At 42.8% G+C, this 144179-nt stretch overlaps 4 protein-coding genes across 6 annotated transcripts; 2 read left to right on the top strand and 2 right to left on the bottom strand.

Moving 5' to 3' along the window:
• Positions 1 to 23174: 23174 nt before the first annotated feature.
• Positions 23175 to 81422, top strand: phf14 (PHD finger protein 14). 3 transcript variants are annotated; one of them, XM_011481152.2, is made up of 18 exons: positions 23175 to 23295; positions 25205 to 25315; positions 27463 to 28181; positions 29418 to 29550; positions 34953 to 35112; positions 35701 to 35812; positions 36244 to 36381; positions 37042 to 37188; positions 37510 to 37780; positions 38797 to 38903; positions 43357 to 43452; positions 46913 to 47019; positions 48364 to 48495; positions 48654 to 48816; positions 53922 to 53984; positions 54514 to 54635; positions 66842 to 66959; positions 80306 to 81422. In XM_011481152.2, coding segments are annotated over exons 1-18 (2772 nt in total). In that variant the 5' UTR covers positions 23175 to 23294; the 3' UTR covers positions 80378 to 81422. The 3 variants fall into 3 exon arrangements, with proteins under 3 accessions (XP_011479454.1, XP_011479455.1, XP_020562938.1); XM_020707279.2 differs by lacking the exon at positions 23175 to 23295 and adding an exon at positions 23347 to 23789; XM_011481153.2 differs by lacking the exons at positions 66842 to 66959; positions 80306 to 81422 and adding an exon at positions 55939 to 57845.
• Positions 81423 to 105487: 24065 nt separating this feature from the next.
• On the bottom strand, positions 105488 to 115236 carry LOC101175613 (glucocorticoid-induced transcript 1 protein). Its single transcript, XM_020699501.2, has 6 exons — positions 115147 to 115236; positions 109565 to 109648; positions 109238 to 109390; positions 108941 to 109154; positions 107189 to 107309; positions 105488 to 107117 (listed from the first exon to the last, which is right to left on the bottom strand). The coding sequence occupies exons 1-6, from the start codon at positions 115234 to 115236 to the stop codon at positions 106808 to 106810; spliced, it is 972 nt and encodes a 323-aa protein (XP_020555160.2). The 3' UTR covers positions 105488 to 106807.
• A 1051-nt stretch (positions 115237 to 116287) lies between these two features.
• Positions 116288 to 120056, bottom strand: umad1 (UBAP1-MVB12-associated (UMA) domain containing 1). Its single transcript, XM_023960050.1, has 3 exons — positions 119686 to 120056; positions 119246 to 119310; positions 116288 to 117236 (listed from the first exon to the last, which is right to left on the bottom strand). The coding sequence occupies exons 1-3, from the start codon at positions 119759 to 119761 to the stop codon at positions 116946 to 116948; spliced, it is 432 nt and encodes a 143-aa protein (XP_023815818.1). The 5' UTR covers positions 119762 to 120056; the 3' UTR covers positions 116288 to 116945.
• An 11708-nt stretch (positions 120057 to 131764) lies between these two features.
• Positions 131765 to 133938, top strand: rpa3 (replication protein A3). The gene is made up of 4 exons (XM_004074158.4): positions 131765 to 132001; positions 132078 to 132152; positions 133523 to 133634; positions 133712 to 133938. The coding sequence occupies exons 1-4, from the start codon at positions 131903 to 131905 to the stop codon at positions 133792 to 133794; spliced, it is 369 nt and encodes a 122-aa protein (XP_004074206.1). The 5' UTR covers positions 131765 to 131902; the 3' UTR covers positions 133795 to 133938.
• Positions 133939 to 144179: the final 10241 nt, after the last annotated feature.

The following is a 144179-nucleotide window of genomic DNA, read 5'->3' as shown; positions in this document are numbered from 1 at the left end:
GCAGACTCTCTGGTGTGTGTGCACCTTTACCTGTGCTGTGCATGCTCACATTCATGATGAGTCAGTGGTTGCACCTGATTATCAGGCAGCATGTGTGCAGGGGGGGTAATTGGAGTGGTGTGTGTTTATTTACTGCAGCTCTGCAGAATGTAATCACAGTGAAGGTTTAATAATTAGAATGATTAAGAACTGAGAGAATCCATCTGGTAGCATTACAATGAAAAATCTCCAAACTTGAGGAAACAGCAGTTTTTAAGTGCCTTCATGGGGGGAAAAAAACAAGTCAAAAAATCAAAGCGGTAAAATGAGAAATGTTTCCACTCTGCAGAAAATGTGGACATTTCATGTGCGCAAGTTAATTATGCCACTTCACAGGAGCTTGTGAAAGGATAAGGAAAGCTGCATAAATTTAGCTGTAATCCAGGCAGGCAGAACTCATTTGCAGGGCTGGTCTTATCTGGGCGCTGCAGCTTTCTCACAAAATTAACCTTGGATATTTGGGCCCAATTCAGCCAGCGTTTGATTCTCTCCCTGCCTCTCTTCTTTCTCCCTTTTTCTTTCCCTCGCTCTCTTTTTCACGCACAAGCATTCTCTGCAAACAACACCTCCTCCCATAAACCCTCACTCCATCCTTCCCCAAAGGCCTCCTCATTTTCTGCCTGTTTTTGTCTCTGATGCCCGAAGTCAAAAGTTTATCTTTGTAGATAGATAGATAGATAGATAGATAGATAGATAGATAGATAGATAGATAGATAGATAGATAGATAGATAGATAGATAGATAGATAGATAGATAGATAGATAGATAGATAGATAGATAGATAGATAGATAGATAGATAGATAGATAGATAGATAGATAGATAGATAGATAGATAGATAGATAGATAGATAGATAGATGATCGATCTGGGTAAAAGATTCAACAAGGTACTGGAAATATTCCTCAGAGAATTTGGTCCATGTTGGCATGATAGCATCACGCTGTTGCTACAGATTTGCTGACTGCACATCTATGAGGAGAATCTCCTTTTCCACCACATCCAAAAGGTAATCTATACTTCGGGTTGAAATCTGGGGACTGTAGAGGCGATTTGAGTCCAATAAACTCATTGTCATGTTCAAGAAACCAGTGAGATGATTCTAGCTCCATCCTTATCTTGCTGGAAGTAACCATCAGAAGATGGGTACACTGCGGTCATAAAAGGACGGACATGGTCATTAACAATACTCAAGTAGGCTGTCTCAAATGGTTATAAGGGGCCCAAAGTGTGCCAAGAAAATATCCCCCAAATATCCCCCAAACCATTACAACACCACAATCTGCCTGAACTGTGATACAAGGCAAGATGGATCCAAGCTTTCATGTTGTTGATGCCAAATTCTGACCCGACCATCAGAATGTTGTGGCAGAAATGAAGTTTCATCAGACCAGGCAACGTTTTTCCAATCTTCTATTGTCCATTTTTGGTAAGCCTGTCTGAATTGTAGCCTCAATTTCCTATGTTTGAGCTGACAGGAGTGGTATACCCGGTGTGGTCTTCTGCTGTGTGGCTATGCCACTTTCAGACATCAAAAATCACTTTTCTTCCCCATTCCGATTCTTGATTTGAACCGCAGCAGATTGCCTAGGTGGACAAGGAAGCTGACAATTTATGACACAATTTTGCCGTCCTTTTAATTGTTATCTTTTACAGTGCAATATGTTATGCAACTTGATTGGCTGTCAAGCATTGTCAATCAATCTCCTCCAGGCCTTGTCTCTTGTACATAATGCATCCAGCTTTTTAAATGTTCAAAAACTTCACAAATTGAACCTATTGCAGGTTATATTTAGAACTGTACTCCCACAATAAAAAAGAGACCACTGTAACAATTAGAAAAGGGGAAAATTACTTTATGCCTGATATGCTTCTGCATTTCCACATCAAAAACATTCCATCTTTCCATGACATTTCTATGGTAAATCCTGATAACCCCCGTGGCCCCAAATATACCTGTTAGTGTCAGAAGTCAGAGATCTGTCTCCTCTCTGGTCACCAGCGGGAACCATCTCCAGAGTCCTAATCACACCTGACTCTTGTTCACTCATCAACCACAGTAAATTTAAACTCCGCACTTAGCCTCACTCTGTGCAACAAAGTATTTTTTGTGCCATTCCGCCTTCATTACCAAGCGTTATATTTGGACCTGATCTTCTGTCTCCTGACACTGTTTCTGACTCCATTTGCCTGCCGCCTGTCCCGACTCTCACCTGGACTCTGACTAAGCTGTCTCTCCTCAGATAATCTCATGCTTGTTATCGACTCCTGCCTGCCTGACCCTGATTTAGCTTTGTGGACTTTTAGCTAAGCTAACAAACCTGCTGCATTTTGATACAGCCATCTGCCTGTTCATGTGACAGCTTCTCTTTTCAAGAACATGTATGTAGGGGGAGAAAGTAGTCTTGCTCCACAAAATTGCCAAAAATTAGATGTTTTGTTGCTTTTAGTGAACTAATCTATATTCTTTGCAACCTCGACTTTTTTTTCTTCTCCATCTTACTATGGAACAAGTAGACTTTGCTTCTATCAATTCTTTACCTTAAGTCTAAGTCACTGTATCTATCTCAAGTGTCTGCTGAATGTACACTGTTCCCCCGTTTATCGAGGGAGTTACGTTCTAAAATTTAACTGCAATAAACAAAATCTGCAAAACAGTCAACTTTATTTTTTACAATTACTCAGTCAGACATAAACATTTTCACACTTTAACAACACTTTCAAAGTTCAAACTTCTTCTTTTCCTTTCGGCTTTTCCCTAAAGGGGTCGCCACAGCGAATGAGCTTCCTCCATCTAACTCTGTCTTCTGCATTCTCTACTTTAATACCAGCTACCTTCATATCTTTGTTCACTGCATCCATCCTTCGAAAACGCCTTCCTCCTTTCCTTATTCGACCAACAGAAGTCCAGTTTCCACAGACACATATAAAAAATCTAATACTACTCCTTTATATATAGGATAGGGCCAATTAACAGTACTCACCTTTTATGCAGAAAATAATTCTTGAAAGATTGTTTGGCTTGTTGAAATGATCATTTCTGTTGTTTTCCACAGCAGTTTGCACATTTGAACCACGAGTAGCAGTGAACCAGCTTAACGCTCAGGTCATAACAGCTGTAGATTGATTGAGACGGACCGAAGAGATTTGTGACTAATTATGCATGTTGCCTCACTGATTCATCTCTTTCTGGGAAATATCGACAAAGCCTTAACACTGTAATCTTCCACATCTCAAAGCTGTGTGGTGTCAGTCATTTATAGTGCCTGTTGATGGCAAACCCAGAGTATTCCATGTAAAAGTCACATTTCCTGCTGTGCTGTGACCAGTCTTTTCTGAGCGGTGTACTTATATTAACTTCTTTATCAGTCTGATTGAGTTCTGCACGAAAGAGAGCCACGTTCAAGTCATTCCCAATGACTGAAGGCTCATTTATCTTAAGGCAGGAGTGTTTTCCTCTCATGCTGACGAGCTAATCTTCCGCCTGAAATATGCTGAAGAAAAATGCTGTAGTTTGTAGCTCCAAACTGGGATGTTACCCATAATCCTTGCCGGTTGCTCCTTTCACACAACTTTGGCAGTGCATCATCTGGAGACTGATGGTACTGACAACATCACCTGTCGTCATTTGTAACACTAATGTCCCTGTCAGGTGATGCCAGGAGAAAGCATAAATCAGCCCTTCTGCTTGGCCACTAATGGAACACCTCCTAATGTATGTGTATAGCCCCCCCCCCATTGGTTGTATGGGCCAAAAACACATGGTAATCACCCGTCAGCTTCCAATGGCTACGAATCTTCAAAAGTCAGTCATAAATCTGAAATGTTCTTTTTTTATTCAAATTTGCCAGGTTTTGGTGTTTTGATAGTAAACACCTCGACTTAGTCTTTGGAAAGCGATGTTGGGGGAGAGCTGGGCTGACCTCGGCAGAACAAACCTGCGGTGTTTGAATGTCAGATTTAATAACAGCACTCACTGCTTTTAAAAACCCATCCTTTATGTGCACTTACATGGAAAAAGGCCTCCTTTGTTCCTTTGCAATCAGTGATGTGTTCACCCACACCGCCCTGCACAGCTCATCAGGCTTTCTTCCCAGTGGCTGCAGTTCTTGTGTTTCACCTACACACCTGAGGTTTCACTTTTTGTTCTTGCTTTCAGAGATACATTCACAACTGGTTTAGTAAGTAATCAAAACTGTTGTTTCTGTTACAGCCTGTCAGGTTTAAGTTGTTTTTTAAGGACTTGTTCCTTATTGTGTTTTTTAAATACATTTATAACTGACATTAAACATAAAAAAATAAATCCACGACAGTTTTATAAACTCCCTCCTGGTTCTATTTCTTGCATATCTTTTAGGACTACATTCAGCACCATAAATACTTGGACTGTGATAAAGCGGGACAGCCACACACAGCAGACTTAGTTGTCTTTCCATGTCTGCCGCGCTGGAGTTTGGCAACAGAGAAAATGCCTACGAATGATCCTTTTCTGTCTTTCAGGAACAGTGGGTCGTCTATCCATTCCCAAAGGAGGGATTTTTTTTGATATTTTGTATTTTATTTTAGCAGCTGTGTGGCTTTTTATTTTATGTGCCGTTTCATGGAGGTCTGCTTTCTAAACAAAGCTCAAAATGAAAGTAGATTTTCCACACTGTTGTTTTCTTAAATGAGGTGTGTTGCTACACAAACCACCAAACAAACTAGTGTGTCTGAGTGTGTAAAGTGCCCTGGGTCTTAATATGCAGCATAACACAACATGCCATAAAGCTGGAATTATCTCAGACTGATTTCCTGAACTTGACAATGAGTTCACTGTCCTAAAAATGGCCTCCACAGTCACCAGATCTCAACCCAATAGATCACCTTTGTGATGTGGTGGAACGAGAGATTGGTCACCGTGGATATGCTGCTGTCAAATCTGCTGCAAGTGTGTGATGCTGTCATACCAATATGGACCAAACTCTCTGAGGAATGTTTCCAGTCCCTTGTTGAATCTATGCCACCAAGTATGGAAGCGATTGTGTAGCCAGTGAGTGTTTTTGGACCATATATTATTTTTTTGTTTGCTGACAGGAAGTGACTGAGAAATGAGATGCAATGGACATCCTAGTAGATATCAGAAATTGCTTGGGAAATACAGTGCAATCCAACTTATCATGAGAATTGCATTTTTCAAAAAGATACAATTGTTTTCAATTAAACTCATTGAGATTTGTATCTCGGGGCTCTTTGGATAACAGACATCATTCTTAGACACCTGTGATAGTTAGTTTGACAGGTGAGTTCGATTTTAGCAAAAACTACTAAAGAAAGACAGTCCACATTATTTAGTAGACCAACATTACAACACATCTTTAGAATCTATAAAATGTGAGTAATCATGTGGAACAGTGCATTTTAAGGTTCTCATTTGATATGTACTCTAGTGGTTAGTGACTTTAAAAATTATAAAGGAAAAAAAAAGAGTTTAGAAAAATCATACAAAAATAAAATTTGCATAATAATTTGGAATGCGCTTTATAGTGGCTGTCAATATTTATTCTGAATATACTCCCTGTATGGCCAGATAGGGACCTAAACAAAAAAAAACAAAAAAAATACATTTACCAACATGTTTCTGTAGTTTTTCAACCTGCTGTGTCACAACTTTTCGACACTTACCTCCTTCAGTCAATGCGTCTACAATTCACGTGAGATGTGTGGTCGGTGTGCAGCCCTAAACAGGTGTCCTGATGTTATTTAGAAACATGAAGTGAGTGATCCGTGCAGAAGAGCCACCGCTGTGATCCCAAGCAGTGGTCTCTCACCTTTGAGCGCACTGACATTTCTGTTCGCGCTCTCAGTGAAGCGCGACACACGGCTCTGCTCATGCGCTCCATCACACGAGTCACCAAAGAAGCATCATTTGGACAGATCTGAAGCCGGAAAACGTTAAAGCTCGAAAGAGTATTGCTTTGGACACAATGTTCCCATTCAGAGACATTTCATCGTCTCTGCTGAACCTGAAATAACGGCAGAATTAAAGCCCGTCTTCACAAATTTCCCCCATTAACATTATTTTCTGCAGAGGTACAGTAGAGGATTGAAAGGAAAGAAGACGGTTCCTCGCTCTTTTCCTGATTGGATTGAAATTATGTAGAAGAAATTGCAAGACAATTAACTGCTTTTTTATCAGAGCTGCACAGTCTGAAGGTTCTGCGGTGGCCCGCAAGCGCTGCCAGCCACAATCTTTCCCTCACTTTCCGCAGCCTTTGTTTATCTCATTTTTCAATTAACCTCCGTGATTTAGCTCCCTTTATGAAAGCGGCTGCATGTTTGCTCCAAAGAACAAATAAAACGCTCTCTTCTCCTCACATGTGCTATCTTGTCTTCTCCTGCCACTGTGTATCCGTCTGCCTCCCTCTCTCTTGGCTCCATGTTCTTCCAGCCGGGATGCGGAGCGTCACGGCGCCTTGCAGGGTTTTAGAAGGCATGAGGCTGTGTGTGTCAGATTAAAGAGGGCAAATCTAAGGCGTGCAGGGACAGCTTTGGAGATATGGCAATTTGGTGATAACTTCCTCTTCTGTGCCCCCTCCCTTTGCTTCCTCCCTCCTACCCCGTCCCTTCCATTTGGAAGAGACCCCTGGAAGGACATGAGAATGGGAGGGGGAGGTGGGGGTGGCTGCTGCTGGAAAGCCTGGATTATCTTTTTTCTGGATCTGGCCTGCCACTTATCAGCAGAGCGGCAAGGCATGTTTATTCCATCCTCTGTCTTACTTGCTCTCTAACTTAGCTTCTCTTTTTCAGCTTGAATCACTCCCCCTCAGAAGTCTCTTCCAAGAAACCGCAGAATGACTCCACTTCTTGGCGAAACTGCAGAAATCTCTGATGGTGTTGCGGGTCGCTCCAGCTCCGGGCCGTAGAGAAAGCCTGGAGGCCGCGACACAAACGTGTGATTAATCACTGCTAATGAGAGGGGAGGCCCGAGAAGCAGTGGTAAATCAGAATGAATGAACCGCCTAAGGAAGGCTGCGGTGGAGTAATTGCATTACTTTTTTTTCAGGCGTGGCACGGGTTGACTACCATCCCAAGTCCCAGACCGGTGGAAGTCAAAGCTGCAGTTGTGATCAAGTGAATGTATTACCCTGCACCAACAGCAAAGCATGTTTCCCAAAGTGTCTCCTCCTCCTCCATGGCGGGGTGGGCGGTTATCAGTGCTGTGGGCCCATGGTTATGGATGATCCTGGCGCAGTGCAGTGAAGGTTGTCGTGCCCCCCCCCCACACACACCCCTTGAGGAGTTGCAGCTCTGCTTGTTTCAGCAGAAAGCTTCAGGAGCTCAGGACAAGGAGGAACCGCGTCCACACTTGGCCCATCATAAATCAATCGCAGCATGCCGGTTAAATTGTTTTTATGATCCTCAACAGTCGCAAAAGTGTTCAAAGAACTCTGAGTTTTTGAGAAAACTGTTTGAAAAAGCGATAATCTGCAAATCGGAGCGTGCTGTAAGTTTTATCGAGCAAGAGCTGCCCGAACATCAGCCTCACTTAATGCACCGGAGCTGCCACCAAAGAAGGAATCTATCTACCGCTGTTTTTGTATGACACATACACACAGGAAGGTTTGTTGGTTAACTTATTTTCACTCTGGAATATTTTCTGATGGTCAGAAAGTCAGAGGTGGGATCAAACTTATAGTCGGATCGGGACTTGCAGCAGTGCCTGGGGGGGAGACGTTTCTGCATCCCCCGGCTGTTGGTGCACAACTCCCAGTGGGAACCTGTTTATGAGCAATCAATCCCTCTTCGCCCCTGGCTTCTTATAGCAGTAAGACGGTGGGAGGAAGCCGGAGTCCAGAGAAAACCCACGCTTAGGGGGAACATGAAAACTCCACACAGAAAGGTCCCCCATCTGTGTTCTGTTTCGGCTCCCCCAGCCGGGACTTGAACTGAAGATCTTCTTGCGCTAACCACTGCACCACTGTGCAGCTGCAGGGATCTTATTGAATTTCACCCAAACTGTCCAAACTAAATATTTGCCATTGCCATGATATCAGCTCTGTGTTTATGAAATAGGTCCAGGTATGAAAGACCATAAAACACTTGTGTTGTTTTTGGGCCGGCCGTGGTACAGGTGTAGAGTGGTCAGAAGATCGCAGGTTTGGTTCATGTCTTGCCAGTCTATGTGTTGAGGTATCTTTGGGCAAGACACTGAAACCTACTTTGCTCCCGGTGGTTGTAGTTTGACACTAGTTTTGGGCAGTGAAGCTGCCATCAATGTGTGGATGTGTGTGTGTATGGGTGAATGGGAACAAATTTTGTTGTCTTCAGAGTCTTGCTCAAGGACACTTGTGACTAAGGTAAACTAATGAATCAGACCACCAACCCCACCTCCTAACCAAAGCAGATTCTCTCCAGAGGATATTCAGTTGGATGGCAGAGCAAGGAAAGAGTGAAGTCCGAGCATAAGCATGTGATGGCACATGGATGAGATTGGAAAGCAGTGCATGCACCGATCCGTGCGCATCTTGTGCACGCGGGTCTTAGTTTCTCATGTAGTTTCATTCAAAGTTGTAGAAGAGCCATGACAATTAATCACCCAATGCATCATCACAGACTCTGCATGACTTTCTTTGGGCCTCTAAATGGGGTAAATAACCCCAGCACTTACCACGCAGGAAGACATTTCGTCAAACAAATATGATCAAAACAAAACTAATGACGTGTAAATTGTTTATGATGTACTCCGAAATGAGCAGGCGCACACCCTGTCTGGGGGTAATCAGACACAAGAAAGACATAATCAGGAGGAAATGAATATGAACATAGCCAGAGTGCACTCTGACACCGTTGCATTGTACATTTGAGTGGTCTGAAGGTGTGCAGCACAAATATGTCATGTCAGGCAGCAGGAAATATGTGTTCCTGCCATTTGTGCTCGCCAAGAGAGAGGCCGTTTGAGCAGAGAATGACTGACACTGATATGAAAAATGCTCCTCGCCTTCATAAAAGAGCAATCACAGCACTCAATGAAGAGTTATTGAGGGAGACGCGCCTGTATTGAATTTCCTGAACCAACAACTATTGTGCAAGGATTCAATAAATGAACTTAAAGAGCATCATTACATTACAGCTCAATTAGGCAACTGTAACGTCTCTTCTGTGTGCGTCTGTGGGATGCAGTTAAAGGCATTTGTGACAAAAACAAGAAGAAAACGACACGGATCATTTAAAGATGTTTCAACTCACCATGAGGCGTCATGGGCGAAGGAAACGGAAACAAACAGCAGAAGCAGAGTAGATGGGTTTGCCTGCAGAAGCTGAACAGGCCACATGCCCACGCCAAAGCGGGATCATGATTCACACTAGAGGGCTGCATTGGGATCGGGTCCCGCCGGGTCCCGCGGGACCCAACCCAAATCTCGCGGGATTGGGCGGTTTGAATTGTGCTGCGGGCGGGAGCGGGCGGCAAAAAATAAACCCCGCGGGATCAGTGCTGCCATGAATATCTCATGAATATATATTAGCAGACTACGTTAGACTGTGCGGCTGTTGGATTCTTATGTACTGAAGCTCCGTGAAGGCACCAGGTAGAGACGCCCAAAGGCCTCTGTCATCTAACCTGTTGTTGGGGGTGCGCCCTGCCCCGCCTCTTACTAAGAGCGCGCTTCAGGCCGTCTGTCTGCGCGCGCACACACGCACACTTTTAACCGAACGGGATTTGTAAAAATATATTTAATATTTAAGTTGCACATTACACAAGAGGAATGCATGAAAAGATGAGGCTGGAGGAGGGACATGAATCTCTTTAATAATATCAATAAAAATACGTGTTTTTTTTCCTGCGGGACGGGGGACGATACAAAATCAATGCATCTCTATTACTGTGCGGGACTAAATTCTCTGAGTTTTGCGGGTGCGGGCGGGAGTGGACATACATATTGCGGGAGCGGGCGGGAGTGTAACGCATAAGTTGCGGGAGCGGGCGGGATTGGTCAAAAATTCAGCGGGCGCGGGCGGGAGCGGGATGAAGAAAATAGTCCCGCGCAGGGCTCTAATTCACACCCTGCAGCTGTGACACATTCAGCCAACAACACCCTTTATCATTGAGTGAGGGGAGTTTTGTAAGCAGCCCCCTCCCACTGAATTTGGCTCTGAAGCTGAATTCACACCGGACGCGATTCGCACGTTAGTGGCATAGAGTTTCAATGTGAAGTCAATGTACAAACGCGAACTGCAGTCCTGTGGCTCAATTTGGGCATCGGACCCAGCAAGGTTGATGCGGCGCGACAACCAATCAGGGACTCAGCTTTGGGCACATGACGTTTTCAGTGACTCGATCAGAGGGCAGGAAAATAAATCCAAAGTGGCTGCTCGATGCGAGATTTTTGTCCAGCACTTCCATCCATTTTCTTAACCCGCTGGGGCTGTGGGGTTACTGGAAGCTGTCCCGATTACTGTTGGGTAAAGGCAAGACACACCCTGAACAGGTCACCAGCAATCGAGCACGCTGAGACGGCACCGGCGGTACGGCCAGAACCTGGGCAGCAGCATTCGCTCCATGAGCTCTGTTACAGGTGACCAGTCCAGGGTGTATTCTGCCTTAGCCCAACAGTTACCGGTACAGTCTCCAGCAAGCGTTTCAAGTGAACAGAAGAAGATCATCAACCAAGCGCCGCTGCCCAGGGACCGACAGTCGGACGCTGAGCAGCGATGCTTGCTATGTTGGTCCGCGGGGCGGTTGGCTGCCTGGCAGATGGAAAGCAGGTGCCGTAATTGCTGCCACGATCGCTTTAGCTCCATGGGCTTATGCTGTTTATCTTATTTTCATCAAGACAATGATAAAAAGACCCCCCAGTTTTATTGTTATTTTACCCCTCTCTGGTTAGTGCTCAAACTGGGCCACAGACAGACAAAAGTAACATTTAAAACGGCAGTAACCAGGCGCAGTTCTCACTGCAGGAGTGAAGTGCAATGGAAGAGGCTCTGAAGGACCTGGTTAACCCAGAAACGACGACATGCTTGCCGGCGCCTCTGTAGAGCTCTCCAAAACACATAAACCCAAACTACTTGCTCAACATCATTCACGTTTTCCATGATGTGATAGCGATCGGAGTCCAAACCTGAACTCTAATCAGCAAAGGCCATTGTACTGCAGAAACATAGACCAATGAGTGTAACATTGCTGTTTTACCGATAGGCAGGTCATCTTTAACATTCAAGAGCCGGAAAGGTTCTCTTGGTCTCTCTTTATGCTATGCCTTAGTCACAACTGCCCTAAGGACACAGGCTGTCAGGAGGTAAAAGATGGGAACATTCAGGGCATGAAGGTGGCCCACAGGAAATGTTAAAAAAACAGTTTTAGGAAGCAAATGACAAAGTATAGACATCAGAAACCACTCAACCTCTTCCCAAAAACTAAAGCAAGAATTAAAAACAGATGACCGAGACATTTGTGCCAAACTGACACAAGTGAATCCTAACATGTAAAAGAGCAATTAAGCATTGTGTCTTGTGCTTTAGCTAGTTTTTTTTAAAACCTTTTTTTAACATGATCAAAATGCAGCTTCTAACTGAAAACCTGCTCTCCAGAAACACCGGCATGTTTTTGACAGACCGTGATGTTTATGTTTTTAACCGAATAAAAGCAGACATTCACCTTCCTGTTCGCAGGAACAAACACATCGCCTGCAGTATTGCTGCAGCTTCTTTTTCTCCAGATCTTCACCCTGCCACGCCTGCTTTCACCTCCATGTAAATGGTTGCATTTGAGGGCTTCGGGATACGTGACTTCTGCACAATCTCCAGGTGCAACAGATGGATTTTCCCCTGCAGGGCCTGAAAGACCCAAAGCAACATTCAACGTGTAATTACCTTCCACAGACATTGTCACGGTGTTGTGGGGATTTCAACACGCGCCCATGACACTGTGGATGCAGCAACGAGACATAAATAGTGGTTTGGCTTTACGTTGGAGGGCAGGAGCCACCTCAGCTGTTCATCATCAGAAGCAGCTCCAGCTGCCGCCTGAGACAGACGTGTCTCAGCGTGCACACAAACAGCACGCACACGCTCACTTCTCTCATGTGGAACTTGTAATGGCTCTGAGACTTTGTCACAATGTATTTCTTATTCTTATTAACTGCATGGGTGCAATTTATTTTCCTCTCAGGCGACGAGGTGCTCAGGAGCGAGGGCAGCTCTGGTTGGAGCTGATAAGCCTCTGCGTGCATGCAGGCCTGCTGGCAGAACCAGATTTACCACCAAGACAATGTCCACTGGGTCGGACACATGCGTGCGTAGAACACGCACACACAGGAAGACGCCCACACACCCACTCACACAGCCACACTGAGAAGACAGCAGCATTTTCTCCGCAGCATCCTGCTTTCCCAAACAAAGTCCCATCATTCTGTTATTCTTGACATGAGTAGACTCCATGTACTTAAATCTGCCTTCCAAGATAAAGGATTACAAACTAACTAATCCTGTAACTACTCACTAAAAATATAACTGGACTTTTTCAATTTAAGGTAAAAACTGACTGATCTTTGCATCTCTTTTTATGGTTGTTTGTCAAATTACCCAAAAGCACAAAATAGCCAAAAAAGAATGAGGGTTAAAAATGACTACTGTGGACAAGACCAGCCCTGATAAGATGTTCAGGTTCTCACACAGAGTACAAAATGGGTTAATATCAAAATAAAAGCTTATGAGCTAGCTATCTGACACAGAATCAACTCTCCCTGGTTTAATTAAGGCTGATTTATGGGAACACCTCAACTCAAACGCAAGATATTATGAAGTGCTTCACAGATAATAAAAACAAATGAACGTAAAAAAAACGTAAAAATTTAATTCATGTCTTTTTTTTCCTCTGAAGCATCAAAGAACAAGAACAACACAAAAAACAAAAACATCAGAAGGAGCCTTTTAAACTCTAATAGCTATAATCCAACCAAGTCCAGATAATTCCAATGAGGCTTAATCTTAATTGTTTACTAAATGACCAGCAAGTTACATCAAAGGGTTTTGGTGTAATCCCCATTTTGAGAAGGCAAAAGAAAAGAGTGAGGAGGAAAACTCACTTACTGAAAGATTGGGAAGAAACCAAACTCAATAGGGGTGACCATCTGAAGTCATTGGCGTTGAAAACACCTAAATTACAGTCAAGCCGAGAGAAACATGCATTCAAATGATCCTTTTTTTTAAAAAAGGAAACGTGCTCACAACATTTTTTGCTCAAATAAAAATAATTGTTTTCAGTCTGGATTAAAACACAAAATGTTTTTTTTAAGAAATACCGCTAATGCTTCTGTTTTGAACCAAATTACATATCAGTATATCAGATTTCTCATGATGTTAAAAATTAGAGTGTGTGTGTCTTCAATTCATCATTGAATGAGTCCAAATGATCTAAACATGACTTTTGATTTCTGCAGCAGAATACCCTTTTTTGTCTATGTTTAATGGGTTTCCTTTTGCCCTAGTAAATGCGCTCACAAACTAAAATCATGCCAACATATCTTTAGGGAGCATGAATATGGAGTTAATTAGCATTTCTGATGAGGTAATGAGTATTCTTTAATAACTGACTTGGTGCATTATGCAGCTTGACCAAAGCTAAATCCTCCCAAGGGCGAGATTACTCAGTGTTGCTCTATTTGTTTGTTGTACACACGGACGCCAGGAGCAGCAGTGTAGTGATAAGGGAGAAAAATTACAGTTTGCAGTTTATAGTCAGAAGCTCAGCCACGTCTGAAATGTGAAAGAAGAGCTGCTCTGTTCGACGATGACAGCCAATCCATCAGAGAAACCAAGGCTGTGTCTGAGAGGTTGAGAAGAACTTTTATAGATAGTTGCACCTTTCAAAGGGAATTGGAAATTGTCAGATACATGTCATCTGCATTTTAGTTCATTTATTTTTTTGAGGAAATCTCCCCTAAAGTACTCTTTGAGAATCACAGAGACAGTCTAATATTCAGGCTGGCAGAGCCAAAGCCCATCCTGGAGCTAAGAGGAGCATTTGCAGCCCTGGTGTCAGGGTTAACAGATGTTTCCAAGACAGCTATTAACCTTCAGTTTATTTGTGCGTGGATGAATGAGGATGTGTGTGTGCGTGTGCGTGTGGGTGTGTGTGTGTGTGTGTGTGCGTGTGTGTGTGGGTATGTATGTGTGAGCATCACTCTTCGTGTCAGAAGCTGAAAGCTCACCCTCCTAGAGCTCATTCTGGAGAATGAATACATTTACTTCTCAGCAACAAAATGCTTTATTTTGTAAAAGAGAGGAGAGTTTTGAACCAGACCTTCCTCTGACTGTGACCTTTGAGATTCCACCATCATGACTTGTCCTCATGGTGGTACTGGTAATGCAATTCTATTTTGTTACAAATTCACTGCTCACACCCATGAAAGTCTCCGGACAAACCCCCCCCAAAAAAACAATTTAAATGTTTTCATGCAGGTGAACCTCACTGACCCAGCTTTCACATGGCAGTACTGTCCTTTTTTGCACTGAGGTTACATAGACCAAGGAGAAAAGTTTCTGTTTTTGGGGTGAAATCACATGTCAACCCAGGACAGCAAAAGTGAATACATCTCTTGACATATTTCCTGTTCTGCACATTTATATGTTGAATTGAATGCAAAGTAAGATGAGCCAAACGTAACCCCATGCAATATGCCTAAGTGTGAACCCCTGGCCCACACCCTTATTGTGGAAGGGCCTATCTGCATATAAGTTGAGGTCACTTCCTACCTGCTGCTTCCTTCTCCCAGCTGTTGCTGTGGCCATGGCCACATCAGGATACCCAAAAACCTTGACACAACCACATTTAAAAACCTCCACGCTTGCATTGGGTTTATGGTAACTCCACATCCAAAAAGACCTGCTCATCGGTTAGTTTTTGCAGCCAAAAACTAAGGATGAGGGTAGAAGCCCCATGAAGCTTTCACTGGGTTGATTTAATTGTGCCGGATAAATGAAACAACCATTTGGGGATTTGAAACCACACAGCACAGCAGTATCCGGTGGCGGACTGGACGTATATCATCTGCTTCAACTGAGCTCCTTGTCAATGTGGAAATGCATGGGTGAATGGTACTGTGACTGTACAGCACTTTGGGCCTTCAAAGTGCTTTATAAGTATACGCCAATTTCCATATTCAGCAGAATCTGTGGTTGCTGGTGGAACAGCTGCACCATAAGGGACATCTTACCCATCAACAGGCTCATCCATAAAGCTGGACCGGTCATTGACAGCGATATGGATAAGTTTAAATGATCAAGGGATAGGACTCTGGACAAACTTCTCTCCATCATGGACTGTCCAATTCATCTACTTCACCAGTCTGTTGATAGGCAACAGTGGTCTTTCTCCAGATTCCTTCAGCTTTGCTGTCACACTGAACAGTACAGAACATCATTTATACAGTTCTCCTCACATCTGAAAAACAGTTCACCTCCATGTAGAAGATAACAGACCTGTCTGTGCATTCATGTAGTCGCCTCAAGGAAAAATGTTTACCTGCTCTTCAAACAGAATTGTTAGATTTATCGAGGAAGAAGGTGAAAAGGATGTTTCCTTTGCACGCCTTGGAAGAAACTCCAGTGCGAGCAGACTTGATTCCATAAAGATGTCTCCAGACTGTGTATGGTGGAGGGTTATACCCCCACCCATCTCTCTGTGAAGGATGAATGCAGATCCCGTATATGATTTACACATCTGAATGAACGAATGCCTCCATTTAAATGCAAACTCCTGAGCTGCAGGAAGAGGCCGTGCATCACTCGGACACTTTTCTGCATTTTCCTTAAAGAGTTATAAACAACCTCCCCTGCTCCCCCTCGTCCCTGTCATGTTATCCTTCCGTAGAGTTTGTGTTCCTCTGCTCTCAGTGGAATTGCTTCTGTCCCTTGGCTCATCGAACTGACTGATCTGAGAGAAGCTCCACCTGCTGCAGTTCTGAACCAAAGAGCACCCACCTGTGCAAAAAAACGACACTCCAGTTACTCCAGTAACTTGATCAGCAAACACCCTCCATTCTAATTTTTGGCTTAAAGCCGGATTTAATCTGGTCTAATCAATGCTATGATAATATCTTGAATTGAAAAGCTGCAGTGATGAGACACAAAGATATTGTTTGTTTAGGGTTTGGTTTGTTCTGTTATATGAAACTAGAACTCAGCAAAGCTCATCCAGGAGATGAAGAAGTGGTTCCTGTGACTCCTTCATTCTTCAGTAATAGGCTGAAGCTGCAAAATGGCATGACTGCAGTGCTGCCTCAGTCACACATTTGGGTAAAGTATTTAAGATTAAAAAACAACAACAACACTTTATTTGTATTTACACTCGTATAATCTATTGAGGCTGGACAGTGGTGAGCACTCTTGCCTCACCAAGAAGACCCTGGTTCAAATCCCAGCTGGGACCTTTCTGTGTGGACTTTCCATGTTCTCCCCATGCAAGTGTGGGTTTTCTCCAGACACTCCAGCTTCATCCAACTGTCCAAAAAACATTTTTTCATAGGTTCATTGATGACTCTAAATTATCCATTAGACCTGAATGTGGGTGTTTGTGGACCTTGCGACAGACTGGCAGACTGTCCAAGGTGTACTCCACCCTCACTCTTTGGTAGCTGGGTTTGCTCCACCAACTCTGTTGTTCCCATTCGGGTGAATGGGAATAAAGCATATTTGTAAAATGTGTACAGTAATAAAAAAAAGCAAATTTAATCTGAAACTTTCTTTCAAGTGTTGAAAAAAAATATTACATAAGTTATTATTTTACGGGTTAAGGGGACTCCGGCTTCCTCCCACCGTCCAAAAACATGATTCATAGGTTAATTGGTTACTCTAAATTGTCCCTGGGTGTGAATGTGAGAGTCACAAGAACAGGCAGACGGATGGATCCAAATGCAGCAGGTTTATAAGCTCAGTTAAAAGTTCAGAAAGCTAAATCAGGGTAAGGCAGCCAGGGGTCAATGACAGGCATGAAATCATCAGAGGAGAGACAGGGTTGTCAAAATCCAGGCAAAGGTCGGGGCAGGCAAACAGTCAGAAGACTGAAGATTAGGTCAAAATACACCGCTTGGTAAGGAAGGCAGAGTGGCACAAACAATACTTCACAATGAGCTCAGCTCAGGGGGGTGCTTAAGTTTGCTGTGGTTGATTGAGTGATGAAGAGTCAGGTGTGCAGCATCCAGGAAGTGTGGTTAGAACTCAGGAGATAGTTCCCGCTGGTGACCAGAGGGAGAGACAGAGTTCTGAATTCTGACAGTGTAATTGTGGCCCTGCGAGAGGCTGATGTTCCCTGCCTTCGCCCACGAGTGGCCGGGATGGGCTCTGGCATCCCCATGACCCCAAAAGAAATAAAACAGATTAGAAGCAGTGGCGCCACCCCACTTGCCATTACAGACTGTGGTAGCATCAGTTGTGCATTTCATCCCAAATGTACAGCCTGCAGGCGGCGAGTCGCTCTGATCACCTGAACCGGCCCACGCCCCCTCCCTTCTGCCTTTCGTGCGCAGACATCTAAAGACAAGCCGCTTGATGCAGAACAGAATAAGACGGTAAGGCTGATCTTGATCTGAGGGTTCACCTGAGGGTTCACCTTCACATACGAACCCTCAGATCCTCCAGAGCGGGTTAAACAAAAGAACTAGTCTCAGTTCTTCAAGAGGAACTTTCTTTGTTACTTTTTCCTCAACTCCAAAACAGCGACTGACCGCACGTGTATGCGCTCCACACACTCACATGCACTCTCCCCCTCTCTTATTGCATCGCGTGACGGAGCGCGAGCACTGGTTTCTGTACACACGCACACACATGCAGACACACTTCCCAAAACGCTACCTTTCTTTTCAAATCTATTAAATATTTTCTGTGGTGTCTTTTAACAGTCTGTTTACTGTACTTCAGATCACCTGATCTGTATTGTGAGCGAATACAATTACACCACCCCATCACCAGCAGTGGTGAATGTGCAATGACATTTTATTAGTACTGGAAAAAAGATGTCCCCGTCACACGCGCCTCGCATTTCATGGCACTATTTGAGTACTGGTGTGTTGTGTTACTGCAGCTTTTTCATGCGTTTGACCTGTTTCCACGAAGTTACCTAAAGTCATTAATTGATGCTTGTGTATGTCAATTTTCCGAGAATGAAGAGAAAGTTTAAATATATTCTTATTTTTGTTTATTTTAACCCTTGTGCTATCTTAGATGACCCCACCCTCACACTGACGTGTTCTTCCTACCATGATAAAGGTGGATAAAGGTGGAAAGATTTCATGTAATCCATGGACACCAGTGAAGATCACAAATCATTGGGAAAAAAAGGTTCAGAGCACTGTCTAATGGGTCTAGATGACCAAACTCCCAATGGTAAAGTGCCTAGGATAGCACAAGGGTTACAAAGAAAAGTCCAGCAGAAGTAGCGAAAGAGATGGTAGGGGAGTAATAGAGGAGTAGTGAGGAGGAGGAAGATGAGACAGAGCAGCATGATCCACAGATCTTCAGTTGACAGAGGATGATGAGGAAAACAAATATAAGACAGCATCAGACAAGGGACAGTCAGCATCATTGGTCAGAGAAACAAGGCAGAACTCAGCAAAAGAAGGGGCTCCACCTGTTCCTGGACCAACAGGTGAAGTTAGAATTATGTTGCCCTAATAATGAAACTGTTTAATGTTTATTAGTCTGAATAGAAATGTCTACAGATATAATCAATAATTACCATGGAAGGGTATTGTTATTATTATTATTATTATTATTATTATTATTATTATTATTATTATTATTGTTATTTCAGAACAACTGATTCGACTTTATGTTCATTATAGATATCTCCCAAACACCCCAAGCAAACACAGCTATGCATTAAATATAATCACAATAAATCAAAATATATCAGGAAGCATTTAACTTTCTGTTAGTTTTCTAACGGCTGTTTTACTACGTTTAGCAGAATGAATTTTAAAAATATATGCTTTTTGTGTGCCACCCCAAGATTTAAAGTGCCTCCCGACCGGCCACCCCCATGAAAAATTTCTGGAGGCGCCATCGATTAGAAGATGAATGGATGAATAAATGAAGCATTTTAAAGTATTTTCTTCAAAAACCTTGCTTGGATCTGTCATTCGTACGGGAAAATAATCGAGTTTTTGATCTAACTTTGACGCTAAAGTTCCGTACTCACCAAGAACCATGTAGGAGCGAACCCCTCTGCCTCCGCACACAGCACTTTTCCGCCACAAAGGAAACAATTTGGTTCTTTGGTTCTTTTTAAATATTCATGTATTTTGTTTCCACCACAATTTGCATTTTAATTTAGAGAGTTAGAAGATAGGAAAACATTCGTAACAGATTATAAGACTGTGTTGCTCTTAGGGGCAAGGTGTCTCCATGATTACGCTACGCTGAACACTTTAAAACATCTGCATCCAATCACATCGCACAAATAAATGACACATCTACCGTCCACTGTGTTTATCAATACACAAAAGATATAAATTCAAAACCTAAAGTTCTTTAGTAAACGTTTCCAAGACAATGTTAAGCAACAAAAATTCAAGAGTCACATTTATCAAATGACATCTAATTGGCTCCTATAAACCAGTAGAAAAAAGAATAAAAACTTAACATTATTCAAAGCAAGTGGAGATGAGCTTAATTGACGTCAAAACAGACTTTTGACCCAAAGGTTTTTAGTTTAGACTTTTAAGCGTAGAAAGAGAATCGATGCTGTGAACCTCCACTACAAATGATTTACTACACTCTGCCCGTCCTGATTTCAGCTTCATTTATATTCTAACTGTCATTTTCTTGTAAAATTTTCTTTATTTTTTTTAACTGCATCTTCTTCTAGGCCTCCCCTGCTGATTTCCTCAACTAATTTTTTCTTTCTTTCCTCCTCAATAAGTTTTCAAATGTAATTTCCTTTCTTGTTTTTCTTTTTTTTTTTTTTTGCATTTTTTAACTCTTCATTTGTTCTGTTTCCATGTGGGTGAACCAAAATAACAAATTTCAGTAATAAAAGGGCAAAAACGTGTTTCTCCTGATTGTGAAGTCGCTTTGTTTACTCCCAAAACACACTGAACCAAATCCAAAAAACTTTGCTGCAGATGATTTTCTTGTAAAGAGAGGCTCTGCTGTTGGTCTGTGATGTTCACAGCAGAGGGCAAAAGGTGGAAGATGAAGATGCTGATTGTGGTGATGACTGCGATGGCTCCTCTGATATCACCATAGGGTTCCTGTGCTCAGCAGAGCCGTCGATCAGGATATCAGATGGAATGATTTCCATCAGAATTCTTAGATTTTGCAAATCAGGATCAATCTGTTTATGCTAATTTTTCTGCTCACGTGTATTTGCCAAACAGAAAAAAGTCAAAGGATGAAAACAAGACCCTTCAGTCAGAAATCAAAGAGCAAAGATACAGACAAATGTGGATGAGAAGGAGCTGAAGTTTAAACTTCATACAACAAGGCGGTGGCGTGGTCCACCTCTAATTGGAAAATCGTTGGTTCAGTTCCTTCCTTGCCCGCCCATGTGTTGGTTTTTCAAAAACTTTTAACATATTTAAGGCAGTAGACAAAGTATTTTTCATTTCAATTGTACATATGTTACTTAGATTTTGGATCTTCTGGTACAACCTCCATTTTGTTTTTGGACAAAAACTGGACTGCCACAATATACAGTTCTCTCACTTCCTATGGTCCTAAACAAATACCCCTGACTCTTTTTTTTTTAGTTTTCTTTTTAGTGGTATGATCACTTTTCAGGAGCCAGTCTATGAAGAGGATTTGAACTTCAGGGGAGCTTCAGTCCTCTACCATCTGGTGTGTCAAACTTCTTAAAGTGAATGTTGGCAAAATGGATACATTTTTGATAGGCCAAAAAAAAAAAAGCTCATCCTGATAGCCATCCACCCATGAAGAACATGATGAAACTGCTGAGCAACACAACTATCTGGATGTACTTTAGAACTAACTGGAATTAGGATAAAAGCTGATGTTTTAAAAAAAAGAAAAAAATTCTGTCAAGACTCTTCTTTCTTGGAAATTCAGCTCATTTGACATGAGCTGTTTTTTATCAAGACATCTCGACTGGTTTTATTTTTCATGCGGTGCTTTGCTGCGGGTGAAAGCTTATCTGTTAAAGATAAAAACTGAATTAATATGTTGATGAAGAGGGCTGGTTCAGTTGTGGGTCTTACCATGGAATCACTGAAGGTCACAGCAGAAAAGAGGCTGAGGTTAAAGTCAGAAATGGCATTGACACTGTGAAAGCCAACACAATAATTTAAAGGGACTTTGAAAGCAATTAGTGACATCTCTGCTTAAGTCATTGTAGTTAAGTTTTGAGTTGTTTTTCTTCTTCTTCTATAGCTACATTTTAATGGGGTCTCTCATTGCAGATTTTCCTGATGTGTTGACTTAAATTTACTTGCATATTTTGTTTTTTTTCCACCTGTACTTTTTCTTTCTGGTATTCAGAAGAAAATACTATCAATCGGCTGCACGCCTTTTAACAAAAACCAGAAAGAAGGAGCACATTACTCAGATTTTGAAATCTTTGCACTGGCTTCCAGTCAGCTTTAGGATCGATTTTAAGGTTCTTTTATTAGTATACAAAAGTTTAAATGGAACTGACCCCATCACTTTGATCAGATTTACTTTTAGTTGATGACCCTCCCAGAGCCCTCAGGTCCACAGGTGCAGGTCTGCTGGTGGTCCCAGGTCAGAGGTCAGAGCTAAAACCCACGTCAAGGCCTCATTTTAGCACTGTGGGCCTCGCCTGTGGAACAGCTGAGGATGTGAGGGCTTCATCCACAGTGGAGGTTTTTGGGGAAAAAAACTTAAAACGCATCTTTTTAGTAAAGCCTTTACATAGTTTTTACTTGTCCACATGTTTTCATTTGATTTTAAAAATCTTGACAATAAATTCGATTAATTTTTATTGTACTGGTTGGGTGTGTAAATGTTGGGTTTTATGTGTTCTTATTTATTATTTTTACGATTATTTTTAGTATTATTTTTACTATTTTAACTACTATTTTTTTTTTTATCTTACTGATATCATTTTTTTTTTATGGGAAGCACTCTGACATGCTCTGTAGCATGAAAAGCGCTACACAAATAAAGCTGAATTGAATTGATTTATATTGAATTGAATTAAATCTAAATGGGTTACTCTTAATTATCCCTACTATAGTTGTGAATGTGAGTGTGCATTGGTGTGTGATTGTGGCCTTTTTACTTCCTTACGACTCTCAGAGTCTTTGCAATGTGTAGGGTAAGGGATTACTTTTACCAAGTAATCTGTCATGTTTTACAGTTTTGAACTTGCACCACACTGTTTTTGAGGAAGCTTTAGTCCTTCTTAGTTTGCAGCGAAATGTTCCACATTTTGTAAAAGTCAATTATGGCGAGTGTCATCCAGGGATGGTCACAAGTCTCATTTTGCAATTCCACATCAAGTCCTAAAGCTTATGTGGTAAGTAAAACAAATATTTTTCAATAAACTACCTTGAACAAGTTGTGGGGACAAAATAACTGGCTGTTGGTGTTTCTGCATCCTCAATGCAAAGAAATATATAAAGAGAGGATTTTATTTTAGTTTGAACAGCAATGTCCAAAAAATAATCATAAAAATAAACAACTGTTTAAAGCAAATTTTGAGCATTCTATTTATAACACTGTGACATCAGCAAAACTTTCCTCCAGAGATGCCACAATTCTTGGCTGAAAACCTGATCATTGGTTATACCATTGAACCGAATCATGCGAAGGTGTATTGTTGTATGCCTACTGCATACAATTAGGTTTAAGTTTGAAGTGTCAAATGTATATTTTGATACATATAAAAAAGATTTATTATTTCTTGGCTCATAGCCAATTAGAAAAAAAATATATGTATTGAAATAAACAAATCACACATCAAACTGAATTGAAACCGTGACCAAAAAAATATAGGTTTAAACCAAATCGGGGAGAAAGCTGCTGTTGCATCGCCAGATGTGACTGAGGCTGCAGGAGATCCTTCCTGCACACAACTTTAATCTCCTACACCAGTGTAAATTAATGACTAACTTCAATTTTAAAAATTCACTTGATACCAATAAAGTATTTTGGAACGTCCTCCTGTTTGACATCACATCCTTGCTTTTGGTCCCTGTGGCAACAACATCCAAACGCGGCGTGACGTCACTGCCGTGCTTTCCATTGTCCACACCATAACATGAAGTAGCGGGGAGCCTCGAGCCTTTCCTGCAAAGTCTAAAGTGGGTGTTTGTTATTTTTTTTTGTCAGGTTTGGATTTTATTTAATGTTATTTTATTTAATGAGTTGGCATTAACAGCACTTGGAAGTGACACTAACCCCGGCTAACATTTGCACCGCTGTTCAACACTGCTGAAGGCTAGGCTAACGAGCGAACGTTGCAGCTAGCATCACCGATTTGTTCGTCTTTCTGTGGCTCTTGCGCTGTGGTTTGTTCTCTGTCGAGCTTGGTGTTTACTCTATAACGCTGCTGCTATTTCGAAGTGTCATTGAGCCCCCTAAAAGACCCGCTTAGTTAGTGCGAATTGGGCTTTTGTCGTAAGCTAACTACGGTTAGCCCCATGCTCGGTACGGGGGCCTCCGAGTGACAAGAAGGTATGAGTATTTTACGTTTGTGACCATACTGGTCCCAGTCGGGACAGTCGCTGGTCTTTTGTTTAACAAGCAGCGCAGACGAAAGGGGCTTTAACGCGGGGAAAGGGAGACGTTATCAGAGGTAAACCCCGGTTTTTTTTTGTTACTGAACATCATGGGTCCAGTCGTGTGATCAACCGTGTCTGATCAGGAGGATTAACTGCGGTGTCCTTCCTTAACAGTCAGGTAGAGCATGCAGTTTAGACCGATTTGGGGCTCTGTGGTTGGTTATTGTGCTGACACAGCTCCGTTAAAAAGGAAGAAAGACTTGAAAAGCTTGTCTTTTTGGAAAGACCAACGTCTCACGTCAGTTGTTTGATGTCTGAAGAAAGGCTGAGACAGGTTTATAATTGTACCAGAAAGCAGCCACCTCAAGCCATTAAAGAGCCTGTGAATGAACCACAAGTCTAACTTTGAGGCAAACATTTATTTGTGTGTGTATAAGTAAGGAGGGAAGCAAAATAAAGCAAGTAAGCCAAAATAAGTCCTTCAACTCTAACTCAGATCATATTTTTTTCTGTTGTAAACGTTTTCCCATTGTTCTTTTTTATTGTGATTATGCCGTTTTTAGCCAAAATCCAAAAACCCCTGTCGTTTTTCTAGGACATAGCTTCTTCACCAGGGCAGTAATTCATTGTAAATTCACCTCTGAGTTGTGGGTGGGACTGTGGCGTGAAGTGAGCCTACCTCCATTTCCCATCATCCATCTGTTTACACTCTCTCCCACTAGCTTACAGCCTCTCACATTCTCAACTTAACAGAAGCGATGCAACAAAAATACCAAGCAATATTGGAGCCATCCAGCAGTACACTTTTAGCCAGATGTCAGCTCAGACAAGGAAAACAAAGACGTACATGGATCTCTTTGTCTATAAGTGGATTCATCAGAATGGAGCGGAGCAGGGAGCTTGTGGTTTGTTGTAATGGGTTCTACATCAAACCTACCAGTGGGCCAATTTTATCTGCTCTTTATTCACAATGATTTTAATACAGAAATACTCAGAAGGGCAGTTTTTAGCTACATTTTCTTTATATATGTCCTCCATCATGAGAAAAATGCCACAAGAACGTGTTACAAACACCAAAAACACAATTTTCCTTGGTCTGGATCTATAATAAATACAGAATTTAAACAGTGCTGTGACCTAAGGACCCCTCACTGTAATTTACAATGCCATCAGTGTCATTTTAATGTAAATTAGAAGAAACCAGTGTATTTTTTTTAAAACAACCATCTTGAGATATTAATAGTAGAGGCCAAACATGGGTCTAAATTTGCGGTTTTATATATTTTTCCTTACATTTGTCATTATATTTTTGCTAACTCTGCCAACTTTTTCATTTGTTCTATTTTCAAACTTTAAACTGTCTCAATTTTCCGTTTGTCGTCTTTTTCCCCCACATATTTTCTTGATTCACTAACTAAAGTCATGTTTATTTGCTTTTGTCGTGTCTCATCTGGCACCTTTGTGTATGTGTTGCGCTCTCTTTCGGCAGTGGACCGCAGCTTGAAGAGGCGGCAGGTGAAGCCGCTCGCCGCTTCGCTCTTAGATGCCTTGGATTATGACAGCTCAGACGACAGCGACTTTGAAGTGGGAGATGCTTCAGGTGAGTTCAGTCTTCCTCAGTAAATTGAATTAGTAAAGAAAAACAACAGTACACCTATGATTACTGCTGGTTTTCTGCATGCGTGGAACTTAAGAAACCCATAACAGAAGTTGGAGGGGAAAAATGTCCTCTGTTCTCTATACTTCAGTTTGTTGATGCCTCATTTATCTCCAACCAGAGAGCATCCATTAGGTGTCTACATCTGTACAATAGAAAGGGCTTCAGTTTTGCTAAAGAGCATCACAAATCTTTAAAGCCATAGAACAGTTGAGGACCAGAGACACCCGCGAATATGGATCTCCACCCCCCAGCCGAATAATGTCCATCACAGATCTTTACTCATCAAAAGTCCTTCTAAAAACATTGCTGATGCTTTGTAAAAAAAAAAAAAAAAAGAAGAAAAATTTCTCAACATAAAGAGTTTCTTTTTACTTTGTATTTAGAGCAACAGACTGTACGGTAGTGTACTTTATAACACACACTGGGAGTGTCTCTCTGGGCCTTAAAACGAGGAGTCAGTGCTTCCTTCTTCATTAGTTAAGTGCGAGATGGCATCTTCTTCCAGAAGAGGCCGGTTTCATCCATATTAAACACCTACTCTGGATCATAATTATTCTACGCGATTATCTTTCTCAGCGAATCAAGATATTTTCCTGCCGCTTGTGAGTCAGCTGATGCCATTTCTCCATGCAGGGACACTGGTAGCGATTCAGGAACCAACTGTGAAATATTCCTTCGTAGCCGTCAAGGAAACCAACAGGCCGCCGACAGGCCGCCTAATACAAGCGTCCTGAGTTGTGTCTGAGTTTTTGTGATGAACCGGAGAAGTCACGTGACTGAATACAAATCAGCAAAAATTCAAACGCGAATGAGTGGGAGAACACTGTGGTTTAAACTGAAGTGTGTGGGTGTTGTTCCAAAGGTTGGGCCCAACAGCAGAAAATGTTGGCTTATCCTAAAGTTTATGGCGTGGTTCAGGCAAAGGGTGGAGGGTCATAGAGGCTGCATCTTTAACGGAGTGCAGGAGTGTTTAGTAGGTGTTTCTGTGTGGACTTTTTAAAGTACGTTGTTCAAAATTGAACCACTGATTGTCATGTGTGTGGTAAGTGTATTGTAAAATATTTGTAAGGCTAATGTAAGTTACACAAATCTTGTGTGACTGTTGTGCTTTTATATGCAATTTATTAGTGATTTGTGTGTCAACTACGTAATTTTTACGTGAAATGAAAGTTATACATCGGTGGTACATGTTGGTCTGCTAGACATGCGTAGAATGGTCGTGGAATAGCACAAATTTGTGCGTGCATCTCGTAAAAAATCACGCAGAATTGCGCAAGATTTACATAATAATCAGGTATAAACTACATAAACTGCATAATTCTCAACCGACCAAAAATTTTGAACAGCTCAAGCCCGCAATTCACGTAAAGACCCATTGGCCAACACCCTCGATGGACATCTGCGCACATCGACAAATCACTAGCGCATGAAACACTTATGAATTATGCATGTTACGCATGTATCACAACAAAAACAAGATTTCACACGTGGAAAAACAGCAAAATGTACGTAGTGGCTGTATGACACAACCTTCAATGGCAGTTTTGATTTAGGCTTTTAGTTGGAAGGCTAATGTAAACCAACAACAGTTTCAATTTATTGTATTGTGTCCTGTTCCCGACAGCTGTCTCTTAAAAAAAATGTAATGGAGAAAGAATTTCCTTTTGCTTGTTAATAAGGATTTTTGAAAAATGACAACAGATGCTGTTTATTTTGTATTGACTTACATTATCTTTGTACGACACGTCTGTTGGGGGAAAAAAACTTTTGTATTAGTTTTTTTTTTATCAGTGCTGCTGCATAAAGACAATTGAAGTTCCTTACAAATGCAATAAAATTTCCAGTGAAAATAAAGTTGTTATAACAATTATTGTATCAAACAAACTAATTTCTCATGATAATTTTTTTATGTTCTCATTTATGTCAAATAAGAACACAAATCCTTACTTGATTTTTCTTTTTTTACTCAATCAACCATGATTGAAAGTTGTTTTTGGTTATTTAGTCCCTGGGGATTCTAACCTGCCTCTGTGAATTGTGTCTTTCTGCAGAGAATCCGAATAACTTCAGTTCTTTTCCTCTGTCAGGGTCGGACGGCACAGGGAATGGCAGCGATGAAGAGGGGTCCAAAGTGAGCGCAGACGGTTCAGACAGTGACTCTGAGGATGCGACGTGTGCAGATAATGGGATGGATGAGGAGGCAAAGAGCCTGCCTGCTGAGGACCCCTCAAATGAGGATGAGGAGAAGATCAAAGAGCAGCTCCCTTCCGACATTCGTGACGCCCCCTCTGCTGCCCCCAGCAAAGGTAAACGAAAGAGCAAGAAGACCTCTGAGCTGGAGCCTCCTGTCGAACTGGCTGCCTCCCCACCCTCTGGAGGCGGAGCTAATGCAAACGCAGACGAGTCTCTGGTTGAGCCCAAGAAATGGAATTTCCGCAGAAACCGGCCCCTGCTGGACTTCACCACCATGGAGGAGCTGAACGAGATGGACGACTATGACAGCGAGGATGATAACGACTGGAGGCCTACGGCAGAGAAGAGGAGGAGCAAAGCAGCTGCTCAGAAGGGGGGCATGGAGGAGGGGGAGGAGGGGGGCAGTGCCACCGACGACGATGATGACAATGACGATGATGAAGACGAGGACGATGAGGACGATGACGATGACAAAGAAGATGGCGACGACAACAACAACAGCAGCAGCGACAGCGACAAAGACGCAAAAAAACCCAAGAAGAAAGTGAAGAGCAGCAGCGCGTTTGATGAAGAGCTAACCAATGACAGTATGTCCCAAGGAAAGGGCAACGAGGTTGGTGTAGCTCCGCCCAAAACTTTGAGAAGTTCAGGTTTACCTTTGCCATGGTGAAATATTAAAGTCGAAAGTAAAGTACCAAGTTATGAATTACAGAAAACATCTGTTTAGCGTATTTTCCAGAGTATATGTCGCAGGAGCAAAAAACAAAAACAAAAAAACAAATAAAAGCATTATAAAAAAAGAAAAACAAAACATATGAAAATCGCTCCGGAATATAAAGAAGAAAAGTGCAAAGCTTCTCAAAATATTTACCAAGTCCTTCAATGTCGCACAGATTCCTCACCAGAACGTTCTTTGGGGTGTGGGGTGTCTTCAAAGATCCCGATCAGTATTACAGACCAGCATCTAAAGCAGGGATCCCCAAATCCAGGCCTCCAGGGCCGGTGTCCTGCTGGTTTTCCAGAAAACCTGCCTTATTTGCTGCTGATTACCTAGATCATGTGTTTAGCCAATTAGGAGCTTCAGTGGCAGGTTGGTTGGAAAACATGTAGGACACCGGGCCTCGAGGCCTGGATTTGGGGACCCCTGGTCTAAAGTAACAAACACCCGTTAGACCCAGGGACTATTGGAGACGGGACTAATTGAAAGATATACGGTATTGTGCATTTAAAATGAAAGCAATTTGCCAGTCACTGCTAGCTCCGTGGAGAACGTGGGGGTGTGTGTGTTACTCTGGGGGCAGTGCCGGCAGTGCAGACTCATCCTAGAAGGGGCTGTTGTCACTGGTCTACGTCACAATGTGAGAACCCACACATTTTTTTGAGTTGGGAGGGGCTGGTGCTCAGAAAACAGGTTTTTAGGGGAATACTCAGAAACGTGTGAATGTGGGATTTTGCATGGTATAAACCCTTTAAAAGTCGCCTCGCATGTGTTATTGCATTCAGACTGAGCAGCTTAATTCTGAAACAGCCTGATTCTTTTTGAAGACATTATATTCTTGTCCACATAACCTCCCTTCTGCGTGGGTTTGTATGAAGGTCTACCATTTAGAGGTTACACCATTGTGTTTGGCATTTACTGTAGACGCTGTAAGTGAGCAGGGTAGTGTCTATGTGTGTGAGGCTTTGTCAGCAGAACACACGGCCTGCAGTGAGCAGGGAACTTCTGACGACAGACATTGGAACGATTCCGCAGTTATCGTCTTGGCATCTTTGGAATCTGCCGGTCCAGAATCTGTGGAGACAGGCGAATTGCTTGGCCAGCTGACTTTCACTGTGCTTGTGTTCCCAGGATGCTTTGCTGGACCGCTCTCAGACGTGGAACACTCAGCACATTCTCATCTGCTGCGTTTGCCTGGGAGACAACAGCGAGGACGCAGATGAGATCATCCAGTGTGACAACTGTGGAGTGACCGTGCATGAAGGTAAAGCTGGGCGGCGGCTCTGGATAAGGGAAGCTTTAGAGCAACACAATGTAAAAATGCACTGTATACACGAATCTTCTTTTTTTCTTGAATGGCTGTGGGACTCTGGTTACAAAGTCTGAGATTTAAAAACAAATAGGTCTACTAAAACGAGAATCATATCTCGTTTGTTTGGGTTTCATCTGTATTTTCTACATTTTTGTAGCGTTAGCAACAAAGTATATTTTCATTTGAGTAATTGTCATAATCCATGTTCTCCTGGCTGGGACTCTGAATAATTGGGCCTGACAGTTGGAGCAGATTTGTTAGTTTGTTCTGTGCTGTTGGTAGGAGCTCCCTCGCATTCAGAGCCTGGTGTTCCTTAAAGCCTGCTGAAATGTTGCAGCAATGTAAAAATGCTGCCATGACGCCATGGTAACAGCTCAAGAACACTGAAGACACACCAGGAACACTTGATTAACTCTGCAGGAGTTTTGCAAGACCATCATAAAAACTCCATTGACTCTGCAGGAACGTTGTTTAAATGCACTAACTCGATACGAACACAACTTAGCTAAAAGAAGCTATTAGGGCATTCACCACAACTGTGCACAATTCTTGTTCTCCGTGCACAGAGGATCCTGGGTAATTTATGTTTTTACTAGATCATTTGGATGCGTAAGATTAAAAGTATAACAGAGTAAACTAGTTTTCACCTATGTCCTTAAAATCTACTTTCCTGCTTTTCCCCCCAACATCCATGTGATACCTGCTGCTAAATTACCCGGATGGGGCATGTTCAGTCAGTCAAAACCTTGAATTACCTGACTCAACAGTGGGAGGAGCAAAGACAGCTGAAAAACGGGTAGTACGGTATAGATCTCAGAACAGGAGATCAACAAAACATAAAAACACAGATTTAGAAAGAAATGGTATTTCTCATTTTAAACAATGTTGCCCTCAAAGGTTTTATTGTCAAATTCCTGGTTAACTTCAGCAGTAAACAAAATATAACATCACTGTTGCTTTGTAACAGTTTATAACAAATTTTAAAATCATTCCCACAGTTTTTCCATCCTCAAAGTTTTCCTGACTACAGTTACAGTTGATAGATGACAAAAAGATAGTAAATGAAGACAGCAACACCTAAATGAAAAAAAGACTCTGTCACCACTTCAGAACCCTCACAGTCCTTTAATCTAAACTGGCAACAGTGTTTCCAACATTCTTGTTTTTCAAACAGACTTTTGTTCATCTGAAATTACTACACTTCAGATGAACATTTTAGAGAGGTGTTCTGATTCTGCAACAGTATTGACCGCGAGATTTTTGTAGTATTCCTGTAGTATTCTTAAATCTATTTATATTACATTTTTTGATCAAATTGTTTACATTTAAAGCAGCATTTAAAGGTTTGGCCCCTGAACTGGAGATTTATTTATGTCCGGTCCCAGTAGTGCTTTCATTTTTTTTAGTTTATGTACTTAAAAACCAATATTATTTTGCGTTTTAGAGCAACATTTGCATTGCCTAAATTGTATTTTTACTACACTCTGCTATATTTATAAAGATCGCAAATCAGCAACTTCGGGACATCGCAAATACTCATACTCAGATATTTGGGAACAGATTGCAAATATTTGAGTATTCAGATACTCGTTACAGCCCTAAAAGGAAGAAACTTTGTTACTGGTTTTGGTAACTTCATTGTCATTGGCGCCTGGCATCCTCTTGCTCTGTCGCTTCATTGTTCACGTGTGGAGCTGTGATGTTGAAAGCAGAGAAATAGGATTCTATTTCATAGAATACCGGTATCTTGTATGAAGGACAAAGACACATTTCATCATCAGTATAGTCCCTGGCTCCGTGCAGAGACCATGCTGTGAACCTGACCTTCATTGAAACCCTCACAAACGCCAGGAAATTCTTGTTTCCAATGATTTTTTTATATCCATGTTTAAGTTCTTCTGTAAAGGTGCCTCTTTGAGGGCTTTGGCTTCATGGTTTTGACTTGTAAATGTCTTCCCCGACACCACCTTACACCCCTTCACTGTCACTGTGATCAACTGGAGTGGCTCAGGCTCCAGTCACCTCAAAGATGGAGGCCTGCTGGATTATGTCAGGGCTGGGAGCTGCTCTTTTATGATGCACATGTGGGGCAGAGTAGGAACACTTTAATCTTCGCTGTCCACAGGCATGCTGATACTTAGAGCAGGTCTTACAGTTATCGCCTTCGTTAGGCAGCCTGATATTTTCTTCCTCTGAGACACGTTTAATCTCCATCAGAAACACTGAAGGCGGTCAGCCCGGCACTCTGGGAGCAGTTGAGGTTTGGGGATGTGGAAAAGGCAGTGGTGGCGCTCGCGGCCAGCTCTTATCTGTCTCCAAGGACAGAAATGCTGCTCATTTTCCTGTAGATCTAGCTCTGTTCCTGCAGTAAGCTCAAGTCCTCTACACTTATCAATGTTTGATGGAAATTCTACTTTAATTCGGAGACTCCTCTCGTTTTGTTAGCATCATCTCTGAGGCAGACAGTGTGTCATCGCTCTCAGCTGCAACAGAACAAACCAGGTCCTCTGTTTGGCCTTGTTTGAGGTGAGGTGGGTTTCATCTGTTGGTGCAATTGCCTTTTTTCTCTCAAACGAGTCTTATGAACATTGGGGACTCCTCATGCCTGAAGCAGAGTCAGAGCAGAAGATGAACCTTATGCATTTTGTCATGGGGTACATGCGAGAAACTCGTGGATGCTGGTCCTGAGTAAAGAACACTAAATGTTTTGTAGCATAGTTTGTGTTTGAGGATGGATCCCTGCAGACAGCGATGAAAGTTTCCACAAAACTCCTGAACTCCGCAGTTATTGTACTTCTACATTCAGACAGCGACCCTCTGTGTGCAAACTGACTCAGATATAAAGCTTCCCTTTTTTCCTGCTCTGCATGGATCAATGAATATGCAGATTGGTGCCTGTCTCTTATCTTGAGCCGCTTCTCCCCTGCAGCCAGAGCCGCTGCAGCCAGACTCTGGAGAATGCTTGGCTACAGTTTGATTCTGGACTAACACATCTCATCATTTTATATGTGATTCAGGTAGATGAAGGGAGAAATGAGAGATTAAAGACGTTTATTTTAATAGTGACATCTGCATGTGGAGTCTCCCACATTAAGTCAAATTCTAAAAATTCCTTCGGGATTGTGAGGTTGGGGATGAGCAGGACCATGATGTTCCTGTGCTTTTCTCTCTGGACCCTTCCACCCTGTCTTACATGAAAGGAGGAGGGACTTCAAACAGAGGCAGCGAGCAGGACGCTGCATCTTCACGGAACTCAGATCATCAGATTCTTGTTCTCTATTCATGTCTTTGCTTCAGAGGAGCTGAGACGAACTCAAACGTGTTTGAGCTCCTCCTGTCTTTCACTTCTCCTTAATGGAGGACCTCCTGGAACTTGTTTTTCTCCTCATGTTTACTCGTATAACAAGCATTATGATCGCCTTTTCACGGTAGATCTAATTTTTTACAGCTAATTCAAAGCCACATGAACATATTGTACTACATTCTCTCATTTGGTTCTAAGAGCAGCTCCTTGGATGAGCTGACCCTCAGAAGGTCCCATCAGATTCACATCTGTCTGCTCAGACGTCCTGTGAAAAACCTGCATGCAGGCAGAACCTCCCCTACTTTCCGAGCTTGTGCTTTCAGTTAAGGATAATCTTTCTGGGAGCTCAGAGGCTCTCCTGTGGTCATCAGTTTTTCGGCAGCTTAGCTCATATTAGGCATCAGCTCAGCGGCCCCAGCCTGGTTTCTGGGTTCAAAGGGAGCTCTTAGATTTGAGGCTGAGCTGTTCCTCCTGCTGTAGCTTCAGTGTTCCAGTGAGTACCGGTAGATCTGTGACCTGCAGGAGCTGTGAGGAGCACTGGTTCCTGCACCCCTCCCTCCATTGAGGGTCAGACCTGCTTTGACCTTTGTTTGGACCGATGGCGTCCATTGTGCCATGGCAGTGGCTATGGTTGCTTCTCAGCTCTAAGCTTTTGATTTGTGAGTGTTTGCTCAGAGAGCCTGTGGGCTACTGGACTGAATCAGGAGCTGGAGTGTTTCCCTCCCCAACCCCCCCGGTCGAAGGAACAGCACTGATTGCTTCCCTCATTGGGGGTGAGGAGCATGTCTGCCTGGTGTTATAGCTGCCATAGAAACCACATCCGCCAAGTAATTGTTAGGCAACCCCAGAAAATGAAGAGGACAACATCAATGTGTTCCTCTGCTTCTTCTGGCTTGGTACCTAACAAGTGAGGCTCTGGATTGCCAGCTGTAGAACAGACTATCGGTCTCTGTGCTTCTTTGTTTCTGAGCACAATGTGGCTGTAGTACAGAGGAACTCTGAAATTGCAATAATGTAATAAAACTGATGATTGCAGCACCAAACTTACAACAATGTGGACCAGAATGAACAGCTTCTTCTTCTTTCATCTTCTGAAGCAATGAGTCGATGTTGTTAAAAAAGCAACTTACTGCTGTGAGAAACTGTCGATGTGATTAAGACAGAACAGACAATGTTTTGAGAACGAGCTGGTGTTGTAAAGAGTAGTTTGTGCCATCAAGAAGAGTTTCTATTAATAAGAGCAGTCAGTAAACAGTGTGTGTCTGGAATTACAGTTTGTGTTTTTAGGAACAGTCAGTTATATGGGTAACAGTTGGTGTTGTTAGGAACAACCAATTTCAGAATTAACAGTTAGTATAGTTAGGAACAGTCAGTTATATACCGGTAAATAACAGTTGTTTTCATAAGGGAACAGTCACTTTCAGGAGTAACAGTTGGTGTTGTTAGGAACAGTCAGTTTTACAAGTTATAGTTGGTGTCATTGAACCGACAAGAGTTATGAAAAGCAGTTGATTTTTGAACAGTTGGCTGTTGTGAAGAATAAAATGGCGTATATTAAAGAACAGTCGGTGTCACAAAGATCCATCAGTAAAACGTCTGTATTGTAAAGAACAGTTTGGGTTGGGAAAAAAGCCTGTGTATTAAAGAACAGTCGGTTCCAGTCGGTGTGACAGTTGATGTCACAAAAAAACATCAGTGAACAGTCTGTATTTTGAAGAACAGTTTGGGTTGCGAAGAACGGGAAAGTCTTTGTTATCAAGAACAGGCAGTGTTGCAAAGAACAATTAGAGTCACGAGGAAAAGTCAGTGAACAGTTCTGTCACAAATAAAGTATCAGAGGCTGAAGCCTGCGTCGGTATGAAACTTCCTGTAACTGCTAAGCTGCAGGCTTCATTAACCTGTGGTACACCTGAAGAAATTACAAGTGCTTTGCTCTACAGTTACAAATTCTCAGTGTTCGTCGGCGGTGTTACTCTGCATCTTGCAGTCCGAAGAAGGGAAAGTAGACCTGTATTATCTTAGCCTCTTTTCTCCCTTTCTGTGTCTACAGGTTGTTACGGCGTGGACGGAGAAAGCGACTCCATCATGAGCTCAGCCTCTGAGAACTCCACCGAGCCGTGGTTCTGCGACGCCTGCAAGAACGGAGTGACCCCCAGCTGTGAGCTGTGCCCCAACCAGGACGGTATCTTCAAGGAGACCGATGCCGGCAGGTGGGACGCCGATGACCCCTGGCCGCAACGCTTACCAGTGGCAGAAACAAACAAGCTAAAGACTGGAGCTTGTCAAAAGGCTGCAGGAAGCCAAAGGCTATCTAAATAGTAAATAGTCTATATTCTGTGGTGGGGAGGGAGAGGATTAGGAGAGGAGAGAGATATCTGTGAAAAAATGAGAGCGGAAGGATGGAAGGAGGGCAGAGATAGAGGAAGAAAAGAGGAAGAGAAAAGTGTGTTATGTGAAGCATGGAGACTTGAGCCACGTTATCGCTGATAGTGCTCCTCAGCCAGGCTGCAGCCGAATTTACTCCTTCACTAGAGCATGAAAAACACAGCAAATTAAACTGCGAAGCGCCTGCTTGGTGCAGATGGATATCTTTATATTGGACTTTTGGATTCTTTTCCCTAAAGTCCGCATTTGAAATTGTGTCACAGCACGCTGCGAGTTCTCTCCCGTTTGAAGTCTGTGAGCTGCTTTTTTGCCCGTTCAATGAGGTTGAGTGATCATCTGCAGCACAGCCGCGTGTGTTAATCAGCTGTGTGGTAGATGAAGGCGTAAACAGCTGCTTTTTTCACCTTCTGCAGGTGGGTCCATGTGGTCTGTGCGCTCTACGTGCCCGGAGTGGCATTCGGAGACATCGACAAGCTGCGACCGGTGACCCTCACAGAGATGAATTATTCCAAATATGGAGCAAAGGCAAGTTTTGCTGGACATGGTGACTGTGTGTTTTCTCACCATTACAGGTTCTGAAGGCAGCTGAGCAGTTCATCTGTTTGTTTGTTTGTTTATTGAACAGCATGACGTTAAATGTTTTAGTTTGGTTTTTAGAAAAACGTTCTGGGCTAAAGTTGCACTCACAGCAGCAGTCACAGTTCTCTGATTGCTGCCTTTCACACAGTTGATTATCAGGTCACAACTGATGGTCTTCATCACCACTCGGAGCTGTGCATTATTCCTCAGAGAAAGAAGCTTCCGTCTCACATCAGGACTTCACACCCTTATTTCTACTACAGCTGCTGATCCACAGAACAAGAGACTTTTTGTTACGTTTCTATTCAAATGTTTTCAGAGGAAAGCTCTGCCTTTGCATCAGTACTTGCATTAACCAAAGCTGTCTGTCTATGAAGGAGTGCAGTTTCTGTGAGGATGCCCGCTTCGCCAGGACTGGCGTGTGCATCAGCTGCGACGCCGGCATGTGCCGATCCTATTTTCATGTCACCTGCGCACAGAGAGAAGGGCTTCTGTCTGAGGCTGCAGCAGAGGAGGTGAGAAACAAGCAGAAGAAACGCAGGAGAAGCCTGGATGAGATGAATTCAGCCAATATCATCACTGAGTATCAGATGTTAAAGTCCCACTCTGATCATCTTTTGGTCTACTTTAAAAGCATTCCCAGTGGTCTTTTCATCATGATTATGTTGTTTTTAGGTAAAATAAAAATGTATGTGTCGGTTTCTAGGACATAATGACTACAGAGCGACTGTAGTTCGTGAGAAACTCGCCTCAGAGTTGTGGACCGGACTGTCTGCACAGAGCAAGCCCGCCCCCACTTCCCCTCACCTATCTGTTTACACTCTCGCCCGCACATCACAAATATGCTTTTTCCAACTGCATTTTTTCATCTGCTCGAGATTTACAACAATTTGAATAAAGAAATACTCAGAAATGCAATGTTCAGCTTAATTTTCTTTATAAATATCTTTCATCTTCAGACAAATGCCAGAAGAATATGTTAATAATACCAAAACGCATTGTTTTCATCAGAGTGGGTCTTTAAAGTGCTTCAGTAACGTCCAAAGTCACGAGTGGCTTGTGAAGCTCCTCTGTGAGCGCTGGACCTGCAAGGCAGCAGATCAGAGGTGGACTGGAGAACTAGAGGATCAAAGCAGCTGCTTCATCTGCTGACATTTGTGCTTGTGTCTCCTCAGGACATCGCTGATCCCTTCTTTGCGTACTGTAAGCAACATGCAGACCGCTTCGACAGGAAGTGGAAGAGGAAGAACTACCTGGCCCTGCAGTCCTACTGTAAAGTTTCTCTGCAGGAGAGAGAAAAGCAGCTGACTCCAGAGGCTCAGGTGACGCCCTAACTACAATCCTAGGCAGCTTCATTTGTGTCTGTCATGATGAACCTGATCTGCTGCTGAGTGGTGTTTTGGGGGTTTGACTAACCGTGTCCCCATTCCCCCAAAAAGGTGGTTTAACCGTGCAGAAAATGCAGCTGGATCATGCAGCTGTCAGTATGCAGGAAATGTTAAGAGCTGTAAAGCAGCTTTTTGTTTTTCTGACATAGTTTAAGTCAGAATGCAAAAGGTTTCGTCTGTTTGGATTAAAGTCTCCACTACATGGATAAATGTATTATTGATGTTGTGTAAGAGTTGCTGGTGTCCCGCCCACAGGCCCGGATCACCACCCGCCTGCAGCAGTACCGGGCCAAAGCAGAGCTGTCCAGGAACACTCGACCGCAGGCCTGGGTACCCCGTGAGAAGCTGCCCCGCCCTCTGACCTCCAGTGCCTCCGCCATCAGGAAGCTGATGAGAAAAGCTGAACTGATGGGTATCAGCACAGACATTTTCCCTGTGGACACATCTGACACCAACGCCAGTATGGACGGGCGCAGGAAGCACAAGCAGCCGGCGCTCACAGCGGACTTTGTCAACTACTACCTGGGTGAGATTTGAGATAGAAATCTGATTGGGAAGAATCTGTTTGAATTTGTTTGCAGTTTACCCACCTGTACTTTTAAGTCAAATGGAAAAGGGCGCACACCTGTTAGTGCTGAGCATTCTGGGAATCAAGAGTTCATTTGGTGGTTTAGTTCTGACAACAGGGTGTTATTTCACCCAGGTCACTGTCATTTCACACCTAATAGAAACTATAGCAGCAATGTGTCTGATATAAATTTGGAACAAAGGAAAAACAAATTTTAAATATTTACTTTTTAGCCCTTAAGCTCCTCCCCCTCCTTTTATACAAATAATAAAATCAAGGAGGAGTCTGTTTAACCCCCACTGGAGTGTAAAAACGCCACTTACATCGAATTGCGGATGGGATAGAAAGCTTTTTTCTTAATTACTACAAAATGAAGAAAAATTATCAAGAAAGTTTACAATTATTGTACATGTTAGGGATTCAAATGTCTGACAAAAGCAAAGAGAAAAAAAAGGCTTGAAATGATTGAAGTTAATCGTTCTTCTCCCCACATTTGGGATAAACTGGTAAGTCAGTGGAGTCTGGATCTTTTGGCCTTCATGCCCCTGCTGCATTACTGTGCAGCTGCAGGCAGATGCACTGTCTACTGATGGGTCCTATGTGTCTGATGAGCTTAGAGAGCTTTGCTGTGTCTGTCTGGGACGAATCAAAGTCCTGGAGCTAACATGAGACAAAAGCCCATTTTACAGACAACTTTCTTTTCCCTTTGATTTGGAAGAAATGTGTGTTTTTGTTTGTTAACTGAATAAGAAACCTTTTTGAATGATGAGACCTTTATTGCACCTCAATCCACTCATATCAAACAGAGCACAGATACTCATAGACCCATGATCTTACTAGATCCAAAAGAATTTTAACAGAAATCTCCTTGAAGCGTGTGACCTTTCAGGATATCTCAACAGTGTGTCCTCACACTGTTTTCCTAGATTTGTTGTCGTGTTCACACTATTGACTTTGGTGCCTTGGATTTTTAGAGAGGAACATGCGTATGATCCAGATCCAGGACAACATCTCCGAGCAGAAGAACCTAAAGGACAAGCTTGAGAGCGAACAGGAGAAGCTACATGTAGAGTACAACAAGGTGAGCAACACAGACCTCAGGTTTGTCCATCTGCTCCAGCAGGAGCAGCTTCAAACACGCAAGCAGGACGTTCATGTGGCTCAGTAAATTAAACCAATATGGTTTGAACGCAAGGGTGTCCATCAGTGCACCAGGACATTCTTGGCTGTTGGTCAATGATCGACTAAGTAATAGTCCTTCAGTTGTGTATCTTTGGATACTTGCTTATAGAGGGGGGTGGGTGAAGAGAGGGGCTTAAACCGAACACCAACGGTTGGTGAGTTAAGGAGAAGGCAGGGCTAACTTGACTGGCAAAATTATATTTCAAGTTTATTGGAAACTTCTGGCTGAGCCAAATGTCATAAGGGTCTTCAACTTCCAAATCTGGGAACAATTTTACCAGGTGCAGCGTTCCCTCATTTATCATAGGGGGTCACGTTCCATAAATGACCTGCAATATGTGAAATCTGTAAAGTAGGATGACATATTTTTAAGGCTATACAGCCCCTCACTACACACTTGATACACTTTTCTCAAAAAGTCATAAACAATTTCCGCTCACGAGATCTATGTAACTGGCGAGCTGAACGCATTCTGTACCAGAGACTTTGCATGTAGATGAATTGACAAGGTCAACAACCAATCAGATCACAGCATGCTAAGTCGCACTGAAAAAATTCTCAAAACAGCCTGACCGCAAATGGCAAGACGCGAAATAGCGAGGTACCCTTTTAGACTATGTTTTCTACCTCCATTGTTGATGTAACAGTTTAAAGCTGTGGCTGTTAGGACTCCTGTGCCTGTCAGGGTGGTACTTCATGAGCTAGTGATTGCTGTAAAGTGAGATTATCAGCAGATTATATTGTTCTGCTGCTTTCATCAAACCAGGACTTTAGAGCACACTGGAGGAGTTTGCAGTTTGAAATGGCTGGAATGACAGCTACTATTCAAGTTTGATGCCATGGTTCTTGAAAGGTTGGTTTCCCTTCTACTGGTAGGTGGAGAACTCCTGCCTCAATTGGAGGAGCTTAACTATCTTGGAGTTTTGCTCATAAGTGAGGGACAGATGGAGGTTGAGATTGGCAGGCATATAGATGCAGCAGGTGCAGGAATGGGATCCGTGTACTGATCTGTTGCAGTGAAGAAAGAGCTGAGTCTAAAGGCAAAGCTCTCGATTTGACGTTCAATCCATGTTCCTACCCTCCCCTAAGATCACGAGCTTCCAGTTCATGGCAGAAGATCTCTGACGCAAACCTCACCAGGAAGGCTTGGAGTTTGCTTAAAGATAGGGCAAGGAGCTCGGATCAACCCAGCTCCAAACAAGGAGAAAGTAAAGTAAAGAAAGTTAAGAAAAGATTTTAATAGAAAAGAAATACAATGGTGATTACCAGTAAACCATTTAAGGAAACCTAAAGGCCCTAACAAATGGTGTTTTTAAGCATGATCTTGTGGTATTTTTTTCATGATGGAGGACATTTATAAAAAAAAATTGAACTTCAGATTGCATGTTTTAGTATTTTTTCATTCAAAAGGTAAATCAGGAGCAGACAAAAAAATGCCATTTGAAAAAGAGTTTATTTGTGATGTAGAAAATGCGCTGGGCGGCCCACAAGCCCCCTGCTCCGAGCTCTTGGCAACAGGGAGGGGGAAGGAGGGTGAGGTTGCTCTGCTTCAACAACTTAGACGCACATTTCTAGGAAATTACTTCCGCTCTGCAGAAACCTTGTCCTAGAAAACAGGTTTTTGATTTTGGCTAAAAACAGCATCATTTTAATAAAAAGACCACTGAGAATGCTTTAAAACAAAGCAAAAGATCATCGGAGTGGGTCTTTAGAAACTTCCAATAGTGTCTGAGGTGTGCTGTGACATGTTTTTTTTTTTTTGTGGTCTTTCAGTCTGAACTTTGAAGTAGTTTAAAGTAGAAGTGATTTGAAAAAAAAGAGAGAGAGAGGACACAGCATGAGATTGATGATTTTCAGGCTGCCCTTCTTGACAGAAAACAATAATAAATATAAAGAAACATGGGTTACTTTTAAAAACTAAAGTGGTGTTCATGTTAATGGCCTAATTGATTGTGGTTCTAGATGATTATGTGCTTGCAGTGCTGTTCTTGTCTATCCACCAGTGCGTTTTAACGCAGAAGTGTGTGAGAACAGTTTAAATGTGGAAAGTCGAGGGTAGTTTCTTTACTTTCTCTGTTTGGTTCTGGGGTTTGATAACCTCACTGGTCTAGGAAGAGATTGCAGTTGAGGACTGACAGTCGGCTGCCCTTCTGTCTCTCGTCAAGCCTGTGACCTCTGAGGAGACGGCGTTGCTCCATTCGTCAACATGAGGAAGCAGAGGAAAAGTCAGGAGAGTTAATGTTGCGTGCAGCAGTGTCCTGCGTGTCTTAAGTGTTATTAATGAAGTGTTTGTTGCTAATTGCGCTGCTGAGTGGATCCTCCGTGGAATTCGGCCTTGGAGAAAACACTCGTGAGGTGAATGTCAGACATCTGAGCACAGACTGAGACTGCACTCTGCTCCATATGGATGCCACATTACATGAAGACAAATTCTGTCACCGTCGCACTGCCTGAATATTGATTGTAACATTCATAACCATCAGCACTTTGGCTTGGTCCATCACACCACAGCACAGACTTTGTCATGCAGAACAAGGAGAAACACTGACCCGTCTTCTGATTCTGGGTATATATACCATAATATTATATTTATTAGGTTTTGATTCAAAAGTTAACACCTCAATTTGAATTTGAATTCAATATATTTTAATTTTATTCTAATTTATGTTTAATATTTCCCTTCATATTATGCATAATAAAAAGGGAATTAATATTCCCTCAATATTCTTTCCCAAGGCAATAACCATCCTCAATTCTAAAATGCACAAATAAAATCTGCAATAGCACACTCATATGTAGATGCTTATTTATATATGTATATATGCTTATCCATACTTCTGTCCACTGAAGTGTCTACCCAACGTCAACACTCTACCTCATTGCCACCTCTTGCACATCTACACAATTTTGTACCCAATTTTGCACATAAATCTTGGACATTCTATATTACAGTTTATATTTTCACACTTAAATTAATATTATTTCGTTATTTTGTCATTCTTGCACTGAAATGGTGATGCTTCAATTTCATTGTACAATGACAATAAAATCTAATCTAAATCTAATCTCATATAATGTACATATAATGTACGCGTTTAAAATGTACATTAAACATTTTTACGTGTTAAAAAATGCATTATGTATAAATGTATACATTTTTTTGTGTGATTAATGTTTAAGAAAAATATGAAAAATGGAAATTCTTACATTACAAACAAACCAAAAGCTTTTTTTTGTGCCTTAAAAAGCAAAATATTTTAAAGAAAATAATCTTTCCACTCTTTATATGAAGCAAAGATGTGAATTTTAAAATAGGCTGATAAGTGGTCAAAATTATTACAGGCTCCTGCAAAGTAAACTGTAAAAAAAAACCTTTGATTTATGATTTTGGAGCTTTTAAAGAGTTTGTTACTAAAGTTATTTCCTCAACGGACTCCAGCTTTTTTTCCTGCACAGGTTGAATCTGCTGCAGCACATGCAGTCCTTTAGAGCTGCTTTCTGCTTCTTCCTTCTGACTCTGCAGAAAGGAGAAAATATTTTTGCTGTTTTGTTCCAGTGTGAACTCTGGTAATGTGCGTGTCTGTTTGTTTGTTTTTTTTACTTTAAAGAAAGGCATTAAATTATTATGGTCTGGGTTCTATGGAAAGGGATCTGAAACTATCACAAAGTTGTCCTTAGAAAACATCTGTTTGTGGCCCAAAACAGCTGGACATTTCTGTTATTTCTTTACTGATTCCAACTTTAGGAACCATAAAGTGAAGCTCCTCTGGCTGGCTTTGGTCCAAACACATACTGGGAGACATGCTGCTACACCCAGCTGTTCCAGGCCGTGTAAACAAGGCGGTTACGTGCAGAATTACTGAGAACCACAGAGATTTTATGCTCATGCACAGAATCCTTCCTTTTTTCTCTGAAATGTAATCTAGGCCTTAGTCTCAGCTTCCCTTATGGCTGGATACGGGGTGTCTCCAGGCGAAAAATGGGCAAACCTGTGTGGGGCACGCAGGTGGCCCAGAGGAAATATCAAGGTCGTAGATTGCTCAGTGAGCTTGTAGAGCAAAAATGCTCATGCAGATTTTTTTTAACAGGCATGCTCCAGGCTACAGGTAATACATACGGGTCAACCCCCTTACGCCTGCATGTGACTAAGACTTTAGGTGTGGAGTCTCAGTCTTTCTTAAGTCAATTCTCAAGAATAATGGAAATGTTTGCATCTTGACAAATGCAGGTTGGATAACACTGAACACGGGCTGAGTGTACTTTTCCTTTTGTCCACCACCTCCTACAAATATTTTATAAAAGCATTGCATTATAAAGCTGATCTTGTGTTTCTACTTGTTTCTGTGCTGCAGCTGTGTGAGTACCTGGAGGAGCTGCTGAATGTGAACGGAGAGCTGCGCAGTGAAGGCCAGGCCCTGTGGACTCTGCTGGGGGGCATCCTTGGTCAGGTACCATCACATAACATTAATAAACATTCATCTATGTTGGCGTTGACTCTGACCAAAATACAAGCTCAGGGGAACGATGTGAAATGAATGAACGTGAGCAGTCTTTCAGAACAATGAAGCTGATCAATGAGGCTGATGAGATTCAAAAACGTGTCATCACTCAGGACAGTCGGCTTGTTTTTACTCCATCACAGTGATTCATCTATCTCAGTTACCTTGTCCCAATCTTTTCAGTCAGTTTTCCCTGGCTTTGTCTCCAAAACATGGAATGTTGTCATTTCTAATGTCCATGCTCATAAAACCCAAAGACGACCTCGCCATCATCATCATCTCTTCCTCCTTCAGTTCTGTCTTCTCTCATTTCTTGTGTCTCTTCACAATCCTCTACATATTTTCTTTTCTTTTTGACGTCACTCTTTTGTCTCATCACACCTGACACTGACTGTCCTCTACCTGTGTCAACCTTCTTACTCAAATCTCTTTACCTCTTTTCTGCTCTAAACTGCTCGCCCACATAACTTAAAGTACTCAGTCTTCTTCACCTCTGCTCCCTGAAACCTTTAATTCTTCCATTTTTGTCTGAGCCGACAAATCCTTTTCAAAGTTCTGAAGATGGTTGGGTTAATGTTTCAGTCTGGAATTAGATTTTAATTACATTAAGATCTGAGCGAGAACGTTGCGCTTTTACTCTACGTCTATAAAGTACAGTATGAGCTGGATCTATAACTGTGATCATTGAGGGGTAAAAGCTGCGTGTGTGTGACTGCTGGACAGAACAGCTCTGCTTCTGCAATGACCAGCATAAATCACCCAATTATGAACATGAACCGTTAAGCAGCAGCATCAGTCAAGGCGCTGCATGCTTTGTGCCATCTATCTGCCGCGGTTTCGTCTCCTATTTGTCATGCCGCCTGTGCATTTGCAGACATAATTGATGTCCCAGCTGGGACTCTCATCAGTCATCCGGACACGGCGCCGTCGTTCCCGGTCTTCCTGAAAGTTTAACTCAGCTGTCTTCCGGCTTGCATGGAAACTCCAAGCAGGTGGGCGCCAGCAAGGCCTGGCCGCTGTTGCCATCGCCATGGCAACAAAGGGGTCCCTGACACCAGAGCACTGTGAGGCAGAGGCCACCGATCAAACACTGACAAAAGCACCAACTTTGGTCTTCGGCACATGAACCCATCTGTTGCTAGAACCAAAACAAAGATATTCTCCTTTCTTTTCTTTTTTTTTTTTTATGAAACATGCAAATACTGCACATCCTAGGATAACCTTTCTTTGACTTCATATTGACTTACAGTTGAGACAATATTTACCTGCAGGTACAAAGATGCTCAACATTAGATCAGCAGGTACTTTAATTGGGTAAAGGATGGCGGGCAGTGGCCAGATGCTGTTTAAAACCCCAACTGATCATCTTCATCTTTTCTTCATTGACTAACATCCCCTAAAAGTCAACATTTTCGGTTGTCACCACAGAGTCTCTTTTCTGACTGATGGAAATCCAGTGTGTTACTGCGGTAGGTGGGGGGTGGGGGGGTCCTATGTTCGTCGGCATTCTGGCTTTTGCTGAATTCAAAAATCTTCTCTAAACTCTTTCTGTAGCCCTTTCTGTAGTCTCTTCCTGCCTCTGTCAGATGCCGACGCTCCCCTGTTTAAGATGAAAGAATGCCGTGGTCACCTGTCCCCCCACTATCAGACCATACTTGCAGGAAAGCCCCCTCTGGGCTCTAGCAGGCCGGGCGTGCTCAGATTAGAGTGTCTTTGGGGAAATCCTCATCTGTTTGGCGACAGACTCGGTCCTAAAAGATAAAGTTTCTCATTAACCTTCATGGCAGCACTGCAGCTGAGTTTCAGATTAGGATCAGGTATCTTCTGGCCTCTTTCACCTGCAACAAGCTCCCCACACCAAGCACAGCTTCGTTGTGGGGAGGCGCACCTGCCTCAGCCCTTTCTCGCTGTCATTGGAATGCAATCAACACAAAGAAATACACTGTGTTTTATTTTTTAAGTTTTTATGAAGAAATATTTTCTTGTACAGATAATTCAGGAAGTTGAGTCACACAGAAACGCACCCCCCTACCCCCACCCCAAACTGAGTGGTTTGTGTTGAACGCAGGATTGTTCAAACCAGGACTTTGCAATGTACTAATGAGCCTCGCTGAGGCGAGTCTGTATCTGACCACACACACGGCTTCCTAATTTCATGCTGAGCGCATCCTGCTGCCTTGTTGCTAAGCAACATTCAGTCGACTTTACAGCAGCGGGTGTGTCTGGATGAAAAAGGGGCGTGTCCAGGTGGATCACAAGCAGGATTCTAATTAGACGATCCAGAGGTCGCCTGAGAGAGTCCAAGTGGAGAATAAATGAAAGCAATGAAAGATGGTTTCATTTTTCCTTTTATATCAATGAATTCTAATTTAATATAAGTGAGAAAGCATGGCACCCAGGTGCCGTGAAATGCACACGTGTGCACTGCAGCAGAGAGGTCACCTGCAGAGAAGTTAAGTTGCTCGTTTAAATAGAAATGTTAATGTTTGATCACAAAAACAGATAAATGCACGAGTTCCTGTTGAGACTTGTTCAATAGATTCTTATGTATGCATGAATGTTCATAAAGATGCGTGCTTTATAACCCCCCCCATGCAACTTGAAGGGTTCAGACTTGAAGAAGATTTGAGGAAATGATAAACACATCATGTTCTGAAAATAATGGCCATGTGAATCATGTTGGGCAAAAGGGTCCAATACAGAATAACATCGTAAAATCCAAAACATTTAACCAATGATTTTAGTCTCAACCTGGAAGTTTCTTTCAATTTTACTCAAACCATTTCCATTACTTGATGGATAGTTGAGGTTAAAGTTCCATTAGTTTTTTACACACTGGTATACTTTTTTCCTATAAATTAGGGAGAAATGGTCAAGTCTTCGACTTTGCTGTGGATTTGAGCCCCATCTATCATGGGGGACACTCCACCACTAGGCCAAAGAAGCTTCAATTCGTAATGTTTAAAAATGGTCATGGACACAGACTCTTCAGTGCCAACACGACACAAAGTGATCCTGCATTCACCTTTCAATGAGGACATAGGCACGTGGGAGGGGTTTGTGCATCTCTGCAGTTGGTGGTCAGTAATGCAGCGGCTTTGAGTCAATTTAGGAAAAGTCCCGACTAAACCGACAAACTGGAGGCTCTACACAGATGAAACCCAATTCAAAGGAAAGACGGGAAGGATGAGGGGTTCAATGACTCCCAAACCATTTCCTTGACTGCCTCAAAAGCTTTTGCTTTACGGTTCCATTAAACATGAAAGCCATTTCTCCACACAGTGAGCCCGAATGGGACATGCTGCATCCCTGAGCTTTATCCCCACACTTACTGGTTTAAACACAGCCGCTTCATGCTGCAAATCTCATTTACAACAACGCGTTAGTGACGGATGGCTTTGTTTTGCAGAAATTAAACACTCCGGCCATCCTGAAAGCACCAAAAGAGAGGAAGCCCAGCAAGAAGGAGGGAGGTAGCCCTGGGAAGTCCTCCAGTCTGCCAGCCATCCTTTACAGGTGAGCTGCCACTGTCTGTCCAGGTAAGGTCAGACAGGTTAGCCTTTGGCAGAAACATTCAGTTATTATAGTTGTTATTCACCTTTTGGCACGTCCTGCCTGGGGTTGGCGCAGAGTGGTTTGGCAGAGAGTTTTTACGCTGGATGCTATTATTGTAGTATTTAAAACATTTTTTGGGTTCTCCTATTTTGAAGATCTAAGGCAGGGGTCGGGAACCTTTTTGGGCAAGAGAGCCATAAACGCCACATATTTTTAAATGTAATTTCGAAAGAGCCATACAATAATGTAGTGTCCCTTTCCCACACTGAGACTTAACCTCTCTTAAGGTTCTTTATTCTGGTTACTGCAGACCACAACGAACGCCGTAAAATTAATTCAGCAACTCCTGAATCTCTCCCGCTGAGATGAGAGCGCTTCTCCCAACTTTATATTCCCCTGCTCCCGCTCCAGCCCCTCCCATTTCCCTTATTCGGCCCATAGCTGAACCCCATTGGTCCAAATTACCTAACAACAGGCTGAGCGACAGAACTGAGAGCCAATCAGATCTCTGCTTGATGCGTTTAATGAACTCCAGAACTTTTAACGCGACCCAACAGCCACCCAGTCCAAGTCAGACCGCAACAATATGTTTAAAACTACATATACGAGTGAATGTGTGCATTTGATGTAATTTCAACATTTTTAAAGTACAATAATTCTGTGGATTCTTTTTAATAACATTGTTATGCTGTTGCTAATAAATGATGAGTATTTCTCGTAGTAGTTTTGCTGATGGTCGAGTCTGGTTGATACGTGGTGAGTTTCTGCTTCATGCAGGCGTTGAGACTTTAAACGGGATCGTAAGTCTGAATGTTCTGTAGATGTGAGACATTCTTATCACATGCAGACCTGGAGTCAAACACACACTCACACGCTGCAGTGAGTGACGGGCAGCGGGTTTTACGTTTTTACAATCCCTGCGCGGTTGACTGCCCCCCCCCTGCTTTCTTCCTCACACATCCCGTCCCCGTAACTGTGCGCTCTTTCTCAGAGACGGGAGCGCGCAGTTTTAGGCATGGCAATTCACAGGTTTCCGGGTGGTACAAACTCTGTGAAATAATAGATAATACTAAAGTGATAGTGCTGGCGCAGATTTCTCTCTCCAAGCACCGCTACTACTGCGCGCCTCTGGCATCGCATCGCGCCCGAGAAGGACTGGTCTAATGAAAAAAAAAAAAGTATAATTAAAGATTTGTCTGCGAGCCACATGTGACCATCAAAAGAGCCATATTTGGCTCGCGAGCCATAGGTTCCCGACCCCTGATCTAAGGTATTGAACGCTCTCTCACATTTGATCCAATCCAGCTGTGGCATCTGTAAGAAGAACCAGGACCAACACCTTCTGGTGCTGTGTGACACCTGCAAGCTCTACTACCACCTTGGCTGCCTGGAGCCCCCCCTCACACGGATGCCCAAAAAGACCAAGAACAGCTACTGGTGAGTCAGCAGACACAAAGCAGAGAGTCGGCGAATCATGTCCTGCGCTGCCTCGTCAAATGTCAAAGCGCCCAGTTCCTAACCTGATGCTCATGTCAGTCTGGGTGAAAACCTTCAGCAACGATTCCATTCAGAACTGCCTTCTTTATTTTTTTCAGGCAGTGCTCGGAGTGCGACCAGGCCAGCAGTGATGAAGCTGACATCGCCATGGAAACGTTGCCCGATGGCACAAAGAGATCGAGAAGACAGATTAAAGGACCAATCAAATTCATCCCACAGGAAATGTCTCCTGAACCCAAGAAGCAGCAGCTGAGGGGCTCGGTGGGTATGAGAACCTCTGCGGTCACTGCCAATGGTCTAGCCCATGTTTATGAAAACATTTACATGCCAACCATTTTTCAGACCTCAAGGTCATCCATCTTTCCATCCATTCATCTTCCAAACCCACTCAATGTCTTTTTGGGTTACTGGAACCTATCCCAGCCATTGTTGAGCAAAGGGAGGGGACACGCTGGATGGATTACTGAGACCATATTGACAGTAAAGATGGTGTTTAGGGAGGACATTTTCAAAATATGTAGTTGCCTAAAAGGCCATATTTAAAGTAAAGATGACGTGTAATTAGATTTCAAAATAAAATTAGATTTAAAATATAAGATCATATTAATAAGAAGGGCCATATCCTGACTGATGATGGTGTTCATATTAACAATCATATTAAAAGCTTTTGTTGATTGAATGATAGGCTGTAATAGAAAAAAAACGTCTGTTTTGGTGTTTGAGTCACAGGGGGCTCTGTTGTAACCATAACAACAAGGTTTTAAAAAACATTTTGGTTATTCAAAATGTAATTTAATCTTCGCAAAGCAATACTGATGAGTGAAATCTATTTACTTTCATCTCTATAAAGTAGTTTTTCTGGTGGCAGCAGCTTCTCTGTTAGGTTTTAGGGTAAGAATTGATCATTTTAACAATAAAAGTTCAATTATAGTTCAGCTAAGATCATTGGTTATGTGAAAACTGTTAAGTAAAGTTAAAAAAAGACTGGTTTTACAAATAAGAATGTGGCCAAAAAGGTAATTGCATTTTAAAAGAAGCTGTTACCAAGCGCCAATCATCTTTACACTTTATCTTGATGCAATTCAGCATTTTTGTGTAACACTGATGGCTGTGTGGGAGTTCATCTCTAAAACACTGCAGGTTTTGCTCAGGGAGGAGATTTCTGATGAAATAGCTGAAGCTCAGGCTGAAAGTTGGTTTTCTTCTCCTATAACCTGCTGGCTCAGTGTCTTCTGCCCACTTTGTGTTTGTGTTTGCAACCTGTTTCCCCGTATTTCTGTTTGCTGCTTTGGGGAAGAACAATTCTGAGCACTCTTTAGTTGAACTTTCTTCAGTCCATCTTGTTTTACTGGATTTTATTTTGGTTTAAAAGTTTGGATTTGCCTTCATTAACGTTCCTTTCTTAATGTTAGGGATGCTGGTTAGGAGGAGGTGAACATGTTTATGGTGCATGGGTCGTTTGAGGTCAGCAGATCTTTGGAGCGCCTGGTGAAATGTTAAGATTAAGATCAACTTTATCCTTCCCCGTAAGGAAATTCGGCTGTAGTAGCAGCACAATAAAATAAAAGAAATGCTAAATATATAGGAGGAAAAAAAAACTCTTATATACATGTACACACATGGCTACCAGATGAATTGTAGAGTCTGATGGCTGATGGCAGGAATTACTTCCTGTACCGTCCTTAGCACAGCGGGGGTGCATGAGTCTTCTGCTAAAGCTGCTTCTCAGGTTTGTCCATGGCGGTCCACAGTTTAGGCAGCAGTCTGTCTCTCACCACCTCCTCCAAATTGGCGTGCTTGACACCAATAACAGGCCCTGCCTTTTTAACCCGTGTGCTATCTTGTGGGGTCCAGCTGACCCCACTCCCAATGGTAACGTGCCTTGGAGGCACGTTATCATTGGGAGTGGGGTCATCTAGACCCACTAGACAGTGCGCTGAGCCTTTTTTCTTCAATGATTTGTGATCTTCACTGGTGTTCATGGATTACATGAAATCTTCTCGACCTTTACCCATCTTTGTCATGGTAGGGAGAACACGTCAATGCAAGGGTGGGGTCATCTGGACCCCACAAGATAGCACAAGGGTTCATGAGTTTATCCAGGCTGCTGGCATCCTTTGCTCTGATGCCAGCACCCCAGCACACTACAACAAAGAAGATGGTGCTCGCTATGACAGTCTGGTAAAACATGTGAAACATCCTGCTGCAAACATTGAAGGACTTGAGTCCCCTCAAGAAGGAAAGTCTACTCATGCCCTTCTCGTGTTTATGGACCACTCCAGTTTATTGTCCAGATGGACGCCCAGGAACTTGTAGGATGAGACCATTTCTACGTCCATCCCACCGATACAGACTGGGGAGGGCGGAGACTTTCTCCTACTGAAGTCAGTCACCATCTTCTTTGTCTTAGCCATGTTCAGCTGCAGGTAATTTCCCCCACCCCACCTGACAAAACACTCCACAAGGCCCCTGTACTCCTCCTCGCTTCCAACGTTTTCGTCTGGTGCCCCGCCCCCCGCTGAGTCCTGTGAGCTCTGGTAACAGCTCAGATGTGTAGTCAGCAAAAATCAGGTCCAGAGTACGGAAACGGTCTGTGTCAGCTCTGAGAAGGGGGTTTCTGTCTCAGAGTTTAGTTCGGGAGCGAACTAGTGTCAGGACACACGGGAGTATGAGAGCACAGAGTCAATAAACCTGTTTGGAAATGCCAGGCAACAGTCAGGGACCTGGAGGTGGGGGCGGAAAGCTGCCCTCTGATGTTCTGCGTCGATGGGTGCAGCTTTAGAGCATGTTTATCTTCAAACGGCAGCTGCATGCTTCATGCCTTACCAGCACGAGTGCTCGCACTTGTATGAAGCCGACTTGCTAGTCGACCTCCTGCTAGACTGCCAGGCGGCCCCGTGGATGCAGCTGCGCCTGCGCACGTACGCTTACATGCATGCAGCAGCATTTGTTGTTGGGTTTTTTGGGGAATCCAGGTTTCCTACAAACATCGTACTCTATCTACTGGAGGACACCTGTGAGCTAGTGCAGAATTTTACCTAAAAACCTTTTATATTTTACTGCAAGAAAGTTTTTTTTAAGACAATTCTGGCCTCCTGCAGTTCCCAGAACAGCCATGTTTAATTTGAAAGAATAGTAAGATGTTCTACAGAGCCCCTGGAGACCCTTCACCTCCTTCTGAGGACCAGTTAAAGTCTGTTTCTTTTTTTAATTCCTTGTAATTTATCCAGCTGCACAATTACTTACAAGAGATGTTAAAACCGTTACGCAGGCTTCACTTTAACAAAAAGCCCATTTAGCCGACTGTGCACACTGCAGAGCATTCATGCACGAGGACTTCTGCTGCTCTCGTGCAGAAAGCACAGAAATGTCAGGGTGAGGGATTCTTAGCTTCCACTCCTTCCTGTATATCCTATCTTCATACATCCTCCCGGTAATCTGCTTGAAACTGAGCGCCAACATCCACTTTATGAACATGTGCTGGTGATCAGGAGTCCATACGTCCCGTTAGCCGCCCCTCTCGCTCCGCTGAGCTCTAATGGTTTGTGAAACGAATTGCGCTGGTTAAAGACGCACTGATGTACTTCATTAAAGGACATAAAAGCTGTCTGCAGGCTTTATTTCCTCACCTGAGCGGAGCCTGGGATTTACCTGTGCAGCACCTCTGGCCCGTGCACACACAGCTGCTGCCAGTGTGCACCATCATCAGTTCATGCTGCAGCGGGAGGGGGGGGGGAGCTCCATCAGTTAGTTTTCTCGCCGACAGCTGCTCCATCTGTGATGACGGCCAGCCAAAGGCTGCAGATGGAATTGGTTTTTCAGTCTGTTTGAATATGTTGTTGATTTTTCTGCCTTATTTACCCCACCCCCACCCCCACCCAGCACTCAGCTGCCTGCAGCTCGGAGCAGTTTGCTATGTCTGCTGTCATGTGGGAAGCTGCAGAGCATCACGGAGGACGGCAGTCAGCCCCAGAATCAACCATTGAAGTCTCTATGCAGCTTTCCTCCAAGGGTTAGAAGACCTGCAGGCAGGCAGGGTGCAGCAGGAAACAGCTGCAGGTTTTCAGCTGCATACATCAGTGGGGGGTTTCCCAAGAGAACAAGCAGAAAATCCTTAGATCTTTAGAGAATGGAGAAGACCTGAGCACAAGTCATACCTCCTCGTCATTGCTACCTAAAGAAGAGCTTGGGCGCCACGTTTTCCCTACCAAACATCAAGGGGTTCAGATTTATGTCTTTCTGCAATGACCAGCTTCACCTTCTCCACTCGTGGATCTGAATCTTCTTATATTCTCACCAAAAACATTTTAGACTTCTTGTGTTTCTGCTACTTTCATGTCCAAAGATCTGAACAGTTTTTTGGTTTTCAGATTGTTTCTGTTTCATCAAAACCGAGAATCCTACAGGTTTGACATCAATGAGCTCACCTCCATTCGGACACAGAGTGCAGAACTCAGCCGATGTGGATCAAAGCCGGAATGGCTCAAAGAATCTCATCACTTTCCCACTGAAAGTTTCACTGTTTTCAGAGCTTCCGTCACCTCAGCTCTCAGAGTGGACACAGTTGACTTATGAGTTTGCGATTTTGTAGTCTGCTTGTTTTGATTCTCAATGAAAACTAGTTTCTACGACGGAGTTTTAGGGCCACGGTGAGGAAAAAAAATTCTGGCCAACATGACGAGATTAAAGTCATCATGTCGACTTTAATCTCGTCATGACGAGAAAAAACTCGACACGAAGTTTCGAGAAAAAACTCGTCGTGTCGAGATAAAAGTCGAAATAAAGTTTGGAGATTAAAGTCGCAACAGGGACACCCGATGGCTTCATCGGGCTGCAGAGATCCTGCAAACCAACCATCAATAAATAAAACTTTAATGAATTGTAAATCAATCAAATGAGCCTCCAGACATTTGGAACGTTATCAATTAACATTCAGCTCACCTGTTCAACAAAGTTTAGTCGGTCTGATCTGCTGCTGCACGGCGTTCACCTGCTGCTCTGCATGATGCTCACTTCCACAATAATCTCGTAAATTTACGAGTTTTTTTCTCTCGCGCAACATTGCGACTTTAATCCCGAAACTTTATTTCGACTTTTATCTCAACAAGACGAGTTTTTTCTCGAAGATTTGTGTTGAGTTTTTTCTCGTCATGGCGAGATTAAAGTCGACATGACGACTTTAATCTCGCCACATCTCGCCATACGTTGGCCAGAATTTATTTTCCTCACCGTGGCCCTAAAACTCCGTCGTAAGTTTCTGAGTCACTCCAGTAAAAAAAAAAAAGAAACCTCAAAAGGTTTCTTTGCATTCTGCAGAGAGAAAGTGTTTGTGTGTTTCTGTTAATTGCACACGTGTGTGTTCACAGAGAACCAGAGGGCAGAAGAGGAAGAGAATTCTCAATTCGGAAGAAAGGGAGGACAGAGCTGAGGTTAGTCCATTCCACCTGCTGTTCATGAGGCGTTCTGCCATTGCCTGCTGTGAACAACAGATGTGAAAACACTTTTCTATTTGACAATTCCTATGTTCAATAGATTTAATATATGTGTGTTTAGGTGCAAATATGTCTGTTTATGATCAGGAACAATTCTAGTATCTAGATGATAAGATAATTTTCTTTAGTCTGTTAATATTTATGACTTATCTGACATAGATTTGATATATCTATTTTTATTTTTATACTGATTGTCTATTTCTTTTGATCTTGTTGCTAAAAATGCTCAAAAATAAAACAATGGAGAGTTATTAAGACTGGAATGGCTCCAAAGGAGAATTACATTTTTAGCACCAGGCAGATGTTTTTTATTGGACGCTGAGATGTTCATCTCTGACTCTGCAAGTCTGCATACATTCTTGTGGTCAGAGTTACTCAGGTGATAAAGCTAATCCTCATTCTTCCTTGTCGTCTTTTCCGACGAATGCTGCGCTGTTCCCATGCCTCATCTTCTGCGTTTCCATAGGAATCTCTTCCACGGGAGCGCAGGCAGCGACAGTCTGTAGTGCAGAAAAAACCCAAAGCAGATGACACAAGGACTGAGTGTGCGACCTGCAAAGGGCCAGGCGACAACGAAAACCTAGTGAGGTGAGCCTGGGTGTGTGTGTGTGTGTGTGTGTGTGTGTGTGTGTGTGTGTGTGTGTGTGTGTGTGCACCTCCTCATGAGTGTGTGTCTCCTGTGGCAGCCGCATCCTCCTGATGATTAAAATTCAGTCTTCATTAGCTGGGGCTGCTCGGGCTCAGCAGAGTGTGGGGGCCAGGGGGGGGGCTCCCTCCGCAGGGCCCCGATATTGACCTGCCACATGCATTTGCTCACTTCATTAAGGTGTAATGAACACCGCAGTTAATTCTGCTCCAGCGTTAGCCTCCCAGCAAACAGCTCCTCTGTGGAGAGAACGGTCCAGATCTGGTCCTGAGGCACCATATAGCCTCCAGAACCGCTATATTAACCTGAACCTCACCTCTTTTCTTTCTCTTCTTCTGCCGATTATCCACAAATATCAGTCAGTAACTGTTATTTACCAAAATGAGAGGTATTGTGAAACCTTCAAGCTTCAGTTGATTCCTGCTGCAGCTCTTCCACCTTCCTGCAGTCGGTCTCTGGTCTTTCTTGTCTGCATGTACTTTTACGGGTTGAAGGCCCATTACCTGACAGGAGCAGCCGTCTCCTCTGAAGCAGGAGCTGATTGGTCAGAATTTGAGGTCATAGTGTGTTATGGTGGTGAACAGAGCTGCAGCCCTGCATCTTTAAAGACCCACTCTGATCAAAATTGTGTTTTAGATGTTTGAAACATGCTCTTGTGGCATTTTATGATGATGGAGGACATATATAAAAAAAAATGAAAGTCAAAATTGCTTTTCTGTAGTATTTCTTTATTCAAATTATTGTGAATCAGGAGCATAAAGGAGCTCCTATTTATTCTGTAGAAAATATACCGGGTGGGCCAAAGGCTCCTTGCTGCGCTCCTTTCTGATGCATCTACTTGCAGACAGATAGATCCATGTACGTCTTTGTTTTCTTCGTCTGGCTCCAAACTCCACGGCTGGATAGCTCCAGTTTTCCTTGCCAAAGACCACTGGGAAAGTTTTTAGAAAACAACAAAAGATGAACGGATTGGATCTTTGACTAACACAGAAGATAGCCTTTCAGTTGTCGCCTAATAAATGTTTGCAGAAGGAGCGGTGAGCGATGGAGTTTGAGTTTCATCCATTAGGTCAGACCCTCCGACTCTGAACTCTTGGCGTTCATCTGTTTTGGGTGACCGCCAGCGTTTGAGGGAAAACGGGCTCCAGGTTTCCCCGTCGATCGGCAGTGTCATGTTAGAGCAGCGTTTGATGCTCGGGCTGTGAGGCGTGCTGCCCCTGACTCTTTCTATCTTTGCATTGCCAGGTTGTGAGAGCCGGGGCAGCCACCTCACCCCCCTCCCCCCCATAAAATGTCGGGACCGATGACCGTTGGCTTAGAGACACAGAGAGGCAGATTGAGGCGTTTGAAGAATGAAGTCAGGCCGGAGAGAAGCTGCGCTCCAGAGCCGCCTGATCCGAACCAGACCAGGAGCCGTCCAGCGAAATCGAGCACAAGCACCTGCCCCCGAAACACAAAGCTGTGAATGTTGGACCGAAGGAAATGTTGGACATATGTGTGCTGTAATCCAGGACTCACAGGAAGTGGCAAAGACTGAAAGCCAATCGTAGCGTCAGACTTCCTGTTCTGCCTCCAGCTCTCCTCCTGACAGCAGATTGATTTGAAAGGATGACAGGACTCATGGAGTTTAGGTGTTCTGCCTTCATCCTCCTTGCAGATGCAGCAGCAGAAGCCCATTCCTCCTTCAGGTCTGGATCATAGCGGGACGCATCAGCTTCTTGTTTGTGGCTGAGGCTGTGGTTGGACTCTGCCTTCCTGCCTTGGTCTGTTCAAGTGCTTTGTAACCACAATTGGTTCCGGTTGGGATCCTGGTTTGGTCCTCTCTCTGCCTCTAGGTGCTCCTGTTCACTCAACAGATGTATATCCTTCCACTGTTTACTTCTTTTCTGCCTGCATGACTCCTAATCAGTCCCAGTCGGTGTTATTGATCAAAGTTATGCCGAAAAGTCGGTATAAGTTTGATGTGGAAACATTTGACGCCCTGCTTTCCCGAACCACAGTGTTGTGTCCTCTTGTTAGTGTGTATCAGGCTCTAGTGCGTACATTTGTTGTATTTCTGCTGCATCATGTGAAGCTGTGATGACAGCAAACCTGGTTAGTTAGAAATAGTAACTAAGTAACATGTTTGTGCTCTGAAAAACTACAATTTTGCATCTAAGAACTGACATGCCTCATACTCAAGCCCGGTGTTGTCTTGCGGTCCTAGTGGACTGCTTTTTTTTGTCAAAGCAGCAGCTGCTGCCGTTCTGTCAGCAGGTGACAAGTGTCACGCCGTGCTCTCATATGTCACCCCGTCACAGTCCTGCAGGCTCGCTGCCGGGATGCTCTGATGCTCTCTGCCTCCTCTGAGGCTGATGCAGCAACTCTGAGCGCGTCTGTAGAGACCGGCTGTCAGCGCAGGACAGAGTCCCACAGCCTGATCTGTCAGAACAGGACGAAGGTCCAAAACCTGATCTGCAAGAAAAGAACGGGGGTCCAGGACCTGATCGGTCAAGACAGGACAGAAATCTAGAGCCTGATCTATCAGAACAGGACAGAGGTCCAGATCCTGATCTGCAAGAAAAGAACGGAGGTCCAGAACCTGATCGATCAAAACAGGACAGAAGTCTAAAACCTGATCTGTCAGAACAGGACAGAGGTCCAGATCCTGATCTATTAGAACAAGATCTGTCAGAAAAACGGTCTGTACTGATAGTTTAGGATCTGAACCTCTTTCCTGTACTGACGTTCAGATCCTAAACTGTCAGTACAGACAGAACTCTAGAACCTGACCTGTCGGTTCCCTTCTGCATGGGTTTAGCTGTTATCTGTTTAGTGATCAGTAGTGTAGAAAGTAGTTCAGTGGTCTTCTAGAAATGTGAGAACCAGGAAGGGTGAGGAGGTGTACAGTATTTATTGAGAAAGTCAAACAATAATGTCTTTTTTATTCGCTGCCTGTAGTTAACTTTGTGTGTTGAAGTGCTGTGATCTATCCAGGAGAAGCTGCCATTGTTTACTGTCTTAGCCAAACCCGACTTTCAGATTGTGTTTCTGATGCCTGTGTTCTTATCCTGAAGTCCAACAACGTGCTGTATGTGAAGTGTCTCAGCTTGTGGCCTCCAGCTCTTGAAAATGAAGCAGGGCTTTAATAAACTCTTGATTTTTTCACCTGATTGCTGCAGTGATAAATGAGCGTGAGACAGCTAATTAATGGTTGTAAAGGTGCAGCCCGGGCGCTCCGTCTGTGCGTGTAATGCCCTCTGTCATCTGTGATTTATCACCGCAGGAGTGGCCTTCCTGCTCTGCGAGGACGGCTCACACCAAATGCCGCTCGTCAGCCCGCACAAATGAAAGAGTCCGGGCTTTTGTCTGCAGAACCACACCGTTTTAAAGCTCCTCCTTACTCTGTCATCACGCCGACCCGTCAGGAGAGAGTTTTTATTGTTTAAGCAGCAAATCCACCCACACTAAAGGCATCAAGACACATGCAACACAGTTACCAACTTCCTTCAGGAATCAACTGCCTTTAAAGAAGTTATTCGATCAAATTATTCAAATTAAATGATGTTCTATGAAAAAGTACACAAATGTATACAGAGATAGACTTCCCATGCTGTCTAGAAAACACTCAAACGACTGAAGAACACTGCCTCTGCTTTGCCGTTTTCTATAAATGTAACGAGAAGAATTAAAACGCTAAAGCATGGAAGCAATGATGAAACAAACCTGTTTAATCAAAAGACTATCATATAGTCCGATAAAAAAAAAATTAGCATAAAAAACAAACAATCCAAACAAAAAAGCAAAACAAAAATCACATTTTTTTAAAAGTACTTGTCTGAAAACTTTTTTTATGTTGATAGATGGAAAACAAAATTGAGAAACAGTAAACTCCTTTTTTTTTGGTTCTTTGTATCTCACAGACGGGAGAGCACACGTCCATCAGACAGAAAGTCTGCATCAGAAACAATTCTTTAAAAAAATCTTACAAAGGTTATTGGTTTATGAGACCCTTTATCTCCTAACACTTTGTAGACAGTCTGTTTTATAGATCAGTTCGTCAATCTAAAGCTTCACAAATTGACGCTCCTTAAAGCTACATTTCAATGATTTATATTGCCATAAAAAATGGGATTCAAGTAGCTTAGTTCCTTATATTGTAAAAGACAAAATCATGAGGAAGACTGTGGACCTGACAGAAGTGATGAAGGCTGCTATGGGAGCAGCACCTTCATGACAGCTCAGCAGATCCGCTGACTGACCGTCTCTGTGTCACCACTGCAGGAGTCGATGCAAATACTGAGACTACGTTCAAATTTTCCAGCCTTTTTTATTTAAAAAAAAAAAATTTTGATAGTGATATTGTTTTTGAATCTGTACAACTTTAAATCTTTAAACAGAATCAGAGAAGTACATTATGTACTATCTGATTATATTCTAAAGATTAAGATGTTATTTTACTATCAGTGCTGTTTGCCCTCTTAGTGTTAATGCGATTTGCTCACCTTGACTTTGGTCATCAGCAGTTTTCCATATTCTTTCCTCACTTGAACACATCGGCTTAGCTCCAAACTCGTGCCGACATTACTGATCAGTTTACCTTTTCCTTTTTAAAAGACCCATCCTAAAATGTGGGCTTTGTCTCTCCTAAGGTGTAGTAGTCTGCAGGTGACAGCAGCAGTTTTCTTTTCAGGTGTTGGATTTTACCTGAAGGTGTCCTTCAGGAACAGAGTTGTTTTATGTCTCAACTTGGCAAATGCAGATTTTCATGTATTTTACTTTGGTAAATCAATTTTGCGGGGTTTTACAGTTCATTAGTAAAAGTCGTGATAACTTTGCCTCTTTTCATGTAGATTTAGTCAAAAAAAAGTGGACGACAGATCAGCTGTCCCTGATGAAATCAAGAACAGCTCCCCCTCTCAGCAGGAGGACATTTTTTTGGAATTTTGGCGTTTGACAGGGTGGGTGGGGGGTCTTGTTGTGGTCATCCCTGAGATGAAACCATCTGTTTGCCCACAGGCTTTCGGGGAGGGGGGGAGGAGGGAGCAGAGGCCATTGTAGTCGCTTAGTTTTTGGTTCAGGATGAGATCCAGTTGGGGGGGGGTCTGAGGATGAAGGAGGTTCTGGAAGCCAGTAACCTTTTGGATGACAAGTGCATTTCCCATTACCGCTCTGACACCAGATCCTGGGAGATGATTTAATGGCGGCATTTTGTTTTTGCTGACTTCACCCCCCCATTAAAGCAGAAAAGTGAGGAGTGGGGAATGGGGCTGTGTGGGAAGAGTGGCCAAGCAGCTAAAATCTATTACTCCTGAGCTCCTCCAACCCCCCCCCCCCACCCCCTACCCCCATCTCTTTATCCAGCTGATTCTGCCTGAATTCTCCCTGAGCTTCTTCACTCTCCGCCCTCTCCCGCTCCCACCCCCAGAACAGCACTCTGTCTCTCCTCTCTTTAGGCTATGTTTTCCCTCCTGCCCGTTTCCTGTGTAATTACCCCCCCCCCCTGAACCTGACTCTGCAGCTGCCTTATAGCCTCATAGGGTACACTCGTGTCGGAAAAAGACTTGTTGTGCTTCAAGCTGATTGTATTTCTTCTGGTTTAACTTTTCTCCTGTTTGAAGCCACAAGGCTGGAGTTTGTTCTGCGGAGGGGCGGGGACGCTTGTTTTGCTCTGGAAATCCCATTTTTCCATTCTGCTTCCTAGTTGATTGGTGCCCCCTGCTGGAAACGGGGAGCCAGCTTAGGTAGAAAGGCAGCAGGAGGTGATGGGTGGGGGGAGGCAATCAGTCCCTGTCCTTCCAGTGGCTGTGAATGAGTTGTGTCCAGATAAACTAATAAAAGTAGCCGCTCTGAGTTGGCATTATCCACAAGTGCAGCTTCAGCAGTCATTCATTACATCCCATCCTGTAAAACAATGGCTCTTTTGTAATGTTGCAGTGACCCAACAGTAGATCAAAAGCAGGAGGCTTGCAGAGTCCAATAATCCACTCCTTTCTGCTCTGCACTTTGTCACGGATGAGAGTTAATGGCTTAGCGCTTTGTGTCATATTGATTTGTGTCACGTGCCCCCCTCCCGGGGTAATTGCATTGCCCACTTGTGATAAATTCACCGCCTGTTTTAGCCACTTGGGCTCAGATGCTGGTGCTGCTTAAGAAGAAAGAAGTTTCTGTGGCTGCAGTGCTGCGCGTTCACCGAGTAGGAGTTGCAGGCTGGAGAACCCAGCTCCACGCAGAGCAAAGAGTTTCTGCTCAAACAGGAGTTCATGCAGGTTCTCTAGGAAAGAAAAGAAAGAAACGGAGCTACAGTACGAGAGGATAACCCTAGCGATAGACAGACTGGTCACTTGTTTAGGGTGTACCCTGCCTTTGCCCCACAGTAACTGGGATAGGCTCCAGCAACCCAGAGACCCTGAAAGGTGTACATGGATGGATTGTTTACTCCTTTTGGTTCACTTCAATTCAGTTTTTCTGGGTTCAGTCCAGCCAACTTTAGACACTAAAAAAATACAAGAAAAATATCAAACTAAGACTAAATACTTTAAGATCTAATTTTGTCTAGATCATTTAAAAAAGACCAATTTATTTGAAGTTCAGCTTTACCTCACCTATAAAATAAATCAACAAGCTACATTAAGGGCTTTACTCTGTACTTACAGTTAAATTGGGCCATTTTGATTTTCATGTTTCATGTTTTACTTCGTTCTCTGTGTTCTCATGCCATGTTTTTCAAAATGTGTTCTGTCCTTTATTGTCATAAAAATGACACCAAAGTAGTTTTTAACCATTGGAAGAAAACAGGCGGGAGGACTCGTACAATGGCTCTGATGGGCACCACGGCTTTGTCTTTTGTGTGCTCGCAACAGGAACAATGTAAGCCCAAGAAATATGAACAAGATCCCTCATTTATTCAGACAATGGCTGTGTGAAGTCAGCATTTGTCCTAGATCGATAAACCGAACAAAGGTCCTGAAAGGGGATGAAGAATATAACAGCAGACACAAAGTGTGTGCAGGTGTTTCTACGGTGAATGCTGAAACTAGATGGAGTTTCAAACCAATCCAGAAAAGAACATGCTGGAAATTTTGGAGTTCTGGGGTCTGTTTCTGCATATTTCTAAGACATGAATCTTGTGAATGAATCTTGGACACCAATGATTACACAGTGGAGAAAATAAGTATTTGATCCCTTATTGATTTTGTAGGTTTGCTCATCTAAAAAGAAATTGACAGTCTGTCATCTTAATGGTAGGTCCATTTGAACAATGATAGATAGAAACTCACAAAGAAAATCAAGAAATGGACTTTAAAGAATGTACATAAATGTGTTTGCATTTCTTTGAGGGAAATAAATTTTTGATCCCCTAGTAACTCTTGAGAGTTCTGGTTCTAACAGACCAGTTAGGCTCTCCTGATCAACCTCTCACCTGAAATGAAGACACCTATTTCAACTGATCACCTGTAGAAACACCTGTCCACAGAATCAGTCCGTCAGTCAGACTCCAAACTCTCCATTATGAGAGACTAAAGAGCTTTCAGTGGATTCAAGGGAGAAGACTGAAGACCTAGACAAGACCAGAATGAACTACAAACCCATAAGCAAGAACTTGGAGGTTAAGGTGACAACTGTTGGTGCAATTTAATTCAGTTCAGTTTCTTTATTTCAAACACAAATGCAAAATAAACACAATAGTTTAAAATAGACATATAAAGTAATACAAGGTGCTTGAAAAGGAGTGGGATGAAGAGAAATCTTGTCTGATCCCACCCCTTTTTAACAACACCTGATGATGCGCGTATTTCTACTTACAGATTTGTAAAAAACCTTCATATTACATTCTGCATGCCAACTGTGTAAAAGTGACATTTTTTGTTTTATTAATAATTTCAGGCCTTATAAAGTTCTATTAGTCACTTGTAGGTTTTTTTTTGAATACATGTGAACTTTTTGTGCCAAGATACAAGGGCATGACCATCAATCCACCTCTAGGCCTGGGGCTTCAAACAAGATCTGACCTGGTGGGATTTCTATTATCATAAGAACAGTGAAAAATAGGCCTAAAACAACATGTCAGTAGTTATTTTATGATCTTAAAGCAGCTGAAACCACTGTCACCAGGAAAACAATTGGTAATACAGGTACTTTACATCCCAATGGTTTAACATCTGGCAGTGCTCACAAAGGCCCCCCTCTTAAGAAGGCACATGTGCAGACCCGCCTGAAGTTTGAACACCTTCACGATTTAAAGAATGACTAGGAGAAGGTGCTGTGGTTGGGTGAGCTCTTTGGCATAAACTCAACCCATCAAGTTTGGAAGAAGAAAAATGACAATGACCCCATAAACATCATCCCCACTGTCAAGCATGGAGGTGGAAACATTATGCTTTGTGGGGGTTTTTCCGCACAGGGCTACTTCGCCATGTCAATGGGAGGATGGACAGAGCCATGTACTGTCAAATGTAAAATGGACCGTGGATGGGTCTGCCAACAGGATAATGACCCAAAACATACAGCCAAGGAAACGAAAGAATGTCTGAAGAAGATGCATATTATGGTCACAGAGTGGCCCAACCAGTCTCTGGGCCTCAGTGGAGAGAGCTGAGGCTCTTCTAATGAATTAGAAGTCATCTGCAAAAAAGAGTGCAGAAACCTGATCATCAACTACAAGAAATACCCGAGCTCTGTGCTGCTGTGCTTGATTGTCTTTGTGTGATTTTCTATCCCTCACTGTTGAAATGAACATACTGTTGTGATGACAAACTGCCCTCTTATTTTAAAGTGGTTAAACCTACAAAACCAGTAAGGCATCAAATATTTATTTCCTCCTGGAACAGCAGCTTTCCCCCTTGAAGTCCTAAAGTTGGAGTCATGGTTGCGTTCCTTCAGTCTGGCTTCAAATGGCTCATCAAAGTTCTGATCTGTTTGGTCGGTTCAGTCAGAGAGCTGAGCATGTGGAGCTGAGACATTTACAGGAATGTGTGAGGTTGGCCAGCCTAAGCTTGGGGGGGGGGGGGGGTCATCACTGTTGGCTGTGCTGTCGACAACACAGGGGTTTTGTGAGCTTCACACAGAGATTAAACACCTGATGAAAGGTGACAAGTGCTGCCAATAAAGAGCAACACATGTAACAGGCAAAAGCAGTCTGTCGTGTCCTCTCTAACACTCGCCTCCAATAAGATTACATCAATCAATAACCACTCTTATGAGTGATTGGATTGTCTCTGCCCCCCAAAGTACCAGGAGGAGAAGGGGGGGATGCTCAATTTTCCCAATGATTAAAGGACTGCCAAATTGCTTTGATAACATCAAGGACCTTGCTGTGGCTGCATGAGGAGGGCATGGTGAGAGCAGATAAAGGCTTCTGCTGCAGACAACAACACCAATTCTGTTCAGCCAATAAAGATCCATGCTAAGCCGCCGCTGAAACCACACTGTTGGTGCACCAAGGCATTGCTGCACAGCCTGGAAGCTCCAACAGAAGACTGAAACAACAATTCCAGTGATTACTTTGTCTTAACCAAAACAACAGCAAATTTCCCAGAAACATAAATGTCATAAATCTGTCTTCTATTTATGCTTTTTTCCTGTGCAGGGGACACATGCAAACTCCACACAAATAGGACAAAACTAGAATTTGAACCTGGACATTTCTTGCTGCGAGGGGATAGTGCTAATCACCACACCACCGTGCGGCCCTAAAACATATTGTTTTTGAAAAATGATGCGGAAATGATGCACATTTGTAACCCATAGGTACTTTATAAAGCTGCACATCATACAAACACACAGACATCCAATCCACCCAGACTGAAGTTTAAAATTCCATCCATCATCTCTTATCCATCTATTCATCTACCCATCCATGCATCTAACTAACCCATTTATTCATTCACCTGGTGCGACCATTAATTCATTCATCCACCCACTCATCTATCCACCCACATACACCTATCAGTCCACATCCACCCTTGGATCCCTTTATCATCCATCTATCATCCACCCATCCACCTATCTATCCATCCACTCATATATCTACATCTACCCATCCACCAATTGTTTCATCCTTCCCACATCTATGCGAGTTGCCCCCGCTCAATAGAAGAAATGACCCTGGGTCTTTTGCTGAGGTCCTCCTGTATTTAAGATGTTTTCATTTTTAGTTGTGCAGTCTTCAAAGCCATCTTGCAACCCGTTTGCTTCGGCAGATGTTGCTCTAACACTGAGCTTTTTTTGTAACAACAACCATTAGATTATGGCTTCGAGTGCAGTCAACACTGTCCTGCAGCAAAAAAAGATTCTTCTCAGGGGTTTAGAGGGCATTCAAATGTCAGGGAAACGAAAGACGGTGGTCCTCTGACTTCTTCTGTGCTGAAGATTCATGTCAAATCAATTTGCAGTTTGTGTGCAACAATAGGTGCCTGCTCATTAGTGGAGTGCACACTCTGGTGGTGATCTGTCTTTTACTCAGGCGATGGCTAGAGGGTACGTAAAGTTACCATCCCTCCTCAGGCACATATGCTGGTTCATTGTACTTTAGGCCAACACACACACATGTACTGTAAATGGGTGTGCATGTGATGGGGAAGCACTTGTCAAATAATATTTTTTGCTAATTTGCAGCAGTTGTGAGGTTATGCCCCTACAACTCATACAATGCCAATTATCTGTGCCAATTAAGGCTGCGCTCTAGTTTGACTGAATCTGCTATAAACACAAAAACGCATTATAACAGGTGTTTCACAGGGATATGAGGTCTGACTGGCATTTTCCTTTGAAATGCTCAATATTCACTGGATTTATTCTAGACTGACTAGAAAAGGTAGGGACCTTTTGACTTGAAAAAAACCTGCTGTAACAACTCAGTCCATTGTTCAGTGAAATAATATTATAATAGTTATAATTGGTGAAACATGGGAACTTGGCAACAAGGAACCCAAGCTTATATGTGTGGATGCCAAAGCTGGTACCTTCTCAAGTCTGAAACCCATTTTCCAACCACAGAAATATCAGGATGACAGTCAATCAAATGATTGTGTTTCTTTACTAAGTGAAGGCAAGACCACACTTTAGGGAAATCTGAGGCATCAAAAGAGAAAATGATTCTACTACCATTGATAATCCAATTCATTCATATTCTCAACAAAATCCTTACATTTTGATGTTTCAAACCTAGTTTCTGAAGATTTCAGATCTTAAGGCGAAAGATGATCTGTGTGACAGCAGAGCTGGTCTTTGGAATCATGGCCGGAAAAGCAACTTTTAGATATTTTTTATAAATGTTTCGTAGAGCTTTGAGTACTGACAGATGGGAAACATGATTCTAAGACAGTGTAGATTTGCTTCTTCTGTCGATACTTTTGTTTACTCTGCTGATCAACAATATCATGCAAAGTATTATTTATTAACTAGATTGAGCTGTAACTACAACATAAAACCCACTTTGTTTCCTTTAAGTGTTTTGTGTGGCTACCCCCACCCTCATCCCATAAACAATGCAAAACTGGTAATCACACTCACTAACACACACCTCACACTTGGAGCCAATTATGTCCTAATCAATGAAGGAGATTCACATTCTCCTGTGAGAATCTGATAAAGGAGCTAACAGCCTGGAGGTCAGCTGCATTCTCCATTCATCTCCATTACTGAGGCAGTGTACAGCACAGGGGGGTGAAGACATACTTGAACACACAGAGACTAAACCGAGGTTCACAGGACATTTCTTAATCTAGTCATTTGTCTTTTCATTCATCTTCCTGACACAACCGTCTGTACTTGGGGCAGGCACAATGAGACCCTGGCTTGGGCTTCCTCCTTTTTAGGATGAGAGACCCTGCCGGGGTAAACTATCCTGCTGGTTTCAGCGAATCTTACAGAACCTAACCAGCTTGAGCTGCTTCTTTCTTTGAACAGGGTTTTTCAGACGAGGACAAAAATGTATTAGTTGTATTTTCCTGGTGGCTCTCGCCAAATGCTGTACAGGTCTGTAGAAGGTCAATGCAGCTGAAGGATGGCAAGGCTTTGAATTATGTGACAAAAGGGTCCCATCCCTGAAGACTCACAGCCTGCATCCCCCAGATCCATCCGTACTGCTCAGCCTCTCATATTTGAAGCAACACTGCGGTTTGATTTATGCCAGACGTATCACATTCCCTTCTTTTCTGGGTCCTAGGTGTGATGAGTGCCAACTCTGCTATCACTTTGGCTGTCTGGACCCCCCCCTGAAGAAATCTCCCAAGCAGACTGGATATGGGTGGATCTGCCAGGAGTGTGACACATCCTCGTCAAAGGTGAGCGTGTCAGTCGTCCACTTTAACACCAAACATGAGCTGAGGTATGTTGTAGAGAAGTGAGTGGAATGGTTGGGGAGGTTGATCAGAGCGAAACTCAAAACAGCACAAGTTTGAAGCTTTGATCCTGAAGCGTCCACAGTCATGAAGCACATTTCAAATCTGGGCCTGGGTCAGGAGGGTGTCTGAGTGCTGTGGGCATCCTGTCATCTTCTGCTATGGAGAACAAAGAATCCATCTGCTTTTCATAATTCTTGAGTAGGTGATCAAAAGTGCCAGTTAGAGAGGGGAAGGATCTGAGCTTGCTTCCTGTCCAGTTGGAAAAACTTCAGAGACTCCTTTGTGTCTAAACGTGTTCGTTTAAATATTGTACAGTGTTCCCTCCTTTATTGCAGACGTTTCTCCCTAAGCCAGGGGTCTGCAACCTTCAACTCTTAAAGAGCCATTCGGGTCAATTTCTCACTGACTGTAACCCAGCAATGGCCAAAACGTCTCACTTAACCCTTTTGAACAAGAAGACATTGCTTTGTATTTATGTTGCTGTCATGATGTTTTTAGCATGAATAAAACACCATGAAGAGAAAATAGCAGTTTTTTTCAAAATATGAAATATCTTATAACTTTTGACAGGGGTTCACGTGGCTTCCTTTCAAAATAAGACTCCCTGTATCTATCTTTCTAGCTATCCATCTTCTGAACCTGCTGAAACCCTTTTAAAGTCACTGAGTTGCTGGAGCCAACCCAGCTACTGTTGAGTGAAGGCGTAGTCAACTTTATTGTCGAAATGTTTATAGATATTTTAAGACCCTGACTACTTTATACACTTATTTTATTCAAGCATTAAACAGTTTTGCCCTTTTCTCTCTTGTTTAAACTCTCAAAGTTCAACCCTCTGTTCAGTATTATTCAATGAAACCAAGGATCTCCTTACGAAGGAAGGTTTATGTTGAAAACATTCTGTACAGCAGACACGGCTGTAAACAATGGTTTACAGCCAATCAGGACGCAGAACACAAAATTGCCCTAAAAAATACCTGCAGTACAGCAGGACCACAAAAGGTGAACAGCAATAAAGTGAGGGACGACTAGAAATGTCATATTATGTAACATTTGAGCATTAATAAGAGTTTCATTCCATTATTGAATCGAAGATAAAAGGTTTTGTCCCGTCCCCCTCCCCCCCCTTTTATGTTGCAAAAACACGTGAAATTCTCTTTTAAATCTATTGTTTTCAAAAAGAGACATTCCAACATTCTGGTCCCATCACATTGGACAACTGAGGCTCCTCTACCGGAGCAATTTCATTCATTCTTTTAATGGATGCTGCTATGTCCCACTCCCTCCGTAAATGCTTAACAAACAGAATTTACTAAATAAACTATTAAGGTGCCCTCTCCACCGTCCACACTGACAGCTGTTTCCTACGGTTTGCTGTTACTCTTAAAGTTCTCTCTGCATGTCATAGATCTTCTAAAAACAGTGTCTTTGGAACCCCCTTCATAAGGAATATCTCTGATTTCTGAATGCTTTTTATAATCACTCAATCTTTTTGACAACACTAGAATGTTATATTTCTGGAAGATTTAGTGTATGTCATATTGGTGCTGTTTTTTTTCCAATAAACCCCCCCCTCCAAAAAACTAAACAAAAAAACATCTGAATGGAAATCCAAATGTGAAGGAGCTGAACTTTTTAGGGGAGATTTTTAACTGGATATAAAAAAAAAATCATTTCTGTCCTCCTCCGAGGCTGCTCCCTCATCCTGCCTCTTGGGGAATTTTGTCCCTTCGAATTAGATTGTCCTCCTCTTCCCTCCCACTTGTTTACTTCAAATATGGGAGAATGTGCATGCGCGGGTCTATTTGCCCCAGAGCAAAGCGACATTTCACTGGTGACAGGGGAATAAGGTTTGTAATTAGCGACAAATATAGGTGAACTTTATGTCCTGTCCCCATTGATGCAACAAATAAAAGAAATCAGGAAGTGAGAAACAAATAAAAAGATGGCAAACCTAGAAAGTATGCAAGGAGGAAACGTCTTTCAGATGAGGAGGCTCTTTACTGTCTGTACAGAGTTCATGAGGAGCATGTTTGAGTAACAGGCGGATAAAAGCAGCCGACACTTGGTTTCCGACGTCATTTCTAATGTTGCAGGGACGACAATTTGAGCAGCAGTTAGCAATGACATTTTTGAGAAAACTTGATGTACAGAGCTTTTAAAGTGCGAGCTGCTCTGAGTGTTGCAGTAATAGCAAGTGTGGGGAGATAATTGACTTCACTAAGGGCATCTAAAAAGCACTCTGAGATGAGAGCTGTATTTAAGGAAAGTTTTATTATCTGCTTTTAAATGCCAAGCCGTGCACCATTTTTGCCTGTGGGGGGGCTTCTGAAATGCCAGCATTAAGTGCAGAATATTACCTGATCTCTGCCTCTGAGCCTCGGTGGCATGCAGAGATAGCGGGTGGTCACCCTCGCCTCTGCAGAAACGGCACAGGAAGTGATTTGCGAGAGCTCCCCTCAGCAAGTGTTGTTATCTGAGAAAAAGGGGAAAATTAGTAGAAGTAGGGCAGAAACAGAACGACGGGGAGAACAGAAACAGAATGGAAGGAGTGCTGAAACAGGGCTGAGAAAAGCAGGAATACAGACAGAGGGAGAGACAGACAGGAAGAAAATGAATAAAGCTGAAGAGGAGCAGGCTCAAAGAGAAAGAGGAGCAGAAATGCAACTAAAGTACAAAAGAAGAGCACAAACATAGAAGAAGAAAAGCACCGCTGAAATGGGACTGCAGAAACAAATTAGGAAAGGCAGAAGAAGAGCGGAAGAACACCAAGAAGGAAGAGAAACAAGAACAGAAAAAAGCTGCGGGAAGAGCCGCAACTGAAGAAAAACAGAAACACAGCCGAAGGACAGCAGGAAAGCAGATGAACAAGAACACAATAAATCTGTAGAAGACCATTAATACCTCCCAAGAGCCGAAACACAACTGAATCTGAGAAGAAACAAAGCCGAAGAAGAGCAGAAACAAAGTTGAGGAAGAGAAGTAACATAGCTGATGGAGAGTTGAAACTGCAACACGTCAGAATCAGAGCAGAAACATGTCAGCGCACCTGCAGTCAGTTATACTTTCTTGTCATGTCTCTTCTAATGCTGTGAAGTAAACACATGCTTAGTTTATAGAAATTGAGCTATTCACTATTAAAAACAAATCGCTTTGTAAAATATGACATATCATATGTCTGAATATTTTGGATATTATCAGAGTGAAAACCAGAGCTAGACTAATGTTTTTCTTTTTACCTTTGTGTAATGTTTTTTGCATGAAGTCTAACTTTTTTTGGGTCATTTGAATGGACATGTGTCTCCAAATCTTTGATTGGTTGCGTATGTCTATGGGGAATTTTTCTATCCTTAATTCTTAATTCATTTTTCTATTGCCTGTATTCTTACCTTTCCAGTGAAATATATAGGCATCAACAACATTCGCAGTGATCAAAAACTCCTCAGCATATTATTTAAAACAGAATTCTAACATGAAGTTTTATGCCAAAAATGTTGACATGTTAACTTGTTTAAAGCTACCATTGAATTTTTTGTTACTATATGAGGTGATTTCTAGAACTGCCTGAAGGTTTAAGTTTAATGACTGCTTTTGGAGACAAAAAGTGCTTCCATCCCTCCTTAATTGAACTTTTTTCAGTTTACTTTGAAAATATATATCTTGAGAAACAGTCTTAAGTACTCAGGATAAATGATTTTGTTTATAAACATTTTCAGATGATTAAAATTACATTTTTATTTTTTTAACTGAAAAAAAAACGAACTAAATTGAAATGACTGAAACGTGGCTAAAATACTGTTCAGTGAAAAGGCTAAGAATAAAACTAAATTAAAAAATCATCTGTGAAAATTAACACTGAGACTTTGAGATTATTCCATTGTGAAAGGAGGCTAAGCTGTCCTGCTGGAAGAACACAATCCTCTGAATTGGAGCATTGTCAGAAGAGGTTTTCTGCCAGGATTACCTTGTATGCGGGTTGATTCAAAAGTCCCTCACAAAGAAGAATCTGGCCAACTCCAGTCGTGCTTAAGCACCTCCAGATCATCTTTGATCTTCCACTAAATCTTACTTTGAGTGGGTTACACATTTGATAGGCCATCTTGACAATCGGGTGATGGTTGGAGCCAGAATTTAGGCTTAGGACAGATGATGTCAAATGCTTACGATCTTGTGAAAAGTCCAGCCTGTCTTGTCTTTGCTCCTTTTCTGATGGAGACCTTCTTACTGGCTTAGTGGGACCCAAGTCCTGTTCCTGTTTTAAACCTCAGAACACCTGTCATTCTTTGTGGCGAGGCTCACAGTTTTGGAGGGACATTTAAAAAGCAAATATTCATATTTCTTTATGGGTAATAGATGCTTTTTGCTGGTCTGTAACCTTGTTTTCCTCCAACATCTGCTGCAAGTTTGTGCAGTCATTTGTGTAAACATTCGTGTACACTTTTGTGCAAACATTTGTATGCAAGTTTGTGCAGTCATTTGTGTAAACATTCGTGTACACTTTTGTGCAAACATTTGTATGCATTTTTGTGCAGTCATTTGTGTAAACATGTTTATATGTAGGTGCACTACTATGTAAACTTTTTTTTTTTTACATGGATGTGTTTGTTTGCTTTGCTGCACATGTTTTTGGAAACAATTGTGCAATGTTTTGTGTGTCTTAACTTTTTTGGACATGTTTGCGTACATGTTTGTGTAGAGTAAATCCATCCTTTTCCCTTTTGTGCATGTTTGTGCACTTTTGCATAAACATTCCTTAACGTCTTTCTACAGATGCTTGTTCACATCCTTGAACATTTCGCATCAATAGTTCCGGATAGGTTTTGAGACGTATTTGTGCAAATGTTTGTGTGTGTGTGTTGGAGCAAACCTTTGTGCATATGTTTGTGTTGTACTTTATTGGACAGCCCTGAGTTCATCACAGATGCGGTTTCTGTCCGCCTGCTCGGCTCAGATAAACTCCGCTCTGACCGAGGCCACATCCCTGCCGCTGCAGGCCCTCACTAAATTGATTTCAGCAGTGAAGTGACAGTCTTGCTGTAATATCGGATGGCCTTTAATTCAGTCTTGTTGCTGCTCCAAGGGGGCTTGTTTAAGGCTTTATTTACACCCTGGCAGCTAAGTGAGGCCCACTGTGTCACAGCAGAAGATTCCCGTAACGGCTCTAAAGTTGCTCCGGCGTGTTCAAAGGGGTCCTCTGTGAACGGGGGTGGGCTGCAGCCGGTAGCTGTGCTCGCACTTGTCTTCAAACCCTTTGAAAGTGTTGATCACCTCCATGAAGGCTGCTTCACTGCTAGCACAGCTGCAGGCCCCCCATCCCACACACCACGGCCGCGGTCCTCTCGCACGCAGCAGGGAATGGTTTGGATTTGTGGTCCTAAGAAAGGACGGCTTATAGACCCACTAAGATGAAAGTTGTGTTTTTGGTTGTTTTGTTTGTTTTCTTTACATGTTTTTAAAAAAAAAAAAAAAAGCTTAAAATTGCATTTCTGAGTATGTCTATTCAAAACATTGTGTGAGGAAACTGGTAATTCTAAACAGGACTGTAATATAGGTAAACTAGGTTCATTCCATCTCAGTTTCCTGCACACAGAAATGAATGAATAATGACTCAGAGACAATACTTAGCTTTAGTGGTAGTTTACTCCGCACAAGAAGCACAAATTTGTACGAAGGGTTACAGACAGATGAACAGGCTGCTGCATTCAAAGTCTGAACAAAGAAAACAGGGAAATGGGCTTGGTATATAAACCCTGTATTTGCATATTTAGAAGATCATCCGATGGACACTGGTGTGAAAATCACACCCACAGTTTGTTGCAGGTTAGATGCTCGAAGGTCAGGGAGCTTCAAGTGTCAGATCTCTCTGAGGTTATCACAGACATTTACCAGAGCACAAACACCAGCACACACAAAAAGGAAAAAGGGGGGATGAGGAATGTTATGAGACAATAGTCTTGGTTGTGCTTTCTTCAAATGGAATATAATTTTGAGATGATAATACATAATGAATCAAGTTTAAACCAGTAGTGTAATAAAAGTACAAATGAGTGTAATAAAAAGTAAAAGGTAGTTTCTAACTACTCTGTTTCTAATTATTCTTAACATATTGTGAATCAGAAGCAGAAGAAAAAACGTCTTGAAAAATAGTTTTTTTTTTTTTTTGTTGGACAGGGAAACAGGGGGCGGGGTTGCACCAGTCCCGCCCACAACTCAGGTGAATTTCTAATAAAGTACTGCCGCTCCGTAGAAACCATGTCCTAGAAATCAATCCAGTTTTTTTTTTTTTTTATTGGCTAAAAATATTAATCAAAAGACAATTAGAAACGCTTTTATAACAGACCAAAAGATGATCGGAGTGGGACTTCTAGTTCCAGCATCTGCAGCTTCTTCTGGGTTCTGTTTGCAGCATCAATCAGAGTTTTCATGCTGACCCGTGTAATGCTGTAATGGAGTTAAGCTGATTAACTTAATGAAGTCTTGCACTCTGCTGCCTTCAATGTGCGCAGGAAAAACAGGCATCATTCCTCATCAGCTGCTGGCATGGATTTGTGGTGGTGGCGGTGTTGGTGGGGGGTGGGAGGGGGATACCTCCACCCGCTTTATTCTCCCGTTAAAGAATCTTTCATTAGCAGCCGATCAGGCTCATCACCGTCGCTTCTGGAATGAAGATAAATCGCAGGCGGCGCAGGAGTGACGGGTCGCCCCACCTCGCGGCTGTGTTCATGTTGATTCGAAGCTGCAGAGGTCGATAACAGCTGAAGCTGAAGGGGCTCAGAGACGAACTCATCAATGATGCTTGTCTTCAGCCGCCGCCAAAGTGTAAGCACAGTTTAATATGATTTAGGGCGCCACAGGAAGCACGACCAGCGTGGGGGGTGCAGTCCGACGGGAAGCCGCAGATGACGGGAAAAATCAATGACCGCTGGTCCCCTCAATCACTTTAACTAGGCGCCGCAGACGCCTGCAGGCCTCTCAGGGGCCAATTTGTGGAGTAAGCAGGAGTGTGTGATTGCAGTAGGATCCCCAGAGGCTATTTGTGTGGACCTGGCTCCGGTCTAATAACCTTTTTAGCCCAGAGCGCACGGCGAGGCCTGTCGTCTGAATGCTCGCTGTTTTATGGTCGTGAGTCAGTGGCTCCAACAGAGGGAAGCCTCCTTGGAACCACGCGCCTGAGGAGCACACACAGAGCCTCGCTGCCTGCAGGAGTGTGTGACCACACTTTGTATTCTGCCCATTTTTTTCATCAACCTGCAGATGAAGTCCCACTCTGATTATATTTGATCTATTTCAAAGCGTTCCCAGCGGTCTTTTATTTACCATTATAGAATTTTGAAATTCACCTCCGAGTTGCGGGTGGGACTGTTGGCACGGGGCAACGCCGCCCACCCTTCCCCTCCCTATTGATGTTTGTATGCTTTCCCAGTAGCTTACAGCCCCTCACACCCCAGACCTAACATTACGGCTGCAACAAAAATGGTGAGGAATATTGGAGCCATCCAACGGTGCCGTTTTGAGCCACATGCCAGCTCAGACGAAGAAAACAAAGACGTTCACAACGATTTTAACAATGAAATACCCAGTAATTCAAATTTTAGGTTCAATTGTTTTTATATATGTCCTCCATCATCAGAAAACATGTTAAAAACCTCAAAAATACCATTTTCATCAACATGGGGAAGGATGAAGGAGCTGTGCTACGATGGATGCTGCAAGATGTTTCCTCAGTTTCTGCCCAGCAGCAGCTTTTATTGTCTCAAATGTAAGCAGCAGCGCTCCTCTTCCTCATTGAAAAGATACTCCTGCAATTTCCTTCTGATTCAATTAGACTTTCCTTGTTCAGAGTCAGCTTCGCCTCACTGGAATGGACTTTTTTTTTTTTATTCATGGGGAAAAGCGACATTAACCGGAGTCGAGGTCATAAACGAGATGGAGCTGCAGCACGAGCAGTCATCAGCTTTAATTGTAGTCGCCTGTAGGGTGGGAGGCGGGCTGCGCCTGAACGGACCGATGAAGTCGTCTTTTATGACCCGGAGCTGCAGGAGGCGGCTGCGTATGACGTGACAGAACACACACAAGCGTGAGGCCGTTTGTTTGGTAGTTCAACGCAGGAAACCCCCTCCGTCCCTCCCCACATTGGAACTGCAACTCTGAGCTTCTCATGCACTGACCCAGTCCCAGCGCGCACGTGGGAGTGTGCACGCTGCTGCAGGTTGCTGCTGTTTACCTGTAGATCAGAGCTGCAGTGGTGGCAGCTGTGAACCCTGCAGGGAAGTTGACATTGTTTGCTCCAAAACCATGTCAACTTCCCGAAATAAAATAAAAGCATGGCTCAGTTCATTTCTAGAAAAACAAAAACTCATTTTCAGTATAAAAAAATGCTGCTTTTATTTACAAAATACAGTCAGAGTAAATGCCCTTTTTTTTTTAAATAAAAGCATTGTTTCATTTATTTATTTTAATTTCTGTTTATCAGACAATAAAGTTCATCTATTTATTTTTTAGGATAAAAGCACAGTTGATGCACTTTTGTTTCTTTTTAGGCATCACTCCCTGTATCTTTCAGAACAAAAGCAGAACTCCTTTTGTTTCCAAAAAAGAGACATGGCTCCTTTCTTTTCTTCTTTTTTTTATATCAGAGCATGGCTCCCAGCAGTTATGTCTTGTCTGTGCTTCATTGTTCGTGATTCTTTAAAGCTGTGAAACCATAATTCTGTTGTTGGGTTTCATGGTGAGTTCGTGTCTGTGCTCCAGCTTGGTGCTCTGGGTGCAGTGGTGGTGGATAACCAGCAGAAACCAAGCGTTTTAGGAGCCCCCCCCCCCCCCCCCCCCCCCCCCCTTCTGCGGGCTCGCTCTTCACAGACTCAGACTCGTAAAAAGGTACGGAAAAGAAGAGAATCTGTCACATTAATTAACAGCTGCCTCTTTGAGGACTGCGCCGGCTTGATAAAGCTTCCTGAAGTGCGTTTGCCACTGCGCATTATGCAGAGTAATGTGTATGTGTGTGTGAGACAGAGGACATGCTTCTGTATGTGTGCGTGTTAATGGTGAAGCAGCAGTGTTGGGGGGGCTGCTGAGTCGCTGGTCTTTGATGCCACCTATGGACCAAAGTGAGTCTTTTACGGTCTGCTTTGGCTTCAGGACGTCCAGGTCCTGGCTTTCCTTTCCCGTGTTAGTCCTAGTCCTAGTGGAGGACAAGCTGAGAGAGAGAGAGAGCGTCTCCTTTCTCTGGAGGTCTGCACCTCCGGGGGAAGAAGCAGTGATGCAGGATTCCTTCAGTCAGGCGGGGCTTCCTCACACAGTGAGGAAGAGGAGGAGATTTAGGCAGAGCTTCCTCGCGGTGTCTCTGTATCTGCAACACAGCTTCAGTTCTGATCTCTAACAGATTTAGAGCTGTAACTAAGGACGTTTTCAGCCTCCTCCAACTGATAACAGAAGTAAAGCTTGACAACAAAGACTTATCAGGATAAGGACTTTATCCAGAAAAAAAGTAAGCCAGTTGAGTTTTGGAGTCATGTCAGGGTTTGCCTTCTAATTAAGGTGGTAGTAGCATTATCTCTGAAAAACAAACTTTTAAAGTTGATAAACTATATAGACATGCTGACACTAGTAGACAGAATGAAACCTCAGTTTTTGCCAGAGCAACAGCTGCTCCTTTCATGTGTGATCTGCATATGAACCACATCTCCTCAGTCAGATCGAAGTGTGTAATGAACGTTTGCTCCACCTCCACTTGTGTCCTAATGTCCTCAGTCTAGTTGCTACCTAGACGGAAGACCAATTGTGCTGACCAGTTACTGTGTAACGTTACAACCACAGTCTGACTTCCATAATGAATCAATCAGTGGAAACATGGAGACTCGTGTGGCAGATGACTGTCCCCTTCCTCCCTGCGTGTGGTGGGGGCCTCCATAATGAATTAAACCAGACATAATTGACAAATTGTCAGCCTTGTCTTCTTTTGACTGGGCTGCGGAATGTTGTGATGTAAAGTCATATTTATCTAATGAGTTTAGAAAACTTTCCTCTGGTGGAGGGGAGCCTACAGCTCAGACACACATGATGCCTTCAACTGACTGACGGTAACAATCATTTCTTTCCTGGGATTGCAGTGAAGATAAAACAGGACTTCCCTCAGATTGTTCCTGAAATGTTGGCCGGCTCCATAACTCCTCCTAGTTGTCACTTTAGACCAGGGGTGTCAAACTCATTTTCACTGAGGGCCACATCAGCATAGTGGTTGTCCTCAAAGGGCCAAATATAACATACATGTAACTAAATTTATTGAAAAATGAATGTAACTACTCCTTAATGTTGTGTAATTCATTATTTATTTATTATAACTTTTTAAAGGAACAATTACAGTTGCATAGAAAACAAGTTTGCTTGTTACTTCTAGCATAAATCTTTTTACATTTTTTTCACTTGTTAAAACCCACATAACTCCATTAATGAAGGATCAAACTGTCCAAGAAAAATAACATAAAACTGAGCAAGAAAGAACATGTATTATATGTTTGTCTGCATAAAGAAATAAGGCCTGCGAATATTGAATAATTACAGCAACTACACATAAATAATATGTAATCAACTAAAGATAATTTTATTCTAAGAAATTAAAAACTTTTATGCTCTCACGGGCCACAGAAAATGACATTTGGCCCCCGGGCCTTAAGTTTGACCCATGTGCTTTAGACCATCAGTTCCAGCAGAGTCTGAGTGGCTGTGGGTCCCATTGTTTTTCAGAGTTTGACTTTTTCACCTCACCCCTCAGGCGTCAAACATTCATAAGAAAATGTAAGGAACCGTGTGTTCTAAAGAGGATTGAGTTTTTTTCAAGGCTTTATAGGAGTGTGGGGGAGGGCTTCTCGTCTGGTTCCATTGTCAGAGGTTCGGCCCCTTCAAAGGCAGCACGCTTGCTGAGCCGCACATCGCATGCTTTGTGTTTGGAAAGAACGCAGGCGCCTCTGAGGCATCCCAGTCAGACAGATCCTGCAACCGTCAGCCTGCTGGGTGAGGAGCCCGCGGCTGCGGATCCTAACCCGCTGCTCACAGATTCTGCTGTGGAGATGTGTCCATTAACCTCTGCAGCTGGGGGTAATTGTATCTGTCAGAGCTGCTTAATCACCGCTGTCACTTTCAGTTTGTCCACCCCCCACCCCCCTCTGCCCCTCCAGCTTTACACACTTCTGCGCAGCCCTTAAGAGTCACATCCAGCTCTGACGCTTCACACCTGAGCTGCTTCTTCACACAGGTGAACATGCTAGTAGGAACGTTTGTGTGAGGGCAGCAGAATCCTCTCTGCATCATTTGTCGCAGGCCGACAGCATTCACACAACTCTGTGAGGAATCAGAAAATCCTTTATTTTTGCCTCAATCAATTTAAATCAAACTGAAGATTATGTGATCTAAGTTACATCATAAACCTTAATTTCATATTATGGAGTTAAAGAAGTGTTCAATAAAACTCAACCTTGTGGAAAGTTTGGACATTTTTCTTTTGTTCGTTGAGCTATTGAATAAACTGGAAGGAGCTGCATTTCCAGAAGAAAATGCAGGGTTGAATGCTGTATTGCTGAATGAAAGCACAAATAGGATGAAAAAGCTGAACATTGTAAAAGTAGAATGTCTAAAATACGTCAAACATTGTCGAAGGAGTTAAGCATGAAAGCTGAAATTGTTGAAAAAATGGCTGAACTGTCCTGGAAAATCCTGGAATATTTTGAAAAGTTAAAGGACCAAAGGTCAAAGGTGAACATTGTAAAAGTAGAATGACCAAAACAGGTCAAAATTTGTAGACGGAGTTAAGCATGAAAGCTGAAATTGTTGAAAAAATGGATGTCCTGTTGAAAATTTGAAGATGATGCTAAAATGGCTAAAAGTGCTAGCATCAGCATCATCAACTGACTCAAAAAAACACATTGTTTGAGAGTATCATATTGGTAAAAGCTACATGTATTTTATATACATGTATATAGAAAATCCACTTTTTTCAAAATGGTGGCTTCTCTATTGATTTTATCTCCATAGCAACCATTTTATGTTTGGGTCGCCTGGGGATAACGAACAATTCGACGTCAGTTTCAGACAAATCGGAAACAGTAAACCTTTGGACGTCCTTAGCAACTAAGTTTGTTTGCTAACCACGCCCACATTCCTTATATGTCCAGATCCAGTGAATTTCTATATGTTCAGTTCCAGGCATGGATAAAGTATTTTGCAATATTTGCTTCAGATTTTGTCATAAAATGGCTACCAAACAGTAGGTTGTGTCGACATCCCATAATGATTTATAAACGTATTTTATAGTCCAAAGCCTTGTGATCAATTTAATGTTTGAACGGTGTCTGTAGCTAAAGGCATGTTGAAGTTATATTGGTTTAAAGAACCAAAGGTTTTCAAGGATTCTCAATGTATTTAAAGAAGCAAATATCTTGGAAAATCCTGGAATATCTTCAAAGGTTCAAGGATTTGAAGGACCAAAAGTAATAGCTGAAAGGATTAAGCTGAAAGATCTGAACATTGAAATAGTAAAATGGTTAAAATAGGTAAAAACTGAAGTTTAAAATCGCCTCACATTTAGGCTCAAAATGGCCGCCAAACCGTAGTTGGCGTTGCCATCCCATAATAATTTCAAAACTTATGTTGAAGTCCAAAGTCCTGTGAGCAGTTTAATGTTGAAACAAAGGTTTCAAGGATTCTCTATGTATTTTAAAGGAGCAGAAATCTTGGAAAACCCTGGAAAATCCTGGAATATCTTGAAAAGTTGAAGGATTTGAAGGGCCAAAATTCATAGCTGAAATAAAGTGAAATAGTTAAAGATTTTAATAATTTTATGGTAGAAAAATTTGAAGTGTCCGAACGGGGTGTCGAACCGGGCACCTCATGCACCATAACTTCCCTATGTATTTTTAATAGGACAAAAAATCCTGGAAAACCTGGAATATCTTAAAAAGTTGAAGGATTTGAAAAACCAAAAGTCATAGCATTAATAAGCTGAAAAAGCTGAACATTTTAAAAGTTGAATGGTTAAAATATGTTAAAAATTGTAGAAGGAATGAAGTGCCGAAAAACGGCGGACGATAGCATAAGAGGAAAACAAAGGGTTGAATGCTTTAGAGCATTCAACCAATTAGTACTTTTTATAGGGGGTGTACTCATTTATTCCAAGCATTGTATGTATGTCTTCCATCATGAGAAAAAGTGCGATTTTCATCTGAAATTGCTATTGCAATTGGCATTTGTTGCATTTCCTAAAACCTTCACAGCTGCAATGTGTTCCTTTTCTGCAGGAAGAGGAGGAACGGCTGCAAGAGGAGGACTCCGTTAAAGAGGAAGCAGCCGAGCAGGAAGTTCCAAACTGAGTCTGTCCGCCCCCCTTCCCTTCACTGGGAAGACACAACTCTCCTCCTGAATTTGGACAGCGGTCAGCTTTCACTCCACACACTCGCTCAACCAGCCGTGTCTTTCAGAAAACTCCTCAGATGGTGAGAAGAGTCACAGGCGCTCACAGTAGAGCCTCTTCCTGTCAATCAGGATGGAGCGCGGCAGCAGTTCTGTTCTGAGCGTTGCCACGGCACCACGCCCACCTGCTCTGCTCGTCTGAACACCTGAGCCAGAGCCCGAATGAAGCCTCATCCTGTTTTCTTCCTTCCTCCAGTAAAGCATCAGCTCCTTCCCTTTCTTAAGTTTGGTGGGGCTGTTTTCACACCAAAACCCATTTTAGTACCCAGACAGGCTGAGGTGGTTCAGTCCAGCTCAGAGCAGGCCAAACATGGAGTCACATAATCTGGAAAAGTCCAGTTTCCGACTGCTGAAGATTATTTTCTTACAAAAAGGAACACAACTCCACAAGGACACAATTTTTTAATAGAAAATGTCTGACAGATTATCTCTGTCCCAGAAAGCATGTTGACAGATGATGTGCAGATGTTAGCCAACAGCAGAAGTCCTGCTGACTCAGCACTATGAGGATGACCACGCTGCGGTGATACCCCCCAGGCTTTACAAAATCTGGTTGTATGGGCTCACCTGTGAGTGCTTATTTTATCAGCCACATAAGCATTAGCCACTGCCTCCTGATAGCTTCAACCATTAAATGCCCCAACATTGGCTTGAACCATGCAAGTGGTTGAATCAGGACCTTCAAACTGGGCTCTTACCTGATCAGATGCCTGTTTTCGCATCTTTCTTTCTGCCTTTTAGGTATCAAGAGTTTGGCCTGAGGGGGTCAGTGGCGTGTTAATGTTGCTGAAAATCCATTTCTCTTTTGGTTACAGTGTTCTTTTCTTGAAGGCTTTTGCGTCTTTCAATCTTGTGTTTGACAAGCTTTGAACTAAAACCTGTTCTCCCTGCGTTCTGAGTCAAGTTGTGCAAATAAAACGTTGAGACAGATATGTTTTTATTCAAGCTGCTTCCTGAGCTCTTTATTCTATCCTCATCGTTTTCACAATTCTTCTTTCTTACTGTGGGTTTGACCCGCGCCACATGCACAAAAACTCAACTAAATTTGCACGCACCTATGCCCAATGAAAATACATGTTTTGACATTGTGAACTATCCCTCCTCCACAAAAAATGATGACATCACAGCACGAGAAACCACCCAAAAAATCAATCCACAGACGAAACCAAAGTGTCGAGGATATCAAAAAGAAGTTCTTAAATTATTATAGGATGGCCACGTGTCTACAGCTAAGTGGCCATTTTTTGGCAAAGTGTGAAACTTGGCGAAAGTTGACGTTTTCCACAACATGGGAAAGAAAACCTTTGGTCTCAGCGATCTTCAGAAAATGTCACATACACGCATACACACATACACAACAGGGTGAGTGTACAACCAGAACCAAAGTTTTGTTGACTTTGACCTTGGGAAGAGGCCACTATCTTTTGATTTGATTTGAAATGGTTTATTTCAAGCAATCAAATAGAAGTTATACACAGAAGCAATATAATCATCAGTTATACATTCATACAGTAACTAATCAAACTTAGGATAATTAGACATAATTACTAAATATTGCTTGAAAGGGAGTGGAAGGAAGCGAACTTATATAATTCCACCCCGTTATACTATAACCATTTTATTAGATGATTTATCAATATCCGGTACCTAGGTTTTATCAGACAGAATTAAGAATCATAAGGTATCAATAAGGCACATGCCAAAGATGAATTACTTAAGTACTACGTCAAAAATAACTATTTTAGAAATTAACATGGCAAATTTAGCATCTGAAATATATGCAAATTATGTTACTTTTAAAAGTCATTCATATGCTTTAAAAAATAATACTATACCAGTAAAATAGACACAACACTGTTTCAGGAATTTTCATGGCAAAATTTCATCAAGTATCAAAAGTTAAAAACATGTGCAAAGTTATGCTACATTAGGAAAGATTTTTGAATCAATTTATCAATTTTAGGAGCTAGTGAAGTAATATCATCAAAAGTCAATCAATTTCATAATTTTCAAAAGTGATTAATCATTTGTTTTACTCTTTTTATATATTTTATTTTTTTTTATAATAAAGTAATGCTGTTGGGAAAAAATAAAAAGGGTCCATAAACTGTCGAATTGTCCAAGGTTCTTGAAAAAAGATTAAAATAAATCCCCTTGAATACCTTCTACAAATTGAGGATTCTATTGTATTCTATTGTCTCCTAATTTATTGAGCATCAAATTGGGAAAAAACATTTAAAATACATTTTGTTGATATTGAACAGTGTTACCATCGTTACCATGGCGAACTCCCAAAAGTGGCATTCCTCTGTTGCTTGCACATTCCTTTTCAGAATAGGCAAGGCAAGTGTATTTGTATAGCACAATTCATACACTAAGTAATTCAAAGTGCTTCACAAAACAGGAAAATGCGTTAAATGCATTAAAATCCTTTAGAAGAAATGAAAGAGAAAAGAAAATGAAAAAAGTTGTTGATAAGGACCCTTCAGTTATAAACACGGCTAAACAGAAAAGTTTTGAGTCTAGATATGAATCATAGCGCAGTATAGGCCTTTCTCACAACCTTTCTTTTCTCACAACTTTTCTCACAACCTCAGGGAGACTGTTCCAGCTTTTAGCACCATAAGATCAATTGAAATGCTGATTCCCCTTGTTTTGTCCTGCCTTTGGGCACCCGTAGGTGGTCCCTGAGGTCCTTAGAGTCCGAGATGGTTCATATGGGGCTAACATGTTAGAGATGTACTTGGGTGCCAGGCCATGGAGAGACTTGTAAACAGGCATAGCTCCCTATTCTAGAGATTGAAGGTAACTGCTGACACTTTCTCTTTGTTTCTGTGGACCATGATGACTTCGGTCTTGTCTGAGTTTAGCTGGAGAAAGTTGTTTTGCATCCAAGCACTGATCTGTTGGATGCAATAACTGATTGAATCCACCGGCCTATATTCACCTGCTGTCAGTGACACATAGATCTGAGTATTGTCTGCATAGTTGTGATAAGATATATTATTACTGCGAATTAACTGACCTAGTGGCGGTATGAAGAGGTTGAATAAAAGGGGTCCCAGGATTGATCCCTGGGGCACACCGCAGTTCAAGGCCATGCAGTCTGAATATTGTGACAATTTCATACATGAATCTTTGGCATAAGGTGAACAGAACTATATAACATAGGATATGATAATGTATTAGGAATGTGGGTCGCAGAGGAAATCCAAAAGTTTACTTTTGCTGGTTCTTTGGTAAGGTAGCCCTGAAGTGTAAATCACACCAACAATTAAAATAGCAAAACAAATATTATAAAGCAGCATTAGATTTTAGAAATAAAAAAAAATCCCTTAATCACAAAACGTAAAAAACCTTTCGGAAAACAAAAGGTACAAAACTCAAAATGAAATGTTAAAAACTGAAAGACAGTAAGAAATCGGAAAAGGTCCAGTTAGTATTATGGGACAATCATACCAAATAACTTGCGGTTATGTCCTGAATGATGGAAAAACGTCATCATCCCATCAATGTCCCACTATACTTCTATGTAATTTTTAGAGGATTCAGCAAATGTAAACTTTTGGATTTCCCTGGCACCTAATGTTTTTCTGTTAAAGTAAAAGTTCCTTTTTTTGTTGGTTTAAAAAGTAAGAATTTGCATTTTCAGCAATCAAAGTTCCACCTTTGTTCAGTTTAAGTCACTCTTTAAGCGAGTTATTTTTATAAGCAAACTGGTCTCAGTATTTCGGCAGCTTTACTCTCAGTTTTTGTCAGCTAGGGATGAAATGTTTTGAAAGCAGGAAACGATGAAACAAAGATGTCAGTCTTTGCAGTTAGGGGGATATTCTGATATGCCTGTGTGTGTGTGTGTGTGGGGGGGGGGGGGGGGGGTGACAGCGCTGCCATGTAAACAGCTCAGAGATGAATGACTAAGAATGAGCAGCTCAAAGCTCAGCACACTCCATGCCGGACCCCCCGTCTCCTCTTCCTCCTAAAATCTTCATTTTCCATCAACAGTCAGAGCTGGGGTGTTGGCGCGTTCACGTCCCGACATTAAGGCATCGAGGGGTGTAATTCCAATTTGTTTCAAAGAAACTATTAATTTGCCCATTTGGAGGCCGGCAGGAAGGGAACCCTGTAAGACCGCTGAACCATGAAAGACATTATGTGGGGTTTAGTGTTTGGAGAAGAGACGTGCGGAATTGATGACGGGAGGTGTCGCTCCTGCAGACATTTGAGCCGGGCTCCCTGCGGTCGAGCTCGCAGCACGCCATCGAAGAGCGGTGTCATTAGGCGTATTATAACAGCGATGGGCGCATTAATGACGGAGTGCCCCGCTCTGCCACCCATTGCCCCGCCAAACTCTTTTCACATCAGCAGAATACTAAACAGCCCCTGATGATGAGGCTAATCGGCAGAGCGAGGAGCAGGGCTCAGCAGAAGCTCTCGCCGCTGATTTTCTTCTGTCTTCTTACCTTGTAGCATCCCAACAACACATTTGTCATGGTGGGGGGGGGGGGGGGGCTCTGTGCTGCAGCATTTACATGTTTTACAGCATCAATGCGGCTTGATTTCCACTGTAAAAGATGCTCATCACGGCTTCATGCGCTGTCAAATCACCTGACCGCTTCGTATGTGCACACTGAACCCACCCATCCAAAACGCAACAAATTGGGGGGTTTTGGGGGGCAGTGCTGCCTTCTACATATTAGCATTATGCTAACTTCATAGCTTCTTTATTACTGCTTAAACCAGCAAAATACGCCAGAAGGAGGTGATGTACAATCAGGTAGATGGGCCTGAGACTTCTACACAGGATCATCATTGGAGTAAATCCCATATTGGCTGATTCAGGTTTTAAGACTCACTCTGACGAAAACAGTGTTTTTGTTTTTTTAACATGTTCTTGGGGCATTTTTTCGATGATGTACGACATATATAATGAAAATCAAGCTTAAAATTGCAATTCAGTGTATTTCTTTTTTCAACTCATTGCAAAGAGATTATTGGAACATAGAAAATACACTCTGCTCTGCAACGGGAAGGGTGGGTGGGGTTGCTCTGCACCAACAGTCCCATCCACAACTTAGTGCTAAATTTCTGATGAGCTAGCCTCCAAATTCACTTATTACTCCCCAGCTAGTGCACGATATTTAAAGTGCTGTCCAGATCTACTAATGCCCTAGAAATTTCCCAGTAGTCTCTGCGAAAAACTAGTCTCCATCAGTTCTCACCACATTGGTAAATATAGACCACAATCCATTGCATTTGCAGGAATGTTCATTTGAAAAAAATAATTTTTACAAATCATTCAAGTTGTCATCAGAACAGAGAGTCTTCAAAAATATGTTAAAAAAATGAATATGTAAAATGTTTATATAGGTTTTTACCAACCGAAAAAAAAGTGGATTAACACTTTATGAATTACTTTTTAAAATCCAGAAATACATAGTTCCTCACTATATGGTTTTTTAGTAGTTAGGGAGTGGGGAGGGAATTCTGACATAGTCATTGTAACCCTACATGACTACCTGCCCATGGGCAAAAGAGAATCTGCAGTGTTCTCAACTCTATAGAGAAGTCTTCGTATTGCTATGTTGCAGCTAACCTTGCAAACCCATGAGCTATGTGGCAGCTCCCAACACAGTTTGTGGAGTTTTTCTTTGTATTTGCAATAGGTTGGACAGGCGAGGTGTCCTTGCATCAGCATTCTGTCAGATGTTTTATGTGACAGGAAACAATGCAGCTGCCCTGCAACCATGAGCCTCTGCTCCGCCCATAAATCCTGGGAGCACCTGGCTGTGAATAATGTGGAGTCTTTGCGCCCATTGAACCTCAATGCTGCAGGTTTTCTGAGAGGCCTCTGGCTGCAGACAACAAGACTGGGCCTGACATCGTCGGCCAGAAGCGGAAATTACACAACTTTAGGCGGAAGCCGAAATTGTTGGGTTTTTTTTTCTGTTTAAGTATTTGATTTTTTATTCAGTTAAGAATAAGGCAACCAAAACATTAACAAAACATCCTGGTATTTAAAATACTCCATGAAAAAGTCGAATGCACTAAATAAACACCTTGTGATTTACAATGTTTTTCAATATACATGTGTGTGTTTTTGTACCGAACGAAGCAGTCAAGCTTTGTTGTGCGGCCTTTACACAAAATGTTAAGAAATATTTAAACCTTAGTGTGTCATATTGTCCCCTTTTAGCATTTGCTGTATTTTGTAGATCTGAAACAGTTGATCATGTTTGCGCTTTTTTATAGGGCCTATATTCTTTTCTTAAGCCATTCAGAGAAAACTATATCTATATACCTTTGGCACACTAAAGAACCATTTTTAATTAATTTTCGCAGCCACTTTTCCAACTCTAAATTAAAATGATTCGATCTCTGAGGCACCATCTTTCGCTGGATGTGCCGCCCATTTCATGACGTCAACCTAGAGCCGGCCTCGCCAGCGTGTCTCCGATTCGCCCACGAAAACAAACAACATCCGATTTGTTCGCAAAGATGGATGTGCATATTAAGCCGATCAGCGCTAGCTCCCTGGAGAAAGTGTGTGTGTGTTATCCTGGGGGCGGTGCTGGCAGAGCAGACTCTTCCTGGAAGGTGCTGTTCCTCACTTATCTGTGTCAGAATGTGGTCGTGGATTAGGAGCGGTTGGTGATTGGAGCAAAGGTTTTTAGAGGAGTACTCAGAAATGCATGAATTGATCAAAATACCGCTTTGGGGTTGCTGTTTACATTTTTTTTTTTTTAGGAATGAACATTATAATACACTTAAATGCTCAAAACGTTGATTTTGCATGATATAGGCCCCTTAGCACTGTTCAGCTCTAGATTAGTCCTCAACAGAGTTAATGCCACACCAAAAATCTGGTAACTAAACATAGATCGGTTGATTCTTACTGAAATAAATTCCACCTTTCTCACCAATATAATCGCTCAATAACCATTATCTGGTTGGTATTCCTGGTTTAGACTGTGGTGTTTGTAAACTCCACAGTTCTACTGGTTTTCTAGAGCCAACAGAGGAGAGCAAAGTTCCGATTTGATCTAACAATCATATGCTCCCTGCTGACTCTGCAGAACGCATGGAGGCCTCTTTCAGGATGTCCCTATCCAGTAACGCCTTTGTCTGTTTAAGAAAAAACACAAACTCCCTCCAGGATGAGGCTTGAAGAGGATCGGAGCAGAGCTGAGCTCCAGCAGCTCTTTCTCATTCCCGTGTGCCGCCCTTTAATTGGCTGAGTTACCGCACGCGGCCTGATCCCCGCAGAATGAGGCCGTTGTGGGTTCAAGCTGGCTGGCGGCGCATGTCTGCGTGAATTACTGCGTCCATAAAGCTGTAATAGGAAGGACAATCAGCAGCTTGTATCTGTGCAGCCTTGCAGAGTATTTACCTTTTTATGTGGCTGTAAATTTGACGTGATGTGCCAAGGACGCTCTGCGATATCTGCCCTCTTTGCGGAGCAGCTGCAGTGGAAGTCCCAGAAGGGCTTCAATGATGAAGGGCATCATCCGATCAACACAGTCCCGATCAGGTCTAGGGAGTCGTAATGTGAAACCCCTCAGAACTTGAGCCTCATACGGCCCTTTAACACCGGAGGTGTCGCCGGCAACACCTAAATAACACACGCTCTTTGACATATCGTAACTCGTTCATATTTACTTTGCACCAATATGAAACACATTAATAATGTAGTGTGCCATAACGCAATAAAGCTGCTTTTCTCTTCGACAGAATCAACTAATTTACATAAATTGCATGAACACCTTGCTGCTGTGCAGAGTTAAAAAAGTCCACTTTTCTCTGCTTTAGAATCCACTGACATTAATTGTGTAACCGGTTGAATAGTTTCGGTAGTCCAAAGAATATCAACATAGGAGATGTTTTATCACATCATTTTATCGTTTTATTTGTTTAATCTAGAATTTTTACTCTTATTTTTTATATTATAACACATATTTATTTGTTTCATGTCTTTTAGCCAAGTTAGACATGTTTATGAGTGTTTTCTCACCCTTTGCTGGGGTGTTTGTGTCCATACTGACACCTGGCCAATAGGAGGACAGGGCAGATGGCGCCCTCTGGGTTCTCCCTTTTTTAGCTTTTTTCTTTAGTCATTTCTCTTTTACTTGTGTCTGTTTTTGTGTATTTCATTGTGCTTGGCTTATTTAATTACTTTATTGCATGAATAGGGATTTGGTGTTTTCTGCATTCTTGTTTGTTTTAATGTACAGCACCTTGAGCTGTTTTATTTTTAACATGAAAGGTGCCATATGAAAAAAATTTATTTGAATTTGAGCTAAAACTGCGTTTTAAGAAGGTGAAAGGAGTTTATTAAAAATGGAACGCGCCATTGTTGTGGTAAGTGTATTTTTAAGAAAAACTTAAGTTGCCACACAGTTACGAAGTACAGGTGTTACTGGTGATACAGATGATATCCCTCCCTCTGGTGATTAGGAAGACGCGTGTCCTGGCCTCTCACTGACTGCTGCACGCACAGGGTGTGTGTGTGATACAAGTGGCTGTGTTGTTAGTGCCTGAAGAATGCCAATACAAACTATACTCTGATTGTCTAATTTTTAACAGTGAGGCTGCGTAGGAGTCCACACTTGTCACATAAACAGCACTTAGAGGCTCCTTGTGCAGTGCACAGGATTTGGGAGGTTGAAAGAATGAAAAATTTGTATGACAAGCCTGCTCCTCACTTTCAGGATTTTTCAATAACGGTAAATGGAAAATACACCTCAAAAGAAATCTTAAACAGGTTGTAGAAAACATTGCATCAAAAATGCGTCTGCAAATAGTAATTGGCAGCCTGCCACAAAGCAGAAATAGACATCCACCCACTGTTTGGGGGTTTGGGCATCATCGCTGCCTCACCTCAGGGTTTCTTACCACTTCAGATCAGCAAAAACGCGACTTCAGCAAGTTTTGCTTGAGAAGACTTTATAATTAAAGACGACAGAAGAAACACCAATAACCCAGATCAGTGGAAAATATTGCTTTTTTTTATTGTTCTTGATTAAATTTCTTTAATGATGTTACTGGTATATTAGTTGTGAAGCATGGAAAGTGTGTAGGTGCCCAAAGATTTGGGGATATTTAGCTTTTTGTTTTTCTTCAAACATAGCTAAAAAATTGTAACTTACCTGTTTTTCAGACGAGCTGTGAAACTTAAGCAGATATGCACCTGACTTGACAAAACGTTGAGGTCCGTTTTTACAAATCTTTCTAAACGTTTATGGTCTCCTCTTGAGCAGTTTCCAGAATCCAGGTCATCTGCCGCTGAAATAACCTGCGGATGGAGCCGCTCGTGTATGCCTGTAGGGAAGGCAGAGGTGCACATATTTAAAGGTCACTGGTGGTTTTACAGGTGGAGCTAACGATGTGTCTGCATTTCCATGAATTGGCTGATCTGTCACTGCAGGCTTGTTTACGAGCGCTCTGCTCCTCTTTTCCAGCGCTCTGCTCATTCCAGCTGCCGTTAAACGCATCGTTGCCGTGATTCATCACTGAATTAGTGCGGCGCTGACGGTCCGCCGATCCAGGTGCAGCCAGGAGATGTTGGTGTGTTCTCTGATAAGGACTTAAGAGCTGCTCCAGAAGAGGAGGAACCAAATTGATGTTCAGGTCTGGCTATAACCATACGGAAGATGACAGCCTGGCTGAAAAACTCTTCTGAAAAGAGTTTAATTCAGTTTAGTTCAGCATTTTTTAACCCAGTTTTTGTTTCACTCAGTTTAGTTCATTCCAGAATTATGACGAGAAGCACCAAAGCTGAGTTTGGGTGTTTACATTCTTTGTATTACCAAAAATTTTCAACAGTTCTTGCAGTTAATGTAATTCTAATGGATTTTGAAGCTGCAGCTTTGTGCTTGCATGCAACACTTTGCAGTAGTGGAGTGATTACACAATTAACGTAAACCACCTGAAAAGTAGCTTTGCACTGGCATGCGATACTTTACGGTGATTTTTGTCTGTGTCAGAAATTGTTAGAATTACATGATTTGCTTAAACGGTTGAAGAGTTTCAGTAGTTCACAAATGTGTTCATTTCTGTCACCGGCGGCAGCTCTGGTATTAAAGTGTTAAACTCTGTCCTGTTCTTATTTGGGCTGATTCTTCTTGAAACAATTACCACATGGATTTGATGCTTTGTCCAAAGCTTCTCCAGCTATGGCTTGCTATTTGTTCATGCTTCTTTAACCTTTAAACTCTAGAGCTGTCACCGGTGACATCTAAATAACATCTCTGACCTGCTGTAACTCCTTGACCGTTAACGTGATCTGCGTGAATCAGTGGATTCTGATGTGGAGAAAAACAACGTTTCATGCTGGCTTTGGTTAGTAAAGTGTTGCAAAGCAGCTTTTCTCCAGACAGAATCAGTTGAAATGCATTGATTGCGTTGGTACTTTGCTACTGTTAAGTGTTGCATATGAGCTCAAGGCCGCTTTTCTCCACTTCAGAATCCACTGGAATTATGTTACCATTAATTGCATAAACGTTTAAGGAGTTACGGTGGTCGAGAGACTGAAAGGTAAAGCTCTGGTGTGAAAGGGTTAAAGAGACCAGAAGAGCAACTGTCCTCTGAAGCTACAGACACACTGGGCATTTGACAAGTTCAATTTGATTTCATTTTATTTATATAGCCCAAAATTACAACAATAGTTGTCTCAATGGACTTCATACTGGTAATGTATGAAATCTGTCATAAAATATAATAGTTAATTGATAAACTAAACTAAACAGACTAAACTAAAAAGGGCATTCCTGTCCTTTCCTTCTTGATAAGGTAAAACTTCTGGGATGTCCACATGAAGGAGGGATCCTCTCCCAGGACTCTTAGAGAGGAATTAGCCTATCTAACTCTGCAACTACATGGATGACTTTATCAGCATCACTTTTAGATAGTGTATTTCTGATCCTAGAAATGTTGCATAGGTGAAAAATATGCAGTTTTACATGTACAGTATGTGAGCCTGATAAACCCTGGTCAAATTAAACCCCTAGGTTTCTAACTGTGGAATTGGAGGTTAGTCTTACGCCAGCCAGGGAATGTTCTTGAACATTTAACCAACGGTGTTCACACTGGACAAGCAGGAAGGGGTTTCTTCTTCTTCTTTTTCTAATGTATAGCGCATGTCTGCCATCTACAGTTGGAAGAGGCTTTGTTGAAGCAGTGCAAATCTTGCAAAACAGAAATGGTTTGGTTCATTAATAGCTTCCTCACAATGGCAGATATTGTTTATCTTTATTTTAAATATGAGCACAGACCTGTGCTGGTTTGGTGAGTTTCACTGTGTCACTACCAAATGGTAAAATTCAACCTGGTTAAACTTGCAAAGCATGTTCAACAGCCATGCGTTTTGTGCGTAGAGCTCAACTATGGTTGTAAAAACTTGCCTACCTACGTGTGAATTTGAGAGTTTGAATACAGAAGCCCGAAACCTGGGTTTACATAGACTTTTCCTTTAAAGTTGTCATTTGAATGTGTCTTTTTTCTTAGGCATGAACATGTCAACATTTGGTCTACGTGAATGGACTGTGTTGGTTTAAAACCATGTGTGAAGCAGAAATGTGACCAGATGGAGCTGGAGGAGGCTGAGTATAGTGTCTTGTTTCTGTTTTAGAGCGAATAAGCATAAACTAGAAAAAGATGTTGCTATGATGGCAGATTTCCTCGATGTCTGGGGTATTACTGAAGGACTGTCTGATCCAGGTGGAGTCCACTTCTCACCAAAAGTACCTGAAAAAGGGGCGATTGTTTTTCTCCAGTTTGGGTTCTTGCTCAGCGACTTGGAGCTCTGTCCTGTTTCCCTGTTGTCTCTTTGAGCTGACATTGAGAAAGGGCAGTGGTGTGATCAGGGTGAGTGCCTCAGACAGATACGGATGTTCAGCTTGCCGCCCCAGCATAATGCGGTGAGAGGCCGTTCTTCTTAGTGTTTTTTACGACCCTTCTATCTCCTACCTGCAGCTCTGCAGACAGGTGATAGTGCGGAGCCGCTGTGCAATTTCCTGGCGTTTTCTCATCTTTATCTTCTCGGCCGGCTGGCTCCACGCGAGCGCAGCTTGTCTTACACGCCTCCCCGTCTAATCTCACACCGGGTAGCAGCTTTGTTTAAACGGGGCTTTTCTTGAGGTCGTCACCCTGCCCTTTTTTGCTCACGCACACCACTCCAAACAGAAACTCTGCTCTGACACAGACAATGACCCTGACACAAAGCCACGGCTCCAGCAGGATGATCCTGCACGCCTCTTTATTTCCTACAGACTGTGTTGGAGCGCAGGAACGATTCAATCTGCGCCGGAGCTAGAATCAGTAAAATCCCTTTATGATACACTTGATCCGGAAACGTTCTTTGGTTTATTTCAATTAATGGAGCAAAGAGGATTAGTAACCATGAGAAAATCTCACTTTAAGCAGAAAAAAGGTGGAAATACTCTCATTCAGTTAAACAGTTTGTCTCCACTCACTGAAAAAGATTCTAGATTATCTTGTTCTGATCCAAATCACAGCCTGGGCTAAGGCCCTTCTTCATGTGTGTCTTCATAAGTTGCTATTGGCAACAATATCCATGGGTCCTCCTCAATGATTGCTTCCAAGCACAAACAAAGTTGTGTAAAGCCGGTGGACAAACTAAATGCGCACTAAAATGCGCACATTGTTAAACCCAAATCTTGAGTCAGACGCTACAAAGTTTACCAAACTGGAGACATTAGGGGACAAAAGGCAAAATATTACCTGTCACTAAATAAGACTCACGTAAATATGACGAAGAGCTTGTGCTATGAGGGGTTTATTTTGGTCACCACCAAGTAAGTTAATCATTAATTTGATAGGATGGACAATTTCTATCAGGAAATAGTCTATAATTTATTATATTATATAACATCTTATGGCTGAAGAAGCCAGAAGACGTGAGGTAAAAAGCAACTGTAAATGAATGAAAACATGTTAAATGATTACTGTGTGTTTCACTCTGCAATTCTTTTATATAAATCATGTGTCTGTGTTTAAATTGTTGACTGTGTCTATGCCTGACACTGCGCTGCTGGTCTCTTGGTGCACTCCACTCCCTTCAGCCAAAGACGGGGTGCTTTGCCCGTCCTGTTCCACCCACTGTCAGCAGCTGTCGCCACACAGCTGAAGGACACCAAATCTGTTTCTGCCATGAATCATGACACAAAAGAGTGAAAATACCATCAAACCACCTCCAACCTCCAACAAACAGGGTTCAAATACAGAGATTCTGATTTTTGCCTGTTTTCAAATCTGAACACTAAATTTGGCAACTTCTCTATTATTTGAAACTTGTGAGACAATGTTACCAAACAAAAAACTTTTTTTAGCAGCTCTTCCGCCTCATATTCCACTAAATTTGCATACTTCTGATTCAAGGTCTTCGTAGTCAGTTTTCTGATTTGCCGACCAAAGCTGCTTATGGTTTATTGCATATTGATTTCTCACTGAAATGCTCCTTCGTTGAATTCACGAGGGCGGGTTTGGTCATTCTTTTGCCCTGCTGGGGTCAGGGCATGCACTGGACACTTTGGGAATGGTGGGCTGTGGTTGCCGCTAGGGATGGATGTCTTAAGTTGTGCCATTCCTCAGTGAATGTGTTTCAGGCTTCCGCTTTCAAAATTCTCGCATTCACATGTTGCTTCATATATTTTTCACAATCATTTTTTGACTTTATGTATAAAACCCATGGCCAATAAACGTACGTTGAAGGTCGAACTTTGACCAATCAGGGACTCGGATTTGGTAGTGACTTCTGGATGACGTCCTTTTTTAATTCACATTAATTAGATTTGGGATCCAGCAGATTCCTTCCCACACACATTTGTATTTTACTTTTGAGAATTGGAGGGAAGTAAAGAAGTTCCAGATCTAATTTGCCAGCTTCCCTTATCTCCCTTGATCTAACATGTCAGAGGCTGTTCACACAACTAAAGGTGTAAACACAAAAACAGCTTCACACGCTCCTATACACTGAGGTCCAAAAACAGAGAAACACATCAAAAGTGTGTTAATGGGTCTCTATGAGTTACTATGTAGATGCATATCAGTGCAAGAGCTCTTTAGGTACTCTATTTTCCGCACTATAAGGCGCACTTAAAAGTCTTATTTATTCCAACATGGCCGAGCCTGGTTGGGCCATATTTATAACACCCCTTGTGGGCCCTCTTTTTTCCCCGGGGTTCCCCCTCCTGGGCGGTGGCGGTGGGCCCCTGCCTTGCTCCTCCCTGGACCAACCGTGGGCCGGGCGGATGGCTGCCTGGAGTGCGGAGCGGGTCTCCCTTGGGGGGTCCTGGCTCGTACCTGGGGTGGGGGCGGGGGGATGCCCGGAACTCCTGGGTGGTGGTGGGGTGCTCGTCTGGGGCTGTGGGCGTCCTTTTCTGGTGGGGCCCTGCGTTGGGCGCTCCCGGCGCGGCGGGGGGGCTGCTCTCCTGGTTGGGCTGGGGCGGCGCTCTCTTTCCCTCCGTGCCTCCCTGCTCTCTGGCTCTGGGGGCCTTGCGGCGGTCCTGCTGGCCCTGGCCTGGGTGGCGGGCTTGGTCGCCCGGGCGGCGGTTGTTCCCTGCCGGTTCCCGTGTGGCGTTGGGGGGATTTCAGCTGCCGCTGCTGCTGCGGTGGGGGTCTTGGGGTGGGGATGGCTGGGCACTCTCCCTCCTTCTTGTCACGTTCCACCATCCATTTTAAAAGAACATAAACACTCACCTGAGCACAGGTGTTAGCTCACCTTTGCACCAACAGTTTGCATGATTGAATGACTGAAAGATTTCACACTAGTTGGGTTTAAGGCATAAGTATGTGTGTGAACACTATCTGTTTTGTGTACATGTCGACAGGTGGACATTTTTGCAGCTAGCAGGTGTGTTTATAACATTTGAGTGTGTGTGTGTGTGTGTGTGGATAGGCCCCGCCCTTTTTGTACTATATTTGAACCGTACCATAATGATTAACAACCAGTAAACTTGTTGCTTTATGCTGCTTCATGGTCTTACCCCCCTTCCCCTCCTATTATCACCCTCCTACCCCCCCCTCTCTCTAACGTCCCTCTCTCTTCTACACAAGAGGCCCTCAGCTCTCATCTGTCTGCCTAGCTGTTGGACAGGACAAGTTAAAAAAATAAAAAATAAAAGTCTTATTTATTTTATTTTTTTCAAAAAACAACAGTGCGCCTTGTAATCCAGAGCGCCTAATATATGGATTGATTCTGGTTGTGTTTACTGATGTCAAAGCGATTTTGAGGTGTGATAGGCACTCTGTCAAAATGCCAGTCTGTTTTTTTGACGAGTTGCAATCAATCTTTGGTGTTATTGGGAATATGCTAACGTGGCTAATGTGCAGCATCGTCAGACTGTGGTTTTTATGTGTTACGAACATCGTCACAATAACATTTGTTTTAGCGGTATCAGTCAGTTTTTTTGTTTTTGTTTTGTTTTTTCAATTTGCAACCAAGGTAGGGCATTTTGTAAATATGCCAATACGGTTAACGTTAAGCAGGGTCAGACTGTGTTTTGTTATGTGTTTCCGTCTCACTTTATGTGTCTTATAGTTCGGAGCACCTTATGTAAGACATAGTAATAACAAAAATATTAAACTTTATTTGCATAGTACCTTTCTAGATAAAAGTCACAAAGTGCTTCACAGTAAAACACTGTAAAAGATAAGTTCAAAAATAGAACATTCTCTGACGGTGCGCCTTGTAATCCAGTTATAGTGTGAAAAATACGGTAATAATAAATAAAAAAGAGCTTTGTAAGCATAATTGCAGACGGCCAGCTCACCTGTCTTCCTCCTTTGGGGAACAGCTGGATAGTAGGTTGGGGGGGCTCAAAGAGAAGCAGCTCTTAGCATCGAGATATTCTGGAGCCCTGTCAGATGGCTCCAGGCCTCGGCCCCCTCAGCAGCAGGAGGGGGGGCTCTGCTGGATGGATCCACACCACTGGAAGGCAAATCACTTCAGCCGGCATCTGAACCACACACGATAAGAATTCATTACCATAAGTTTGTTTTCTTCTGTGGAAATGGCTGCTAAAACAAAAGGGCAGTTGATTATTTCTCCTGATCGGTGGAGCTTTGGAGGGGTCTGATTCAAAAAAGGGAGGGGGGGAGGACAATGGAATCCCTGACAGGGGAGACAGGGGGAGGCTGACACGCATACAAGGCAGGGGCCACGCCAGATTCCCGAGGTGGGATCAGCCTGTCCAGCCTCCACAATGGGCCAGTGAGAAGAGACGGACACACAAAGGGCTGAATGTGACGGACCGTCCGCGCTTCTCCAGAGAGGACCTGCCGGCTGCATCGCCGTCACAAAAGCCTCCTTCAGCATTGTACTGAAACTTTGACAGATCTGACACATTAGGCTCAGTTCACAGACGGGCACACTGGGAATAAACTCATTTTAATATAAAAAAACTCCTCTGTTTCTGTCTACGAGCTGCAGTCTTTGAAAAAGTGCCCCATCATTCACAGTACAGACTACCTCTGCCATCTGTTGACACCTGAAAAATGGTTTTGTTTTTTTAAATCATAGCATGCTGTTTTATTTATTTACCTTTACAGAAACATCATTTACCAATTTGGTAACACTTTCTTTTACAGTACAGTACTTACAGTGTACTTAAGTGGTATTTACATGGTACTTATTGTGCCACTACTGGGTACTTTCAGGGTGTTTACATGGTACTTTTTATGGGACTTACATGCTACTTTTTTGTGTCTACTCGGTCCTTACATTGTACTTGCTGTGTATTTATGTGGTACTATTTGGTTCATACTTATGTGATACATACTGGGGTATTTATAATATACTTATTGGGTATTTACATATTGTGCAAAGGTGTCTTTTGTGGCACTTACCACATGTAAGAACAAGGTAAGTACAAATAAAGTACCTTGACCTTTAGGTCTGCACTCGCTGTATGTTTCATGGTATTTACCATGAATTTACCACAGAAACTACCCCTTAAGTACAATGAAACTGGACTGTAAAAGAAAGTCAGCCCTATTTCCACTCTATTACTTGGTACTTTCAGTACTAAATAATGGGTATGTTCACGTATTACCTTCCCGTACACTGTACATACACACTTGGTCTTCTGACCTTACCAAATGAGGATAAATATGATACACTTCTGCAGCATACAGAGTGTCAACACAATGAAATTTGTTTTAAGTACAAAACAGTAAAAAGGAGCATTCCAAACAACAGATTATTCTTAATATTATTTATCTTTTCTTCCAGAGTTTTATGTTGTTCCAGGAATGATTTGCTCTCCTTTGCATAGCTCATGAGTTTGTCACCCACCATGAAAACAGGAAATGGCCCCAGATCCTCACCTTTTCCAGCCAAAGTCATTTCTGCAATAGTTGCAGTCAAATCTATTGTATTTTCGTCTATATTACACTGGCGACATGTGATGGTCGTGCTTTTTGTCCATCGAAATTCCTTCCGCAAAGTTTGGTAACGGTGGAGGACTTCTTCAGGGTTTGTAACTACAAGGAAAATCACAATACAAGCTCAAATGAATATAAAAAGCATAACAACTTTGATGAAATACAAAGTATATTTTAGTTATTTAATCATTTCTGTAATGAGTTTAATAAAAACTCTGTGAATTCGTATTGCTTTGACTGCAATGCTTGAAATCAATCATTATTCCTCATTTGGTAAGGTCAGAAGACCAAGTGTGTATGTACACTGTACGGGAAGGTTATACGTGAACATACCCAACATTTATGACTGAAAATACCAAGTAATAGAGTGGAAATTGGGCTGACTTTCTTTTAAAGTCCAGTTTCATTGTACTTAAGGGGTAAGTACCTAGTAAATTCCATAACAAGTACCATGTGAAAACCCTGAAAGTACACAGTAGTTACACTATAAGTATGTAAATACCACTTAATTACACTTTAAGTACTGTACTGTAAAAGAAAGCGTTACCCCAATTAATTTTACTTTAAAACATTAATACATTTCTCTCCTGTCTTGTTCAAGCTGTTTTCAGTGATGACCTACCCTTGTGTTCCGACGCCTCTTCTGATTGGTTAACTAATAGCATTGTCTTCTTATTGACTCGCAGGGAACTACCAGTAAGAGTGTCCTCTTACTGAAATTTGCAAACCTATTAATATAAAAATACAGTTGACTCATTGCAGAACACGAGAGTCATAAATAAAAATAGGAAAGCAGCTGTTCCTGTGGAAACATTGTTTTCACTTTATAGAGCTGATTATCTTAGGTCTAAAGGAAATACTAATTCATTTCACCTCAAAAATACTTTTCATCGGTCCCCAAGGGGACATTAGAGACCTTTGGAACACTGCATAACCAGTTGAAACACTTTCTAATTTAGAGTCTTTGTGGAAAATTCTTCTTTATAATGTTTATAATAAGCTTTACAAATAACGGCATCTACTGCAACTTAGTACAGCAACGACTAAGCTGTCCTTTGCAGAAAAAACGTATTTCCCCAAAAGTTGAGATGTTACTTCTAAGCAGTCCAGCAGATGCTCTAATAAATTTCACAGAGAAAAGTACTATCTACCATATTTTTCAGACAAAATGCACAAAAAATGTGCATCAACAGCAGACTCTATTTGGGAATTATGGTTCTGTTTACTGACCTGGAACTGATTTTCTGTGGGACATGGCGCTTAATAATCTATCAAAATGTTTCAGTACGACTTTAGTAAACTACAAAGCTGCACCGCCGACAAGATTGTTGGAGCATTCTGGGTAACGTAGTCCGGTGCCTGGCAGAGTGATACGTACTGTACTTCAACATAATCTAAAGGCTAATTATTGCATATAAAAGAGACACACATGAATAACAACACTGTTTCCTTGAAAAACCTCATATCAACCCCTCTGACCAATCACCTGCCTCTCGGCCCCTCTAGGCATCCTTGGAATTGTAGTAAAAATACATAACATGACTGCTTTGTCTTGGTTAGTGCGCTTTATGATCCTGTGCACTTTATAGTCTGAAAAGTAAGTTACTCTTTACTTCTACTTAGAGCCCACCAGTAGCCTGATGGGATGAGTACAGCCTGAGGTGTCTTACATGAGAAGTTCATTAAATATATCAGAAAAACGCTGTTAAATGAAAGGAGGATGACGAAAGTAATGGACCTAGCTACTGTTCCTTCATGCAGAGTAGTGTGTTTGTTTTGTTCTGCCTACACAGTCTGGTAACCTGTGGTAACACATGCAAGCTGACCTTCAATTGTTCCTCTGTCCTTTCTTTGATGTATTCCATGTTGGGTTTTTTATAAATTTTAATATTCTTTTAAACTTTGACTTCAATTTATTAAACAGTATGTATTTTAATGGGATGATATTTGGCTTCATCAGTTTGAGGCCTGAAACTTTATTATTTTGATTGGTTTGTGCTTTAAATTAAAAGGTCACTTGGGTGTTTTTGCAATAAACTGCCATCAACCACCACTTCCCCCCACCTTTTATGGTCTACTGATGATATAGTTACAACGTCGGCTAGATCTGGTAAGGCTTATAGCATGTGTTACATTCTTTTGTTTGTTGTTGTGGGTGTACAGAGGAGCAAATGCAGCAATGATGACAGACGGCATGACTGAATCTTCTGGGTTGACGTTTTCTAGACACATAAGATGAGATTTTAGATTGTAAGAACAGAATCGAGCATACTATCCATACAAACACCCCAAGGAAGCTATTAAGTTGGGAGACTGATTATGTGGGCTTCTTCCTCAAGACTTTCTATAATTCAAGTTTTGTTAAATAATTTGAGGATTTTCCTTAGAACTTTGATCAAGTCTGGGTGTAGAGATTTCTGAATTGCTGCAGTGTTTAATTTTGTTCTTTAACTGATGCTTAGTTCAACAACCAACCAGACAGTGTGCTGCATGGCTAGCCTTACCTGACTTTATCTCCAAACGGCGTGCACACACGCACTGTGATTGGGACAGTAATGAGTGCAGCGGTCGGTGCGTTTGGGTGGAGACGGGATGGAGTGGGGAGCGGCGCACTGAGCCTCACCTCTGCCTCTGTCTGCAGACTCAGACGCTCTGATTGGGAACAATGCTCGCTAACAAGCTGCTAATTTAAAGACTTGATTGATCAGAGTGTAAAGTGAGAGTGAAGGACACGGCAACCTGTGCCGCGACGAGCTGAACTCTGTGTCCTCACGCAGGCACTCGTGCATGCAAGTAATCAGAGCCATTATTTTGCTTTTTTTTCTCATTTAATAAATTGGGATTAGCATTTTAGCACAGAGCTGTGATTGAACGGAGAACCGGCAGCTTAGCTGAGGAGGCTGGAAGAGCAGAGGATTACAAGAGGCTTTTTGCACTGTAATTTCATTTAAAAAGACTCCCACCTTTGTTTTCTGTGCCCAGGACGGCTGTGCTGGGAGCCCGAGATTAGCACAGAAAAGAGGTGGGGACAAAGCCGATTAGCAGCTGAAACTCTGCCAACAAGGCTTCTCCTGTTGGACGGTCTGTGTGCTTTCTGTCATTTCTGTTTTCGGCAGTTTTATAGTCAGAGTGGAGCAGGTGAGCCGGCAGGTGTCTGTCGCACACGCTCAGAACAGCTCAGACAGGTGTGCGGCCGGACAGAGACACAAACAAAGCTTTCAATCAGCGGAGAAAGCATCCAAGAAGGCGGGAAATGAGTTTCATCAGGACTTCTGCTCCGCTTGTGATGGAGGTCTGCTGCCCCCTGCTGGACTGTTACTCAGCAACTACATCTTCCGTGACACAGGAAAGAAGCAGCACATCGTTTCTTAAATGACATTTCCTGTGGAGTTTGCATGTTCTTTTCTCAGGGCACTCCCACTTCCTCCCAGAGTCAAGAAACACGCTTCATAGGTTAATAAATGTTTGTAAAGTCCCGCTAGGAGTTCTTGTGAGTGTGTGGCCTTGGACAGACTGGTCACCTGTTCAGGATGTACACTGCCTTTGCCCAATAGTAGCTGGGTTGGCTCCTAAATCCCCCAGAAATGATTCAATAAGTTCTAAGGATGGATGGATGGATGGATGGATGGATGGATGGATGGATGGATGGATGGATGGATGGATGGATGGATGGATGGATGGATGGATGGATGGATGGATGGATGGATGGATGGATGGATGGATGTTGCCTGCAGCAGGAGTTAAACCTACTGGAGAAACCATCGCCCACGTGTCTGGCTCATACAGTACTTTATTTCTTTTGAATTTGTTTTCGTTTTTACTTTTGACCATATAAGTACTTGTTTTGAGTGTTTACTTCTTGTAATTCTTTAAAAATACTACTTGTATTGTTTTTTTTTAGCTTGGACTAATTTGTAAAAAGGGGGCTTGGGGGTTAATTTTGTGGACAAACTAGAGAAGAAAGGACAGAAGCAGAAGAAAATAGGGTAGTTACTATAGGGTGACTACAGAGTGTGTACAATTAGAGAATGGCTGCCATCAGAGCAGATTTTTGTTACACAGAGATAAAGACGCATAAATGCCAAGCGGTCGTCTCAGACATCTGTCTGTGTGACCTTTCTGGGATCTGATCTTCTCAATGCCCTGAAGACATCAGTTGTTCCATCTGGAGACAGGCTGTAAACTCCAACAGTTGTTGTCCTGAAAGGGACAGGTCCTCCTGCATTAATGACACAGTCTGGACTTGACTTCTGCAGGACTGAGCTCTTTTACCAAAGACTTCCTAGAAAAAGCAAAACAACATTCATCTCCAGGCTTTAAACTGTAGCTATTCCCAAACTTTGTTTGATTCCTATAAACATGGCCCTCAGAAATAAACTCCATTTACTGTTTGTAAAGAAATCAGACAGAAACCACAAAGACAAAGAAAAGAGTGAAAGGTTAGTAACCCCAAAACTGACAAATTCTTGGATGAAATGGAAGAGCAGCAGAAATGTCTTCATCCACAGAAACATGACACCCCTGAGGAACCTGAACATGGTAGATTCTTAAAGCGGTGTGTGGAGTTCACGTCCAACCTGGTCTATGTTGCAGTTAGAAACCAAATGGCAGATGATCTGTGTCCTCCAGTCAGGCTCTGATGGAAGCGTCCACCTGATTTCTCTCCATTCACCCAATTTCACGGTCTTCTTTCACGCTGCAGCAAAAACTCTGAAATATAACGGTCACTTTTTACATTAAAAAAAACAGTTAAAATCCTTTGTTCTTTTTTAAATGAACTGATTATAGTTTTAAAGCGTTTGGAGTTGATCTTATTTTAAGAAATTCCAACCAGTTCCTCTGAACTCTTTTCCTTTTTGTGAAGATCCTTAAGACGGCTCAACTGCAGACGGTGATCAGATCAAGAACATCACTTTATATACAGTCAGGACCATATATATTTGGACAAAGACACATTCTTTCTAATTTAGTTTCCGTACATTACCACAGTAAATTTTAAATAAAACAACTCAGATGCCATTGAAGTGCAGACTTTCAGCTTTTATTCCATGGGTTGAACAAAAAGATTGCATTAAAATGTGAAAAACTAAAGCATTTTTAAACACAATCCCTTCATTTCATGGACTCATAAGTAATTGGACAATTGACTTCCATGCTATTGCATGGGCAGGTGTGGACAATTCCCTTGTTATGTCATTATGAGATAATCAGATAAAAGGCCTGGAGTTGATTAGAGGACTCGTGCTTGCATTTTGAAGATTTTGCTGTGAACAGACAACATGTATGGAAGCGATTCTGTAGCATAATTAAAAATTAAAGTCAAAACCAGAAATGCTTTTTCAATGCTTAGCTACCATCCTCCCCTCACCCACCTCCTGTATTGAGTCCAAGGGCAGTCCCAGAACGGAGCTGGTCTTCTTCATCAGCCTCTCCAGCCGCTTCCTGTCTGCTGCCGAGATACCGCTACACCATATGTTAATATATATATATATATATATATATATATATATATATATATATATATATATATATATATGCACATATACACGTGTATATATATATATATATGCACATATACACGTGTATATATATATATATATGCACATATACACGTGTATATATATATATATATATATGCACATATACACGTGTATATATAGATATAGATACATGTATATATCTATATATATGTAAATGTGAAACTTTGGTGTAATGGCTGACACTTGAGATCAAACCTCTAATCTGAACAAGGGATACTGGAGATTAAAATACAAGCATGATGCACATGCTGTTCATGTTCTGACTCAGACTGCACGAAATGAGAACAGTCAGGAAGCGTGTGCTGTCATCCCTATCTCTGGCCTAAAGTCTGACCTTCTGGTGATGTCACCTTAACCCTTGAGCTATCTTGTGGGGTCCAGACGACCCCACTCCCAACGTTAACGAGTCTTGGAGCACGTTAACATTGGGAGTTGGGTCATCTAGACCCACTAGACAGTGCGCTGAACCTTTTTTCTTCAGTGATTTGTGATCTTCACTGGCCTCCATGATTACATGAAATCTTTCCACCTTTGTCATGGTAGGGAGAACACGTTAATGTAAGGGCGGGGTCATCTGGACACCACAAGATAACACAAGGGATATTCACCTTTGGGGTGTCCATTGTGCAAAGGTACAGCTTTCAATCTCTGACTGGATGATCCACACAGCTCATTCTCGAATCGAAGTAGCCTATGGTGTTCACACTGGACGAGCAGGGAGGGGCTTCTTCTTCTTTTCTACTATTTACTAGCGCTGTCCACCACCTACAGTTGGAAGAGGCTTTGTGCAACATGTTGAAGTGGTGCAAATCTCACGAATCTCCAGGATTTTCTTTCTCAACTCTATTCTGATGTATGAAAGACTTTGTATCATTGGTATATTCAGTGAATGAAAAGAGATGCCAACCATATGTCACTATGAAATCAGAGTCCCCGATTGGTCAAAATTCGACCTGGTTTAACTTACAAGTCACATCAATGACCGCGCATTTTGTACATAGAGTCCTAAAAATGGTTTTACAAATGTGCGTAGCTGCACATGAACTTGAGGGCTATGAACGCGGAAGCCTGAAACGCGCATTTCCCCATTTGTATAGCCTTTTTTTTTTTTAACCCTTGTGCTATCTTAAATGACCCCACCCTTACATTGACGTGTTCTCCCTACCATGACAAAGGTGGATAAAGGTGGAAAGATTTCATGTAATCCATGGACACCAGTGAAGATCACAAATCATTGAAGAAAAAAGGTTCAGAGCACTGTCTAGTGGGTCTAGATGACCCAACTCCCAATGTTAAAGTGCCTAGGATAGCACAATAGTTACGTCGTCATTTGAACCCACGTTGCCGGTGGGTGATGCCAACGCAGCTTAAAAGACAAAGCCTGGATCAAAATTCACGAGATTTCCACCGCTTTGACATTTTGCATAAAACTCTTTCAGCTGCAGGTAGCAGACAAGCGCTAGTAAACTGTAGAATTAGAAGAAGCCCCTCCCTGGTTGTCCAGTGTGAACTCGGTGGGCTAAATGTGTGTTAGAAATTGACTGAATAAGAGAATTGGACTGAGTTGAGTGTGAAAATGACTTGCCCCCAGCTCCAACAAAATACATTCAATTCAGTCCCTGGGACAGGAGAATCTATTCAACACTTTAAATGTTCAGTGTGACACCACCTACTATGGATTGGTCAGTTTATAACTTGAATAACTTGCACTACAGTAAACTTATAATGAAAAACAATTAGGGTTAGCATAAAGATCTTAATAAAAGGTACCAGAGCTAGAAAGGTTATTCCGATAAATATGACAGAGTATTAGCTGTTTATTTCTTAAAAGACGTCTATGGATTTTGGGCTTTTTGGGGCCAGCGGGTACTTCCTATTTGGGACAGTAGGGGAGAGGAGAGGGGTTACTCAGTCCAGTTTCCTCATACAGTCAATGGCTTAAGAATAGCGCTGTCCTCAACATGCCAAGTGTGAACATAGCTTTAAAGAACGTCAGTGGAAAAAGCTTCACCTAAAGGTGCGTTCACCTAATAAATATTAACTGAGGCAGATTCAGACAGAAACAGCACAAAGTGGACCAGACAACCAGGTTTATTGCCATAGTGCGTAAAGGTGCATTGGGTGGGGGGCAGGAACACAACCTCCGCAGGCTAATTTTTGATTTGTGGGTTTTCCTTGGAGCTGCCTGCTGGTCCTACTTCCAACCTCCTTAGGAGGATGAGGTGATGGGAATGGTTTCGCTTGGAATGTGTGCTTTGGGATGGAGCTGGATGCAGAGCAGACGTACAGAAACACAGATCTGAAGCTCTTAAACAAAAACAGAAACTTCCCGTTCGACAACCATCAGCACAGCTTTGTCCAGAACGTTCGGTTTCCTGCTCCAGTTTCTGTTGAACTTCTAACTACAGATGCCAGAACGATAAAGAAATTCATGTTAAACGTCAAAAACACAAACAAAAATGGTTGAAAATGAAGCAAACACCAGCTAAACATTTTCACTCTGACTGCTCCATTGTTAAATTTGAATTCTAACATTTTCAACTGTGATTTGTTCTGATTCTGTCAAATTAGAATAATCATGAGTAAAGCCGGCACTGTAGATGCTTAATTCTGATTAGATTGATCTGAAAGTTTCGTTTTTCCTGCAGGAAACTTCTTTAAAGACGTCCTGAAAGAAAGGCTCTCAAATCGAGCCCAACTTTTCCTCTGGTCTGCTGTATCTACAGGTGTGACAGCAGTTCCATTGGTCCCGTTTGACATAAGTAGTTGCTGCAACTAAGATTAACTACAGATGTTCCCAAATGCTGCATCTCCAATCTGCATTCACGACGGTCCAATTTCCCCACTCGACCTTCTCCACAGAGAGTATTTATCACAAGCAGCAGGAGGAGGAGGAGGAAGAGGAGCTGCCCCCGGTCAGAGTGTGCTGAAGTCACCAGAAGGAGGCACTGCACTCGGGGGGGCAGATGCAACTGAAGCCAGATCAGTGACCCAGAATCCCCCATCTTCCTTTACTCTTCATAATGTATTTAGATAACTCTCTCTATATATTTATCTATATATGTTTGCAGCTTATTTATACAGTGAGAACAGAATTGAACATATAACTTAATCAGAAATATACTACCACATTAAGATGCATGCCCCACCCCCAGACCGCCTTGCCGCGGTGCGTTCACGAGCCCTCAGACAGCCTGGCTGTCTGCGGCACAGAGCACGAGTCTTGGTGGAGTCGGTGGGGTGGACCTCGGGGAAACATGGTTGCTGTGTCATGCAGAGACAGAAGGGGTCGGAAGGGGTCAGCACAAAGACCGTCCCCCCTCCCTGCCAGGACAGTGGGTTGCGGTGCTCACTAGGAAGGGGCCAGGAGACAGAGTCCAGCTCTGCTCAGGTTTAGCTGATGGCCGGGCTGTCCTGCTCAGGCTCTGCAGTCTCTGAGGGTGAGGGCTCCACGGGGGGGTCGTCTGTGCTGGTGCTCGTGGAGACCTGAGTGGGGGCGCCGTGGAGCGAGGACGCCCCCTGTAGATGTGAGGCAGACGTACCGTCCTGGCTGGGCTCCAAGACCGCGGCCCGGCCAGACTCCAGTTGCAGCGAGCCAGGCAGTCTGACGGGGCAGAAGGCGGAGCCTGTGGGGATGAAGTTAACCTTGTTTTTGTCGGGGCAGGAGAAGAGGGGGGCAGACGGTGTTGCAGACTGTCTGGAGCTGCAGAGTGGAACAGGAAGAGTTAGAGATCCTGTTGAAGAGACCGACTGAGGCGCAGCAGATCTCCTCACCTCATTTCCTCAAAGGCTTTGATCTTCTCACAGCCCTCAGGAGGCTCCCGTTTGAACATGTAGCTGTTGTTGGGTTTGGGCGAAGAGGCGAACTTAGGCAGAGGCGAGCTGCTTCCGCTGTCTGAAAACAAAGAGATGCTACCGTGTCAGGCTGCAAAAAAGCTACGCACAGGAAACTAAAGCTTTATAAGATGCTTAAAAGAGGCAAAATAACATGTGGGTCAGAGATCCTGACGTGCGTTTTAAGCAGCAAAAGTCCTGAATAATGATAAACATTTAGGTAAGAAAATTAACAGCAAAACCAGTAGATGTAAAAAGATGCAGAACAGAATAGGTCTGCAGTTTTATATTCAAGAAAATCTAGAATATCCTGGAAAAAAAGGTCATTTTTCAGAGAAAATGAATAACTCTAAAAAATGACCAAAGAGAATTCAGAGAAGACAAAAACTTTTTCCCCACTCATAGTTAGTGGTCAGGTGAAGCCATATAACCCAAGCCGATACAAAAGGGCTGGAATGGCAACTTGTGACCCATTTGCCTGTAATCAACATGAGGTCTTGGAGTTTCTGGGCTCCCCACAGACTCTTGCATCCTTCATCCAGTCCTCCACTGACATTTCTGGATCTTAAGTCACGGGGAAAGCTAAAAAGCTGTCCAAAGATCTACGGGAAAACAGAACTGTGCAGAACAGGAAGATATCCAAGGAACTGAGAATGCCAGTCAGTAGTGTTCAAACTTTGATCAAGACGTGGAAAGTGAGGGGTTCTGTTGAAACCAAACCGCGGTCACAAAAACCTCTGCCAGAACTGCCAGAAAAATCCTAAGATGTGCAAAAAACAACAAATCAAACAAAAAAAACTACCGGTACACAAATAACTTCTGCTGTGATCCAGGACTCTCTGAAAAACTGTGGTGTGGAGGTTTCAAGATATACAAAAAGGAGGCACCTGAGGAAAAATGGGCTGAAGAAAGCCTTTCTCTGTGCAAATGCCACAAAATAGCTGGCGCTTCAACACACCCAACAGCACAGAGACACGCCTCCAAACTCCTTTGGAGTGATGAGACCAAGATTTAACCTTTTGGCCACAACCATAAACTAAATTTGGAGAGGAGTTAACAAGGCCTGTGATGAAAAGAACACTGTTCCTGCTGTGAAGCACGGAGGTGGATCGATGATGGTATGGGAATGTGTGAGCTACAAAGGAAACTTGATGACGAATGCAGCAAGTTATCAGAAGATACTGGAGGGAAACTTGTACTCTTCAGCTCAGAGGCTGCACATGGGACGCACTTGGACATTTCAACATGACAACCATCCAAGGCAACGTCCAAACTTCTGGGGTGGCCGTCTCAATTTCCTGACCTCAGTATTATTGAGCCACTCTGTGGAGGTCTCAAACGGGGCAGTTCAAGCAAGACAACCCAAGAATTGAAAGGAACATGAGGTTTTCTGCCGAGAAGAACGGGTTGCTGCACCATTGGAGAAAACAAAGAACTTCATCCACAACAAGAGACTTCCAGCTGTTATTGGAAGGAAGCAATACAATGTATTAAGAACAGGGTCATTTGGGAAGTTTCTATTAATGGCTTCACCCAAACACTAATTATGAGCAGAAAAAAAGTTGTTGAAATTCTCTGAAAAATGACCAAGAAATCATCATTTCTTCCAGGGTATATAAACCTATAAGTACGACTGTAAGGATGTGCTCGTGACATCATGTCGACGAAATACACGACCACACACGTGGTTACCTCCTTTGTCGCGTTCGTACAGCAGGTCCTCTGTGGAGTACGGGCTACCGTCGTGGGATCTTGGTGGGCAGGCTGGGGAGGGACACGGCGACAGGCTGGAGCAGCTGCTGGATCGACCCGGGCCTGATGGGGTCTGAGTGTCAGCGCTGCGGGAACTGCTGCTGCGTTGCTGTGGGGGGAAGGGGGCCCGGCGGCCGTCTGGGACCTCCAGGGACTGCAGAGACCCAAAGGAATGGGACAGAGTCGGACCAGAACCTAGTCCCAACTATTTAAAGCAATGGGGAGGGAAAAGCTGACCTTGAGCTCCTCTTTTTCACCGTTGTCTTTGATGAAGACCTTCTCCAGCTCGTGGTTGATGCCCTCCATGCTGCTGGGAACCCTGGAGATGGAGGGCTTTGGCACAGAGATGTTGGAAAGCGGCATCTGAGCCGACCTTGACATGGAAACCTGCTGTAGTCCACACACATTTACAACAGAGTGGATCTCATGACATCTGAGACTGCAAACAGAATGGGTGTGTGACCAGAACACTCCCTGTCTGTTATCCTTAAGATGGCTGCAGCGTTTTATCTCAAGTCAGACTTATGTGCTGCTGCGGGGACGTCAGAGGAAGGGGCAGCTCACCTGGGTGTGCAGCAGGACTGCAGGGAGAAGTGGGTTAGCGCTGCAGGAGGACGGCTGGTCCTGGTCTCTGCTGAAGCCTCCTCTCTATCTGACGATGAGCTAAAATCAGAACAAACAGCTGACAACAGAGGAGCTTTTCTTGCTTTGTTTTTAACAATATCCAACTATAGTTTAAGCTCGACAACACGGTGCATTTTAGAATGTAGTATATAACATCGGAATCCCATGTTATATGTTTACTTTTAAGATAAAATTAGAATTTTTGATAAAAATTAAAATGATTCAAGCCTGGACTGGCCCCGCTTTAAAACTCAAACATGTTCTAAAAATGTTCTCTTTTCTTTTTGAGCTAAATGAACATCTCTGCAGACTCCATGTTGTCTAACATGGATATCTTCCTGCAGGGCCTGAACCTTCCAGCAGGTGGCAGGGTCACCTCTGGTGTCTGAATCTCTCAACTCCCATCCTCACATCACAGGGTCAGCGTGGCTCCTGTTCAGCAGATCGAATGAATGCGCCTGCATGAGAGCCGCTGCTTCCTAAAAATAGACCATTTTCCATCCAGATCTGGTTGCAAGGTTTGGCGCCGCCTGGCGTTGTGGTCTGCAGGAGGAGACAGCGGAACTGCACGAACGGCATTCAGGGTTTTTGCATCCTCGTGGATTTTTTTTTCTTCCTTTTTAACTCCATGAGGCTGGCTAAAACCAGAAAGGGAATGGAACCAACAATATTCACTAAAAAAAAGGCAGCTTGTTGAAAAGTAGCCTGTTTTGAACAAAATCAAAATAATAGCAGCCCACCTTCACGACGGAAATTTTTTTCAATTTATGAGAGAATATTTTTTACCTTTTATGTTATCCTTTTAAAATATTACCTTTCACGAATGAAGATTAGATAATACATAAGATTCATACCTCCAAAATGCACCACAGCACCTAAAGTACTGTCGTTAAAGTATGAGCAATATGCAGTGATGTCCGTCATCACAGATTCATTGTGTGATCCTTCCAACAAGGTTTGCCATGAATGGCCACATTTGTTCACGTTGAACACATACAGTACTATTTGAGTTTTTCTGATATTTCTTTGGTGTTTTTTAATGCAATTTTCCTTTTTCGCATACTTTTTTCACATCATCGTCTTATCATGAGCTCCACAATGGACTTGTGGTGTGTTTCCTCACATTTGTTCGTTTCTGTTAAAAAAAAAAGAAAAGGTGTTTGAAGACGTCATTGGAGCTAAAACGGTTTCTTTCCATGACCTTCATGCTGGTTTGATGGCATTGTTGGGTCTGAATGGGCCCCTCCATCCTCTTTGCAAAAGCAGGTTTCTCCACTTGTACTTAGTACGAAGACTGGGAGGCTAAAGAAGGTTCTTTTCCACAATTACTTTGTTTTTCCTTCACTGCTGTTGAAGCAGCAACACTCAACTAGAGCTCACATGAAGATGGAACTGGAGCTCCACCTCGCCTACCTTTCGTTCAATGCGAGATCCCCATGGGCGTCAAGATGCTTCGCCCTGTGAGGAAGCCGCCACCGATGGCGCCCCGGAGGCAGCTGAGCTCCACAGCAGCTGCACACAGACGCAGAGAAAACAAACCTCACCTTTGGCTTTAGAGAAAAAGCTGGGGGTTTTTTTATGCCTCATCGTTCTGCGCTTCATTCTTCATAGAGATCTGTAAATCTGTTTTTTCTGTAGATGAACGGTCCAACACACTTCTTCAAACTGATATGGCTCGCATCAAATGCTGGTTCCGTCTTGTTCCACACGGAAATCCGGTTTCTAGCACGATTAACTCCTGAAACTGGCCTGTGGTAGGGAGAGAGGCAGACTCCATGGAGTCTTTACTTAAATGTGATGAGTCACAAAAAGATGAGAACATTTTGGTGAAATACTAAACAGAATTTCAGCATCTTTAGTGAAACACACTCAAACAAATGTGTGGATTCTGACAGTGACTCTTAGATTTGTGGAACGCAGATCTTAATGCACCCGAAATGTCTGCGCAGCTGATTCTGGGCGTTTGCTGTTCTGAGTGCTGCGGGAGCAGTCTAAGAAGCTGCGTCCTCCAGAGATCAGGGATTAGGCTGCAGAGGCTGGATCAAAACTGCTCTGATGATGTAACTGCAAAGAAGATCAACATAAAATAGAATAGAGCGGGGCTGCACCCTTGCAGACACGAGGCCAGGCTGCCCGTCACCGAGACCTCACAGCGATCTTGCTTGAGTCGTGGCTGCAGCTCCTCAGTGTGGGCGCTGCTTCACCTTTTAACACCTTTCCATCGGCTTCTCCTTGAAGGATGCCTTGGAAGGTTGCGCGAACCTGTTGTTCCTGAGAATCTCCAGCTAACACAGAAACCTTCACTGAAGGAGTCTGCTGCATTTCCTCAGGCTCCTCCCGCACATTTCCAGAAAATGCAGCTTTCATGTTTATTTTTGTTTTGACTACATAAGTTGTGTGCCAGCAGTTGTGCAAGTTCTGAGTTCAAATTACATGATCTGGATGCATCTTAAGAAGCTGGGTCACAAGGTACCATATTTTTGGAGTACAAGGTTTTTTTGCATAGTTTGGCTGGGGGGGTTGACTTGGTTTAAAAAAAACAAGAATAGGCTCATCTGGTTGTTGTTTTCCCACTAACAACCACTAGAGAGCACTGCAGGTGTGTGTATCAGTATTTGCTACTGACAGCAACACAGAAGAAGTCTGCCCAGTCTGCTGCCATGTTTATTGAGCATGTGGTACGTGTTGAAGAATGTGCCTTTAGACCATAATCTTCACACTGGACAAGCAGGGAGGGGCTTCTTCTTCTTCTTTCTTTCGCTACTGTAGTTTGTTTCAACTCTGCTTTCAATTCACAGCTGGCACTTCCATCAATTGAAAAGGATGGCGTCCATGCGACAAAACGAAATCTGGATCCCTGATTGATCAAAATTCGACCTGCTTTAACTTTCAACGCATTCAACGGAGCCACGTTTTGTATATAGAGCCCGAAAACAGTCTTAACAATGTGTGTGATGGCGAGAGTTTTGAACGCAGAAGCCCAAAAACTGCCTTTACGTTAACACTGGTCACTTGAATGCACGTTACTGTGGGCGGCACGATCGTAGCTTTGCACCGCGCATGGGAGAGGTGTTTGGAAGTGTGGCGCTTTTTTCCTAAAAGTACAACTTGCATATGATTTTTTTTCTTCTTTATTATTCATTTGTTGGCCACTGCAAAAATACCATGGGCTCAGACCAATCATGCGGCAGTGGCTCAGGAGGTTGAGCAGGTCGTCCAATGATCGAAGGATGGGCGGTTCGATCCCCGCTCCCCCCAGCCAACTGCCGTTGTGTCCTTGGGCAAGACACTTCACCCTCCCTGCCTCCAGTGTGGCTCCACTGATGTGTGAATGCGTATGAATATCCCAGTGATGGTCAGAGGGGCCGTAGGCGCGAACGGGCACCCACGCCTCTACCATCACCAAGTATACATGAGGAGTGAATGAATAATGGACAGATTGTAAACGCTTTGGGCGTCTGGAAAAGCGCAGATAAATCTAATCCATTATTATTATTATCATGGCAATTAAGGAGATTCGCTCCGAAGCTACGTTCACAAAGCCCTCAGCACGGCCAATTCAGGCTTTCGCATTCAAAACTCTCACATAGATTCGCACATTTCTAGGACCGTTTTCAGGCTCCATGTTCAAAACCCTCTGTCATTGAACGCGCATTGAAAGTTAAACCAGGTTATACTTTAACGATCAAGGACTTGGATAACCCTTTTAATTTCAGTGAAGTGCCAACTGTTCAAAAATCAATCGTGGAGGAGAAATAAAATATTGCAGGTTATGCTCAGCCTGTATTAATATGACAACAAATTTGTCACATATCGGAATAGAGCTGTGAAAAATACATTCCTGGAGCACTGCTTTGACATTTCACAACAAGCCTCTTCCAACTGTAGGTGGCAAATATGCGTTGGTAAACAGTAGAAAAAGAAGAAGAAGCCCCTCCCTGCTTGTCCATTGTGAACATTATGGGTTAAACGTCACACACCTGAAGTGCCTGCTGCTTGACGGTCACCTCAAACCTGCTGGAGCAGCTCTGATCAGATTTTAACAGGTATGTGTAGCTTTGGAAGTCTTTAAAATTCAGATAAATGTTCCTAGAGGAGGGAGCTGCTTACATAGCATCTGAAAAAAAACATCAACAGCCACACAGACCCCACTGTGGGTGAAGGTCACCTACAAGAGAGCACCTGGCGTGAAGACAGCATCCTTTTGCATAGTAGATGCTGAGAAGGGTGCATGACATGTGCAGCTGCTCTCCTGGTCAGCTTGAAGGCGTCTGCTGTTTCTGTGAGCCTCGCTTCCACAGGACACCCACCCAGGACACCTACCCACCCACCCGCCCGCCATCACCACCAGCAGCTCCTCTGAGGTTCATCTGATGCTTGTTTACATTCAGTCGAGGCTCAATCCCCCACCAAAAAACACTGTTTCCTGTTGGAATCCTGCTGACAGAAAACAGAGCATCCTCCTGCTGACGTCACCCCACTGGGAGCCGCGTCACGCAGCCCCTCCATGTTTGAGTTATGACCTAATTACTTCGTTAGCTAGTTAGCTTAGCCCATCCGCCGGAATCCCATAGAGAAACATGGGTGTTTAAATATTCCTGCGGGGTAAACGCAGAAATACGACCCCCACAGCTGCGGTGCGGCCCTCAACCGAAACCCAAGAATGTCCTTCGCATTTCGGCTATCATGTCAGCAAAATAGCCTCACGACCGCTCGTGAAAATGGGGCTTTTTTATTTTTGGGCAGCCGCGCAGCTCGGCTCACCAAAACAAAACGTGGCGCCGCAGCTGCTTCTTTCTGTTGACGTTGTTGTTGTTGTTGTTCTGACAAGCCCGCTCTTGTCGGAACCAGAACCAGCTCGCGCTATGCTAATCCTGAGCCGATGCGACGGTCAGCCCAACTCTAAGCACCCGAAGAACCCGGAAACGCCGTCCGACTGAGGCAGCCTTAGCACGGCAGACCGACGCGCCGCGATAAGCAGCCGGAGCGGCGGAGCCACAGCAGCTTACCCCGCACTACGGACTCAGAGGCCGGGGTGATGCCCTCGGCAGTTGGGGGTGTGTTGGTTGGGGGGATCTACCTCCGTCCGCCGTTCGAGCCGCGTCTGGTCTGTTCGAGTGGATCGGCGGAGCTGGAGCACCGGGACGTCGTCGGTCCTACGTTGCTGCTCCCGGCGACGGAGGACCCGCCGACTCTGGTGTTTATGGGAGGAGAGGTGGCGCACGCGCGCGCTGCTGATGCTGACAGCAGCCCGGGAGTTTGTGGGGGTAGTTATCAGAATGATGGAGGGTAATTAGCAAGTTATTAATGTAAGTTATTAGTTAATATCAGTTCCACGGTGGCCCCTGTAGTCGGTGCTGCGCTTGCCAGTCCCACCTGTGTGACGTAGTGACGCAGTGGGGGAACGTCACTTAATCAGCTGTTCATCAGAGGTGGGAAGCTTATCCCAACTTTGTTCTCGGGCAATATTTTTTTTTAGTTTGACTGAGCAGCTGCACCTTCATGGTTTCTCTCCATCCCACCTGCATCATCAGCACCACAAACAACCGGCTTTGGCTCTTCCTCCTCTTCCTCAGTAGTCTGTTTCTCAGCTTCCTCCACATTCCATTCATACTGTCGTCTCTTTGGCATTCATTTTCTTCTCCTTGCAGAAGGAAGCTGGAGTTGGAGCCTGTTCAGTCACATACTTTTCTGCTGTGACCTACTTCCATTAAATGGACCGATTTCATTCCTTTCTGACAGGTCATGTTTAAATTAATGTTCCGTCATTTTGCCGCGTCTTCTTGCCAGATCAGTCACTGCGGTGACATCTGACCAGGTTGGTGCTGAAAAACCCAATCTGATAAGTAAATTGTAGTTTGTGTGGCATTTTTCTGTTGATGGAGGACATACATTAAGAAAATTCAGCTAAAAAATTGTCCTTCTGAGTATTTCTTTATTCAAATCGTTGTGTGTCAAGAGATGAAAAATGAAATTTAACATAAAGATTGTATTTGTGACATAGAAAAACACAGTGGGAGGTCCCAAAGCTCCCCACTTTGCTCCACAGTGATTGCTTTGGGTTACAGACGACTAGATCGGCGGCCGTGGTGCAGCGGTAGGGCGGTCGACTCATGATCGTAAGATTGCAGGTTCGATTCCCGCCTTGCACGCCCATGTGTCAAAGTGTCCTTGGGCAAGACACTGAACCCCACCTTGCCTCTGGTGGGAGGTTGGCGCCAGTGTTCGGCAGCGGAGCCGCCATCAGAGTGTGAATGTGTGTGTGAATGGGTCTGTGACTGTAAAGCGCTTTGGGCCTTCGTAAGAAGATAGAAAGCGCTATATAAGTATACGCCATTTACCATTTATAGATCCATGAAAGTCTTCGCTTTCCTCGTCTGAGCTGGCATCCGGCTCAAAACTGTATGACTGTATGGCTCCAGTTAAGCTAGCCATTGTTGTTGCGCCTGTAATATTAGGTTGGGGGTGTAAACAGAGAGCTCTCAGCATCGGGGGGTTGCTCTGCTCCGCTCCAACAGTCCAGCCCACAACTCAGAGGTGAATTTATAATAACTACAACTCTGCAGAAACCCTTTTGTTGATTTTGGCAGAAAAAGAAAAGAAAATTCATAATTAAAAGACCACTGAGAACGCTTTTAAAACAGATCTAAAGATGCAGATAAATAAGGGTTGACATGTTTTTTTTATTGGTTCATACAGGAGTTGAAGGCACTGGTGGCAAGAGGGGGCTTTATGTAAACAGGGACGTGTTCCTTCCTTAAAGCTAAGCAGCCTAAATCTTCTGCAGAACGTCATCTGCGTAGAGTGCACATGAACAACGGACCATTTTCTTCTTCTCACAATAAACGACTAAGCGGATGAAAGGCCGACAAACGTTCCACACACACCGGAAAGAAGAACTGCAAGTCTTCCACTCACATGGATGGAGAGTGGAGGAGAACCTCCGTTCTCTGCTGGTCAGAGCTGCCTGACGAGCTCTCACCCTCTCTTCAGCTCCTCAAAGTTTCCTCTGATCTCATGGAAGTCCATGTAAACTTTAGAACGTTCTTACTTTACAAAACCTCTCTGTTGGACACATTTCTGTTTTCACCTTCATCATTGCAGCCTAAAATATTCTATTCAAGCAGCACAGGGGGCCTCTGTGCAGAGCTGGGATTGAAACTTCATGATGTCTGAAGGAAGGAGGAGTCAGATGCAGAACGTCCCCTCGTTCCTCCAAACCTGCTCAGCATTTCAGCTATAGGGTCACGTTTTTCACAGGTTTGCTTTATTCATATTCTCATGCCTGGTGGGGGCGAGCCCTGCAGCACCCTCCCTCCTCTCACTGAGCAGCGGTGCTGCGGAGCACAGAGGTTTCCAGGCTGAAGTCGTACTGGAAGCTGGACAGGCGGCAGTTCATGTCTGAGGACAGGAGGACGTCTGGGGCGGCGGGGAGGCCCGTCTGCATGGCCAGGATGTAGGGAGCCAGCGTGAACGGGACGTCTGCCAGCAGATCCGGGAGACTGGATGCAGCTTCAGCCCCCGGAAGCCCCGCAGTCTGGTCTGAGTGGAACACATCTGCTGTGACAGCCTCTGCAGGAGGAGGAGGAGGAGGAGGAGCCGAAGAACGAGGCTGAGGAGAAAGACCAGGAGTTACTGCTCCCCTTCAGACTGAGAACACACACAACAGACACACAATACAGACACTGACACACACACAACAGACATCCACAAACACATCAACAAAACAGTTACACATAAACACACACAAACAACAGGCACAAACACATCATAGACACACACAACAGACACAAATACACTATAGACACACATACACACACACGTGACAGATATGCACAAACACACCATAGACCTACACAACAGACACAAATACACTATAGACACACACAACAGACACAAATACACTATAGACACACACAACAGACACAAATACACTATAGACACACACAACAGACACAAATACATTATAGACACACACAACAGACACAAATACATTATAGACACACACAACAGACACAAATACATTATAGACACACACAACAGACACAAATACATTATAGACACGCATACACACACACGTGACAGATATGCACAAACACACCATAGACCTACACAACAGACACAAATACACTATAGACACACACAACAGACACAAATACATTATAGACACGCATACAAACATGACTGACATGCACAAACACACCATAGACACACACAATAGATACAAATACACTATATACACGCACATAAACATGACAGACATGCACAAACACACCATAGACACACACAACAAACACAAATACACTATATACACGCACATAAACATGACAGACATGCACAAACACACCATAGACACACACAATAGATACAAATACACTATAGACACACACAACAGACACAAATACATTATAGACACGCATACAAACATGACTGACATGCACAAACACACCATAGACACACACAATAGATACAAATACACTATAGACACGCACATAAACATGACAGACATGCACAAACACACCATAGACACACAACAGACACAAATACACTATAGACACGCACATAAACATGACAGACATGCCCAAACACACCATAGACACACACAACAGACACAAATACACTATAGACACGCACACAAACATGACAGACATGCACAAACACACCATAGACACACACAATAGATACAAATACACTATAGACATGGACACAAACATGACAGACATGCACAAACACACCATAGACACACACAATAGATACAAATACACTATAGACATGGACACAAACATGACAGACGTGCACAAACACACTATAGACACGCACAACAGACACAAACACACCATATACACACACAACAGATACAAATACAGTATAGTCATGGACACAAACATGACAGACATGCACAAACACACTATAGACACACACAACAGACACAAATACACTATAGACACACGCACACACACATGACAGACATGCACAAACACACCATAGACACACACAACAGACACAAATACTCTATAGACACACACGCACACACACATGACAGACATGCATAATCACATACACAAAACAGTTACGCTCAAACACACACACAACATTTGCACAAGCAGGCGCAAACACACACAAAAGAACAGGCACACATGAAAACTCACCTGAAGTACGCACACACACATCAGACACACGTACAGAAAACTGATAAGCATAAACACAAAGATGAACAAGCAGGCACAAACAACAGACATGCAAGAAAATACACAGCGGACACGAACATAACAGACACGCATACACAAACAAAAACAACAGACATGCATACGCACAACCACGCATGCGCTGACACAGGAGACCCGCATTTGCACAAAAACACACACACTACAGACATGCACACAGACACGCACAAGCTATAGATACACACACAGCAGACATGCACAAACACACACATGCAAACTACAGACATGCACACGTATGTAGGATCTCCACCCTTTTTCCAGCATGAAGAAGAACGTTCATGTGATTCTCAGTTTGGTTTCAGAGACTGAAAGTCAATCTTACAGTAGATCTGACCTGCAAACAAAGTCTCACTGTGTTTGTGTCTGAAAACTCCAGAGTCTGATCTTCTCTGCTCACCTTTAACGGCTGCACGATGACGTTTGTGGAGGGGACTCTGCTCCTCTTCTCCTCTACTCTTTCCCCTGCGTGTCAAAATGACATTTGTGAGATTGACAAGTCATTGATTCAGTTCAGATGCCCAAGCTTTTATGGTATGAAGCTGGACAGTCCTCATGCAAAAGAAACGGATTTTTTTTTTTTTTTTAAACTAAAAATCTAAATATCTGAGACATTAAATATGATTAAGTTTCTGCCCTTCCGCCGAACAGGTACTTCCTGATTGAAGAGGGGGTTGGCTTTCACTCAGTCAGTGCAGAGATCCGATGTTAACCTACATCATGATCTTTGTAAAATGGTCCTTTTCTAGGTTTATGAACAACATTTTCCTGTCTTAATCATACACAATTTCTAATTTCCTGCTTAACTTTGACGGTTGGCCTGTTGTTTGGGCTTCTTACCGAGCAGGACAAAGCCTCCCTCGACTTCCTTGTCAACCTTCTTCGGCTCTTTCCGAAGACCCAGGAAGTTCATCATTTTTGTTCAAATGAGATCGGACTTTTCTTCAACGGGGAAAGTGGGGCAGTTCTCCAGAACCGCTTTAACTGTCGCGGGAAATCCACCTAACTGATACTCGGTTCCGGCTCAGCTTTCACGTGTCAGATTCGCTCGTTTAGATTAGAACAAATAAACACCACCAAACAGCGTTGACATTTTCTGCGACATACCCGCCGCCTGACCTGGTGCCCGCTATCATGAGTCCGTGCGGTGACCACGAACACGGCATTTGGTTCCGCTTAGGAAGCCTGTGGGGTGACCAATGAGTTATATCACTAGAGGAGACACGCCCACTTCAGAAGCCTGGCCGACGGTGGCGGAGCGCGACGCCATCTTGGTGAGGTCGACGACGCCCACATGACATTGATTTCTATTGATTTTAGTGGTGTCTAAGTAGCTTTTATAAACTGTATATATTTTTAGATTTAAATATATTTATACATATATATAAATATATTATATTTTATGTATATATAAAATATATTATATTTTATGTATACATAAAATATATATATATATATATATATATATATAGATACATCATTTGTTGTATCTATCAGTCAGCCTTAAAAGCTCAAACTTGAATGAAAATGCATTGTTGCAGGACTTCTTACAAATAAAAAATTATTAGAAAGAATTTTTTAAATTAATTTCTAAACGTTTAGAAGTTTTAGACCTCTTTGACATGTAATTTAAATTATTTAGAAAAACCCAACAATAAGTCAATAATAATAATTACAAAATAAATAGTAAGTCAATACAAACAATAAATAACAATAAATAACTAATAAGTCAAATAATGATAAAAATAATTATATTATTATATTATATTATTATAAATAATTATATAATAATAATAATAATAATAATAATAATAATAATATTCAAAAGAAGTCCAAAAGTGAACAGTCTGGCCTCTTATCAAAATCTATTTCCACAAATGTTTTGAACAGCCAGACTGTATTACTAGTTGGTACCACAGTGATCCATCTGTGTTAACTCTTTTGATAGATAAGGCCCACTTTTTCCCTAAGTCTGAATCCATTGGATACCTGCAAGAAAAGTTCAGTCACTGAGTCAGAAATGTATAAATCTGTATTACTATAATAGCCTAGTCTGCTGTATACAGGTTTAGCAAAATAAAATGTACATTTATATTGACAGCAAAATAAATGTACATAATGCAGCATGTTGATAATAGCCCTGGGGCCTGTTTCAGAAAGGAGGTTCAACCAACTCTGAGGTTAAACTTGAACTCTGAGTTGGTCGATCGAGAGATTAACAACTCTGAGTTTTCTGTTTCAGAGATGCTGATCGGAGTTAGGTCAATCAATTCTGAGTGGACTGATTCGGAGGTAAGCGTGCGCACCGCGACTATAAGAAGCCATTATCAATGGAGCGCAGATATTACGAGTCACCATGGCAACCGTGGAAAAAAAGAGGTCTGCGTATTTTTCGCCAGCTGAACTTGACGTGCTGCTGCAGAGTTACAGTGAATATGAGCACATATTCCGGAAGAAAAGCAACACCGCTGCATCTGCAAAACAGAGACAGTTAGCGTGGGAAAACATAGCTGCTCAAGTATAAAATATTGGCTGTAATAACTTTTTAAATAGCGTAAGGTGTGAAATAAAAAATGGCGATATTTAGGTGTACTTTTGAAGTGTTATTCCTGGTGTAAATGCATGAAATGCTGCATAGTGTACAGAACCAATCTGGGGGAAAATGCATTTAACGTCGGTAATGTTTAGGGGACTTTTTTGTTAACCTTCCCCTCTTTCAAATGTTGGTCAGTTTAATATTAATACATGCAATTGTGTTTTTAAAAGTGAACTTTTGTCTACCCTTGTATTGATCAAGTGGTATAGGTTTATATGGGATTAAGAAAGTAAGCAGTACTAACAAATTGTGTTTTTCATAAAAGTAATTGTTACATTAATCTAATTCAATGTCCCTGATTTCATTTTCATGTAGATGCATTCCTGCAGGAATAAAAAGAACATGGCAGCAGCTAAAAATGAAGTATAAAAACATAATTCAATCAGGTCAAATTTGAGCATGTCATGCATGTAGGCTTTGTTGACAATATTTGACATATGAAACATCTACATATCTAATGTTGTTTTCATTGTATATATGTAATTGATTGCAACGAAAAACGGTAACGCTCAAACAAAAACGTATGGGGAAATGACAAAAAATCGAGTCTAGGTCTCAAAATCCTCGCACGACGTAAATGTAATTCTCTACGAATTAATGCAGCCTCCTCGTCTATTGGGTCCTCCAAAAAAGGACAAGCCATTCTTGTCACTTGTCTCTGTGTGACGGAAATGTGGACAATGAAGGTTAAAGCGAAAAATACCGCTTCGTCTTTAAAAAGGGGAGGGGACCGGCAGAAACCTTGAGTTTAGGGAATTAAACCTGCTCCCGACCAGCTTAGGTTCACAGCATAAGTAACCATGGACACTGACTCAGAGTATAAGTTACCTCTCTTTCAGAAACGGGTTTGACTTACTCTGCTTTCTCTGGTTTAACAAACTTCCCATTCTGAAACGGAAAACCCAGGGTTTCCCTGATTTCAGGGTTAACGCACTCAGAGTTTACACTTAACCTCGTTTCTCAAAAAGACAGGCCCCTGCAGCATCATGCATGTCAACATGTGTTCTATTAATGAAGCCCCTGCAGCCTTAAAATAAAATAAAATAAAATACTTACCTGTGAAATGATACACCTACCTCCTTATTGGACTAATTTATCTGATTTTGGCAGTTGAAACCCGCACAATGAACTGGCATTATGCAATAAATGTGTTCAAATGCATTCGTTGCAGCAATAACTTGACCTCACCAAGATGGCGGTGCTCTCCTCCCATGGGGAACCACGTGATGTCTCCTCTAGTGATATAACTCATTGGGTCTGACTCTGCACTGACTAGTGGTGAGTGGCGGATTTAAAAAGAAAAACTTTATCATTTCTGTTTTTTTTTTTTCTATTTTTACCTGTTTTATATTGCTGTCCTTATGACGTTTTGAGTTTTTGGTTCATTTCCCTGGCAAATGTGAAAATGTTGTCTTTTGCTCATAGTGTGGAGTGCCAATGTTTGGAATTGTAGCAACCTGGGGGGATTCCAGAAAGCAGGTTATGCTAGCTCCCACGGTAAGTTTGAGGCTAAGGAAGTTGATAACCTCAGCTTTCGGGTCCAGAAATGGAGGTATGTTTCAGGCAATGAGTTATATCACTAGAGGAGACATCACGTGGTTCCTCATGGGAGGAGAGCACCGCCATCTTGGTGAGGTCAAGTTACTACTGTGAACTATGTGAACACATTTTTTGCATAATACCAGTTAATTTTGCGGGTTTTAACTGCCAAAATCAGAGAACTGAGTCCATGAAGGAGGAAGGTATATCATTTCACAGGTAAGTACTATAATTTTTTTTCTTTTAATGCTGCAGGGGCTTCATTAATCATACACATGTTGACATGCATGATGCTGCAGGGCTTTTATCAACATGTTGCATGATGTTCATATAATTTGCTGTTGACATAAATGTACATTTTATTTTGCTAAACCTGTATACAGCATACTAGGCTATTATAGTAATATAGATTTATACATTTCTGACTCAGTGACTGAACTTTGCTTGCAGGTTTCCAATGGATTCAGACTTAAGGAAAAAGTGGATTTTAGCAATAAAAAGAGCTAACCCAGATGGATCACTGTGGTTACCAACTAGCAATACAGTCTGGCTATGTTAGAAACATTTGTGGAAACACATTTTGATAAGAGGCCAGACTGTTTGCTTGAAACCCAACACCATACCATCTGTGTTATACCAAATTGATCACTCACATGAATCAGTATAAATCTATTGTTTTTCTTTGTTGTTGTAGTTGTTGCTTTTCTAGGGTAAATCTATTGTTCACTTTTGGACTTCTTTTGAATATTTATTTTATTATTATTATTATTATTATTATTATTATTATTATTATTATTATTATTATTATTAATAGACTTATTTTTTTATTATTTATTGACTTATTATTTATTTATTGTTTGTATTGACTTACTATTGATTTATTATTATTATTATTACTGACTTATTGTTGGGTTTTTCTAAATAATTTAAATTACATGTCAAAGAGGTCTAAAACTTCTAAATGTTTAGAAATTATTTTTAAAACTCTTTGAAATTATTTTTTTCTTCGTAAGAAGTCCTGCAACAATGCATTTTCATTAAAGTTTGAGCTTTTAAGACTGCCTGTTTCTCTTCTTTAACAAAAACAAATGATCTATCTATATATATATATATTATATATATAAATATAATATATTTACATATGTGTATAAATATATATAAATGTTAAAATATATAGTATATAAAAGCTACTTAAACACCACTAAAAGAAATAGAAATCATTGTCATGTGGGCGTCGTCGACCTCACCAAGATGGCGTCGCGCTCCGCCACCGTCGGCCTAGCTTCTAAAGCGGGCGTGTCTCCTCTAGTGATATAACTCATTGGTTTCAGGGTAGGTCAAGTTGCCATGGCAACTAATGCTCTGAACATAACCTGGTCTGGAGCAGGTTTAGTTGAAGGTTAGTTTGTCTTCAGAGAGGTGAAGCAGCATGGCGTGTCCATTTGAAGATGATTTAGTGGATGAAGAAGCTCAGATAATACTTTTTCCACCATGAGAGGGTGATAAGACCAAATATGGATGTTGGAAAAATAAACATTTTTACTTTGATCTAACTTGATTATTTGCTTCACTTAAGATAATTGAAAATCTTTTTTTTTTTGTTAAGTCAGTTTAAAAATAAAAATAAAACCTGGCTTTTGGTACATGGAATGTCACCTCCCTGGGAGGGAAGGAGCCTGAGCTGGTGCGAGAGGTTGAGAGATACCGTCTAGATATAGTCGGGCTCACCTCCACACATAGCCTGGGCTCTGAAACTCAGTCCTTAGAGCCCAAGGTGAGAGGCGGCGGGCTGGCGTGGGCTTACTCGTGAGCGCCAGCTCAGCCGCCAAGTGTTGGAAGTTACCCCGGTGGACGAGAGGGTCATGTCCCTCCGCCTCCGGGTGGGGGACAGGTCTCTAACTGTGGTTTCGGGCCGAACAGCAGTTCGGAGTACCAGGCCTTCTTGGTGTCTCTCGAAGGGGTACTGGAAAGTGCCCCAACAGGGGACTCCATTGTCTTCCTGGGGGACTTCAATGCCCACGTGGGCAATGACAGTGGCACCTGGAGGGGTGTGATTGGTAGGAACGCCCCCCCTGATCTGAACCCGAGTGGTGTTTTGTTATTGGACTTCTGTGCTCGTCATAGTTTGTCCATAACGAACACCATGTTCAAGCACAAGGGTGTCCATCAATACACCTGGCATCAGGGCACCCTAGGCAGGAGGTCAATGATCGACTTTGTAGTTGTTTCAGGCGACCTTCGGCCCTGTGTCCTGGACACTCGGGTGAAGAGAGGGGCAAAGCTGTCCACCGATCACTACCTGGTGGTGAGTTGGATTCGCTGGCGGGGAAGGAGGCCGGAAAGACTTGGAAGACCCAAACGTACTGTGAGGGTCTGCTGGGAACGTCTGGCTGAGCCCTCCGTCAGGGAAGTCTTTAACTCCCACATCCGGGAGAACTTCAAACAGGTACCGAGGGAGGTTGGGGACATTGAGTCCGAGTGGACCAAGTTTTCCTCCTCCATTGTCTCTGCTGCTACTCTGAGCTGTGGTCGCTAGGTCTCTGGTGCCTGTCGTGGCGGTAACCCCCGAACCCGGTGGTGGACACCGGAAGTAAGGGATGCCGTCAAGCTGAAGAAGGAGTCCTACCAGGCCTGGCTGGCATGCGGCACTCCAGAGGCAGCTGACAGATACCGGCAGTCTACGCGAGCTGCGGCCCGGACTGTTGCGGAGGGGAAAACTCGGTCCTGGGAGGAGTTCGGTGAGGCCATGGAGAAGGACTATCGGTTGGCTTCGAAGAATTCTGGCAAACCATCCGGCGACTCAGGAGAGGAAAGCAGTTCTCCACAGGCACCGTTTTCAGTGCAGGTGGGGAGCTGTTGACTTCGACTGGGGACATTGTCGGGCGGTGGAATGAGTACTTCAATCCCACATCAATAGCATTACTCGGTCAGCCTACTTTCATCTACGCAATATTAATCGACTCCGCCCCTCCCTCACCATCTACTCCGCCTCCATTTTAGTTCATAGTCTGGTCACTTCTCGTCTCGACTATTGTAATGCTCTTCTCTTTGGTCTTCCCAACAAAACTCTAAATAAGCTTCAATTGGTCCAGAATTCAGCTGCCCGCATCATCACCAGAACCCCCTCCTTCCATCACATCACTCCCGTTCTCCATCAGCTGCACTGGCTTCCAGTAGCCTTTAGGATTAAGTTCAAGCTCCTTCTCTACACTTTCAAAGCCCTCCATAGCCTGGCTCCCTCCTATCTCTCTAATCTCCTCCATATTAACACTCCCTCTCGCTCTCTCCGGTCTTCTTCCTCCCTTCAGCTCTCTGTCCCTCCGGCCCGTATGGTCACCATGGGGAGCCGTGCCTTCAGTCGCTCTGCTCCCCAACTCTGGAACTCTCTCCCCCCAGACCTCCGTAACACTGATTCCTTTCTGATCTTTAAATCCAGACTCAAAACCTATCTGTTTAAGCTTGCATTTCCGGAACACAATTTCTCATTCTCTGTCAGCTGATTTTACTAATGAATCCAATTTATTTATTGTTTTTAACATGTTGTGATTTTATTGTGTTTTACCTGTAACTTTGTACAGTGACTTTGGGTGTTTTGAAAGGCGCTTTTAAATTAAATGTATTATTATTATTATTATTACTTCGAGGATCTCCTCAATCCCACTGACACGCCTTCTTTTGAAGAAGCGGAGAGTGAGGACTTTGGGGTGGGGCTGTCTATTACCTGGGCTGAAGTCACTGAGGTAGTCAACGAGCTCCTCTGTGGCAAGGCCCCGGGGGTGGATGAAGTCCGCCCTGAGCACCTGAAGTCTCTGGATGCTGTGGGAGCGTCTTGGCTGACATGTCTCTGCAGCATCGCGTGGCGGTCGGGAACCGTACCACTGAACTGGCAGACAGGGGTGGTGGTTCCCCTCTTTGAGAAGGGGGACCGGAGGGTGTGTTCCAACCATAGGTGAATTACACTCCTCAGCCTCCCTGGGAAAGTCTATGACAGGGTACTGGAGAGGAGAGTCCGTCCGATAGTCGAACCTCGGATTCAGGAACAACAGTGCGGTTTCCGTTCTGGTCGTGGAACAGTGGACCAGCTCTACACCCTATCTAGGGTGCTGGAAGGATTGTGGGAGTTCGCTCATCCAGTCCATATGTGTTTTGTGGATTTGGAGAAGGCGTTCGACCGCGTCCCCCGTGGCATCCTGTGGAGGGTGCTCTGGGAGTATGGGATCCGGGGAGCCTTACTGAGGGCTGTCCGGTCTCTGTATGACCGGAGTAGGAGCTTGGTTCGCATAGCCGGCAGTAAGTCAGACCTGTTCACGGTCCACGTTGGACTCCGGCAGGGCTGCCCTTTATCACCGGTTCTGTTCATAGTTTTTATGGACAGAATTTCTAGGCGCAGCCAGGGGCCGGAAGGGATCTGGTTTGGGGACCACAGGATTTCCTCTCTGCTTTTTGCAGATGATGTTGTCCTGTTGGCTTCATCAAACCGGAGCCTCCAGCATGCATTGGGGCGGTTTGCGGCCGAGTGTGAAGCGGCTGGGATGAGGGTCAGCACCGCTAAATCTGAGGCCATGGTCCTTGACCGGAGTAAGGTAGTTTGCCATCTCTCGGTGGGTGGAGTGTCCTTGCCCCAGATGGAGGAGTTTAAATACCTTGGGGTCTTGTTCACGAGTGAGGGAAGATCGGAGCGTGAGATTGACAGGCGGATCGGAGCGGCGTCCGTAGTTATGCGGTCGCTCTATCGGTCCGTCGTGGTGAAGAGAGAGCTGGGCCGAAAAGCAAAGCTCTCAATTTACCGGTCGATCTTCGTTCCAATACTCACCTATGGTCATGAGCAATGGATCATGACCGAAAGAACGAGGTCCCAAATACAAGCGGCTGAAATGAGCTTCTTCTGTAGGGTGGCTGGGCGCTCCCTTAGAGATAGGGTGAGAAGCTCGGTCACCCGCGGGGAGCTCGGAGTAGAACCGCTTCTCCTCCATATCGAAAGGAGCCAGCTGAGGTGGCTCGGGCATCTAGTCCGGATGCCCCCTGGACGCCTCCCTGGAGAGGTGTTCCGGGCATGTCCCACTGGGCGGAGGCCCCGGGGAAGACCCAGGACACGCTGGAGAGACCACGTCTCTCGGCTGGCCTGGGAACGCCTCGGGGTCCCCCCAGAGGAGCTGGACGAAGTGGCTGGGGTGAGGGAAGTCTGGGCATCTCTGCTCAGTCTGCTGCCCCCGCGACCCGGTCCCGGATAAGCGGAGGAAGATGGATGGAGTCTAAAAATAACACGTAGTTTTCAGACAGTTATTTTGCTTTCATTCAAATTAATTCAATGAAGTAGGTGTAACTTTGGTGCTGCTGTTAGATCGGCACCGCAAGGGATTGTGGGATATCATTCCCTTTGCCTGTCTGGACGGATTTGGGTTCAAGTGTGGGTTTTTGACCAAATGTGTTTAGTTGTTTAGCTGTTTTACTGTGTTTTACCGTGTTTTGCCGAGTTATTTTGTCCTACTGTGCTCAAGCCTCTGCACCATGAGGGAGAGGGAGGGAGAAGATGATGAGTTTATATATCACCCCTACAGTTAAATGGTGTAATAACATCGTCACAAAATTCCTAAATGATTGAACGCACGCAGCATTTATTGTTTTGTTCTTTTTACTGTTATAAAAATGAGGATCTGCCGGCTCAAAGTTAGACATATGAGTGTTCAAGAATTTTAATTCATTATGATGGAAAAAAAATTACTTGAATTAGAGTAATAGGACATTTAGTTAAATAAATATGTAATTTGAGTTGTATTAACAACTATTGAGTTTTAAAGATGTAAGAAATTAGGTTGAATAAATTTAACTAAATTACTTGTTACCAATAGAAGTAATTCATTTAAGTTGGCAAAATTGGATAAGTTATATATATATATATATGAAAATGGAAATAAGATCAGAAACTTGTGCGTTTACTTTGTCTGTTCTTCTACAACAAGCAGAAACTCTTTCTTTTGATGATGCAGCCGTGTTACTTATTTGATGGACGTATAATCTTCATACGCTGTCATTAAAACCTCAGACTCCGTCTCACTGAAGTATAGCGCTTTCTTCTTTTTCACCACGCGTTTCCATGGTGACTCCGGAAATCGGCGATCTATTGAGAATGTCTTTATGTACCTGCTGTGCACGAGCATTAACCCAGGGTTACCAAGTCGAGCGTAATTACGCTAACTCATATCCGGTCTTTTGGAACCGACATGCCCACAGTAGGCAAGTTCAGGCGGATTTCAGCCAGAGTTCAGGCTTAAAGTCAGGCTAGTTTAAACATGCTTCCTGGAATACCCCCCAGGGGGTTAACCCCACCTTCAGCCCTTAAGACTCATGGGAAGTGGGGAGTATTCTCTTTTGTATTCGCCATATTTTGTAAGTTTTATTTAAATTGTCTGTTGTTTTGTATTGTGTTCAATAAAATAAAATAAAAACATGAGTGAGAGGGCTGGAAACATAAGTGACATCTTCTGTTTCTATTTATTCCTCCCTGAGACTTAACGGGGTTGTGCCGTGTGAGGGTCCTGGACAGCTCTCCAATGAAGCCACTGTATTGGAAGATCGGTACCAGCTGGGTCGTTACAGTATGTTAAATGTATAAAATTGTTTAAAAAGTTCATTGAAAAGAAAGTTGTGTTAGCAATGGGAAAAGATTCTGCCAGCACAATATTTTTATCCTTCAAAGTGAAAGAAATCTCTTTAACTAATCCATAAATCCTACCAATCCAGACAATATCACAAAGTTTCAAAAAAGACATTGTTGTAAACTGTTCTTTTTGTCAAGAACACCCTGACACCCTTGTACATTTATTTTGGTCATGTCCCTTTTATGCTAAACTCTGGACTAAAGGTTGTAACTTCCACCCACATTAACACAGACTTCCACCTTTGCTTAAAATGTGTGGCCTCATTTTTGTGAAATATTTGGCCTCACCCCCTGTCCATCTCATAAAAAAGAACATTTATAAAGAATTAATTTAATCTCATATTATTTTCATGCAAGTGGCACATACTTAAATCCAAATTTACAAATAATACTCCAAATTTTTCTATCATTGTCAATGAAGTCAAACAACACATGAACACATTAAAATATTCTGACAGTAAGGAAGCGATTTAAACATCCGATCTGTGCGTCAATTTCAATGTCTTTGTGTAACGTGTAATCGTAAACCCCTGGCTTGTTCTTTTTCTGGTATTGCATTGCACTGTTTTGTATTGGATTGTTGTGATTAACAAAGCTGTTGGGGGAAAAAACCTGTCTTAGCATTCGAGTTTCACCTTTTTAGATGCACACTATAATTCTTTTAAAAATCCACCCTTTCCCCTCTTTTTTCCTTGCCCCTTGGCAAATGTCACAACAAAGAACTGCACTGATTCAAAAGGAAACTAGAAAAAGTAAATCTATCTAAAAATGTTTAATCATTTTTGTTGCTACAGAAATGACAAACTATCGGGGGAAAAAAGTGCGCTTACCGCCAGAGCCTGCTAAACATTAATGACATCTAATGACTATCTAAGTCTAAGTCATCTAAGTTGTGATGCCAACTTAACTATGCATACAAGATAAGACAAGATATGAACAATAGGAGTCAGACATAAGAAAAAGTAAGTGTTAAAAAAACTGAACTTGGTTATTTTTGTTTCTACAAAGGGGAAAAAACATAAACCAAAAAAAAATTAGGATTGTATCTGGTGTTTCCTAATGAGTTATTTCATGAGGCTGTGTGTCAAAAGCATTTAATAGTGTTTAAAATGTAATAATTGTCTGATTAAAAGAGTTTAATCCTTTAATCAAAAGAAAAATGTTTTATGCTGTTTTGTAGTTTTGGATCGTTGAAGTCTCTGTGAGCAATAAATATGGATGTCTAGAAATGAAAATATAAATTTAAAAAACTAGAAGAAACAGCAGAAGATACAATCAGGATTCTGGTATTTGCAGTTTTTGCTTGTGTGAGGAGACAGGGGGAATTTAATTAGGGCTAAATTTAAAGGTTTTTGGGATGAAGATCCTAAAAACCTGGAACATGGAACTTTTAAAACAATAGACAAACAACTGTTCAATTTTAGCATGACCAGAACAGCAATTGAGAAGATCAAAGGTGCAAAGAGTCATGATGTGGATTTACTGTCGGATGAAAATAACAGAATTCAGGGCTGCAGCTGAAAACAAAAATTAAAACAGAGAAAAAATACTTATTTATTGCAAATAGAAGAACTAGTGGGAAATCTGTTGACAATGAAGTGAAAACAGCAAGATTCTGATGTGTAATATTCTTAATAATCATTTGTTTTGGAGGATGTTTGACAGATGTTGGATTTTGCAGGTGATACAGACATTTACATCCTACTGATGAAGCAACACCAATGCATGAAAACACTTAAAGGATAGTATATTCAAAAAACTCCCAGGCTCTTAAGCTCACCATGGTCTCCCAGAAATGATCGTTTACAAAAAAATATCTTTATTTATTGCTTATAATTGTTATTCTTACTATTTTGCAAATGTACATCTTTTTTCACAAAAGAGGTAATCACACTAACTAAGATCTAGCCTGTCCCTTCATGATAAATAACAGAGAAGGGAAGATTTCGAGATTACATTTTCGATTTCAAGCAACACAAACGTTTAAACGTGTTGTATTGAATCCGTTCAGACAGTAGGTGGCGGTAAAAACACCAATGAAGGCCTAATCTCCCTGAAACCGCTTAGATGAAGAAGGAGGAGGCGTGTACCTAGAAACTAGGCGTTTGTTTTACTCACCGTGTTCTTTTTTTGCTTCAACAAATTCCACCGGTTTTTTAAGCCCACTGTTCGTCTCCACCCGCGTTACAACGCCCGGTGTAAAAACAAAAGACTCCCAGGCTTCCCGCGCCCAGCTGCTTCAGTCTCGTGTCTGTGGCGGGAAGATGGCAGGAATCATAGATGTTCCGAAACCCCGAATTAACTGCTCAATGCTGCTGCAGCACATCAACCAGGCGGTCTGCTTCGTGTGCCGGGTGTCTAAGGTCGGTTTCGTTCGAGTCCTGTGGGGTTTGGTGGTGACAGGCGTTTCAGTTACCGAGTTTTTACTTTGTGTTGTAGGTTCATCCCTCCGGGAAGACGTTCACGGCGGTGGACGGAGAGGGGAAGACGGTGACCGTGGAGCTCAACTGCTGTGTGAGTACGCGCACACACAGCAGCCCCGTGCTGCTGGGACTCCCGTCCAGTTCCTGTTGGTCCATAGGCTGATATTGGATGTTTAAGACATTGATTGTGTAAAGTAAACCTGTTTTTCGCATTTTTAAACAACTTTTAACTTCGTAGTGACTTTACCTTCCTAAGAAAAAGAAAAAAAACTCTCACGACATGACTGTCTCCAAACTACGTTTCGGAATGACTTAATTTGACAACATGTACTTTATTAAAAAGACAAATTGGCAAATGGCAAAATTAAATTAATGTTTTTTAGTGTGTTTTTGTATGATTTATCTAATCGTTTTGCTTATCTTTGTGTTTGCATCGGTGAGCATTCTTATTCCCAAAAGTATTAAACCTCACTGCCTGCGGAAGTCCCGCCCACAAACTATAACGCGCATGTCTGACAGTTCTAAGGTACTTCCTGTTCCATGAAACATTTGAATGTTTTTGCTAGATAGATCACTGAACAAATGAAATATTATTTAAGACTGTCTGATACACAAATGCATATGTCTTTTTTGTTGTTGTTGATTCATGAGAAATTAAATCAGAAAATATGTTTTTCATGTATTTATAAAAAAGATGTTATAAATTTAATTCTTAATCTAAATTAAATACTGAAATACTTAAATACTGAAAAAAATCTACAATTATATTTCTAGTTGTATTTATTATATTTTGCTTTTAGATTTCTCATAATTCATCAATTAATCACGATGGATGGACGGAGTAGTTTGGGTTCATGTTCTTTATGCAATATAATTTTTTTTTTGCTAAGTTTTAATAAAATCGGAATAGATAAAGTTATAAAGTTACATTCATCCTATCTGTATTATTTAGGAAGTAGTGCTACATTTGCTGATTCCAATTGCCAAAAGCCTCCCACTGCTGAGAGATTTCTTTCTTTCTTTTTTATGTTTACATTTGTTTTTCTTTTCTTTTTTTGCGTGTCATCTTAAAGTTGTGAAAGATCTTAAAAATAATGAACACAAAGGAATTCTTAAAAGGCCTAAAGTCTTTTCTTCTAAAGACTTTAGGTATATATTTCGACAATTTTGAGTCTGCACCCACAGAAACTAAACTGAAATCATGCTTTTTTTTCTTAAGGTGGTGGACTGATCTTTTGTTTTTGTGTAAAGTTCCATCAACTACAGAGATATTGTGAGTGCGCTTTAGGTCCGGTTTATACTTCAAAAGGGTTTGTAATCGCTGGCGTCCCTGTGGTCGCACGGCTATTGAAGCGAAATTGCCACAGTCGCTGTAAAATAGTACCCCTGCTGGTGACGTCAAACTCTGTCAGAAAAAAAATGTCTTTTTAGCACTGAAAGGGGGTGAAAACTTGTTTCCAGCTGGAGGAGGAGCTGAGCGGCGTGGTGGAGGTGATCGGATTAGTGTCCAACAAAGGAGTCCTGATGGCCGCCACATACAACCTGCTGCGAGAAGACCGCGGCACCCCCTTTGGTGGGAGTCCAGTGAAGCTCTGCTAACTCTCCAGGAAATAGTCGGCGTCCCTAACTGTCTCTGTGTCTGTCCGGCAGATTTGGAGCTGTACAACGAAGCCCTGAAGGTCATTCATGACTTCCCCCAGCACTACCCGTTCGAGGCCGCCGTCAGCGGCTGAGCCGATGCCGTGGCTCTGACCCTGCCAGAACTCATGTAAAATATTGTTAAATTAAATTTTAGTTAATATCCAGAATAATGTGTCACTGTTTTTGGAAAAACATTCATTCTTTTCCTTGGTTAATAAAGTTTTTGTTTTCTGTAATTTCTCGTGTTTTTGATCTTTTAGTTTGAAATAAAGAAGCTACAATTTTGCTTTTTTTAGCAGCAAAGAGGCAGGTAAACAAAAGTGATCAACTGAGGATTCTTTTATCACATAAGACAGCCAATCAGAGGCAGCGGGGAGCAGGTTTTCACACAAAGTGAGCATGAGTCATCAGCTGGTGTTGTTGTTGGTGAGGAAATTTTTTGACCTTTAGCGAACTACAAAACAGAAATGGGGGGAAAAATGGAGATCTGTCCAGGAAATAGACTTTTTCCTTTGAACAACTATTCTACAGAGCTCCTTTCATCATCACGTTTGTGTTCAAGCAGAGATGCAGCCACATGTCAGTCTAACGTCAACTTAGTAACACATGATCCTATTTTATCTGTCAGCAGGCATCGTTTATCTGTTACCTCCACCTGATGAAGTCCTTGAGAATAGAAAAATTAACCAGAGCGGTCAGCAGGGGGCAGTGTGAGTTGAGAAGCTCTAGATAGACAACTTTATTTATCCATTTGGGAGGTTCCCACATGGAAATTGACATCTCCATCGCATACAGCACTGGTTGACATACATATAGGAGAAAGCAGCACAGTAACTAGAAAAATTAGAACAGTAAGAAACAGTTTAAATATCTGCAAAACAGCATATACAAAAAAAGGTCATTCAGGCCCTTTCCCTTTCTGTCGCCCTCCTAAGTGGTGGTTAAAGAGTTTGATGGCACGGGGGCCAAAAGAGTTCCTCAGTCTATTAGTCCTGCATCTTGGGAGAAGCAGCCTCTTGCTGAAGGTGCTTCTCTGGCTACTGATGGTCGTGTGCAGAGGGTGGGTGGCATTGTCCAGGATACACTTTAGTTTTTTGAGTGTCCTTCTCTCTGCCACAGTAGCCAGAGGGTCCAGCCTTGCGCCAACCACAGAACCAGCCCGCCTGATCAGCTTCTCCAGCCTGGAGAAGTCTGTCTTTGAGTTGCCCCCCCCCCCAGCACACCACAGCGAAGGTTAGAGCGCTGGCGACCACAGACTGATAGAAGATCCCCAGGAACTTCTTGCAGATGTTGAAGGATCTTAACCTCCTCAAGAAGTACATCCTGCTCTGGGGCTTCTTGTACAGCTGCCCGGTGTTGCTCGTCCAGTCCAGCTTGTCGTCCAGCCACAGCCCAAGATATTTATAGGTCTGCACGACCTCCACCTCCTCCACTCCTATCAGAACTGGTCTGGGGTTGGGTCTGTCCCTCCCAAAGTTGACGACCAGTTCCTTAGTCTTGGAGGTGTTGAGCTGTAGGTTATTTTTGTGGCTCCAGACAACAAAATCCTTCACCAGGCTCCTGTACTCCTCCTCCTCGTCGCCACTGATACACCCCACGATGGCTGTGTCATCTGCGAACTGCTGGATGTGACACGTGTCCGAGTTGTAGCAGAAGTCCGCGGTGTACAGGGTGAAGAGGAAAGGGGAAAGTACAGTCCCCTGTGGAGCTCCCACGTTGCTGACCACAGTGTCAGACGTGATGTCCTTCAGCCTGACGTACTGTGGTCTGTCGGTGAGGTAGCTGGAAATCCAAGCAACCAGGCACGGGTCCACTCGCATACTGGAGAGTTTTTCCTGGAGTACAAGGGGTTGGATGGTGTTGAAGGCACTGGAAAAGTCCAGGAAAGTAATCCTTACAGTGCCTTTTCCCTTGTCCAGATGTGAGTGGGCTCTGTGTAGGAGGAAGAGAATGGCATCCTCTACTCCATCCTCTGCCCGGTAGGCGAACTGTAGAGGGTCCTCAGCGTGCAGCACCTGGGGTCTGAGGAGCTTGAGGAAGAGCCGCTCCAACGTCTTCATCAGATGTGACGTGAGTGCCACCGGTCGGAAGTCATTCAGCTCGCTGGGCCGGTTCTTCTTGGGGACCGGAACGATGCATGAAGTCTTCCAGAGGGTGGGCACTCTGCCGAGTTGCAGGCTCAGGTTGAAGATGCGTTGTAGCGGCTTTAGAATGGGAAGAGCATCTTGATGAAAACCTGTCCAATGAACAGCTGGGTCACTTGCCTGGATGGAGCAGTTTCAGATTCGACAGACAGCATCCCCCTTTTCTGTAACAATGTTGTTGTACTTTTTATGTCAGTTCAATCTTTTTTTTGTCCATTTCCTCTTGGTGTCCTCATGTAATGAAGGATTAGGTTTGACTATACCTCATCTGTTCTCTGGCAGCTTTGCCTTCAGCTCTGCGTCGTCTTTTCAGTCAAATTCATCTGGGACAAAAGGCTGATTTGCTTTCAGAACCTGATCCATTTGCAGCCGGTTTTCAGTCTTCTGTACAACAGAGAAAGCACTTCCTCAACAAAATTGAAGATTTTCTTTGAGCTGCTACAGTTTCAGGGGCACAGAATGAGACGTCTTAGTTATTAACCTGAAGGGATTTAATACTTTGTGCTGTGGTTACAGGGCAGAGGTCACGAGCGCTCATCCAGGAATCCCACTGATTTGAAAAACACGGATTATGTACTTCTGAAGGCCTGCGTCACATTTGGAGCTCCTCTCCACCTCTGGAAGTTTTAGCCTAAACTTTACTGATTGATCCAAACCCTAGTCTTACAGACAGAGGAAGTTCTTCCTACATGGATGTGTGTGTTCCACATCCCTGACGAGGCAAACAGCTGAGCTTCATGCAGCTAAAATCAAAGTCAGCGCTCAAACATGCATGCATGTGACTGTGAGCAGCAGCAGTGCAGTCCAACATTCTGCATCATGTGCATCAACATCTGCACCAAGACATTCAGTCGTCTGACTGCTTGATCGTTTTTTTCTGACTAAAACGTTTTTTCACCTGTAATGTAAAGACACAAACTGCTTCAGTTAAAGTTTGTTGTATTTTTTTTCCCCTATTTGTTTTTTTTAATCAGTTATCTCAGTGAGGAAGCTCAGACCGTTCTCCCTCTTCCAGAAGGAAACAAAGAGTTTCTAACATGTTCTGGGTCTGTCGCTGGGCTTACTCTAGCTTGGAGATGGCTTTAAAGCTTTAAAAGGAAGGCGTCCAAATAGCATTCTGGCTATATGGCCCTTCTCTGTGGGGAGGAGAAATGGTTCTACACTATGTTCCTTAGCAGTCAATCTCTAACCATTTCTTCTCAACCCACAGCTTGTAGTCTTAGGTACAGGTACAGATTTGACAGCTTTGTCTACGGATTGCTCACTCCTAACCACAAAGTGAACTGCTACTGCTTCGTTTCTTCGTTGCTCCATCCCACACTCCATCCTTTTCTTGCTTATGAAACGAAAATGCCCCGACTGTTTAAGATTCGTCATCTGGCGTGGAGAGAGGGGAGTCTTTCACCTCTTTCTGGCTGAGAACTGTGGTCCAAGAAGCATCATAGCTGCAGACAACTTCAATGTGAGATGGAGGTTAGAGTTTCAAAACACCAAAGGAAAAGAGATATACATGATTTGAAAATTGGATTTCCTGGTTTCTTTTTTGCATTCTGTCTCTCGAAGATAAAGTGTATCTGTGATGAACTTTCTTAACCTTCTTAAGTTCAACAACCTGGACAAATGGTGACTGACAAATACTTTTTTTGTACCATTGTGGCTTCTTTGTGGAATCAGCTCCTTGTCTTCTCCCACCCTATTGTCTAGTCAGGATAGAAAGACAGCCTGCTGGACACACAGACGACCCTTCATGCTGCAGGGAAAACCGTCAGCCTGCTCCGACTCTGCAGCTTTAACCAAAAAATCTGCAGACATAACAGGAAGCAGTCTTTCCATGTGATCCTAGTTTCTTTAGCGCAAAGCTGTCCCATCCCCTTCAGATCAACCACCCCGCCAGTTTTCCGGTTTTCCTCATTGCTGATCAGGGGATTCCAGGCTGTCGGAAAGGGGACCTACAGAAAATCAGAATAGAGAGGAAAGTGAACACCCTAACGAATCAGCTGACAGTCGCGAAGGCTCTCCCTTCTGTTTAGATCCATGAATCTTGGCAGTTTGCAGGTAATGTGGAGGGGGCACACCTGTACAAGCCTATCCCTGTAATAATGGATAACATTGAAGAGTAGAAAAACGGGTTTGAATTTGTAAGGTCAGATTATGGAAACGATGGGGAAAAGATTTATGCCAATTTCTAAACATGCAACTCTTGACAATGGAAAACACAACAAAGTGCAAGAATGAAATGTAAATGAACAAAATGACCATATTTTCCACACTTAAAGTTGTAACAGCCAAAAATACATTTATAGTCAAGAAGAAGACAAACATATTTATGTTGTACTTTTAGGGGCACAAAATATGGGACCAAACGAGTGACAAAGATTTTATTTTGAAAGGCAATTCATAAAAAAGGGAATAGAAACAATTTACATTTTGCTAATGGAACACATTATTGCCTGCATAAATTACAAACAAATTGCACAAGTGTCATAATTTATATACTAGTACAACATAATAACAGTTATTAGTTATTTAGCCGAACTCTCTGTATCACTTCAAATCACTAAATCAGTCGAGTTCTTCATTCTGGGTGTTACTTCTGAAAGACTCCGCCAATTTACCGCTGCTTCTTCTTTTTTGTTCAGTCTTCTTTTTGCTCCATTACATTTTGTCCCAAAGCTGCTCTTCACCACACCAAAATCCCCCGATTCACGTGGATCGCATAAAGAGTTGAAGAGTTACATTGCGTCAAAGAACGTTTGTTATATAGGCATCACCGTTGACAGCTCATGTGTTTAAGGGTTAGGTTGTTGGGTATTTGTTACATTGACAATCATAGCGATTTTTACGATTTCTTTTTAAATATTAACACATTGTTTCCAGCTGGTATATAAAAAAAAACGCCCCTCTCACCCTCCGCGGGTGGTTTATCCTCCAAGCTCGGGTCCTCTACCAGAGGCCTGGGAGCTTGAGGGTCCTGCAGTATCTTAGCTGTTCTGGACAGAGAGGTCTGAGGTCTTTCCAGGTATCTATTGTAGCCACTCCTCCAGCTTGGGGGTTACTGCCCCGAGTGCTCCAATTACCACAGGCACCACTGTCACCTTCACTTTCCAGGCTTTCTCCAGTTCTTCTCTGAGTCCCTGGTATTTCTCCAGTTTCTCATGTTCCTTCTTCCTGACGTTCCCATCGCTTGGTACTGCCACATCCACCACAACGGCTTTCCTCTGTTCTTTATCCACCACTACAATGTCTGGTTGGTTTGCCATTACCATCCTATCAGTCTGGATCTGGAAGTCCCACAGGATCTTTGCCCTCTCATTCTCTACCACCTTCGGAGGTGTTTCCCATTTTGACCTTGGGGTTTCCAGTTCATATTCTGCACACATGTTCCTGTATATTATTCCAGCCACTTGATTGTGGCGCTCCATGTATGTTTTCCCTGCCAGCATCTTACACCCTGCAGTTATGTGCTGGATTGTTTCAGGCGCCTCTTTGCACAGCCTACACCTTGGGTCTTGTCTGGTGTGGTAGATCTGAGCCTCTATTGCTCTGGTGCTCAGGACTTGTTCCTGAGCTGCCAGGATGAGCGCTTCAGTGCTGTCCTGTAGGCCAGCCCTTTCTAGCCATTGGTAGGACTTCTTGATATCAGCCACTTCAGTTATGGTCCGGTGGTACATCCCATGCAGGGGTTTGTCCTCCCATGAGGATCTGTCCTTCAGCACTGTATCCTCTGCTCTCCATTGCCTGAGACATTCACTGAGCACACTGTCAGTTGGGGCCTTGAGCTTGATGTACTCATGGATCTTGGATGTTTCATCCTGGATAGTGGCTTCTACGCTCACTAGTCCTCGGCCTCCTTCCTTGCGGCTGGCATACAGTCTCAGGGTGCTGGATTTGGGATGGAACCCTCCATGCATGGTGAGGAGCTTTCGTGTTTTAACATCCGTGGTCTGTATCTCTTCCTTTGGCCATCTTATTATTCCTGCAGGGTATCTGATAACTGGCAGTGCGTAGCTGTTTATTGCCCCGGGTCTTATTTCTGCCGTTGAGCTGGCTTCTCTGGACTTGCCTTACTCATTGGAGGTATTTAGCTGTTGCAGCTTTCCTTATATATATATATATATAAAAGGAAGGACCACAGGTTAGAAATTTTGGAAGTTTTGATTTAAAAACCAGTTTTCTTTTTTGTATTTGATTTAAACACATTTTTTAATAGATTTCTTTCTGTCTAAGGTTTATTTTTATAGACTTCTTTATTCGGGTTATTATTTTTTATTGCCCTATTTCTTTCCTCTCAAAGTGATCAAGGTGACCACATTGTACGCACTACAGTACACCAGGTTATAAGGCGCATTGTCAGTGAACGGTCTATTTTTGAATACAAGTCACATATAAGACTTACAGAGTCAGAGAAAAAGTCAGTCAGTCAGTCAGTCATTATTTGAACTTGTTTGTAACACGCTACACGTTAGTCACGTTAGCAGTATTCACATTACGTATAACTCCCAACTTTGTTTCAGGAAAAAAACAGACTTTTACAGGAAAAACAAACGTTACTGTGACTATGCTAACTCCAAACTTTGTTATTAATGTGCAAAAAAAATAAAAAACCACAGTTCAACACCGCTACACGTTAGCCGCTTTAGCGTATTTACATTAACACCTAACCTTGTTTGCAACTCGTAAAAGACAGATTGACGTTTAGACATTGCAACATGTACCTCACCAAATCAGTAAACACAACTAGAATTGATCTATACATGAGGCACTCTGGTTCCTGAGGCGCACTGTAATTGTTTGAAAAAAAGATAAAGCTTTCCGGTGCGTCTTGTAGTGCTGAAAATATGGTAAACTTAAACTCAAAAATCGATCATAGCAGATGGTTTAAAGACTTTAAAGACGTGCATTTTATTAGCCTTCCCCCACCAACTTAATGGGAGTGAAACAGTTTCTCACCTCTCAAAGAAACATGTGCAGGTTGGAGATATGTGTGATGAATGTGTGTATTTCTAGGTCATTTCAGAGTCTCCATAATTCATTCCCATAAATGATTTTTCTGCCTTAAAGGCCTGAAATTCTGTCAAAGCACTGATTTGTTTTCCTCAGACCTGGCAATGGTCAGAAAGTTAATCTCTCCAGAGCCAAGGGCTGACTGCATCTCAGGAGTTTACATTTGTGGGTACACCAGGGCTTGTGGAGGGGGGGGTCGCACACACCTATGAGGTGCTACCCAAAGTGATATACTGCTGCATTGTAAAGCCAGGAATGGACGATCACATCAGCGGAGACGGGGGGGATCACAGTGTCAGGTGCAGTAAAAAATCAGTGTGGGGTCTTGCTGTAATGAGTGGGGAGGTATACACCCCCAGAGGGGGGGCAGCTGGCTTGTTGCAGCATGTCAAGGCACCACTGTCGGCGCATGGGCTCCATCTGCTCCATCTACTCCCTGCACAGATGCTATCAGCTCACTTCCCTCGTCATGGAAACCTTCTCTGTCAAAGGTCCTCGTGCAGACATTCATCTTTTTAATTTGTTTTGCTCACAGAAATCAAGGGGTGGGGCCGTAGGAAGATGGTGGCACCCCAATGTTGGTTTACAGCTACTATTCTGTAAGGTACAACTGACAGTTTATCGTCTAAACCTGAAGATTATCACCATACCCTCAATATGAGTAGTGTCTGAGAGAATTTGTGCACAGATTCCTGTCCAAACATCTTTTCATATTTCTAAAGCCTTTGTCAGATCTGCCTTTATGACTAGACACAGGCAAAAAATAAGAAAACATGTATAGCACATATGGCACTTGCACACCTTATTGCTGCGAGCTACACATTAACAACACAGAAGTGTAAAGTAAAGGTGAAGTAGATTAGATTCAGGTGTGTCGTTAAGTTTTTTTTTGACCCCCTCAATCAAACCCTGTGGACTCTACAAGGGGCTTGTGAGTGCTATTCACGTGGGCTGCTTGCATGCAGCCTGACTGTTAGAAATAATGAATTAGACAGAAAGAAGTTTGTGTGGGCATCCTATGAGCTCTTACAAATCACATGCACACCCCGTTTGTGTGGAATTCAGGCACGGTCAGTAAGTTGCACCTTGTGGTGTAAGGGCACCAAACAACAAGTCATTATGGGTATGCCACGATAGACTTACAACACGCACGACTATTCTACGTTCTGTTTTGAACTACATCTCTTGGAGGCCAAACGAGCCTCAAGAGAACTGCAATACCCACCTGCACTGCTTAGAGCCCCACTCCAATCATTTCATCAATTTTCAAATTGTTCCCAGTGGTTTTTTACATTAAAATAAAAAAAACATCTGTCATTTTCTAGGACACAGTTTCTGCAGAGCAGCAGGAGTTCATTAGAAATTTCCCTTTGAGCTGTGGGTAGGACCGTTGACACAGAGAAAGCCTACCCCCATTTGTTATCATCCATCTGTTTACAAGCTCTCCCGCTAACTTACAGTTCTTTAAGAACTGGCTGCTCCTCTGGGATACTGGAAATAAGACTCTCATGGTTGGCCCCTCCCTTAATAAAGAATGAATGAAAAGTTGGGGATGTATGAATTCAATAAGCCACTGAAATATTTTTTTCTAAACTGATCATAGTTGGCATGTTAACCAGCTTTAATGAAGTGAGCATAAATGCGTTCCCAATCAGATTTGACCAGTTCACATGACGGTACAAAGCAGTGCTGATTCCACCTGAATGTCTATCCGCCTGGTTGGTCCTCCGAATCCAGCAAAGCACACGACACCTTCAGGAGCCTGCACCGTTCAACCACTGGGCTGCTTGTTTGGCCCGGAAATGAAAATATCAGGTCAATTGCTGAATACGTGAAGTTCTTTCAATGGTTGTCAGTTGTTCCTGCATGTGATTGCTAAACTCATCGTGAAAAGGATTGTAATCTGTTTAGTTTTGTTTAGTAATAAGTATATATAAGGAAAATACCAATATGTGCAAAGCATCACGGTAAATATGCAAAGCATGCAACACAAGCACAGATGATATATGTATGAACTGTTCAAATGTGTGCATTGCTTTGTTTGTTGCATAATGGTAGGTACAGAGATCTACTGGATCATTCCAGCATTCCTGTGTGTAACAGCACAAAGGCAGACACCGTCTGTGTCTGGAGGTCCTGCAGTGACCTGTCCATCCATAGAAGAGAGCTTCAAATGAACTTTGACCCCACAGTTTCATGTTTTCCATGTTTGATTTAAAGACTGACAGAAGATATGCTGGTAAAGCCATTTTAGGATGAGACTGAACAGACTCTCCAGGCAGAATGAGACAAGTCCCATTTCCTGAAGTGCAGTCTCACACCACTGAAGGTGCCTCTCTGAGAAATGGACAGTATCAGCAAACATCCATCCATATCATCACCATTTGCATCAATGGGAGTCACTTACTGTAATCTCATCATCTCCCTAACTGTAAAACGCTGCAGACTTGATCTCTGAAACTGTAAAGCTCTGTCAGACCCGTAGGAGTTATGGGTTCAGACTCTACATACCTATTGACTGCCGCTCTGTTTCAAATGAGCTGCTGTGATGGAGTAATTTGAGATACACACTGCATGTTTGCAGGAGGGTTCGGGACAACCCCCATAAAGCCGTCAGCCCAAAGTTCAGTAGCCAGTGTTTATGACTGACGATGAGTTCAGGAGGACTACATACCCTGAAGGGCTGAACCCTGCAGCTAGTACGCACCTTAAACTCTGGTTTAAAGTGTAATCTGAATCCATTTGAGGGTTAGCTCCAGATTCAATTCATATCAGTGCAGAGCCAGATCCCTTCCTCTAACCCAGCTGTCTGTTGTGTTCACCCATCAAAGAATAGACTTTACAGATCATGTAACAATCATGAACATCATGAAGATTGTTCATGATCATGAAGATCATGAACAATCTGTGGAATGGTTTCAGCATCTTGTGTCTTGAGTTGCTTTCCAAATTCTTTCTGCATCATAGGTGGACACTGATGTGCAGGGAGCCTCCATCTATCAGATCCTTCTGGGAACCTTTGAGTAGATCAAAGCTGACTGTGAAGTTGATCTAAGAGATTTAGGAGACTTTTTGGAAGCTTCCATCACTATCTGATCACAAATGCTTGGCTTGTTGCTGTAGGAGTCCATTCTGAACAGAGCGCATGTTATAGAGGAGCTGCTCTAGTGCGGGTGTAAACATGAATAAGGTTATAAGGAGAAGAAAAATGCTCAACCGACCTTTATGGGTGAAGATCGCTGAAGTTGGGAAGCAGGACCACGCCTCAACCTCTTGACAAGTATCTTCAACCCCTGACAGGTCTGTTCAAACCTTCCTGGATTGTTTGT

The sequence above is a fragment of the Oryzias latipes genome, chromosome 11 (assembly GCF_002234675.1).
Source record: "Oryzias latipes chromosome 11, ASM223467v1".
NCBI lineage: Eukaryota > Metazoa > Chordata > Actinopteri > Beloniformes > Adrianichthyidae > Oryzias > Oryzias latipes.
This window is presented reverse-complemented; position numbering and strand designations above follow the sequence as displayed.

What these genes read in the sequence shown, in the direction of transcription:
- phf14 (XM_011481152.2), top strand. An exon ending in AAGGAGACCGATGCCGGCAG is followed by an intron (nt 35,113 to 35,700) that starts GTGGGACGCCGA and finishes CACCTTCTGCAG; the next exon opens with GTGGGTCCATGTGGTCTGTG. An exon ending in GTGACACATCCTCGTCAAAG is followed by an intron (nt 66,960 to 80,305) that starts GTGAGCGTGTCA and finishes CCTTTTCTGCAG; the next exon opens with GAAGAGGAGGAACGGCTGCA.
- LOC101175613 (XM_020699501.2), bottom strand. Translation starts at nt 115,236, where the DNA reads ATGAATGGAATGTGGAGGAAGCTGAGAAACAGACTACTGAGGAAGAGG. An exon ending in GTGAAAAAGAGGAGCTCAAG is followed by an intron (nt 109,155 to 109,237) that starts GTCAGCTTTTCC and finishes GGGTCTCTGCAG; the next exon opens with TCCCTGGAGGTCCCAGACGG. An exon ending in GTACGAACGCGACAAAGGAG is followed by an intron (nt 107,310 to 108,940) that starts GTAACCACGTGT and finishes CTTTGTTTTCAG; the next exon opens with ACAGCGGAAGCAGCTCGCCT.
- umad1 (XM_023960050.1), bottom strand. Translation starts at nt 119,761, where the DNA reads ATGATGAACTTCCTGGGTCTTCGGAAAGAGCCGAAGAAGGTTGACAAG. An exon ending in GGGAGGCTTTGTCCTGCTCG is followed by an intron (nt 119,311 to 119,685) that starts GTAAGAAGCCCA and finishes TTTGACACGCAG; the next exon opens with GGGAAAGAGTAGAGGAGAAG. An exon ending in TCATCGTGCAGCCGTTAAAG is followed by an intron (nt 117,237 to 119,245) that starts GTGAGCAGAGAA and finishes CTTTCTCCTCAG; the next exon opens with CCTCGTTCTTCGGCTCCTCC.
- rpa3 (XM_004074158.4), top strand. Translation starts at nt 131,903, where the DNA reads ATGGCAGGAATCATAGATGTTCCGAAACCCCGAATTAACTGCTCAATG. An exon ending in CCGTGGAGCTCAACTGCTGT is followed by an intron (nt 132,153 to 133,522) that starts GTGAGTACGCGC and finishes ACTTGTTTCCAG; the next exon opens with CTGGAGGAGGAGCTGAGCGG. An exon ending in AGACCGCGGCACCCCCTTTG is followed by an intron (nt 133,635 to 133,711) that starts GTGGGAGTCCAG and finishes TCTGTCCGGCAG; the next exon opens with ATTTGGAGCTGTACAACGAA.